This window comes from Clytia hemisphaerica, unplaced genomic scaffold (genome assembly GCF_902728285.1).
Source record: "Clytia hemisphaerica strain Z4C2 unplaced genomic scaffold, Clytia hemisphaerica genome assembly, whole genome shotgun sequence".
NCBI classification, from domain to species: domain Eukaryota; kingdom Metazoa; phylum Cnidaria; class Hydrozoa; order Leptothecata; family Clytiidae; genus Clytia; species Clytia hemisphaerica.
The window spans coordinates 258,508-402,686 of NW_027103657.1; the positions used below are offsets into that span (position 1 = coordinate 258,508).

At 35.3% G+C, this 144,179-nt stretch overlaps 8 protein-coding genes and 2 long non-coding RNA genes across 11 annotated transcripts in view; 5 read left to right on the forward strand and 5 right to left on the reverse strand.

The window, feature by feature from the left end:
- Positions 1 to 4,948: 4,948 nt before the first annotated feature.
- On the forward strand, positions 4,949 to 23,346 carry LOC136803201 (glutamine-dependent NAD(+) synthetase-like). Its single transcript, XM_067059934.1, has 13 exons — positions 4,949 to 5,091; positions 6,250 to 6,539; positions 9,567 to 9,738; positions 10,376 to 10,467; positions 10,900 to 11,103; positions 12,431 to 12,635; positions 14,163 to 14,417; positions 19,336 to 19,567; positions 20,375 to 20,576; positions 21,208 to 21,345; positions 21,587 to 21,684; positions 22,016 to 22,134; positions 22,973 to 23,346. The coding sequence occupies exons 1-13, from the start codon at positions 4,980 to 4,982 to the stop codon at positions 23,146 to 23,148; spliced, it is 2,295 nt and encodes a 764-aa protein (XP_066916035.1). The 5' UTR covers positions 4,949 to 4,979; the 3' UTR covers positions 23,149 to 23,346.
- Positions 23,347 to 25,753: 2,407 nt separating this feature from the next.
- Positions 25,754 to 28,661, forward strand: LOC136803203 (galactosylgalactosylxylosylprotein 3-beta-glucuronosyltransferase 3-like). The gene is made up of 3 exons (XM_067059936.1): positions 25,754 to 26,705; positions 27,243 to 27,536; positions 28,341 to 28,661. The coding sequence occupies exons 1-3, from the start codon at positions 25,815 to 25,817 to the stop codon at positions 28,443 to 28,445; spliced, it is 1,290 nt and encodes a 429-aa protein (XP_066916037.1). The 5' UTR covers positions 25,754 to 25,814; the 3' UTR covers positions 28,446 to 28,661.
- Positions 28,662 to 29,905: 1,244 nt separating this feature from the next.
- LOC136803204 (uncharacterized) lies at positions 29,906 to 77,752 on the reverse strand. 2 transcript variants are annotated; one of them, XM_067059938.1, is made up of 16 exons: positions 77,605 to 77,752; positions 71,932 to 72,058; positions 71,054 to 71,200; positions 70,573 to 70,757; positions 69,824 to 70,027; positions 68,587 to 68,712; positions 67,609 to 67,744; positions 66,332 to 66,405; positions 65,370 to 65,489; positions 64,290 to 64,818; positions 63,828 to 64,032; positions 63,235 to 63,454; positions 62,281 to 62,486; positions 62,006 to 62,085; positions 35,245 to 35,390; positions 29,906 to 30,380 (listed from the first exon to the last, which is right to left on the reverse strand). In XM_067059938.1, exons 1-16 carry the CDS (start codon positions 77,632 to 77,634, stop codon positions 30,150 to 30,152), a joined length of 2,766 nt encoding a protein of 921 aa, XP_066916039.1. In that variant the 5' UTR covers positions 77,635 to 77,752; the 3' UTR covers positions 29,906 to 30,149. The 2 variants fall into 2 exon arrangements, with proteins under 2 accessions (XP_066916039.1, XP_066916038.1); XM_067059937.1 differs by lacking the exon at positions 77,605 to 77,752 and adding an exon at positions 72,844 to 72,923.
- On the forward strand, positions 38,729 to 50,730 carry LOC136803206 (nucleotide-binding oligomerization domain-containing protein 2-like). The gene is made up of 4 exons (XM_067059939.1): positions 38,729 to 39,086; positions 42,010 to 42,675; positions 47,782 to 48,009; positions 48,310 to 50,730. The coding sequence occupies exon 4, from the start codon at positions 48,417 to 48,419 to the stop codon at positions 50,457 to 50,459; it is 2,043 nt and encodes a 680-aa protein (XP_066916040.1). The 5' UTR covers positions 38,729 to 39,086; positions 42,010 to 42,675; positions 47,782 to 48,009; positions 48,310 to 48,416; the 3' UTR covers positions 50,460 to 50,730.
- A 6,655-nt stretch (positions 77,753 to 84,407) lies between the features above and the next one.
- On the forward strand, positions 84,408 to 87,022 carry LOC136803208 (probable G-protein coupled receptor No18). Its single transcript, XM_067059941.1, has one exon. The coding sequence runs from the start codon at positions 84,464 to 84,466 to the stop codon at positions 85,802 to 85,804; it is 1,341 nt and encodes a 446-aa protein (XP_066916042.1). The 5' UTR covers positions 84,408 to 84,463; the 3' UTR covers positions 85,805 to 87,022.
- Positions 87,023 to 89,714: 2,692 nt separating this feature from the next.
- LOC136803262 (uncharacterized) lies at positions 89,715 to 92,280 on the reverse strand. The gene is made up of 3 exons (XM_067059991.1): positions 91,584 to 92,280; positions 91,102 to 91,350; positions 89,715 to 90,889 (listed from the first exon to the last, which is right to left on the reverse strand). Exons 1-3 carry the CDS (start codon positions 92,278 to 92,280, stop codon positions 89,715 to 89,717), a joined length of 2,121 nt encoding a protein of 706 aa, XP_066916092.1.
- Positions 92,281 to 97,740: 5,460 nt separating this feature from the next.
- On the reverse strand, positions 97,741 to 114,119 carry LOC136803209 (uncharacterized). Its single transcript, XM_067059942.1, has 6 exons — positions 113,952 to 114,119; positions 111,718 to 111,816; positions 111,362 to 111,389; positions 104,608 to 104,709; positions 103,877 to 103,931; positions 97,741 to 98,272 (listed from the first exon to the last, which is right to left on the reverse strand). Exons 1-6 carry the CDS (start codon positions 114,057 to 114,059, stop codon positions 97,852 to 97,854), a joined length of 813 nt encoding a protein of 270 aa, XP_066916043.1. The 5' UTR covers positions 114,060 to 114,119; the 3' UTR covers positions 97,741 to 97,851.
- Positions 114,120 to 122,714: 8,595 nt separating this feature from the next.
- On the reverse strand, positions 122,715 to 126,369 carry LOC136803210 (uncharacterized). Its single transcript, XR_010846105.1, has 6 exons — positions 126,271 to 126,369; positions 124,532 to 124,560; positions 124,190 to 124,252; positions 123,868 to 124,050; positions 123,634 to 123,730; positions 122,715 to 122,856 (listed from the first exon to the last, which is right to left on the reverse strand). It is a non-coding gene; the product is annotated as an uncharacterized lncRNA (long non-coding RNA).
- A 3,637-nt stretch (positions 126,370 to 130,006) lies between these two features.
- LOC136803269 (uncharacterized) lies at positions 130,007 to 130,435 on the reverse strand. Its single transcript, XR_010846120.1, has 2 exons — positions 130,231 to 130,435; positions 130,007 to 130,044 (listed from the first exon to the last, which is right to left on the reverse strand). It is a non-coding gene; the product is annotated as an uncharacterized lncRNA (long non-coding RNA).
- An 8,877-nt stretch (positions 130,436 to 139,312) lies between these two features.
- The window catches only part of LOC136803187 (phosphatidate phosphatase LPIN2-like), a 13,490-nt gene continuing 8,623 nt past the window's right edge, over positions 139,313 to 144,179 (forward strand). Inside the window, exons 1-5 of the mRNA XM_067059920.1 lie at positions 139,313 to 139,548; positions 141,141 to 141,347; positions 141,705 to 141,845; positions 142,296 to 142,393; positions 142,948 to 143,089. Coding sequence (XP_066916021.1) covers positions 139,369 to 139,548; positions 141,141 to 141,347; positions 141,705 to 141,845; positions 142,296 to 142,393; positions 142,948 to 143,089 — 768 coding nt within the window. The 5' untranslated portion in view covers positions 139,313 to 139,368. The remainder of the gene's footprint in view (positions 139,549 to 141,140; positions 141,348 to 141,704; positions 141,846 to 142,295; positions 142,394 to 142,947; positions 143,090 to 144,179) is intronic.

Genomic DNA, 144,179 nt, shown 5'->3' on the forward strand with positions numbered 1-144,179 from the left:
TAAACTTTCCTAAGTTTTAGAAAACTACACCCATGACCATGTTTTCTAAAACGATCAGTTTTGACACAGTATGTATATACCACGGTTTGTGTAAACCGCAGGTTACAGGTCACAGGTTACAGGTTACAGGTCACAGGTCAGTGATTACAGGTTGACTCTAATCAATGTCATTGCAGAGGAAAATGTTTGGAAAACACAAAGAATTATCAAAAACATAATTCTCAAGCAATTTCATCCATATAAAACCATTTCAAACATCAAAATTTAACCATGTGCTTTTATCAATCTTTCGCAGTTTGCGCCGTGTATAACGCAGACCAGAAAATATTTGAAACCATATTATACGTATAACAGGTATATTATATGATAGTTATATATAATAAAACACATCGCTACCACACTACCTTCTCAGAGAACTCACGAGCTTCTGATTGGTGTAATTTTATATCCAGTCATATTGTTATCATCACATTCGGTATGCTAAATATTTTTGGTGTTTTTCTCTTGTAAGACATGATATTTGGTGATTCTGTCAATATATTTGTAAGTAAGTGTCACTAGGTTGTTATTCTATTCAATTGTCATTTTATAATATCTAAATAACATGTATTACTTTTTTGTAATTTAAAGCGTTATGTATTGATGTTATGTTATGTATATATGTTATGATCTTATTATCTTTTTTCCGGTCTGCACTTTGTTGACCTGTAACCTGCGACCTGTAACCTGCGGTTTACACAAACCGTATATACTACTTTAGCTCCTAAACAGTTGCGTGGTGACGTGGGGTCAGAAATAACAGCTCAACCTCTAGTCAGTCTAGTGGCAACTCTTTTGTGGTTATAGTCCATCCACTATCCTTCATCCTTATAATGACTTTTTACAAAAAAAGTGCTACCTTCTCTCGAGCACTTACAAATGTCTTTTTTCTTTATTAGACTAGAATTTGATCCAAAGGCAAATGGACAGACTAAACTAATCTGGAGTCCCTTTCCCTAATTTCACATCACAAAACACACTGTTAGCCACAATAGCGGACCTGTAAATTAACTAATTCAATCATTTTCTAGGTATAATTCTTGAAAATAATATGTAGCAATCTTAGATTTCAAATACATTTTCTGCAAATTAACATTTTGATTCTCTTACTTTGTCTTTCGTTCTTTCTAGAGAAACCTAACTGAACTAACTAACCTAACTGAGGTTAATGAAATGTTGTGAGCTTTTTGAGTCTGCCTTGATAACCTGAAGATGATGACTATTTTGTCTATTTTGATATTAACTAACAAATACATAATATGAGGCTAGTGAATATCCCTACTTCAAATACCGGGTGAGCCACAAAAAAGTTTCTCTCTTTAAAAACTAATGTCCTCGAAATCTAAAAATTTTAAAGGAACAATTTCTATTTCATTGGAAAGAAGAAAGATAAACTTAAATTTTGATGGGTCATTTATCAAATTCGGTTCATTAGATCGAAAGTTATGGTCTATTGAATAAAAAAGTTACTTTCTGAAAGTGCTCAAAAACGTATCAATTTACGTATCAAATTAAACAGAAGCATAATACATGATGCATCAGTATTTTCGTTTCAGTCATTGAAAATGATAATTAGCTGTCTAAATGACCTTTTGTCATATAAAAGAAGGTTGAATTTCAATAAAAGCCAAAAAAATCTGGTAAAATTCATAAAAATACATCAAATATTGGTTTCGAGGTACAGCTAGCCTTACATAGACTTCATCCAGTCTAGAACAAAAAATGCAAGGAAAATTTTGGTAACAGTAAATTAAATGATTTTGATGAAGATTTTTAACCCTTTCCACCCATCAGTTTCAAAATTTATGTGTTTAATTTCTTAAAAATGCTCTTGATCATCGTAAAGCCTATTGCAATTGCCAATTTTAAAATAAAAATTTGATAGGTAGATTTTTAATGTTTTCGGGCACTTTCTGAAAGTGACTTTTTTATTCAATCAAGCATAACTTTTGATCTAATGAATCGAATTTAATAAATGACCCATCAAAATTTAATTCAAACTTTCTTCTTTCCTATGGAATAAGAATTGTTTCTTTATAATTCTTAGATTTTGAGAAAATCAGTTTCAAAGAGAGAAACTTTTTTGTGGCGCACCCGGTAGCTAGCAAAAATGTTATACCGGGTGGTCCAAAAAAAGTTTCCATAAATTTCAAATTTTGACGTAGAGCGCTCTAATTATGCTAAAGACTTTAAATTTTGTATGGGTAAACTTTAACTTATTTCAGAAAAAAAAAAAATGAAAATCTCAATGTCAGAAACTAATATTTTGTAAAGTTATGAGGTGTTCTAAAACGGAGGTCAAAATTGACTTGCTCAAAATTGATGTCAGAAGATTCTCAAAGTTATCAACCTATTTAGCTCGCATTCTTTTCCCTTTATCTTCTGAAGACATTACAATTACAATGCAATGTCCTCAAAATAGAAACATAAATTGATTGCACTGTCACAACAAGAAGTAACGAACTTTGCTGTAGCCAGCATATCAAACCGAACAAAAAGAAGAGAGTGAATGCTCACAGATATCATGGTTTTCAGCAGATGACATAGCAATCATCAAATACGATATTGAAAAAAGGGCTGGACAGCCTATAGCATTTATAAGGAGCACCCAACTGAAACATGGGTCCTTAAGTTTGTCCAGAAGCTTGTCTACAAGTTTCAAGAAACTGGTACAATGGACCGAAGCCAATTCGGGAGGACCCATTGCTGTTACAAGAGAAGAAAATGGTGATCTTGTGGAGGTGATGATGTGTCTGCAGAAGCCCCAGCAAACGCATAGAAGCCCCCAAGAAATTGTGTCCTTGATTGGGATAAGTAGAAACTCCATTAAACGTTTGGTAAAATGAAGAGAATACAAAGAGTTCAAACAAATGAAAACGCCTCGTTTGAGTGAAGTCATGTCAGCAAAGAACAGAACGTGCTGGGAGACTTGCAGACCGGTTTGAACCGAATCAACGACTCACTGAAAAGTGTGCTTTTAAAGATGAAAAATATTTTTCGCTAGAGGTCTCTCTCAACCATCAGAATGATTAAGTAAATAATGACGGCTGAATATCAATAGTTTTATCTTAAAAGAGAAATGATTGGAAGAAAGTTGGTTCAAATTAGTTAATCCCAAAGACTCTAAAAGTTTTCCTTCCACGAGTGAAAACTGTCAATGAGCAGAAAGGTGGCTGTATCAAATTGTTTTACTCTTAGGTGCCAAATAAACCCCTCGTTTATTTGGCACCTAAGAGTATATTTAAACATCAGTATTGATTGTGATACCATGGAAAAATCTGTTGTAAAGAAATCGTTTTATAACGTAAAATTTATTGATGTTTTTGAATGATTGTACGAACCCTCAAGTTCACGAACAAGAAAGAATTCTAATTGACGTCAGTTTGAAGTCAATTTTGACCTCTTTTTTAGAAAACCTCATAGCTTTGCAAAAAATTCGTTTCAGACATTGAGATTTCCAGGAGTGCTCTGAATTAAGTCTTAGTTTTCCCATGAATGCCCAACTCCAGATAAGCCACAAATACAGAAAAATGAGGCTCATATTATGAATGCCCTACTCAGGTTGGTAGCCCTGCTTGGTATAGCTTACAAAAACTTAGTATGTGACTGATATATGGTCATTTCGGAGAACTGAATCACCAATCACTCCAGCATAAATTCTGTTAATGATAACGTATAATCGACTTGTCTTTTATTTGAAGTAGAACTTCATAATAGGAACCTGATATTACTTTTTTTTTATTTTCAGGGGAGGTAAGGGGGCACCAAAATGGCAATTTGGAAAATGTGCCCACTGCTAAATTTCCCTAAATTTCTTTTTGCAAGTTACAGCACTACGTGTCACCTTTTCAACTTTTCAACCGATATTGATCCAAATTGATCAACTGTGTAATTTTGCATTAGGCAAAAAAACTTAGACCATTGGTGTAAGCTATCTCCTTCACAGAATTTGAGGATCTTTTATCTTATCTAGGAATAGGTTTTGATTCTAAATGTTATATGAAAATGTTGTGTATGTGACCCATTTATCAACAGCCTTACAAAGTTAGTACTATCAATTTAGTAAAATGATCCTAGTAGTGTTGAAATTCTCAATAGCAAAAAGTTGCATGTTCAAGAATGTTTAGCAGAGGATTGAATCATTATCAATGATATCATCTTATGAAATATAATTTTTAATTCTCAAAATGATCTTGATGGTACTTTAGATAAATAATTCACTTGATGCTTGCTTACATTTCATTAGGAGATTTAGATAGAATATAAAAGTCAATCTAAAAATTATTATAATTTTATCAGAGACTTTCAAGTTAATGAAGAACTAGAAAATTATAAATTCTGCAAATCTGCATTACTTTAAAACATTTTAATAAAGATTTTTTTATGAAAACTTTCAGCTGCTCTCAAAATAGAGTGTAGTGGTTTTTTTTCAGAAAGTTATACATTATTGATCATCTACCTTAATGTTTTTGAGAACTCTTAATTATTCATGTTCTTTTTTAACTCTTCCATGAGTTTGAATAAATTATTCATGAAATTCGAAAAGCAATTTCTTCTTCTAATGTTTTTCACTACTCTAAGAAAGAAAGATATTGTGTGTATGTTTAGGAGGAGAGGTTTTAAGGGTTTTGTATGTCTGTAGTTATAATAAAGGGTTGACACAGTATCTGTTGCAAACTCAGAGTTTTATGGTGCTCAGGCACCAATCTTCAGTGAAATGTTTGTAGTTAAAGTTAAAATGTTTTTTTCGTGTATAATAATTTTGATGGAATAGAAAGGTTAAAGTTCCTTTCTCCATACCCTGAAGTCTACTTTTCTATGAATATACATTCCAAAGTAAGTGGGCTATATTCTGATCTGCTTTTTTCGGATACACTTTACTTTTGAAATAAACTTTCATGCTTTTTATTTTTAGTAAAAATCTTTAGAAACAGGCCAACATGCCACGAAAAACAACAATAGCTTGTTGTTCTTTGTCACAATGGGCATTGGATTTTGAGGGAAATTTACGACGTATTTTAGAAAGCATCAGATTGGCTAAAGAAATAGGTGGTAAGTAGTTTTACTATATTACCTACTTCAATTACTTCCATGAATGAAAATTGTGTCATTTCGATGCGTTTAGAGACATTATAAGTAAGAACGCTCTAGAAAATGGTCCTAAATGATATCATTTGTGTTGCTAGCAATGGCTTCTCGATGATTAATTACGCTCACAGATCATTCCTGGGTGTTCCATTGAACAAAGCGTTCAAACAATTGATTAAAGGCAATACTTTCAAACGTTTTACTGGGTGTGCTAAAGATACCTCATTACACTTATGAAACTACTCAAGTATTTATTTAAAGTACCCACATCCACCCACACACAAAGAGTGCAAGAATCTATTAACGCATATTTTTTTATTCAAATTTAATAAAATTAAGAGATATTTCATATAAAACCTACTGACCAATCTGATCAAGTTTTTAAAACTCAAAAAAAATAAAGACGGGGGTAACTTTCGGTTAGGAATTATTTATATATACGACGCGCATCGCATCCCCGTGCGAAAAACCCCGTGAAAATGACGTATCATACTTTGAGTTTACCTTAAACTAATATATTAATTGAAAGGATAGTTTGAGAGAAATACCACAGCCTATGGTATTTCTCTCAAACTATCCTTTCAATTAATAGATCAGTATAAGATAAACTCAAAGTATGATTGGTCCACTAGATCAAATAGTTATACTTTAATACCTTAGAATCTATAGAATTTGAGAAATTCCACTTTTATTAAAGAGCTTATTTCTGGCACACCCGGTAGGGATGCTCTGGAAACACATACTTTTTATAAGCGTAATGTTTATAAGAATATACTGGCTCAGTTTTTGGTACCTAAAAATGGCTTTATTGTTAAAGAACAATAGAATGCTAAGCATGATGCGAGCCTAATATAGGGGCAGACACTTGCGTATTAAAACAAAAACATTTTAAAACAGCAAGTAACTTTTTACTGCCCAATGATATTCTCCTAATTCATGATATGCGCCCTTGGAAAGTCTTCTGAGAACTTAAAGTTTTCCAGCCTATACGTCACTTAAACAATAACAAAAGTGACGTATTGGGTGGAACAAAAACAGAAAAGTTGCAAAATTTCGTGAAGTCATTGCAGTGGTGCATATCACGAGTTCACATTTTTTCATTATTCATATTTTTCTTTTCAGCTCGATATCGTGTTGGACCTGAACTAGAGATATCTGGATATGGGTGCAATGATCATTTTTTAGAATCAGACACGTTTCTTCATTCATGGGAATCATTGGCATGTATTCTAGAAAATTCTGTTTGTGAAAATATCCTAGTTGACGTAGGAATGCCCGTCTTAAGAAATCAAGTGACGTATAATTGTCGTGTCATCATTTATAATAAAAAGATTTTATTGGTTCGGCCGAAAATGAGGCTAGCAAGAGATGGGAATTATAGAGAACATCGTTGGTTTACTGCTTGGACTAAGGTAAGTCCATGGTTAATACTTCAACCACCAAGCAAACTTCATATTTTTCAATGTCTTCCATTTTCAGACTCGAATGACACAGACAGAAACCGCATTCTACAATCATGGTTTTAATATTTGAGAAATTCCTACGAAATCTTATAACCACAAACGATTTGGAAGCGCTCTAGATTAGGTTGGAAGGGTAGTGTTTTAACACTAGACTTAACATGTGTAAAAGGAATATGATATCTGTAAAAACGATGTCCATTTTTTACATTATAATGTTACCAGTACTGGACCCTCTACACAGCTGACATACAACGTTGTTTCAATGTTTTATCTAATGTTCCAAACATCCATATAACGTTAGATTATGTAAAAATATGTTCAATCGGGCAAGAAACTTAATGATAAAAATTAACAGAAGCATTTTTTATTTTTGTTAAAAATTTATTACAAGACGTTTCGATGCTCTCCGAGCATCATCCTCAGTTAAAATGAAATTCGTTTCAAAAAATTTGATTAAAAGGTTAAAAAATCTGGTCAATTAAAAAGTCATTAAAATAAATACAAAGGTGCCAAATGATCGATAAAATATTAATTGTTTCTATTTAAAAAGTAACAAAGGAACTGATTTCTCTTGAACATTGAGTTTGGGATGTTTTTGTTTAATAAATAATGCCTCGGAGAGTTTTCTTTTAAAATTGTTTTTATAGCCCGAGCCAATAATTTTCATATTTTGCATGCTTATGCGTGAATGACCGGTTTGTTTGGAGTGACGTAACAAATGTGAGTTGCAATCCTTTTCAGCATGCTCGTTTGCTCTAATTAAAAATCTTCTTTCGGTTTCTCCAATGTAATTGGCGTCACAATCGGGACATTGGCCCTCATATACAATGTTATGTTTGTGTTGATTTTGAATTCTATCTTTGATAGAAAAATTAGAACTGAGTCGTGTACCTTTGAAAGTTACGCGAGTTTCTGTGTTAGGTAAACAGTTCTTTAAATAGTTTTTCATTTTCTTGGTAACGAGTTCACCCTTTTCTCCTTGGTAAGGTAAACAAATCTGCAATTTCTTTGTCGAATTTTCGTCAATATCTAAATCCGGCTGTTGGTCGTCATTTACTGTAATGTGTGTTTTCTTTCTTTCTGTTTCTGATAATACCTACAAAAAACTTTACCCTACAGGCTCAAATTTGGGAAAATTTTATGGACTTGCAAAAGTTCATAAATTGAAATCTGGCGAAGGAGTAGATAAACTTCCCATTCGACCAATTGTTTCTAACTTAGGCACCGCTACATACGAAACAGCCAAATACTTGTCAAAGTTATTACTACCACTTACTAAATCTGAGTACACTATCGAAAGCACGAAACATTTTATCGAATTAATAAAGAATGAGAAAGTTCCAAAAGGCTATAAACTTATATCGTTTGACGTTAAAAGCTTATTTACAAATGTACCTCTCGAAACCACCATAAACATCATATTGAATCGTATTTACAACAAAAAAGAGATCAAAACTACCATTCCAAGAAAAGAAATGAAAGAACTGCTGTATTTATGTACCAAATCAGTCCAATTCACCTTTGATAATATGTTCTTCTCACAAACTGACGGAGTTGCCATGGGATCACCACTGGGTCCAGTACTTGCCAACATCTTCATGGTTGAGCTAGAACGTTCGTCTGTACCCAAAATGCGAAAGATAATGAAATTCTGGTACCGCTATGTCGACGATACCGTATGCCTCGTAAAAGAAGGCAAACTTGAGCAAATTTTGAAAAAGCTGAATAAATTCCATAAAAACATTGAATTCACTTATGAAGAGGAAAGAAATTTTATGTTAGCTTTCCTAGATGTCTTAATCATTCGCACTTCAAAAGGATTTGATACGGCCGTTTACAGAAAGGAAACGAACACAGATATCTACCTACATTGGGAATCATTTGCCCCAACTGTCTGGAAGAAAGGCACACTTACGGGACTAGTTAAACGTGCCTTTACAATATCTAGTAAAGACTACCTTTTAGAGATGGAACTTGACCACTTACGTAAAGTTTTCATCGATATTAATGGATATCCAAAATGGTTTGTGTACCAAACAATCGAAACAGAAAGAAAGAAAACACACATTACAGTAAATGACGACCAACAGCCGGATTTAGATATTGACGAAAATTCGACAAAGAAATTGCAGATTTGTTTACCTTACCAAGGAGAAAAGGGTGAACTCGTTACCAAGAAAATGAAAAACTATTTAAAGAACTGTTTACCTAACACAGAAACTCGCGTAACTTTCAAAGGTACACGACTCAGTTCTAATTTTTCTATCAAAGATAGAATTCAAAATCAACACAAACATAACATTGTATATGAGGGCCAATGTTCCCGATTGTGACGCCAATTACATTGGAGAAACCGAAAGAAGATTTTAATTAGAGCAAACGAGCATGCTGAAAAGGATTGCAACTCACATTTGTTACGTCACTCCAAACAAACCGGTCATTCACGCATAAGCATGCAAAATATGAAAATTATTGGCTCGGGCTATAAAAACAATTTTAAAAGAAAACTCTCCGAGGCATTATTTATTAAACAAAAACATCCCAAACTCAATGTTCAAGAGAAATCAGTTCCTTTGTTACTTTTTAAATAGAAACAATTAATATTTTATCGATCATTTGGCACCTTTGTATTTATTTTAATGACTTTTTAATTGACCAGATTTTTTAACCTTTTAATCAAATTTTTTGAAACGAATTTCATTTTAACTGAGGATGATGCTCGGAGAGCATCGAAACGTCTTGTAATAAATTTTTAACAAAAATAAAAAATGCTTCTGTTAATTTTTATCAACGTTAGATTAATGTTGAATCAACGTTGTGTGCCAGCTGGGTAATATTGGTTATCTCTTGTAGTTTATTCTTCCCAAAACACAGATATTAGTATTTCATCTCACTAGATCGGTGTTTTCCTCTCTATCAAGAAAGATCAGTATTTCAACCCTAATCTTATGATACTTTATATTACTTCTATTACAGAAAATGGAACTTGAAGATATTAAACTACCACCTCTGATCAATAAAATCACTGGTCAAAGTAAAGCTCCCTTTGGCGACGCTTTGTTGGTGACTGTAGATTCGGTCATTGGTTACGAGACGTGCCAAGAACTTTTTGAGATACACACATCACACAGTGACCTGGCGCTCAGTGGTGAGTATTGGATTGATAACTTTGAATGAGTCCAGTAAAGTCCAGAGCTTAATTGCGTCATTTGGCTTATAAAAAGCTGGACCCTGGGCTACATTATGATAAGAATTATATAAATAAGTGCAAGGACTACCTTTTTTGAAACCAAGGTTATTAAATCTCTTGAGTCTAACTGTTACTTTTTTATAAATAGATTAGTAAACTTCTAATGAGCTCCCCTGGGAATCAATTACCATAGTAACATTTAGAAAGCGAGATAAGTGTTGTTCGTGACGTAAACTTATGAAAAGGTTGACTCTCCCTAATTCGACCTTCAAGGGACCAAGTAGTCTTTTCGAATTATAGAAAGATTCAGATTACGTAGATTGTTTTAAACGACTTTCAATCTCAGGGGACCTATATCTTAGTTCGAATTACAGAAAGGTTCGAATTTATTATAATAGAAGTTCGAATTACAAAGAATTGACTGTATTGTCACACTTTCGGCAATACGACTTGTCAATATTTTAGACCCGTGTAATTAAATCGAAAACAATTTACAGTTCTCTATTACTTTTCGAAATTTTGTTCTTTCTGATCCAAATTGGAGAAGCCAAAATGGATAGAAATGCAATATTCAACAAAGGCTGTTTTATTTCAGGAGCGGAGATTGTCTTCAACAGCAGTGGTTCACACCACGAGTTGCGAAAATTGAGTCAACGAATTAAACTCATTTCAGATGGCTTAAACAAGGTATACACCCAAACTCGTATCCAGTCCTTTAGCTCACTTTTGGATGATTTTGATAGCGGTCACGGAAGGATTGTACGGTTAACACATTGAGAGTTTATTTTGGTCGGATCTTTTTTCACGGAAATAAATCTCGCAAAATCACGTGCGATCACTGATTCGCGAAAATAAAGGCACGCAAAATTTCCATGATCAGATTTTCAATGTAAATTACAATGTCATTTGCTATTTTTGACGTTGTCATAGTTACTTTTAACAAACTTTGGCGGCTGATTATTCACGAAATTAAGTTCACGCGAAACTTTTCAAAACATTGATTCGCGATAATAAATCCAGAGCATTTTGCGATTTTTTGGCTCGCGAAAGTAAGTTTTATGAAAATTAATCAGATTAAAGTAAGCCGGAATAAGCATTTAACATTTGAAATTATTTTAGACTGGCGGGGTTTATGTGTACTCCAACTTAAAAGGGTGCGACGGAGAGCGAGTGTACTACGATGGAGCTTCCATGATCTTCATAAACAGTGAGCTGGTTGGTCAGAGTAATCAATTCTCACTGGAAGAAGTGGAAATGATTTCGGCTGTCGTAGATTTGGACGATATTTATGCCGCACGGAATGGTGTCTCTTTTGGGAGTGAGGTAATTAGATTACTTTTTCGCGAAATTTAATCGACATGAATTTTGAAAATGGTATATGGCGCTAAAACCGCTCTTAATATGAAGTAATACAGTTTAAGCTCTCTAAATTTGACGTTTTACTATTCGATACACTCCATTATTCGATGATATTAAAAGCCATCGTCAGCAAGAAACTCTTATAAACGACGCTCTACTTTTCCATACTACCGTCATTCTTCTAATTTAATCCTCCGGAAAAAATAATTATTTTGAAGGGGTCGTACTAATAATAAGAGGAAATAAAATACCTTGGAAATTGACGTTGATTGTCGTGCTAATAATTAGAGTAAAAGAGATATCAAATCGTATTAAATTAGGGGTTGAAAAATTAAAAACACACTTTTTGGTACTTTTTATTTATTTTTTCTTTCTTTTTCAAACTCTTATTTTGACCAACTTTTCTCTTTTCTTCAAAAGTTTCCAGTTCCTTGAGAACTTTCTCTCTCATTTGACTGTAAAGTTTTGCATTGACCGTTTTGAAAATGAAATCAGCTGGTATCTCCATACCTCCTTGTCTTTGAAGTGTCTTTGAAACAAAAAAAATTCGTTTATTTTTACTATTCGTACTATAATTAGAGGAAAATTTGACCTTTATCGTACTAAATTAGAGGAAAATCAGAAATTCGTGATCATGGACTCGTACTAATAATTAGAGTTAGATAAATTATTTCATTTTGCCAAAATAATTAATTCGTACTAATTAGAGGACGGATTAAATTAGAAGAATGACGATTGGGCTTCCAACAAATAAAAGGATACGTGTCCAGTTTTAAAACTGACTAGTCCGAACGCCATCTTGTTTTCAATTCTGGTCGTCAACAACGCTATGCGAATGTTTTGAAATTCGAACGTTCGAAAATTCAATAGAAAACAATATAGTGGACTAGTCGACTTCAAAACTGGACAAATTTCCACAAGAAATCTGTGAGTATTTAGCCTACCTACAATCAAAGTCATAATATTTGAGGAAAAAGGGAAACTCCCCAGGAAGTTTTGAAACCACAATCGATTTGTAAGTGCTCTAAAGTAGGTTCGAAGTCTTCAAAGGGTAGAGTTTTAACTAAGTTCAAAAATAGTCCAACAAGGCTCAGAATATAGCCTGGAAGTCTGCCAACCCCTCGGAAATTGAAATATTGGATTACATTAAAGAGAGAAAATCGACTTTCTCGCCGAAACTTTAAATCTTGAAAAACGTTAAAATAACCGGAATTCTCAATATATTTCGACCATGATTGTAGTTTGTTAAAGGAATATGATATCTGTGACTGTTCTCCATTGTTTTGTACAGGTTGAAAGTCAAAAAAAGAGATACCCAAAAGTTGCCACTGATATTGTTTTATGTCATCACGACGGTTTGACCATGCCAACATCACGTGTTATTCCAGCAACAATTCACAGACCAGAAGAAGAGATCGCACTTGGACCAGCATGCTGGCTTTGGGATTACCTCAGAAGGTCTGGATGTAACGGATTCTTTTTACCTTTAAGTGGAGGTAAGTATTTTGTTAACTGGTCGTGCTTTTTATTTACCTGCAGTCACTATTTTGAACTCAAACGGGGAATTTTATTCGTTCGAATTCACGATATGCACCCACTGGAGAGTCTTCCGAGAACTTTTAAAATTTTCCACCCAGTATGTCACTTAAACAATAGAAAAAGTGACACAAAAACAGAAAAGTTGCATAATTTCGTGAAGTCGTCATATCATGAATCAGCGAGAGTTTACTATCTATTTTTACCATTTTGCCACCAAAGTAATCATCCTGTTGAAATACATCTTAAGATTTTGTAGAAAACCATCGACAATAGATCTTTTCGGAGATTTTAATTTTTCTTAGAAAGCGATGCATTGTGGGATTGTTTCGGCAGTATTACAATAGAATTCCCTCGAGGAACTCCTAAGAGATTTCTATTGTAATACTCCCGAAACAATCCCACAATGCATCGCTTTTTTAGAAAAATCAAAAACTCCGATGAGGTCTATTTTCTCTTAAGGAAACCATAGACCAACTACTTGAGTAACCCTTTTAGTTAAATGCTCACAAAGCTTTAGACTTTTCTAAGCAGTTAACATCATTTTTCGACTTTTCCTATTTTTTTCGCGTTGTTTGGTGAAACTAAAACTAATACCAGGCTAACTAAATTATGAGCGACCGTAACAAGTTGAGTATTGAGGAATCAAATTGCAGCTGGGCAATACCAAACCCTAAGAGGCGAATGGAGAGGCCTTCTTCCCGTAGGGGAGTCCAAGAAAACGAGTGGCTCCCTGCCCACATTCAGCTAGGCAGCTTTCTATTAATGGAGCCTTCGGCCTGCTTCGGACTGCTTCGTCTGGCTCTTGACGGTGCTCGGTGTTATTGAACTATTAAATTCCTTTGAAATCGTCATCGGATATTCTCGTAAGAGGCCCATGAAGGAGAGTAGAAGAATCCAAAGCAAAGAAACACCCCTGTCTCACAGCCCCGGTGAAACTTTTTTCCTCAGTGTGGATAAAAATTCCTTTTGAAATCCTAACGGGGATAGGAATTCTATTGTTCAAAGGTTAAAAAATGATGGTTTTAGAGTGCAATTTTTAAACATGGAATTTCGTGTGGGGATAAAATCAAAGTCGATTTCCCAGTGGGGCTGAAATTCAAGGGTATTTTTCCACCGGGGACGAAATTTTTGCTTAATTTCCAGTGGGGCTGGGGTCCCAGCGGGTCTGTGACACAGGGGTGTAAAGGAGGCCCGCCCTTTCTTACCTTCAGCTAGACGGCTATCTAAAGTCATCGATTAGCCCTTGACAAACAGAGGTTGTCATTGAAGAAAAAGAAAGAGTCTCCATAACTCGAATACGCAAGGGGATAACATAAATTTGTTCGAGTTAAGGAAATTTCGAGTTACAAGGTAAAATTTATCAGGCATTGTTAACTGAAGGGACCACATAGCTTGTGTGAGTTAAGGAGACATTCGAGTTATAGAGGTTCAAGTTAAAGCGAATCCACTGTGTTAAATTTTATTGAAATCATTTCCTCTTCTAGGTGTTGACAGTTCAGCTACAGCCTGTATCGTTGCCTCGATGTGTCGTCTCGTTTGCCAATCGGTTAAGCGAGGCAACGCACAAACGTTATCAGATATTCGAAAAATGGTAAATGACCAAACATACATACCAAAAGATGCGAATGAACTTTGTGGCCGTATTTTCGTGACTTGTTACATGGGGACAGAGAATTCGTCTGTGGATACACAAGCACGTGCGAGAAATTTGGCAAGCGATATCGGAAGTTATCATTTAGGTGAGTATGTTCTTTTTAATAAGTACCTAATTTAAACTGTTGTTTAATTGTTTTACTTTTTGGAAACTTCAGCTGAACTTTCGCAGAGGAAAAATTCGCATTATGATTACTTTAATCGGATTTAATTTTGCGAGATTAACTTTCGCAAGGTAAAAACATTGCGAAATTTTCTGAATTTTCTGAAGAGTTTTGAACTTTTCTTCGTTCCCTTAAACTTCCTTTCCTTTAGAGGAGATTCGCATAAAAAATACGCAACTAATCGATCCCTTGAGAGTACTACTTATCGGGATTCAACTGTGCAAATATTTGCGTCTTTCCTTGGACACAGGAGGAGCGCGTGAATAGTGCTTATAAAGAGTTCTTATTTGAAAGATAAATTGCCTTGAGAGAGTGGCGAAATACAACGACGTGGTTTACTTGTCTACTTTGTGAGACACTCCAAAGAAATTTCACAATGTTGTCCTATTTTTGGACCTACCCCGGTGGGCTGTAGGTCCTATAAATTAACCTCTGTTCGTTCGTCCGTTCGTCCGTTCGTCCGTTCGTTACTAGCTTTTCTCGGGATTGGCTCATTAGTTTTTCCTAATTTTTGGCACAAAGATGCAAAATGGTAATGCCCAAAATGTGACGGAGCCCGATTTTCGAAAAAAATTCATTTCCCCGAAAATGCCGGAAATATGCCGGAAAAAAGGTTTTTTGTTTTGGCATTTTTCTCGAGATTTCATCATTAGTTTTTTCTGATTTTTTTGCACAAAGATGCGTATTAGCAATGCCCTAAAACATGGATTAGTCTGATTTTTGAGAAAAATTCTATTCCGGCTGAAAATGCCGGAAATATATCCCCGGAAATCGCCGTTTTTTGCAGATTTTCATTGGAGTTTTTCCTTATATTTCGTGTTTTTTTTCACACAAAAACAGTATTTGTAGCAATGCCCACCATCAAGCATGGTTTAATTGTCAAAAAGTGATTTTTGAAGCCGGAACTTTCCTAAAATCGAACCCTATTTTTCGCCGAAAAAACGGTATTTCTTGAATTTCTCGAGCTGTACTTTATATTTTTTCATGAAATTTTGCACACTGATGCAAATGGCAATACCAAAATATGACAGAGCCTGATTTTCAATTAACGTACTTTTCCGGCCGAAAATGCCGGAAATATGCCGGAAAAACCGGTTTTTTGGCATTTTCTCGAGATTCATCATTAGTTTTTTTCTGATTTTTTTTGCACAAAGATGCGTATTAAACAATGTCTAAAACATGACCTAGTCCGATTTTTGAGAAAAATTCTATTCCGGCTGAAAATGCCGGAAATATCCCGGAAATCGCCGTTTTTGCAGATTTTCATCGGACTTTTTCCTTATATTTCGTTGTTTTTTCACACAAAAACATTATTGATAGCAATGCCCACCATCAAGCATGGTTTAATTGTCAATAAAAGTGATTTTTGAAGCCGGAACTTTCTAAAAATCGCCGGAACATTCTAAAAATCGCCGGAACAGCCTATTTTCGCCGGAAAAACGGTATTTCTTGAATTTCTCGAGCTGTACGAAAAATATTTTTTCCCGGCCGAAAATGCCAGGAATATGCCGGAAAACCGTTTTTTTTTTACATTTTCTCGAATTTTCATCTTTAGCTTTTTCTGATTTTTTGCAGAAAGATGCGTATTTACAATGCTCAAAACATGGCCGAGTTCGATTTTTGAGAAAAAATTTTTTCCGGTTGAAAATGCCGTAAATCGCCGTCTTTGCAGATTTTCATTATATGTTTTCCTTGTATTTCTATGTTCTTCACACAAAAACATTATTGATAACAATGCTCACCATCAAGCATGATTCAATTGTCAATAAACCAGCCGAGGCTGGAAGGTCAGCCAATAGAGCTTAGCTAGATAGCTTTAATAAGTGGGTTAACAGATGTAAGAGATGTACTGAAACAGAGCAGAGTAGACTAAAAATGTTGAATAATGTACAAAATGTGAAACATTTGATAACTTGTGATTTAAAATTATTTAAAACAAGCCTGAGATCTCCTCCAACACCCCCCCCCCCACGAGAAGATCAAAGTACACTTCTCTTTAGCACTGTTTCTATGACATCAAACAATTAAGCTATAGTTCATTACTATAAAATAAAAGAGAAACATAATGTAATTAAACTTTTTGTTGATTTTATTCCAGTCAGTTATGATACATTTTTTCTGTTGGATGTAGACAATATCCATCTGTCCATATCTGACCAAAGTGCTATCTAGAAATAAATAAGAAAATTGCCAAAACGTCAGAACCAAAATAAAGATATCCATCAAATATACTTTTGTTTTACTTGATAAAACTCCAATAACACTTTAAACTAACAAGCTACAAACTTTAAGTCACAAAGCGCAAACTCCAGAAAAATACAATTTGCATCAAAATCTTTGCAAAAGTTCATATTTATAACATTTCAACAGGAACTGTATTTTGGTAGACTTGGTCAAATTACAGAAACCATTTGTCAGTTGTCTGCAAGGCCAATGAGGTACGTAAAAACTGACTGCTAATCAGTCAAAGCCAAAATTTGGCAAGGTCAGAAAAACATAATTTACATCCAGTCTTCGTAAATAAATTTTGTAGTTTAGTACTATCCAAGTTACACAACATGCACACAACCATCTTGAAGACTTCGGCAATGATAATCGAAAGCAAAACTTAAAATTCATAACAATGCAGGGAAGCTCATTTTCCCCCATTTTGCTTTAAACTCCCTTTTGATTGGTCTATGAATTTGGGCGATTGCTTTACTGCTATAAAAACACACGACCATAATAAATAAATTCAACAGGGCAGCGGAGTAGCAAATAATTTCAACTGGGAGTCTTCTCTTCTGTGCCAAGCACTGACAGTGTTTTTTAAACTTTAATAAAACAATGTTAAATGAAGACCAGATGGATCTGTTTGTTATGACTGTGCAAGTTGTGACGAGAGTGTGCATGTTATGTAACTTGACGGTATAATTCATTAAATTCTAGAAACCATTTTTCATAACTTTCTGCAGTCCGCTTTCTGCAAGTCTGATAAGAGATATGTATATAAACTGTTATCACCATTCATTCCATTCCATCATTCAGTCAAAACATGCGCCAAGGTTAGAAAAGGTTAGAAAAACAAAATCTGCGTCCGGAACTGCGCGAAAAATAGTTATGATCAATTTCAACAAGAATTGTATATACCTAATATTAATATAATTGATTCAATTCCAAAGACCATTTGTCATAATTTTGCAAGTCCAATAATAGGAGATGTGATGTCATCATTTGGTTCCCGTCATCTGACCGACCCTGATTTACGGTCAGCAGGTAGAGTTGGAGAGTCGGAAAGCTTTTCCGCTGCTTTGCTGGTTTCCACCAATCTCTGCACGCTCTGTGTTTACAAGTTTTCAAATCAAAGTAGCAAGCCGCATGCTGATGGAGAGTACAAAACCGAAAACCAGTTTATCCACGGTTTCTCAATTTCTTAATTCGGATCAGTCCACACGGATTCCCTTTCAACAAGATGTAGCTGCTTCTTAAAAGAAAAATATTTTCGACGGACCAACCCCCACTTTTTAAAGTTGAAATGACGGGAACCAAACAATTTTTTGCGATTTGCCTTATCAAACACGTCCAAACCAAGTCCAAAAAAGCACGATTGCATAGAGTCTTTATCAAATTTAGACAGTAGCTGTACTTTTGTAAACTTTATCAAATTCCAATAACATTATAACACCATCAATCCCACCTAGAGGCAAACAAGAAAAATATGTTTTTATTGCAAAAACTAATAAAAAGCAGCAATAAAAATAAAAAGTATATATCAGAAAATTCAACATAAACAAAAACTTGAGCAAACAGCTTTAAACCTTCAAAAGATGTAGAAAAAGAATCTCCTTGATGAAAATCATGTGTTTGATTTGCCGAGTTAAAAAAATAAATGACAGAAATTGAAGCTTGCAACAGATTTACACTGGAAATACTTTAGTACAACACTGACTTATCACATCTGACTTATCGCTTTCGAGCCGCCATCTTGAAACACCACATTATGATCTGAGGTAGATGTTATATCGGATGGCCAATCGTCACCTTGTTTTCTTTCCTATCTCTTATCCTATTTTTCTCTTTTCTGACTGTCTGAGTTTCTGAGACTTAGTTTCTCATTTCTGACTGAGTTTTCATACCTGTCAATCATTTGTCCATCAATTTTGACCAATCTAATTTTCGCACCGAGTGGGATTCGAACCACCACCAAGAGACCTCCTTTCGGCCAGTGCTTCCGTGAGCCATCGCCGACAGCAAAATCCAAGCAAATTCATACATATTAGAACTGGCAAAGACGGGGGTAATATCATAATATGGGTAACAGTACCCTTTTTAAACCTGACTGAATTCGACCGTTACTAGCAACCCTGCGGGCCCAAGGCGCCGAGTAGGCACCCGCACAGTGACAAGCCCAGCTAGCACGACCCTACCTAACCCCGGAAAAGTGACTATCAGCGACCGTGGATAAAAAAATAAATAAAAAAATGAAGGTGACTATTGCCATCCGATATACAGCATCCGTAAAAAAACGCACGAAAAGTACCCAAAAGTTAAACCCGATCGAAAAAGTTTAAAAATCAAAGTGAGATCGGGAAATCGGATTTTTTTTTTGCCGTCTTATGGTGGAAGAAGAAGTAGAAGAAAATTTTACCTATTTGAATGCTCAGCTTAGGCTGACCAATAAAACTGATTTTTTGCGACCAGAACTTTCTATTAATTTTTCCCTTTGTTTTCCCCCCAACAAATTGATGAATTTCCCTTCGCAACTCTGACTGATTTTTTTCTCCTCGCATTGCTATCTAACTTTCATCATCAGGTAGGTCCATTCAGCATCTAGCTTGTTTAATATCAATTTTTCTAATAGGAATCTTTATCGACACTGCAATCAAAGCACTTATCGGAATTTTCACCACAGTTACCGGAAAAACTCCGAAATTCCGTTTTTACGGTGGCACAAATACGGAAAACTTAGCATTACAGAACATCCAAGCACGCACACGTATGGTTTTGAGTTATTTGTTCGCCCAGTTAACATTATGGTCGCGCGGTTCGCCTGGTTCGCTTCTTGTGCTTGGATCAGCAAATGTTGATGAAAGGTAATCTTACTTCTTTGTTTTTATTTTTGTTAAGGATATAACACTACAATGATGGGCACAGAAGGGGAATTCCCTAAAAAATTTAAAACCGAAAGTCTTAAATTACTTTAGATTGCCTTAAATTACAGTTAATATGAGACTTAAGACCTTAGAATGTTAGAATTCAATAGTGCAAAATTGTTCCATTAAGGCTGGGAATATAGTGTAGAAGCCACTGAACCCCTCCAAAATTGAAAAATCCAATGAAATAAAATGGAACTAAAACTGCAATTCTCACCCGAACTTTAAATTCTGAAAAACTAGTTTGAGTAAAGTAAACGATTAAAGAAGTTAATTTCATACTCAAAGTTTCATGCCATCCAGGATGGCAATCTTCAGTGAAAAGTTGAGTATAAAGCTCTGGTATCATTAACATTGAGCACTGTGTTAATGGTTTTGGCTTACACAAAGCATAATTCTGAAAAACGTTAAAAAACACAAAATTGTCTCATATTCAATACATTTCGACCGTGATTGTGTTATGTATGTGATTACTGAACGATGTTCAATATCCACGGCTTTAAGGAACCTCGTTCAACCAAGCAAAATACCTTATGGGGGAAAAAAATGTCAGAGTTTTATTTAGTCGGGGATTTGTTTCGTCGGGGGAAAAATTCGTCACCTAGAGGCATTTTCGTCACTTTTCCCCGACCAAAATCTCAAATTCGTCACTTTTCCCCGACAAAAATTTCAAATTTGTCACTTTCACCCGACTAAACTGTCCAAAAGAAATCTATAAATTCATCCTAAAAACTTTATTCTTTTTAGTCTTCTTGGGTACATGACAAAATACGACTGCTCTAGTGCCGACCTCAATCCTATAGGTGGTATTAGTAAAAACGATCTGAAGAAATTCATTTTTTACTGTGTGGAAAAGTATAATTTCACATCCTTGATTGGTATTTTGGGTGCACCACCCACCGCCGAGCTGGAGCCACTCAAAGATGGACAACTACAACAGACAGACGAAGTATGTATTCCTTTCCTTTTTGTAACACCTGAGCCATTTTTTCAAATCAGCTTTTGGAGTGGCTAAAATCATGGGTTATTTCGCGTGGATTTGATTTCGCGAATCAGACAAAAGTTTGTTGAAGTTGGCCCTGTAATCGCCAAATAGTGCATATTTACGTAATTTGCGAAAATGCCAAATTAAATCTCGCGAAAATTTATCCGATTAAGATATTGTATATGGCGTATTTGGTGTTCTGAAATTGTACTTGTGGAGAGTTTCTTAAAAAGTCTAATTTTGCCAATACCACGAAAAATCACACATTGAATTCTGAAATAGAAGAGTTTAAGAGCACGAATCGTTTGTCTTCATACACGCCTTTTTTATAAGAACAATTTTATAAAAACAAGAGGCTGAAAATTCGCCAAATTCTAAGAACAAAATAGGAACAAATCTGAGCCTCGGATTTCAGAAATTACTAACATAGTACTGATTTTGATCCATTTTGAGTTTTTAAGCAAAGAAACTAAGCGTATCAAGAATATCGTAAGAATATTTAAGTCTGAAAATTTCAAAATTTAAGAACAGTCCAGTCTGGGCAAAAATTTACTGGTTCGCGTGTATTTTATTTTTTGAATAATTTCTTTTACAGCAAGATATGGGTTTAACTTACGATGAACTGTCGCTTTTTGGGCGTTTACGGAAAGTGGATCGGTGTGGGCCATATTCAATGTTCACTAAATTGTTGAATCTATGGCATTCGGTATGCCCTAATGATATTGCTGACAAGGTATGAATACAGTCACTGCCAACTATAAGTATACTTAGGTTCCCACCCCAAAAACTTATCAGGACCCCCAGCCGGTTTTTAATTTTAAGAATATTTTCAGCTTTCAAAGAGCAGGTCTTTTATTTTGCTCTAAATAGCCTAATTTTAGCCTATAGTTACCTTATTTTTGGGTTTTCAGAAGTACAATTTTCCATCCCTGGCAATTTTCCAAAATATACAGTTTTACTTGTCTTTTTTCCAGGTGAAAACATTTTTCAAGAAATATGCAATAAATCGTCACAAGATGACCACGGTTACACCTTCTTATCATGCTGAAGCATACTCACCTGATGATAACCGGTAAGTATGTGGGCACACTCACAAACTTTCAAATTCTTATTGCGATTGGTCTTGCACAACAAATGAGTAGTTTCATAAGTTAATGAGGCCGTGTCATTTGAGATGTTTTGAATGTACAAAATCTGGAATTTATGTTGGAAAAAAAGTTCCATTTTATTCACATTTATCACAATTCAAGCGAATACAGTTGTCCAGTAATCTAGAACTTTTAGACAGATTTTTTTCAAAGGGTCCACGACTAAGAACTGAACCGAGACATTGGAAAAAGTGGGGATATTTTCTTCTTTTTTTCTACTTTTTTCGTAAAACTGTATTATCCTCTTTACTACAGCTTTGACTTGCGTCCTTTTCTTTACCGGACGAGTTGGCCATGGCAGTTCCGTAGTATCGACCGGGCAGTGGCGACTGCTAACAAATCCATTATCACTCAATCGGCACGCAAGACTCCAGGTGGGTGAAAATGTCATTCTTTCCTTCACTCTGTAACTAGGGGTTGGTTTCAAGGTTTTCAGGGGCACGGCATTGTTTTTTGTTTATTTTTTCTGGTAATACGGTATTTGAAGGAAAAATTGTGGGTATTTCGATATTTAAAGAACTTTAGTAGTTGCCGGTAACAGCGGTATTTTGAGTTTTTTTCGGTGTTACGGTATTTGAAGGAAGAATTGCCGGTATTTCGGTATTGCAGACCCTTGAAGTAGTTCAGTATTTGATGTTACAGAAACACAGGTTTAATTTGATAAAACACTCACAAGAAAGGCCAAGATCATTTAGCATTTGGAAGTTTGTTTAAGTAATTTTGATGCCTTCTGAATGGTATTTTAGGAGTAATGGGTTTTTAATATAAACATATGTAGTAGAGTAGCCATTCCATACGATTTGATGGAAATATGTTGGATTAACTCATAATCTGAGTAGAATAATTTTAGTGCTCGTCCTTCGGACTCGTGCAAATTACTATTTTTAATCGTTAATTGCACTCCAAACCATACGATTACTAGGAGTAATGTTTTTAATACAAACATATGTAGTAGAGTAGCCATTCCATACGATTTGATGGAAATATGTTGGATTAACTCCTAACTTGAGTAGAATAATTTTAGTGCTGAAAGGAACTTTGAAAACCTTATAATGATCAGTAGCGTAGCCAAGAGGGGCGCAAAATTTGTGTAGGAGATAGATAATTACAGCGTCATAAAAATCTGCTCTCCTACACAAATTTTGTGCTCTTCTTGGCTACGCTACTAAATGATAAATAGTTTGATAAGTCAATTTTTCAATCTTCATTTAGACCTAACGTGTAACGAACGTGACGATGCTAGTTCGGTTGGAAGTGATACAACAAGTGCATCTATGGTCTATAGGCTAAGCTCGTTTTCTTCGTCCTCACTACAAAGAGACCATCCGGATACTGGGTTCGATTCAGACCTCCCAAAAAAGCGGATTAAAGTCGAAGTGGATGAATGAAGTCGGGTACAGGATGACGAGGATTATAGGTGAAGTTACGATCGGAGGCTAATAAGGAAAATGTTGGTACAGGCTAAAGAGGAAGACGGCGACCTCCAAACATCAAACATGGTTGACGGATATTGCAGGAGTTTAAAGATAGTTATCATAAGCTTCTGTTTGGTTCGTAAAGGATAACTTTATGCGTGCAAATGAGTCGTAAACGATATTTAAAAACGTTTTAATTGATAGTATAATTGAAGATTGACATTGCGAATGTCGTTTTTGTAATTTTTTTAAAAATCTGACTGAAGACTGCCTGAAACGGCACGAAACTCCGAGTATCGGAAAATAAACTAGTCTCTATTATTGACTGATATATCGCTCTACCGATGATATAGAGCACTTTCTTGAATCGCAAGTCAGATTTGCAAGTAAAAACGTTTTATTATGATTTTTTGGTGTTTTATCTCAAAATTCATCTCAATTAGACCAAATTTTGAAATCATATAAGGTAAGTTATGCGACCGCAGACTCCTTTTTTGATAGCTATTTATCCGAAGGGAGAAAGCCAGAGAGGCATCAAGTACCATTTTGGCTCTTAGGTTCCAAATAAACGAGGAGGGGGGTTGTAAATTTTTCAAAAATTGTACTTCTTGAAATTGTACTTCTGAAAACCATAAAATAGGGTGAAGGTGTAGACTAAAATCAGGCTACTTAGAGCAAAATAAAGGGTCTTCTCTTCGAAAGCTGAAAACATTCTTAAAAATTGATAAACGGGGGGGGGGGGTTCTAAAATTCTCAAAAAATTAACAAGCATGGGGCCATTTATTTGGAACGTTACATATCGCTTAAGGTGGTCATTCGCCTGCCAGATTCTTTTCAAAGAAGTTTTTTTTTATTTTGTGATCTACCTAGGGATATTTGATTGTTATATTTAATTTTGTATTTTAGTACTTAGTATTTATAATTTTGTCGTAATTTCAAATATGCAATAGGTTTTTAATAAAAAAATATAATGGATGGTAATAGGCTTCAAAAGATTCGATATCCAAACTTTAAAATAAAAGCTATTTTAAATTTTGCCCATACCTTACTAGTCTTGAACTTTCATTAGTCTTACAGTGTGTTTTTTTCCTCGTTGTTTTTTGAAAAGATATACGTTTTTTTTATAAGAACATCCAAAATTTTTGAAGCCTTCGGATGTTCTTAACTTTTTGAGTTTCGAGCCTAAAAATGTTCTTAACATATTCTTATTTTAACCATTTGTGAGTGTTTTTGTTCATTTTCCCAAGAAATCGGTTGTTTTAGAGTCCACAAAGACTAAAAATGTTCTTAACTTGCTCTTAAATTTTTGGCCATCAAAGCCTTATGTTCTTATATAGTTTGTCCTTATAAAAAAGCTCTACATGACACTCTTAGAACCAGTAAATGTTTGATGAAGTTTGATGGCTGTTCTTATTTTTTTAACAATTCTTACCTAATCTTATTCTCTTGGACTCTAAAACACCCGATTTCTTAGGAAAGTTGGCAAAAACACTCACATAATGGTGAAAATAAGAACATGTTAAGAACAATTTTTAGGTTTGAAGCTCAAAAAGTTAAGAATATCCGAAGGCTTTAAAATTTGTGGATGTTCTTATAAAGAAAGGTGTATATTATTTGACAAATTTGGTTCCGGATATTTGCTTAAAATTCAGCCACTGCAGGCCCCTAGTGTTGTGATTTTGTTCTTATTTTTTGAGTTTCATTGTTCTCATAAAATTGTTCTTATTAAAAAAAGAAGCTGTAATTGAAAATTTTATATAAAACAACCCTTTCCTGGGTTAGTAAGAAACTTTTTTAGCTAGAGGATGAGCAGAAGCCTATCTCTGGGTGGGTGGCCGGACGGACGATGCGCAAAAAGTGTATACGTGCCTCTAGAATACAACGAATAAACAAAGTGTTTACTCATTTTCAGCATTTTCGAATATACATATGATCTTTTTCCATTTTCTTCTATCTATGCGTATTGTATTTAATGGTGAAGTTATTGTTAATTTCACTGCGATTTGTTTTTTTTCGATACTGATTGGGAAACTTTCAAGTCCTGATTGGGAAAAGACTGATGTCCTTATGATATCACTTGCCAGGACCAGGGCCAAGGTGTCTCTCTAAGTAGCCTGAAAAGATTTTTTACTTTCATTTTCAATATTGGTCTTTGTAGGATTGCTTTTTTACAAAGTTGTAATTCCTTTTAATTACAATTAGGCAATTGTTTAGTCCTTTTTAGAGTATAATGTAATATATGCATTTAAAGGCTTTGTTTTTACAGAAGTGTTCCCGTCTCATATCAGACACATGTTTCATATCAGGACAGTCAGTGTCTGCCTATTGTTATATTGCATGCTGATATAAGCAAAAAAAATGTTTTTCTTTTCCTCTTTCCGACCAAACTTGCTCCACATTCTTGTCAATTCAATATCAAAAAGCTTGTAAATCAAATTGATGAGTAAGCAAACAATATCACTCTCATTTAAAAACAAAACCCTTTAAGAAATTCATAGAAAATACAATATAAATAACTTTCCATAATTCAAGTCCTAAATTTTTCCCCAAGTTTTTCTCTTTTTTTGCTTTTAGAAAGACTGAGTTTCAATGGATATCGGATTGAAGTAAAAAAGTGTGAACGCTGGTTTATTTGTCTCATGGCTTTACTGCGCAGGCGCGTTTTTGTTGTTCTATTTTGTGTCGGTGTATTTGGTATTCTAGGAATCCACTTGTTACTTTCAAAAGATCATCAGCAACACGGGCACGGTCACACGAGGAAAAAGTTCCCAAGACATCGAACTGTAGATGAAGTAGAAGAACCAACGGAGAAAATAGTTAATATTCGTTTCGAGCGTTTGGCCAAGGATAATCAGCATGAAAACGAGTTTAATAAAAATTCACCACAACTGGATATCGGTGAAGAACATCAAAATGAGGATGAACCGCGGTACATCAATATTACATCTGACGAAATGTTTTTGAACGTTTTAGCGGGAAGTCCTAAAGTGAAAATAAGCCCAACTTTAGAAGAAAACATGAGATTAAAAGAACAAATTGAAAATCTAAAACATGAAATCGAGGTCATGAAAAAGAACAAAAAACAATTACAAGAGTTATCCAAAAGATTAATAGCTCAACAAAAAGGACAACAATATTTCCCTAAACTTGACCCGGCTGTGCCCTGGGTTTTCGCTATAACTCCAACCCACACCAGATACACTCAAAAAGCAGATTTGGTCCGTCTGTCACAAACGTTACAACACGTGACAAACCTTCATTGGATAATTGTAGAAGACTCTAAATCAAGTACTCAAGTCGTACATAATGTTTTATTAGATTCTGGTCTAAGTTTTACACACTTGTATACAAAGACTCCAGTTACTATGCAACGAAAACGTGGAGAAAAGTATAACAAACATCACCGTGGTGTACCCCAACGAAATTTAGGACTAAAATGGATCCGTCGAAATATTAAGCCACAGAAGACACCAGGTGTTGTGTATTTTATGGATGATGATAATACTTATCACAAGAGGATTTTTGATGAGGTATAACCTTTTTATTTCGGACACTATAGAGGGGGTTTATCTAAAGAATCCTATATTTACATCAAAATAGACAAAAAGAAAGACAAATTTCGCCGTCCACAACTCCTGCAAATTCATTACTCTTTTTTATTACGTGAATTAACTACACATTGTGATAAGAACGACAGTTACGCATGCGTGTTACAATGCAGCATTCTTTTGAGTAACAGACTGGTTTTATTGATTCCAGTTTATCGGTGGAGCTGTTTTGAGAAACCGGGTTACTATGAGTGTTGCTCTTGCCGATTGAGGATGTCTGTACTAAGGCAATTTCGTGCCAGAGCAACTTGATTTTATTTACTGGGCGTGGTGTACTAAGGGACTGGGTTCGTGTTTGAGTAGTCAGGCTCAAAAATGGATCTAATGGCGGGTCATTCTTCGCTGGTCTAAATCGCTCGTACAATATATGAGATTTTTTTCACCTATCAACCCTTTTTTTCTCATCATAATAAAGTCTTTATTTATGTGTCCAGTAAAATAACTGTTGTTCAATTTTAGATGCGTTGGACCCAAAAAGTATCAGCATGGCCTGTCGCGCTGACAGGGGCGGCCCGTTTCCAAGGACCAATTGTATCAAAAGGAAAAGTGATTGGTTTCCATTCTAACTGGGCTTTGGATCGTAAATTCCCGTTGGACATGGCAGCCTTTGCTGTTAATCTAAAACTTCTAGTTGAAGATTATCCAGATATTGGATTTGACGAGTCAGCAAAACGAGGTCATTTGGAGCCGACATTTTTATCGACCATAACGACAATGAATGAGCTGGAACCGCTGGCTGATAATTGTACTAAAGTAAGATTGACATTTAAGAAAACAACATCAAATCTCAAAATGTATACGATGCTTTACTTTTTTAATAGTTCTAAGTACCAATTTATGCTTTGAACGAGAATTTTACCTTTAAAATGTCGGGAAAAGTGACGAATTTGAAATTTTGGTCGGGGGAAAGTGACAAAAATACCTCTAGGTGACGAAATTTTCCCCCGACGAAAAAAAAAACCGACTAAATAAGCCTCCGACATTTTTCTCCCCGACAAGGTATATTCCTTTTGTCTATTTTAATTTTCTATTTATCTAAAACCATGAACTCTTACCTTGTTCTCCTCTAGAATATCTTTCTGACACGGTGAATAATTTTTTACTAAAGTAAACATGGGAATTTATCCTAAGTTATAAATGGATGCCGAGAATTTGCTTTACAAGACTCATCCATCAAATAGTACTATTGCTTTTGATTATTTTTAGTGGGGGACAAAAATTGGAGTATAGTTTTCCACTGGGGACGATATTTTTGCCAATATTTCCAGTGGGAAGGGGTTCCCATTCGGTCTGTGAGAGAACGGGGTGTAATAGTACTATCGCTTTTGACTAGCCGGCGCGCTTGCGCTGTACAAAAATACTCTGAAGTAGCCAGTCTAAGAGTCATAAAAATATGGATAAGGTGAGAAAAAAAGAGATCAAACGAGAGGGGAGCTTATCAGCTACCTGACAGTATAAATTTCAACGACGATGAAAGAGAAACATGATGTCTGTACCCTGTAATAAAGACCTTAATAGATTTTTTATATAGTAAGATTATGCTTATTATTGTTTCAGGTTTTGGTTTGGCACACACGAACTGACGTTCCAAAGGAAAGCATCCGTGGAGAAAAAGAACTTATACGTCAGGGAAAACAATCGGACCCTAATATCGAAACTTGAGGGGTGGCTTGTAAGAAAACGAGAAAAAGAAATTTGGATATGGACAAACCACCATCACATTAAGGCCGTCCACTCGAACTGATTTTAATAACAAACCGACTTAGATTCCAAATTTTCGTCCTCGGTTGGAAAGATACCGTACATTTTCAATCCCATTGAGAAATTGACTTTGATTTCATACTCCCATTCGAAATTCAATGCAAAAAATTGCACTCCAAAACCATCTCCGCTGAATTTTCTAAGCTTGGAACAATAGAATTTTTATCCCCATCGGGATTTCGATAGAAATTTTTGTACCCACTGTGGAAAAACTTTCCCACCGGGGCTGTGAGACAGGAGTGTTTGATACTATCCACCATTCACTTTTATTTTTGTGCATCGATACCTTTCAAAAGAGTGGTTCAGATAATCTTTTTGGAAATTTTGGAAAAGTCACCTAATCCTAATCTCGATAAAGAGATAAAAGACACAAAGTTCTCAACGAATAGACCTTTTCATAAATTACGTTACGAACATCACTTACCTCGTTTTGAGATTATTGCCATGGTGATCATGGCACCTAATCCTAATTTCTTGTTGATAGAGAGATAAAAGACACAAAGTTCTCAACGAATAGACCTTTTCATAAATTACGTTACGAACATCACTTACCTCGTTTTGAGATTATTGCCATGGTGATCATGGCACCTAATCCTAATCTCTTGTTGATAGAGAGATAAAAGACACAAAGTTCTCAACGAATAGACCTTTTCATAAATTACGTTACGAACATCACTAACCTCGTTTTGAGATTATTGCCATGGTGATCATGGCACCTAATCCTAATTTCTTGTTGATAGAGAGATAAAAGACACAAAGTTCTCAACGAATAGACCTTTTCATAAATTACGTTACGAACATCACTTACCTCGTTTTGAGATTGTTGCCATGGTGATCAACTCCAAGCGGATTTTGTTAAAACTGTTTTCTATTCATGAAATAATCATGTAATATTTCAAGGGATATAATCACCATGGTAATTGTTTGAATACGAGGCAAGTGATGTTCGTGAGATAATTTATGAAAAGGTCTACAGTGGAATGAACAGCTGTAAAATGACTAAATTGATGTAATGGGATGAGCTTTTCCAGAAAAAAAACCGTATAGAAGGGAGTAAGATATTTAGAAGTGTAGAAAAATCTGAAAGAAAAAAACTTTGAAAACTGCTATGCTTATGGGTGTGTATTTGCAATGCCCAGAGGGTACATTAGAGGCTTATCCAGGGGTTAAACAAGTTCCAGAAGGCGATGAAAAGAAGTATCCAGAGATCATGATTAACAGATTTTATCCTGGAAGAGCGAAATAGAGAAAACATAGTACTTTTTCAAATCAAAAATCAATAAATTTTTTATTCACAAATTTTTACCAGAAAATCAGGCAAGACGCAACGGGTACGGCAGGTACGGCGGATTTAAAAAAAAAACCGAAATTTTCCTCTTCGTCGGTAAAATCGCTATAAAATCGCTTAAATTTCCTCATTCGCCGTACCAGATATAAAAAGCTTCCGTCGTGCCTGAAAATAAAATTAACATTTTATACAACATTATCAATCAAAAAATTAATATTTTGAATAAAAATAAGATAAGAAAATATACAGAATAGAACTTTTCAGTGGACAAATTTAAGGGTGGTTCTTCGCCCTGTCATCCTTTGGCGCCCAAGTGTTTATGGTATGTTGGGATCAAAGCATGCATAATTATTCAAAACATCACAAAATTGTGTGTAATTGAAATCATGTTTTCCACCTATCACAATATCAAATTTTTCATACAACACGTGGAACTCACGTGCGCTAACCAAGCTACCAAGCTCTAATTCGCTTAACACGCGATGAAGTTGTGAACGCGATACTGTTCCGTTATGGACGCGATCGTAATCTTCGAAAAGCGGGAACAACTTAAATAAAAAATAAAAAAAGTTTTGAAAAGTGTTACGTTTGTTTTAACAGTGGCATGTGGCCAAAATCTGGGGAGATACTAGGTTTATGGGGTGATGGGGAAAAGGGGAAAAGGGGAAATCGGCTGCCGTAGAGTTCGGACGTGAAGGTGTGTCAATATGGCGGAATCAAAAAACGAAGAAAGTACTGAAGCTGTGTTTGATTTTATTGATAAGGCTTTTGCAGAAGGTCAAGAAACCAATTTCATCAAGAAGCTGAAGGATTCTATATGTTTTGAATTGGATTCGCGTCTCAGAAAACTTTCAAGAGAAGTTGGTAAATCACCTGATATTTCATTGTATGAAAGACTTGTAAGTAATTTAGAGGGACATATCTTATACTTGGAAGATGAGTTGAGGAAAAAAGACCTTTTAATTGAAAAGTTAATAGACAACAGCTTGGTTTCTGTGAACAACTCTCAGTCAAAAGTACATACAAATGTACTTACAAAAACAACTTCAACAAACACAGACTTTTTATCACATCAATTAAACAATGTTAATGGCAACAAAAGAAAAATTGGTGTCAAAACGAGTGCTTCTACTAATACAAATTATGCTCCCAATACACTTATTGATTTCAAATTCGATGAAAGTATTAACTCTGATGTTGAAACTTTGAGTGAGGAGAATTCTACAAATAATGTTAGCGTGAAAAAAGATCAAAACAAGAAGAGGGAGTCTGTTTATATTTGTGGTGACAGCTTGTTAAATGGAGTCGACGGTGATGGGGTATCGAGCAAAGAGTTTTGTACCGTGGTAAAATCTTTTGGAGGGTCAACCTCTCTTGATATGGTTGACTACATTAAACCTAACGCTCGAAAAAAGCCGGACAAATTGATCATTCACGTGGGGGGGACAAACGACCTTACTAAATCAATCGCTAATTCAACCGAAAATCTCGATCTTCTCTTCAAAACTGTTAAAGAAATAAGTCCTGAAACCCAAATTTATTTTTCTGAGCTGTGTTTGCGAAATGACTTTCAAGGAAGTTTTAGTAAAGTAAAGTTGAAAAATGAAGAGCTGCGGAAGTTTTGTAGTGATAGAAACATTGGATTGGTTGAGCATGGTAATATAGATAACTCATGTTTAGCAAAAAGAAAACTTCACATGAATCCAAAGGGATTGAAAAGATTGGCATTAAATTTTAAATCTTTTCTTGGGAAGATGTGATTGGATAGTACACCAAATGAATTTGTCATTCTCAAAGATACTGAATATTCGCCCATTACAAATCTCCGAAATCAAAAATTGAAATACCCTTTAAATCTCACAATAGGATATATAAATATAAATTCAGTACGCCATAAGTTGAAAGGCCTTGATACTTTTTTGGAAAATAATATAGATGTTTTAGCTATCTCTGAAACTAAGCTTGATGACGCTTTTACAACCAGCCGTCTTATTCTTCCAGGTTACAAAATACCCCTGCGCTTAGACTATTCTGATTCTAGTGGAGGTCTGCTGGTTTATGCAAGATCTGATATTTTGATGCATCAGCTTACATCTTTTGTTTTCCCTAAAGGTATCGAGGTCATTTCTTTTGAAATCAATCTTAGGAAAACTAAGTGGTGCGTTTTTATGATTTATAGAAATCCTACAATTCACAAATCTAAAGAAAAAATCGAAAATTTTCTATCAGTTCTTTCTGCAGGCTTAGATTTTTATAGTAGATCTTATAATAATTTTATGGTGGTAGGTGATTTTAACTTGGAACCTGATAACGAATTACTAAAAAATTTCATGAATGCTAATGATCTCTACAATCTGATCAAACAAAAAACCTGTTTCAAGTCAGATAATGGCACCTGCATTGACTTAATTTTAACAAACAGGAAGCATTCCTTTCAATTTTACAGGTGCCTTAGAAACGGGCTCAAGTGACTATCACCTTCTTATCCATACTATGATGAAATCTACTTATGTAAAATTACCCCCTGTACGAAGGAAGTTTAGGGATTATAAAAATTTCAATTCTGTTATATTTTTAAACGAACTAAATTGTCAACTTAAAGATAGAAATATTGTAGATTATAGCTTATTTGAGAAAATTTTTGTAAATTTATTAAATGAGCATGCACCATCAAAGACAAGGTTAATCCGCGCTAATAATAAGCAGCATGTAACCAAAGAACTCAGGAAAGCCATTATGCTCCGATCAAAACTAAAAAACATAGCAAATAATACCAAAAATCCTGAAGATGTTGCTCGTTATAAGCGTCAGAGAAATTTTGTCGTCAATATGAATAGGATAGCCAAGAAATCTCTCTTCAGTAAAAGTGACCCAAAACAATCTCCTAAAGGCTTCTGGGACACATTCAAGCCTTTCTTTTCAAATAAGGTCAATTTTGTTGATGAGAGAATTCAGCTCATTGAGGATGATAGCATTTTATCTCGAAATATAGATATTGCTGAAACCTTCAATGAGCACTATCACACTGTAACTGAACGCTTAGACGTTCCTCGTTGGAATTCTGTTAGTGGTGAAATCTCGGACAACGTCAATTCAGCCATAGATAAATTCTCTTGTCATCCAAGCATTATAAAAATTCGCGAAAATAGGCAAGATACTGACGCGTTTGAGCTTTCACTAGTAACAAATTCAGAAACACTCAAGGTTATAAATAGCCTGAACGATTCTAAGTCAGTCAGTGGTGATATTCCTACTAAGATCATAAAGTTAGCCAAATTTGTTTGTGCTCCTACACTGACATCGTGTTTCAACCACAGTCTTGAATCACAACATTTTCCTGATAGCTTGAAGCAGGCTGATATTATCCCAGTCCATAAAAAGAAAAGCAAGCACGACAAGGATAACTACAGACCCGTCAGTTTGCTCCCTTCCCCGGCAAAAATCTTTGAAAAACTAATATCGAAACAATTAAACATTTTTCTCGACTCCTTCTTCTCTACTAAACTCTGTGGTTTTCGCAAACAGTATAGCACACAGAGTGCTTTACTTAACATGTTGCGAAAATGGCAGATGTCGCTTTCTAATTCTGAGAAAATTGGAGCAATTCTGATGGATTTGTCTAAAGCCTTTGACTGCTTGCCTCATGATCTTCTAATCGCTAAACTTCATGCGTATGGACTTGGTAATAAAAGCCTCGCTCTTATCCATAGCTATCTTTCAAATAGGAAACACAGGGTCAGAGTGGGTTCATCTTACAGTAGTTGGCTACCTTTGCTATTTGGAGTGCCTCAAGGATCTGTTTTAGGTCCAATCCTTTTCAATGTTTTTATCAATGATTTATTTTATTTTGTAAATGAAGATGACCTCTGTAACTTCGCCGATGATGATACTCTTCATAAATGTGCTTCTTCCTTGCAAGAAGTCATTGAAGCCTTAAAATTAGACTTGCAAGTTATTCTCGCTTGGTTTGAACATAACTCTCTTGTAGCCAATCCGGAGAAGTTCCAGATGTTATTTCCAGGTACTAAAAGTGCAAATATATCTATTGACATAGGAAGTTTTTCACTAATATCTTCTGAGAATGCTCTTCTTCTTGGTGTTACTATCGACAGTGCTTTATCATTTTATACTCATATTCAGGATCTATGTAAGAAAGCCTCTCAAAAAACTAAATCCATCCTGAGAATGAGATCATATTTGAACCAAGATCAGGCAGACTTATTATTTAATAGTTTTATATTATCTACCTTTAAGTATTGCCCTCTCATTTGGATGTTTTGCAGTAAGATGGCACATAATCTTTTGACTGAAGCTCACTACAGAGCTCTTAGAGCTAAAGAAAATCTTCTAAATCTTGATTATGACGAGCTTTTGGTTAAAGCAAATTGTGCGTCTATCCATACTCAAAACCTCCAACTCATGTTAGTGGAAGTTTATAAGAGCGTCAATAATATCGGAAATAAACTAGGCTGGGACCAGTTTGAAATTATCCAGCGTGAAACAGGGAGTGATGATGAGGATAACGATTCCCCACGTCCTCCAAAACTTAGAAGAGGGCGCTCAAATTAAACTTCCACTGCCAAAAAAATGCAGTTTGCTTGAACTCCTTTAACTATCGGGCAGGACAGGCTTGGAATAGATTGCCCAATGAGACCAAAACATCTGAATCATTAGAATGCTTTAAAACAAAAATTTTGAAAGCAAAAATATATTGTTCTTGCAAACTGTGCTCAATCTTTTAATGTTTTTAGAATTTTTATCCTATATTATTTACTATTAAGTAAATATTAGATTGTCATGTTGGTTTGAATTAGTCTTTTGTACTATTTTGTTTTGTACCAACGTTAAATAAAGAATAAATAAATAAAAAAAATAAAAAAAATGGGTATGTCCAAGCGAAAATTCGAAAATGGAGCCTTTGAGGAACTGAGTTTCGACGTTTTTGCAAACCTTTGAGAGACTATTTTCCAACTTTTAGCTCAAAGTTACCAAATACTCCCTTTGAGGGAGTCGATTTTTATATTTCGTAATTTTGGGACCCTTTCAGAAACTCAATTGCTAATTGATCACATACCCGGCACCATTTATGCCCAAGTACCCCCACCCCCCAGTGCCAAAGTCTTTTTAGGGAGGCCAGGAAGATTAAGACGCCGTTTTTAGAGGTTTTTAGTATTAGGCAACCCCTCTCTATGCGTTTTTGGTAAATAACATGGGGACATGGCGCCCGTTATCTATCAATAAGGTCACTTATTAAAAAACCGCATTAAAACTTTGGGAAAGACATTAAAATTAGGAAGATACACGTTGCGTATTTTTGTTTTCATTCAAAGTTAAGGCGATATGAAAATTGATATAGTTTTTTCCTTTGCAAAAATAAATAAAATCCTTCCCTTCCTCTTAATAAATAGATACCTGTATTCTTCGAATGCGAACACGATCAGCAAGGCGATGGAGAACAGCTTCCACCATCTCCTCTCCTTCGGGGAGGTCTTTGATAATGTTTAGATTAGGATCCGGTTTGAATGGCGTTGGAACGAGTGTTGGATTCATCTCAAGACCTATCGATAGGAAAAAAATCCTTTGGTTTGCTTGATTGTAAACCTGAGGGTTATCTTGCAAAATTTTAAGAGCAAGTAAAGAACATTTTTAGGCTTTGTGGACTCTAAAACACCCAATTTCTTAAGAAAATAGACAAAGTTACTCACAAAATGGTAAAAGTAAGAACATGTTAAGAACATTTTCAGGCTTAAAACTCAAAAAGTTAAGAATATCCAAAGGCTTTCGAAGAATCTGGACGTTCTTATAAAAAAATGTTTACTAGAAAAGGAAAAGAATTGGATTAATTTATACGATTACTATGTGGTTAAGTACAGAAACAAGTCTATTTTAGGATACGCGCTTTTTTATATAAGAATACACTTTATAAAAATATCCATGATGAAAATGGCCAAAAAATTAAGAATAATGCTAAGAATATCACAATCATGGAATTTTGCTACTCAATCTAAGAATGCCATTTTTAGGGCATTTTAAATTATAAAAATTGTCAATTACCCCCAAGCAAGGCTCACTCCTTTCACAAAAATGCCATTTTATGCTTGAGACGTATGTACCAAATGTTTAATCTAGTCTGAATTAGGATCCTAACCTAAGAATGCTGTAAGAATATTTTAAGATGATTTTCCCAAAAAAGTTGAGAATATCCATGATGAAATGGATTTACACCATTCTTATAATAGTCTGGTATGTGCAAGCGATAATGGTCCTTTTACATAATCGTTAATAGCGCCATCTAGCTTATCAAAAAACTTTGACTGGACCCAGTAGCGTGGTGGCAAGGGGCGGGCAGTGCCCCCCCCCAGCAGCCGATTTCTTTCGGGCACCGAAATACAAAGGGCTAAAAAAGATGTCTCTTATTACTTATTACCCCTTTGCTTTTTTGCACCTTAGGATTGGCAGTTTTCAACAAAAAAGGGAGAAAATACCCAAAAAATTTTGTGCTCGCTTCGCTTGCCTAATTTTTACAAAGATATTTATTTTTAATAGGGGGCGCCAAAATCACAATCTTCAGAAATTGTCTCCCCAGTTTGCCCGAATTTTTGTCGACCCACGCTACTGACTGGGCCCCGGGCTAGATGAGCTAAATATAGTTAGTTTGGTTGGTATAGAGTTTTTATCCCTAAATAAGATATCATAAATGTAAAGTCTGTTAAAAAAAACATTGCTAGTCCAGACGTTTTCATACATTGCTCTTTGAAGGAGAAAAGATAGATATAATCAAAAGTAATACCTCGTTGAAAAGAGGTATAAGCGAGCATTTTAAGACTGAAAAATCTTTCAAAAATCTCGAAAATAAAGAGGTCGAAAAATTTGAATTTATAATTTTCTGAAACTTTGAGCTTCATCGATTTCAAATAAATTTTCAGATTTTTTGGATCAAAAATTGTAGCCCTCAAAACTGGGTCCATTGTTCCGATTTTTGTCTATTTTAATCCATTTTTAGCAATACACCGTTTAGGAGTGTCGACTGCGCACGCGTCAATCCAATTTTCCATTGTTTTGATTTTAGCGATCATAGAAAATTCACTCTCCTCCGTAAAAAAACGGTAGGTAAACATCTGGTTCTCATAAGGAAACATAGCAGAAAAATGGTAGGTAAAAGAACTTCTTTTCCTCTTGATGAATTTTTGTGAAATTTTCAGGAGAGACTTATAAAATTATCATTGATATCATGTTCAAATATCTAAATCATTCTCTTTAAAGTAGAGAAAAAAATTCACAATGTTTACATTCCTCTAACCTTTCACAGTACTAAAGTGCGCATTTTTACCTACCATTTTTACCGGGCCTCTGCAATGGAGTACCGTGAAATAGCGAGACTCCTAAACGGTGTACACGTTTTTTTTTTTATAAGGAACACGTTTATAAGGAACTCGAGGCTGAAAATGGTTAAAAAAATAAGGAATTGTTAAGGAACTGCTCAGGCTGAGAATAAGTGGATTTGAAAATAATGTACCTTATTGGGACTAATTTGACCAAATTTTGATCTTTCAAGGGGCAAAAAGTTCAAAATTTCCTTTGTAGTAAGGAACTCGATAAGGAACTTTGAGACTTAAATTCTCTGTAAAAATAAGGAACTCCAGGCTCAGAGCAAAGTTAAGGTTCCTTATAAAAAAAAAACGTGTATTTTAACCTTACTTTGAACAGGGCTTTAAATTTAACTTTAATTCTCTCCTTTACATATATATAATAGGTTTTTAATCAGTGGTGGGTCGACAAAAACTCAGGCAAATTGGGGAGGCAATTTCAGAAAATTTTGATTTTAGCACCCCCTATTAAAAGTAAATAACTTTGTAAAAATTAGGCAAGCGAAGCGAGGACGATAATTTTTGAGTATTTTCTCTCTTTTTGGTTGGAAACTGCCAATTCTAAGGTGCAAAAAAGCAAAGGGGCGCCGAAATTAGTAATCAGAGACGTCTTTTTTCGCCCTTTGTATTTAGCGCCCTCCAAAAAAATTGGCTGCTGGAAGAAGGCCCCCTGCCCCCTGCCCCCCTGCCACCACGCTATTCTTTTTAATCCATAACACAATGCATAAAAATTAGGAGCAAAAAAAGTACCGTCGTTTTAGGTAAGATTCCGCTTTTCATACTAGGATTCCACTCTGGCGGAAAGAGACCGGGTAGTTAAAAAATTAGTTTTGGAAAGTTAACCAATTTATTTTCAGTTTATTTTCCGTACCTCTAAAAAAACTCTTTCCTATCCTCAGATATCCTCAGCTATCCCTTGAAAGACAGCGAAAAAAATCCCGGAAAAGTTGGTGGAATCTTAATTCGGGAAGTGGAATATTACCCCGGGGGGGGGGTACTTAGGCAAAATGAGTGCCGGGTGTGTGCGAGCCATAAGGGTACCTTTTCTCATTCCTCAAAAGTCTCTCAAAGGGGTACAAATTCAAAAGGTAGTCTCTGAAAGGGTCCCAAAATCACGAAAATCAAAAATTTCTCTCTCAAAGGGTCACGATTTCCAAAAATTTGGTGAGAATCAAACCAAAATTTGGAAAAAATGGATCAAAATTTAGGAAAAGGTCTCTCAAAGGGTCCCAAAATCACCAAAATTTTGTCTCTCAAAGGGTCGATTTTCGATTTTCAGCTCGGACATACCCGTCACCTCGCAAACCTAGTACTCCCCCTGGGAATATTACCCAAAACAACACAAGTAATTTTTGTTATCTTTCTCTCAAAACACGATAAACATTATAACCTCCACAATGCAAAAAAGGTAATCAAGCACTTTTTTATAAGAAACAAATTGATCTTGTATTCACAGGTTTTTTTGAGATTTAACAACTTGGACAAAATAACTCAATCTGAACAAGTCGTCGAAATTTCATCCTGAAAATGTAAAATATGGGTCGAACTTGACCAGGTAGCAAGGCTTAAAGCGCGCCGTGCGTAAAAAACACTTTAATTTCAGACTGTTCTTGTAGAAAATAATTATGCAATCCAAAAGATAAAGTTGATATTTGTCAATAATCTTGTGGCTTTAATAAAATGTCATGAGAAAGAAACGTGATACTTATGAATTTACGATGTTTCGACTACATGAAAGAAAAACGTCTTATTGATGCATTTTTTGCAAGGAACTTGATTTTGTGAGTATATGAGGGAAAGAAATTTCGTTTTATTATTGATAGAAATTTGTGAATTCAAGAAATATATTTTTACTGGATATCGAATGGTTCATCGTGTCTTGAAAAGGTATTTCGATTTAATGATCCTTTTCCGAGGGGGAGGGGTGGGGTACAAATTTGGTACGAGAAGGTGCTCCCGAAATTTATTTTTGATCTCACTTTTAAAGGAATATATTATAATTATAAATTGCCCATTACCCCCAAGGCTCACTTCCTTTCACAAAAATGCCATTTTATGCTTGAGACGTGTTATACATTTTCTGTTAGGCCAACTATTACTGAATCTGAAAAGGAAAAGAAGATTTTCACGTAGAATAGTATTTGTACCTTTGAGGACCTTTTTTTCGGCTAACTCCAAACAAAAGAAAAGTGTCAATAATGCAATAATTTTTTCCCGCTCAAAAATTTTTTTGAAAAGTGTGGATTTGTGTGTTAAAAGTCCGAAGGGATATACAGGAGACTACTCCTAGATGGGAAATGAAGCAACTTCTTTCCCTTCCTAAACGCGTTACCCGCGTGGTTTTCACACAAACGCTAGATTGGAAGTAAAATATATCACCAGATTTTGAAAAATATGCAGCGTGAAGACAAGGAATGTTCTAGATTTAATCTATCATTCTAAATGCGGCGCAAATCTTAAGGCTTCACTTTTTCTTGCTTGAGAAAGGTTGATGATTCATCTCTAGCCTCTTCGGGGCTTTAAGCTCAATGGATCTTCGGTCCGTTAAGGCCAACATTGATTTCCAAACCCGAAAGGCTAGACTCGAGACTCCAGGATGGGAAATGAAGCCACTTATTTCCCATCCAGAACGCCCGGGCGTGGTTTTTACAAATTGAAAAGAGAAATCTATCGCTAGATTTCAAAAAATGCAGTCCTCAAAAACAAAAGAACCGTTCGATAATCTGTCGTCATGATTCAGCGCATTTTAGACGCGTTCTGGATGGGAAATAAATGTTTGTTTTTTTAATAAGAGTGATAGTGTTTGCTTACTCATCAATTTTGAGTTGAAAGTTTTTTCACATTGAATTGACACGGATGTGGAGCAACATCGGTCAGAAAGAAAGAGGAAAAGAAAAACATTTCTTTGCTTATATCAGCACAATATAAAAATAGGAAGACACTGTCCTGATATGAAATATGTGTCTGATATGAAACAGGAAAACTTATGTAAAAACAAAAACTTCAAGACTATAAAATAACAATAAAGTGGTTATCAGTTTTTGTTTTATTTATGTTCTGAATTGTTCTCGACAATGGGATTGTTACACTTTAAGAAACTAGTTTCACCAAGCAGCCTCAATGTTTCTTAAGAAATCGGCCTTTTGAGCCTTAAGCTTTTAGGCATTCTGAGCCTCATGTTTCTTAAAAGTGCGTTTCTTAAAAAAACAAACGTGTAATCGATTCTCTCCTTCCGTTGTAAACCCGTCCTTTGGGTACCTCTTGAGACAAAGGACTTAGCAAGGAGAAGATCAATTAATATTTACAAAGTGAACATTGCTTAATAGTGCAGAAAAATAGCATATGTATTTTTTCATAAGAATCTAATTTATAAGAACCAAATCAGACAAACTTTCTTTTTCTTCCTACAAACTCCTACAGAGACTGATACGATCAATTTTCAGCCTTCTCAGATGCTAAAATTTGAAATGTTTCTACTTTTACAACCTTTACAGAACTAAAAGTTTCGCAACGTGACCAGTATTCCGAGCCAATTGAAAATGGATACTTCGAGAATGAAAAAACTTGATATTTTTGGATTCTTGGATTCTTCGGACCCTTCGCTTTTCTCCAAATTTTAGTCGAATCTAAGAGGAAGGTTTTAGATTTTCGCGATTTTTGAATCCTTTTAGAGAAAAACTTATGACTATGTTACCCTTTTGAAAGACTTAAGATGCCCTTAAGAACCTTAGTACCCTTATGGTTTGCACATACCCATTACACGTTTTGTTTTAAGTAACCCCCCCCCCCGTGAGATTTTAAGACGAATTTGACAAAGCATAAAAGAAACTAAATAAACGTGTCCAGATTCTAGTACCAAAAAGGGCCCGAATGATGATGTCATCACTTAAATGGACAAAAGCTGATTTAAGTTAATTTAAAGGCATTATTGTCACGGTGTCACATACCAAATTTGAAAGTAAACGGAAAAGCCAATCACGAGATGTAGGTACCTGAAAGAAATCTCGAAATGACGTCATAAACCGTAAAACAATAATGACTGGTGACAAAAGCAGATAATGGAGCATCAGTTTTGCGACTACAGTACTCGTTACTTCCATTTAAGTACTCGTTACTTCCATTTAAGTACTCGTTACTTCCATTTAAGCACTCGTTACTTCCATTTAAGCACTCGTTACTTCCATTTAAGCACTTGTTACTTCCATTTAAGCACTCGTTACTTCCATTTAAGCACTTGTTACTTCGATTTAAGCACTCGTTACTTCCATTTAAGCACTTGTTACTTCCATTTAAGCACTCGTTACTTCTCGTTCCACGTTTTAGTAACAACTTTTTACGCCGGCCCTAATTTAACACCGGCCCTTATTCCGCCACAGCCTAATTTTGGGCTTACGCCAATTAGGGCCGTAAGTAACGCCAAAACCTATAAAATTGCTATTCAGGCCTCAAATCAGTAAGTATTAAGTAAAATTTGCATTAGAATGTCATCTTTCAGTATTAAACTGTTGAAAATTCCATTAAAAATCATTAATTTTTGTGAAGTTTTGGGGAAAATTATGAAAATTATTCATCCTTATTATTTATCATGCCTAAAATCTTTTAAATTGAGAAAAGATCGTCAAAAAGTAACGCCGCTTTTAGGTAAAAACTGCAAAACTTTGGCCCTTATTACGCCACGAGCCCAAAACAACGCCAATAAGGGCCGGCGTAAAAAGGGCCGATAAGGTAATACAATACATTACTCATACATACCTTCCATTTGTGAATTACATTTCCCGGGAATCACATTTAATTTTCGTTTCTTTCCCAGGTGAAGCAAGATGAATCGCTCCATTGAAAAGCTCATCAATGACATTCAATTCTGGTTGAGGCTTGCAACATTTTTACATGAGCCAATAAAGTTGTTCCTCATATGGATCTTACACAACCTTGGTAACGATCCATCGTACAATGGATTGCCACAAAATCCTCAACTACTTTTCCAAGAGCTCTCAACACTTGCCAATCAAAGGAAAATCAAAAAGTTATTGAAAGGTAAAGTTCTACAACAAGACCAACTCGATCATCTACTACCTCCAAACGTAAACGCGACAGATTCAGGTACTTTCGACGTCACTTTATTGTGCGTACTCATACGAAACTTCACGACCATTCCAGCACCTCTGAACGGTTGGAGCGACAAAAACCCTCCGGCTCACGATTTAAGTATCGCAGCGTTCGTTATTCGTGCACGCGAGTGGCGTAACTTCGTCCATCACACGGACCCTGACACTATCACGCAAGCAATGTTCAATCAAAAATGGCTAGAAGGGGAACAAATTATCAACAAATTTGGATATACTTTCCCGACAACACAAACTTAAAACCCAATCTCTTGACCCGAGTCAGGATGCTGTTCTCAAATCGTTGAAACAATACGTAAACGAAATCAAAAAATTGAAAAAGCAAATTAAAACTATTCAACAAAAGCCAGCAGGTATGAAATTATTTACACTTTTTTAATTAAGAACACTATATTAGGGACCGCGAAAGACGGGGGTAAAATGGTTGGAATCGACCAAAATGTTGTTTTTAGGTTTTAGACCACCTATAACCATGGGATAAGTTTTAGAAGCATTCTTATCATTAAATAAATGTCCTGTAAAAGTTTGGTGGCCATAACTTTATTTTTTATGAAAATATGAGCAATTTTGTAAAATTTTGAATGGCAGACGACCTACCAACAGAAAATTGGATTTAGACAGGTGAGCGCGTCCTCAAACCCCCATGATGTTATACATTTTTGGAACTGGAAGAGATCAGCGCTGTTTGTTTTTTTTGTCTCATTGACCCAATCAAATCCTACAAAAAATTATTCAGTTTTTTCTGGGAAAAAGCCACTTTTGAGGGCTTTAGCTGTCCTCCCCGGCATTAAGACAAAGATAATATGAAATTTCAACCTTTTTTACATATTGTTTGTTAATAAAAATAAACATTTTCAACCGCGCTCTGCTGTCTTTTTTGGCTCAAAGTTTATTGGTATTCGAGAAATTCTACAGAATTGTCGAGCGCGTGTTTGTTTACAATTCGAAAGTTCAAAGTCCACGGAGAGTGACAATCTGCCAACTCTCCGGCATACAGGATATTTTCGATTCATTCGTACGGCAAACGAAAAATTTGAAGAAAAAAAATTGATAAAAAATTAAAACTTTGTCTTGAGAACCTTCGTGCCAAGTTTCAATGCTATAGCATTAATAGAAGTAAAGTTATTGCAAAAAATGTATTTTTTGACATAACCCCCGGATTTTCACTTTTAAACCTATTTAACCATGATTTTTACAAAAATCCTCGAAAATCGTTCCAAAAAAAGGGTCATTTTCAGGAGATAGAAAATTTCATATCTCGAGAACGGCTTGGCCGATTTTGATGAATGACCCCTCATTTTTTTTCTTTTTTGATGCTCTTTCCAATGAGCATGGTTTCAATGCGCTAAAAACAATTTGAAAAAATCATTGCGGTCCCTAACTATATAAATAACATAGGGCTTGGAGGACCAAAATATTAAGAACAAGTTATGAGCACATTTTAAAGTTTTGCAGACTCTAAATCAACCAATTTCTTAAGAAAATGAACAAAAAATACCTACAAAATGGTAGATAAGAAAATCTGAAAAAGTAATGAACATCCAAAAACGTGTAGACTTTCAATTTTAAGAATCAGTATAGGTCGTTAAAAGATAAAACGAGCGTCATGGCATCGAATCCTGTTGATACATACAAAGGACTTACAAAAGTGAACAATTATCACTGTTATCTTTCGTATTTGATGGATGCTCCAATTTCAGCCCATATAATGCGCATGCGTAATTTATTGTTCTTTTAAACCGTTAGTGGTTCTTAGCGGCATGGAATTATAATAGACAGTGGATTAACAACTAACTGATTTTTACTTACGGCTTAAGCTAACAGGATTAATATAACTTTTGATAAAACAATGAATAGCCAAAACTATTCATATAATTTTTGGATGAAAAGAGATGGTTACACGTTAATTTTTTCTTTTCAGAAAATTATTGTATTTTCCAAAGCAACACAGGAGAAAAGCCGTCAAACCTTTTGTATTTTGCACGAATTTTCTAACCCACTAGATACATGGTTGAGGGCATGTATGAGAGAACAAAAGAGTGAGGATAAGCGGATCAGGAAATACAAAAGATTTTTCGATTTTCTCCTGTGTTGCTATGGGAAATGAAAGTATTTTTTTCAAAAGAAAGCATAAACGTGTAACCATCTCTTTTCATTCACAAATTTATATGAATAGTTTTGGCCTATTATTGGACGTTTCTTTAAGTGAGCTTGTCAGAACGAAAAATTGAATTTTTTTTTCAATTTCCACTCTAACAAGTTGCAAAATGACTAAAAGTAGACGAAAAACTGATTTTTTTTAAATAACCTTAAAATTGTCCAAATAACCAAAATTGGACCCTGTCAGATACACATCACATCAGATACACATTTTTTCCCGATTTCTCATGTTCTAGCTATGTCCGCAGTAATGATATTATTTTTCACTCTCTTTCCCTCATTAAATGATTTTTCGAAGCATTTTTATTGCATTTCTTATCGAAAATCACTCATCCAATTCCCAAAAGAGAATTAGAACTTTCCTGTGAGACTCCAATTATTCTACTTGATTGTTAATAATAAGTCGTTGTGACGTTTCATGCTGTTAAAGATGCAAAAAACGTGTTGTGTATAAAGAAATTGAATGTTGACACCGGAAATTTTCAAACTTCAACCTCAAAAGACCACCTTGCCACCACGTGCCTTCAAAAGATTTTCATGTCACAGTGGAACCAAGACACTCAAGTCTTATGTATGTTAATTTCAGATCATCTGGGAACAGTTTTGGAAAGATATTTCCAATTGAAAATTTCGTGTCACTATAAGCATTTTGTCTGAATTTCTTGTCTAATGATGATTTTCTCAAACCAGATTTCACAAATGTATCCAGCTTGGTATGCTAGCCTTACTTTCAAACTTTTTTCTGCAAATGTACAAAAAGAAAGAGCTAGAGAACTTTTTTAAAATAAGACTAAAAAACGTTTTTGTAAATCAGACACCTTCGAGCCGCCATGACAGGTGTCCTTTGCGGACACAGCCAGAACATCGATTGTTTTCTGAAACAATGGAAATACAATGGTCGCTCTCCACCGTTTCATAACACGTTTATCCAGTGTATAATAAATCTTCGATACCACAGTAGAGCTATGAGACTCACGTCTAAAATATGTCAATCTCAGCTCGTCTCGGAGAAAAAAAAGATATTCCCAATTCAAAATTTCGTATCATTATAAGCATTTTGTTTGGTTTTACTATCGTCTGATAATTCATTTCTCACATCAGATTTCAGAAATGTATTCGCGCTTGGTATTCTAGCATTTATTTTCAAACTTTTGGCCAGCAAAAGTACGCATAGAAAAAGTTAAAGAACTTTTTAGAAATAAGAGTATTAATCATTTTTTCAAAATCGGAGTCCTTCAGTGTATATAATAAACTCGTGGTTCTTTCTAGCCTGGGAATCCAAGCTCATAATCTTAGAAAAAACAAAAAATACCTCACCTCACAAAGTTCTAAGATTATAGAGCTTGGTGCAGGTAGATTAGTCTGACACAGAATGTTATAAACAGTATAACATTCTGTGTCAGACTAATCTACCTGCACCAAGCTCTATAATCTTAGAACTTTGTGAGGTGAGGTATTTTTCTGTGTGTGAACCCTTGTTGACAGACTTTCTGAACTTTGGAAACCCAGGCAAACACACATAATTAACTTACCATAAAAACTCTTTCACAAGCTCTAAAAGACTTTCAAAACTACTAAAAACTACACCAAAACATCAGCCACATGTATTTAGACTTCCAGCCAACAGCCGTTTTGTTTCGAAATGAATCTATGTTTTCATTTTCATTTGTTTTCCTTTTTTCTGCAGAGTCAGCTTTTTCCATAAATTATGCGCACGCATTGAAAATATCAAAATGCGCGCGAAAGTACATTTTTTTTGTGGCGCACTCGGTATTTTAATTTTAATTTTATCACTGGGCAAGTGGGTGCTAACTTGGAAGTGCAAGAACTTAAGAGCTAATCAAATTAGAAAATTCCCATCGACTGGCTACCGCACTCAAAAATTATAAAGTAGACATAGAGGTAATAAGAAATAGATGGAGAATTAACTCCTTTTGTTTCATTGAAACTAATCATCGGAAGCAAACGGCTCCTTGATTGCAATGGGAAAAAGTGATCAAATAGCTTTGTTGATCAAAATAAGAAAAACCTTGCTTGAAACAAGCACAAAATCCTATATTTCTAAGGGTCCGCTCTCATAAAATCATCGATAAATTTCAAAAAGGATTATATACTATGATTAGGTAACCTTTTAATGGGAACTCATGGGAATATTTAAGTTCACAAAAAACTGAATAAAAAGATGTTGGATTAATAACGACTCTATTGTGAGAAAATTAGTATATGTAATCACATGATAACGAGTGCAATTCGAATATAATTGCACGAGTGATTTTTTTGTTATTAATTTTCCGAGTCCGAAAGGACGAGGAAAATTCGAAACAAAAAAATCACGAGTGCAATTTCGAATTGTACGAGTTATTATGTGATTACGAGCTAATCGCACAATGGCTTTCACTACTTTTTCCCAGTTAGGAAAGTAAATTAAAGAAATTACACTGAAAGTTTTATATTTTTCTCTTCTCTCTGTGCCTTCTTTTATTGTTGTTTATTGATTTTCGTTCTCAAAAAATGAATTTCGAATGCAGTTAAAACGTTCGATGCAAAAGAAATGTAAGAAAAAACATTAAAATCATTTTTGTAAACATTGGCGCAGCATTGAAGAGTGTGATTAACGATTAATTGCTCTCTACAGGATGCAATTAACGATTAATTGCTCTCTTTGAGGGCGTGCCAAATAAGAAAAAATAACCCATCGTGCGATTATGGGAAAAAGTGATCAAATAGCTTTGTTGATCAAAATAAAAAAAAGCTTGCTTGAAACAAGCACAAAATCCTATATTTCTAAGGGTCCCCTCTCATAAAATCATCGATAAATTTCAAAAAGAATTATATATTACGATTAGGTAACTTTTTAATTAATCATCCATCCGAATTTGAAAGCCCTCCCGTTTAGACGTAAAGATTTATAATGAAGAAATTTTCAAGGAAAATGTGCTGAAACTCTCAAAATTAGCACAGTGTTCGCCAAAAAATACATCGATATGAAATCATAGAACTATTGTAACCTTACTTTGAGAAAATTAATTTTGTATCGCGTTTGAACAAGAACTTTTTGCATAATATGTTTATTTCAATCAGGATAACATTCTCACTTCTGTTCTTATAAATTCACATTTCGAATTTTTTTGCTTCCAATGATGGTACATCAAAGAAAGGCCGCTTTGAATAGATTTATAAAAGATTTCGACGACCATTTAGGTCATTACCGAGACGTTCTCCATCTATATCTTTATTACCTTCATGATCTAACTAGTCCTCGACAGGAAATAAAATCTATACAACATTATTTTACACAGGTTCGACTTGTGTTAAAGAAGCCCTTGACCATATCTCCAAAACCATCACAAAAAACGAATCAAGAGAACTTCTAAAGAACCTTGGTATCGATGATGATGGTGATCCATTGAAAGATCTGGTAACGAAATTGGAAGATGAGAAATGGTTAGATATCAAGAGAGAATTGGAAGTGATCGGAAGACGCGATGTGGTCAAACATATCAAGGAAAAAACTCTCATTACCAAAGGTAATTTCAAATGACACAGATATCCTAACATTTAATCAAGTTTACAGTAATTCATCCAGAATCTAGCCTTGATTATAAAGAGTTCAATGGTCTATTTACAAGGCCCACATCAGATTTTATTTATTTACTTTTGAACCAATCACATGCAGTTGCGTCCTACGAAAGGTGTTACAGATCCAAAGGGTTAGCCCCCTATTAAAAATCAATTTTTGGGATAGTTCGTTATCAAGGGTTTGAAGGTTAAGACTTTGAGCTTCATTAGTATATAATGCACCAACACTCCATTCATCTACTTTTCAGCACTTCGCAGCGCATCACAAAAACTTGAGGAGCATTATGAAGACGAGTTGATCGGATGTCTGATCGAAAAGCCGCTTTCTGAAACCGACGGCGAGACCGACTATGTAATGAGAGAAGATGTCTTTATCGATCTTGTGGTGTTACCTTCTACTGTTGTTGATAAAGATTGGTCAAACTCCGACCGTGCTGCTTTGATGGAACAAGAGAATCTTCCAAAAACCACCATCCATAAATCCATAGACCAAGTCCTCTTATCCAATGATGAACTTGTCTTCATCAGGGGTATTGGGGGCATAGGTAAAACCAGTTTATTGGATATGCTCACATTTAAATGGGCCAAAGGCGAGATTCCTGATCTCTCGGCGATCAAATTCCTCTTCAAATTCACATGCCGAGACTTAAATGATACGTCCAGTAAATTTTCTAACCTCCAGGAGCTCTTTAAACTGAAATTTCCCGAGGTATTTGAGTCGATCACTTTCGATGATTTGATGGAGATATCTGATAGAGTGTTGGTGATTGTTGATGGTATCGATGAGCTCAAGGACATTTACGTCCAAAACAAACCTGGAGCTTCCTCGGCAAAAAGTTTGGCACAAATTGTCTTCAATTTACTCGACCCAAAAGGAGATTGGCTCAAAAACCACAAAGTGTTAGCATGCGGCAGACCCAAGGCTATTGAGCATGTCAAAACTAAACTACCGACAAACTCGAAACAAAAAACTATTGAAGTGTGCGGATTTGATGACGAAAACATCGTTAAATACATCGAAAATTTTTTCGGTGAAAATATGGAGAAAGCAACAACTGTCAAAGATTTAATCGGCCAATCATACAATCTACGTCTAATGGCCCGTGTGCCAGTCTTTCTCTTTGTTATTTGCAGTGTTTACAAAGACAGCCTGTTGACAAACTCTATGAACACACAAACAGAACTATACTTCTATTCGTCTTTGATCTTCATCAGGAATCATTTCAAGAGTAAACCGAATCAATACCCAAATCTCATGTCCATCATAGAAGATCGAAAAGTGGTAGAAATGTTGTATTCCATCATGCAGCTATCCGTCACCACATACATGGAAAACAAAGTTGTTTTTAGCGAATCCGATATCCGATCTTTGAAATGCTGTTTCCCGATTGAAGAAACCGGATTCGTTACCAAATACCGTGCCGGGAATCAACAAAACGTGACATACCAGTTCCGGCACTTGGTTCTCCACGAATTCTTTACCGCGTTACACTTATGTGTAACAAAGGATATCGAACCATTCAAATCGAATCGAGAATTATCAAGTTGCAAGCCAACCATGATCGGAGTCCAACGTATGCTCGAAACGAATGACAATGAACTATTTGTCACTTTTTATGACAAATTGGACGAAATATGCAAATCAAGATTACCGCTGCTTACAAAATTATTCCATACCAAAACTAAGATGGAAACAAAGATGTCTTTATTCAAAGAATTCGTCGGAGCCTTTCTCAAACTACCATCAGGTATGATCAAAGATGGCAACGTTCTTCATATTGATATCATGAATGACCATTGTGTAGAATTCTTGAATTTGTTCAAAGAATCACGTGGTGGCAACGTTATATCGCCCGAATTGAAATCAGCGGACATATCACTTTTATTTAGGAGAGCAGATCCACAAACTGTAGTTAACTTAATCAAACAATTGAACATAATAATGATAAAGGAGTTTTATTGTACTGACGAACCACTATTTGATGAAGCAGTACAATACTTGACTTCATTGGCATTGTCCTGCTGTGGAGAGTATAACACAATGTTAAATATAGCCCCGGTAGCTTTACACGATATTTGTGTGGGACAAGGAGAATTCATCTTGAATATCAACCCTTATCATACAAAAAACAAGAAGATTCCAAACGAATGGCTTCAAAAATCAAACACTTTCGATATCAAAATATACAAAATATCCATTGATAAAGAAGATGATGAAAAAGCAGCAATGGATTTCTTGCGTGTGATAACATCTTATCAGAAACCGATAACGTTAGGGTGGTGGCCGAGCTCGTCTGGAATTTATCATGACGAAGAAACAGTTCAAGCAGTATTGGAGAAACATCACATTGATACAACGAATATTCGTATCACAACTACCGATAGAACTACGACATAGGTATACACTATACACAGGGTATACTGTAAATATTTTATCAAACCAATTTATGCCCAAAACCCTCTAAATCACATTTCCAAACCATGGTCAAAATTTTGTATTCATATCTTAAAGATATCTCGAGAAATCGCTAAAATTGCAAACCTCCGTTTTGGGGGCCCTTAGAAAAAAGCTACCTATCTTTAAGCGATTGAAAATACTGTTGAAATTGAAAATTTTGAAAAAGAACTTCCGGGAAATAAAGTAGAGATGTTAAAGTTTTTCATGCAGCAAAAATCTTTTCCTCTAGATTTGAGAGAAGTTTTAAATTTGATCGACGTTTTGGGGGTCACATACTGTAAGAACATTAATATTCGTATCAGAGCGAAAAAATGGTGGTAATTTTCAACGAACTTTCTGTCGTAGAATTCTGTTCCATAAGGCTAAATCATCAATTTAATTTACTTCTTAATTATTTCTTGATTATGTCTTATTTATTTCTTAATAATTTCTTTAATTATTCTTAACCATTTCTTAATTATTCTTATAATTATTTCTTAATTATTTCTTAATTATTATTTTATTTGAATATTAACAAAAATTTATAGTTATTAATTTTGTTAAAACACGTTTTTAATCTTATATATTAAATTTACAATTTTTATAGTTTTCTATTGTATAGGTACAACTTTCAAATGACTAGTCGCAAGCAAATGAAATCAATCCTTGCAAACTGTTTCCACGTGAACCAATACGTGAAGGATAATTTCAGCTGTCAGAGAATTCATAAACTATTTTTTTTTTACGTTTGAAAGCTTACTTTCCATTTATATTCGAATTCTTAAAACAATCGTTATTTTTAAACTGCGCAGTTTTGTAATTGCACCCTTGCGCACTTTTACAATTGCAGATAAAAATTGAACATTTTTTATCCAATATTTTTTTCCGTTTATGAGTTAATCTGAGTTGTTCCGAGTAAAGGATTGCATTTCCAAGATGTTTTCCCCATGTTTTCTAAACACTGGTTTGTTTACTTGGCTTTCTAGCACTTTAAAACTAGCTGAAATGACAATTTTCGATGAGAAATTAAATAATTAAACCTAAAAACGTAATGCCGAGTTGTAACTCTTTTAACTCGGAATTATGAAATGAATTTATCTAAATTCTCACACATCAAGTATAATTCATTTTATAAAAAAAATCGTTGAAGCTTATCAACATTTCAAAACTTAAAACTCGGATTAACTCGATATAACTGCGTTACAATAAATCTTTACGTCAGGGAGCTAATAAACCAGTGCAAGGATTAATTTACAGTATGATATAATTCGCGATCTTGCAAGCTTAAGTCTAGGATTTTATGTAATATTTCTACGATATCTCAAAGAAAAATTGGTCGATTTGTTGTCAAAATTACAAAAGTGTGTAGAAATTACAAAAGTGCGCTTAACAAGGGGTAACGCGGTGGTGGGATTTCTAATGGAAAAAGCCCTGTTGCATCAAACAAGCATGATTGGCTTTACATTGTGCAATCATCAGCGAGCCCCCTTTACAAATGAAGATATTTCAAATTGATGGCTTAGTATGCTAAAAAGTTCGTCTAGCTTTTATCATTTTTTCTATGTCTATTCAGCACCAATTCGGGGCATCATATTATTTTTATTTCTTAAGGTAATGTTAAATTATTTTGTACATTGTAAGAATAACGATTTTGGTGGTTCTAGTTTTTGAGATTTTTCATTTTTCATTTACTATTTCCCTAAATGATTTTGTCAATTTTTCTTGATTTTTATTGATACACAGATGTCTGCTCAGCACCAATTCGGGGCAGCTTCTCAGCAAAGCTATCAGCTGGTTTATAATTTCAAAAATATGAGCATTCCAATCACTTTATACTTTAACTTCTTATTGAATTACTTTTGTAAATAGAAAAATATGATTTTGATCGTTTTAGTTTTTGACATTTTTCATTTATCAAAAAAAATAAACCAGCCGAGGCTGGAAGGTCAGCCAATAGAGCTTAGCTAGATAGCTTTAATAAGTAGGTTAACAGATGTAAGAGATGCACTGAAACAGAGTAGACTAAATATGTTAAATAATGTACAAAATGTGAAACATTTGATAACTTGATTTAAAATTAATATAACAAGCCTGAGAGCTCCTCCAACCCCCCCCCCCCCCGAGAAGCTCAAAGTATACTTCTCTTTAGCATTGTCCATATAGTACGTACGCAAAGATTTTCCAAATATTTGACACCCCCTCCCACCTTGTACGCAGAGAACAATAGAAATGACTTTGTTTAAACAATAGATGTACACTTTGCTGAACCCCCTCTCCCCCCTTCACTGTGTACGTACTAATGGATGGCCCCTCCAGTCTGGGTAAATAAATTTTGTAGTTTAATAACCGTCAAGTTACACAACCATCTTGAAGATTTTGCTGGTCGCAAATGATAATCGAAACGAAAGCACAACTTAAAATTCATAACTATGCGGGGAAGCTCATTTTTCCCCCGTTTTGCTTTAAACTCACTTTTGATTGGTCTATAAATTTGGGCGATTGATTTACCGCTTTGGCGGAATAAACACACAACCATAATAAATAAATTCAACAGGGCAGCGGTGTAGCAATTAATTTCAACTGGGAATCCTCTCTTCTGTGCCAAGCACTGGCAGTGTTTTTTAAACTTTAAAACAATGTTAAATGAAGACCAGATTGATCTGTTTGTTATGGCTGTGCAAGTTGTGACGAGAGTGTGCATGTTGTGTAACTTGACGGCAGCCTGCTTTAGGCAAGTCTGATAAGAGATATCTGTAAACTGTTATCGCCATTCATTCCATTCCATCATTCAGTCAAAATGTGCGCCAAGGTTAGAAAAGGTTAGAAAAACACAATCTGGGTTCGGAACTGCGTGAAAAATAGTTTGATCAATTTCAACAAGAACTGTTTATATTAGTATTAAGAGCAATTGCACCTAAGAAAATCCCTGAATCATCTAAAGTGGGATCATTGATGTCTTGGATTTTTTTCTTTTTTAGATATGTTGTGGGGGTTCATGGGTGGAACAAAATTCCAAAATTTGAGCCTGAGAGCTCAAGCCGTTTCCGAGATATCGCATTTTGAAGTTTCAAAAATTTTGTCTAAAATACAGACCGGTAATTTACAGACCAGAATTCCAAATTGCTATAACTCCTTATTGGTAAGTCCAAATGACATGAAATTTTGCACAGATACACAAGACCATTAACATTTTCTAAAAACAAAAACAAAACAAAAAATTTTATTTCAAAATGGCAGATATTTGAAGCCGAAGTTTTGAACTGCTTGAAAATACCGGTTGGATTTGATTCTCAGTTATTCCTGGCCCGAGATTCCAAATTGAATTTCTTTTTCAGATCCTGAAAGATCAATACTTTAACTACCAAATATCAAAAATCTGTCGCGGAGAATTCATTTTTGGCTCAATAAATCAATTTTAAAGATGACCTATATTTTCCGAAAATTCCCTAGCAACGCCCTAGCAACAAGGCTTTAACAGGCTACTCCATGTACCAGAAGGCTCAAAAATTGGTTTTAATGATTGACAGTCCATTTCTGGACAGTTGTGATCATAGACTGATCAAATCATTAGAGGATATTCCTCTATATGCAAAAGAAATTCATAATTTTCACTGCCTGCGATGATATTAAGAGGCATTTCTTAAGAGTCTTCAGGGTGTGGTACCTCATCCTCTTGGATTTTGATGAAATTTTGACCAAATGATCTATCACACAAGAAAATAAGACCCTGAAAATTTCACCTTGATATCTCACTTAGTTTTGAAGATACAGCGTCTCAAAGATAGGCTACTAAGCGAAAAATTGACCCCTAAATTTCATGAACTCTGGTGGGGAGCAGATTTTGATTTGAAAGCCAATAAATTTTTATTCAAGTACATTAGAAAGCTGATTTATATACAGTGGATTTCAAGAACTTTTTGTAGGGTATCCGAAGAAATCAAATTGAGTTTCCAAAATTTTCCCTGAAAATCTTTAGCACCTCCTGTAGAGGGCTTCAGACTGCGTAATCTGGGTTTGGAAGCACTTTTAGCTGGCAGCTGATAGTCCTTGCGACTTTTTAAAGCAAACTTTTGACCTGGAATGGTTTACTGGTGGGTTTTGGCCACAAAAACAACATTTTCAGGATCTCCCTATTTGCGTAACTGTCAAAAATGGCCGAAAAAATTGCTATTTTGGCAGATCTGGAGTAAAATTCAAGATGACATATCTTTTTGCGACAACAACAAATTTTTTTGAAACTTTCAGCAAGGCTTCCTTAGTAGGTCTAGTTTATAGCCTCAAAAAATCTAAGTGGGTTTTTGAAGTTTCTTAAAGATATGATCGATTGAAAATTTGCTTAACTTCGTTGTTTTTTCCCTCTTAAAATGCTAAATCAGGCCCACTTAAGGGCTCTAAAGGTTAATTTTTGTCAAAATATTGGTTGATCTTCTCTAGCCAACTAATCATTGGCATTAAGGGAACAACTGTAAAGGATTTCAGGTCATTTCCATCAACAGATGACATTTTATGACTGTTTCTTTTTTTTTTTAATACAGAATATGTTAAAAAAAAATGCGAGACTGACATCTGGCCTTTCCTACCATTCCAGGGCCTATATTTTCAGGAAAAGCCTCAATCTCTCACAGTTTGATGAATATTACTCTTAAATATAAGCAGGTTACTTAAACTAAATGGGTTTAACAGTACTTAATTCCTATTCAAAAACTTTTTAGAATTATTCAGAAATCCTACTTTGACAATAATTTGCGCTTTACCGCAAAATTTCTAAGTCCAAGTGTCGTGATTAACTTTTAGACTGTGCAATATCTCTATAGTTGTGTACACTAACAGCCTTACTTGTTGATTCTTAAATAACTAAGCAACATTACTAGGGTGATATTTTATGAGATACTGCAAAGCATGATGTTTAAATCTTCTGGACAAGAAATATTGGACAGTCTAAAGCTAATAACGACACTTGGACTTAGAAATTTTGAGGAGTCACCAGAGTTCATGAAATTTAGGGGTCAATTTTCGCTTAGTAGCCTATCTTTGAGACGCTGTATCTTCAAAACTAAGTGAGATATCAAGGTGAAATTTTCAGGGTCTTATTTTCTTGTGTGATAGATCATTTGGTCAAAATTTCATCAAAATCCAAGAGGATGAGGTATCACACCCTGAAGACTCTTAAAAAAATGGCTCTTAATATCATCGCAGACAGTGAAAATTATGAATAATCTTTTGCATATAGAGGAATATCCTCTAATTATTTGATCAGTCTAGGATCACAAATGTCCTGAAATGGACTGTCAATCATTAAAACCAATTTTTGAGCCTTCTGGTACATGGTGTAGCCTGTTAAAGCCGTGTTGCTAGGGCGTTGCTAGGGAATTTTCGGAAAATATAGGTCATCTTTAAAATTGATTTATTGAGCCAAAAATGAATTCTCCACAACAGATTTTTTATATTTTGTAGTTAAAGGATTGATCTTTCAGGATCTGAAAAAGAAATTCAATTTGGAATCTCGGGCCGGGAATAACTGAGAATCAAATCCAACCGGTATTTTCAAGCAGTTCAAAACTTCGGCTTCAAATATCCGCCATTTTGAAATAAAATTTTTTGTTTTGTTTTTGTTTTTAGAAAATGTTTATGGTCTTGTGTATCTGTGCAAAATTTCATGTCATTTGGACTTACCAATAAGGAGTTATAGCAATTTGGAATTCTGGTCTGTAAATTACCGGTCTGTATTTTAGACAAAATTTTTGAAACTTCAAAATGCGATATCTCGGGAACGGCTTGAGCTCTGAGGCTCAAATTTTGGAATTTTGTTCCACCCATGAACCCCCACAACATATCTAAAAAAGAAAAAAATCCAAGACATCAATGATCCCACTTACAGATTTTCTTAGGTGCAATTGCTCTTAATATAAATGATCAAATTCCAAAGACCATTTGTCATAATTTTAAAAGTCCAATAATAGGAGATGTGATGTCATCATTTGGTTCCCGTCATCTGATTTACGGTCAGCAGGTAGAGCTGGAGAGTCGGAAAGCTTTTCCGCTGCTTTGCTGGATTTCCACTGTCGACCTCTGCACGCTCTGTGTTTAAAAGTTTTCAAATCGAAGTAGAGAGCCGTATGCTAATAGAGAGTAAACCGAAAACATCAGTTTATCCACGATTTCTCAATTTTAAAATTCGGATCAGTCCACACAAATTCCCTTTTAACAAGATGTATAGCTGCTTCTTAACAGAAAAATATTTTCGACTGACCGGCCGAACGAGTCCAAAGTCCAAAAAAGCACGATTGCATCCAGTCTTTATATCAAATTTATACAATAGCTGTACTTTTGTAAACTTTATCAAATCCTAATAACATTATAACACCATCAATTCCCCTAGAGGCAAACAAGAAAAATATGTTTTTATTGCAAAAACTATAAAAGCAGCAATAACAAGCAATATGCTGAATGGACCTACCTGATGATGAAACTTAGATAGCAATAAGGAGAAAAACAATCATTAACCCTTTAAGTGCCGATGTCGTATATATACGACATGGGCTATATAGGAGGGCGAAGCCCTCCTGTAATGCCCAGTTTGAGTTAGAAATCGTTATTTTTGGTCGAACTCGTAGGAATTAGATTGTCCTTTATGGTCAAGCAAAAAAAAATTCAAAAGTGAGTCTTTCCAGCGAAATTTTAAGCAAAAAAGTCAAAAAAATGCAAAAAATTGACAAAAATTCACTTTTTTGAGATTCTGACCGTTTTTTGACTATTTTTGGTCAACGAGTGATCCAAGAACCTCCAAATTTGCCCTGTTTTACTTTATTCTGTCTTCTAGTGAATTGATTTGAAATTTTACCACTGGGCACCTTTTCATCAGTTCAGTCAGGTCCGCGCAGCGGACTGCTTTAATTCCCTAACCTACCCACCCCCCCCCTTGGCCCAAAAGAAAGAAGAGACTCTAAGCTATCCAACGAGCTATATACGAGCTATATACGAGCTTCTAATTCCTTCTAGATCAGGAGATATAAGCCCTTAAAGTTTGAACTAGCGATTTTTTAAAAAAAACTTAGAAAAAAGGACCCTGGCACTCAAAGGGTTAAGAAAATATAGCAGTTAGCGAAAATGCATTAAATTTCATCATTGATATTTGATGGGGGGGAGGGGTTTAGGGAAAAAAGAAATAGAAAGTTCCGGTTGCAAATTTGCAAAAGTTTTGTTGACAATTGAATCATGCTTGATGGTGTCATTGTTATCAATAATTTTTTTAAGTGAAAAAACAAAGCAATATATGGAAAAAGCCCAATTCAAATCTGCGAAAACGGCGATTTCCGGCACACTTCCGGAATTTTCAGCCGGAAAAACATGATTCTCAAAAATCCGAATCGGCCACACTTAGGACACATCTTCATGCAAAAATCGGGAAAAACGATTAATGAAAATCTCGAGAGAAAATGACAACAAACCAGTTTTGACGGCATATTATCGGCATTTTTGGCCGAAATTTTTTTCCTTCAAAAATCAGGCTCCGTCACATTTTAGGTATTGCCGTTTTTCATCAGTCTGCAAAATTTCATGAAAAAATATAAAGTACAGCTCGAGAAATTCAAGAAAAATCGTTTTTCCGGCGATATTCGGCTGTTCCGGCGATTTTTAGAAAGTCCGGCATCAAAAATCAGTTTTATTGACAATTGAACCATGCTTGATGGTTGGCATTGTTATCAATAATAACTTTGCGTGCAAAAACAAAGAAATAATAGGAAAAAGTCCAATGAAAATCTGCAAAAACGGCGATTTCCGGTATATTTCTGGCATTTTCGGCAAGAATAGAATTTTTCTCAAAAATCGAACTCAGCCATGTTTTGGGCATTGCTATTACGCATCTATGTGCAAAAAATCAGAAAAAACTAATGATGAAATCTCGAGAAATTGCCAAAAAAACGGTTTTTCCGGCATATTTCCGGCATATTTCCGGCATTTTCGGCCGGAAAAAATGTTTTTCGAAAATCGGGCTCCGTCACATTTTAGGTATTGTCATTTTGCATCAATGTGCAAAATTTCATAAAAAAATATAAAGTACAGCTCGAGAAATTCAAAAAATACTGTATTTCCGGCGAAAATAGGCTGTTCCGGCGATTTTTAAATAGTTCCGGCTTCAAAAATCAATTTTATTGAAAATTAAAACATGCTTGATGGTGGGCATTGCTATTAATAATGTTTTTGAATGAAAAAACAATCAATTATAAGGAAAAAAGCCAATGAAAATCTGCAAAAACGGCGATTTCCGGCATTTTTCCGGCATTTTAAGCCGGAAAAAAATTTTTCTCAAAAATCGGACTCGGCCATATTTTGGGCATTGTTAATACGCATCTTTGAGCAAAAAATCAGAAAAAACTAATGATAAAATCTTGAGAAAATGCCAAAAAACCAGTTTTTCCGGCATATTTCCGGTATTTTCGGCCGGAGAAAATTTTTTTCCCAAAATCGGGCTCCGTCACATTTTGGGCATTGCCATTTTGCATCATTGTGCCAAAAATCAGAAAAAACTAATGAGCCAATCCTGAGAAAAGCTGGTAACAGACGGACGAACGGACGAACGAACGGACGAAGGAACGGACAGACGGACATCGGTTAATTTATAGGACCTCTACCCCACCGGGGTAGGTCCAAAAAGCAACATAAACAAAAACTTGAGCAAACGGCTTTAAACCTTCAAAGAATGTAGAAAAAGAATCCCCTTGATGAAAATCATGTGTTTGATTTTCCGAGTTAAAAAAATAAATGACAGAAATTGAAGCTTGCAACAGATTTACACTGGAAATACTTTGGTACAACACTGACTTATCACATCTGACTATCGCTTGAGCCGCCATCTTGAAACTACATTACGATCTGTAAAAACAACGCACGCTAAAAGTACCCAAAAAGTTAACCCGATCGGAAGAAAGTTTAGAAATCAAAGTGAGATCGGAAAATCGGATTTTTTTTTTCCGTCTTATGATGATGGAGGAACTGGAAGAAAATTTTACCTATTTGAATGCTCAGCTTAGGCTGACCAAAAAGAAAAAATAATCTAAATCCGAAATATCGTTCAAAGAAAATGTATTCTATGTTTTGACTTTTTTGATCCACACAATCTTGGCTTTTTATGTTTGACTCTTTATTATGCATGTGTATCGAGCCATTGAATTCTATCCCGCTGTAACACCATCCTTAAAACCCCTCTATTTAACAGGCTTGTTTTTCATATTAATTAAGTTTTTCAACTCCAAGTAGCTTTTTTGGTAATTTCATTTTCCGTGTTTTTCTTTCAAATCGGCGACCTCAAAAAGTGCTCCAAGTCTAGTTCACTTAACCTTAGATCAGATTGTGATTGTTTTCTGCCCACCACGCTAAAGATCTAAAGGGATGGGTGAAAACAAAACAATCTGATGAATATGCTATCTCAAAATCGCAAGGACCGCGTTCGTCTAAAAGGACTGGGGATGACAACAAACCTGCGTGATTGTGTTTAAAAATAGGGCGCTGTATCAGTTTTTGACTTTCTGGCGCTCAACAAGATTCTTGTTGTAAAATTTTCCGCGGGAGGACTATTTTCCTCAGATGTATAATTTTCAAGTGCCTTCAGAGGTTTACCGTGTACGTAAGAAAATTATGAGCAGCTGTTATCAGGTTAATTTCACTGGACTCAGCTTCATCAAAATTTATCAAAAAGCAACGTTCAGTCAAAAGTAGATTCAATCTCCTGTGTCATTAACCTAGTGATAAAATGTCGAAAAAAAGTCCAAAAGTATAGAAACTCTCTTTTAGTGAGAGCTACAATGTTCTTCGTGTGCACAGACTTGTTAAAAGCAAACTAACTTTTTTAAATGATCAATTTAGACTGGAGTCGTTTATAATGCGTGTAATACCAATAATAATAATAATACGGGATTTAGTTTGTATAAACGACTGGAAGAATCCGGTGTTCCAGCCTTATAGATACAGGGGCTAGCTACGCAGAAACTTGCGTAGCGAGAAAACAATTTCTCAAGCAACAACAAACTCTCAAAATGAAATCAACTCAAATGAAACTTTCAATCAATACACAAATCCACACATATTTTTTTTCTCAAGAATTATTTTGAGCAGGAAAAAATTATAATTGCAATATTGACACTTTTCTTTTGTTTTGAGTTAGTGCACAAAGGTTTCTAGACGACTAAAATTGTTCCATTCATTACTTTTTGCTTTATTTCTACTTATTTCTACTATTTATGTATAAATTAGTCGTCTAGCTTGCTAGACTATGATCAATTAGGTCCCTAAGATCACAAAAACGAGTGGTGAGAAAAATTTTGACCATTTTGCTGGTCCCCATGTGACGTCATCACTTTTGCTGGGGCTTGAAAATGAAAGTGAAAATTAGAAGCTCATATATGGTTCAAATGAAAGATATTTATCCAAGGATTCCAAAAAATATCACAACATATACCTGAAAATCAATATTTGAGAAGCTATAAAGGAAATTAGTTGTAAAAATGACGTCATCGGTAATAAAAAAATTGTCGAAATTGAAAAAAAAATTTTTCATTTGAAAGAGGACCTGCTTGGGAACATAAAATATTACTACCGAAAACCTTGAATTTCACTTGATAGGAAACTATTCTGTGAAATGCGTTTGACTTGACTCTCAAGCTTTTTAAAGAGTCCTGGGCGTGCCCGAAGCTAACCTTTCGCAGGCAAATTTAATGAATTACAATTTTGCTGACAGGGGCTTATAGGGAGAGATTCAGATTTTTTTGTAGTAATATTTTTTGTTCACTAGATGGTCCTCTTTCAAACGAAACAAGAATTTTTCGATTTTGACGATTTTTCATTGTCGATGACGTCATCGATGACGTCATTTTTCGAGCTATTTTCCGTTATAGTTTCTCAAATATTGATTTTCAGGTATATGTTGTGATATCTTTTGGAATCCTTGGATAAATATCTTTCATTTGAACCATATATGAGCTTCTAATTTTCATTTTCATTTTCAAGCCCCAGCAAAAGTGATGACGTCACATGGGGACCAGCAAAATGGTCAAAAATTTTCTCACCACTCGTTTTTGTGATCTTATGGACCTAATTGATCATTTAAAAAAGTTAGTTTGCTTTTAACAACTCTGTGCACACGAAGGATGCTTTCAGAACATAGTGGCTCTCACTATTTCTTTTCTTATGGGAAATCAGAAATTTATTTCTGTAAAATATGAACAATAGAACTAGAAGTGGCTAAACAATAAATTTCAGAGCGTCAAAAAGATTAAAAATCAAACCGCTAAGTGTAAGGTTACAAGCACGCTTAGTTTTTAATTTCTCGAACTAGTCTCAAAAAATAGCTTCGTGTATTTTACAGATCCGCCATTCATGTAATACACGCATTTTACAGACTGGCCATTCAAGTATTAAAATAACGCTCGTCACTTTTTTATTTGAAGAAAGAAAGTTTCAGAGGTAGTTTACCATTAGACATTCAAATATTGATTGATTTAAATAGATACCTTTTTGAGTGAAGCAGCTTTCAACATCATCACAGAATCGATAATAATCTACATAACCCTCATGATCTGGCGACGAATACCTAAGTGAATGAATGAATGAATGGGTTGTGCGAAATTGTTCCGAAATGAAAAAAGGCACGGTTTTCCAGATATATTGAGCTGGCTATGAGATAATTAAACTTTTTGGCCCAAAATTAGTGTAAAATTCCAGGTGATAATCTTGAATGGGAATTTTACGAGCCTCTTACAGAATTCTAAAACAGTAAAATTTTTACCACTCCATAACTGTTGTGATTTCAGAATAATTCAGACCGAGAGCACACAGATCGAGAGCGCGCGGAAAACTGGTCTTCAACATTCTTCCGGTCCGCAATTTGTCATAATCTTTCATAAATTCATAAACTCGAACAGCCTCTTTGACAACTTTTGTTTTAATTTTTTGCATTACATCAGCAATATTTTTCGGCACTGTCCATTCAGCCTGTTAAAGAGAATATGGAAATCCGGTTGTCTCTCTCTAATTCGATCTTGTAGGGACCAAGAGTTATCTTCGAATTAAAGAAAGATTCGAATTACAAAGAGCATTTTACACTACTTTCTAGCTGAGGGGACTAATGTCAAAATCGAAAAATTTCGAAAGCGAAGAAAATTTTGACAGGAACATAATTTGGTGGATTTGGTCCCTTTTGGGCTAGAAATATCCTCCATCCACCAGATTGAATTCCCGTCAAAGTTTAATTATTCAGGCCATCCACCAAATTAAATTCCCTCTAAAAAACTTTTTTGAACATCCGTCAAATTAGATTCCCGCCAAAATTTCTTCCATTAACTCACCTAATTTTATTCGGATTATTTATCCCGTTTGCAAACGAAGTAAACAATCAAATTTATGCATCTCAAGAAGGGTGTATTTGCAAACAATGAACGGTACACATTCTTCATAAGAACACACGAAAAAAAGTTTTGGAAAGCCTTCGAATGTTCTTAACATTTTGGGTTTCCTTAAAATATTCTAATTTTTTGTGAGTATTTTGATTTCATTTTTTTTTTAAAGTTGCATGCTTTAGAGTCTGAGAATTTTTTCGATTTTTTTTGGCTTCTTATATCTAAAGAAAGTTAGAAAATCTCATTCGGATCAAAACACAAGTAATCTCTGTTCTTCAAAAACTATGTTCTTATATACTTTGTTCTTACTTTGCTCTTAAATATGCAAAAATTGTTTATCGCACCTTTTCCTTATTGGTTAATTTCAATTCTTCAATACGTTTCAAATATTTTTGTTCTTGTACTTCAGACGGTTGTAATTTCTCTAAGAAACGCAGATAATTGAAGCCGGTGTCGTCACTAAATTTACCATACACCAAATCCACTTCAGCGGGAGTTCCATTTAAACTCAAGTACGTCAAACATTGATGAAGTTGTGATCGAGTCACGTACCCTATATTGTGTCTATGTAAAAGAAAAATTGAACTTAAGATTATGATTGCGTTTTTTTATTCTGATAAATTGGCTTAAGGACACGAGAAGTTTTTTTTCGCGTTGGTGCAATGCAACATGCTCCATCCCACCAACAGAAGATAAAAAATGCGTGTCTCATGGTTTCTTTTTTTTTCATGGGACAAAAAGTGAGGGAAATACCAAAAAGACACGCTGATTTTGTCCCAGGGACAAAAGTGAAAGAAACACAAATTTTATTAAAAATGTTGTCGATTTCACTTTTATTGGTAGAAAGAAGAATGGGGTGGAGACACGAGAAAGCGTTTCAGGTTGGTGGGATGGAGCAAGTTGCATTGCAGTTTTTGATTGTAGTTCAAAAACCCACCTGTCAAAATCTTGGAAACAGGGTTTTGCTAAAATTCGCCGTTGGTTGGTTTTTAATCTCATTTTTTGCATGACGTCATCAAGTTCCATTTGCTTGTCTTTGTTCACCGTGGTCCAGTCTGTTGCACCGGGTTTGGGCATGTGGTATGTTTCGGCTGGAGGTAGAACAGCAGTCGGTGTTTTCTCAAGGCCGCGTTGAGTGAAAACTAAAAGTTGAGGGCAGAGCACAGGTACGGTCAAGATTGAAACAGTCAACATTTTGTAAAGTGAAATATTTTTTTGGCCGTAAAAAACGGATTTTTATACTTTGGAAAAATTCCCTTTCGTTATTTTAAGGAAGATGAACATTTCTTGTGATTAGCTTGGCGATTTCCAAAGACATTCACTAAAATTGCCAAAGTATCTGTCCGCGAAAATTTGAACGCTTTATAAGAAGAAGACATTTAGCCAGTACCCCACATACCTTTATCGATATCGGCGAAAAAAGAAATCCACCACACATTTCCTTTCCTGGTGTCATCAGCATATCGATCAATGATTGCCAAGATTTGGGTTTCCGTTAAATGTTGTTGACCCATTGCACTCAATCCCATCCGGAAACGGGAGGTTGGAATCGAGCCGTGACGTAATGGATCAAAATCTTGAAAGAATTCTTCTACGCGGATTCGATTGACCAACACGTGATGACGGATCCGTTTTAGCAGCTCGTCTATATCCACTGAACTGATATCAGGTGATTCATCCGAGCTTTCCCCGTCACCCGTTTTCGAGGATGACCCAGTCCTGGCTCCACCACTCGACGACGGCGCCGCGCGACCACAATACTCGGCGTCAATGGCTTGAACAAAGGCAGGGTAGTTGATATCTCCAGAGGTAGGGTATTCGAATTTCTGACAAAGGATTTCAAGATCACTATGGGGAATATTTAATCCCACCATGTGTAACATACGACTGAATTGTGTTTTGGTGATACCTCGCGTGTTTCCGAACCCCTAGGAACAAAAAGGATTTTTTCTGAATATATAGATAAAAATGATTTTGAGAATGTGGCCAAACACCTCAGGTAAAAACACTTGTTTTTATTAAATGCAAAATACCGGATTATACAAAATTTTGCCCAAAAAATCACTTTCTAGACCATTACAGTCTTTCATCAATATCTATCATTACATACATTGTACTTTTGGAAAGCAGAAAACTTACTCTTTGACCAGCTTTGCTTAAATTGACCAAAACCGCCTTTCTTTGGGCAAGGTGATATTTCAAATTTCAGGTGGAAAAAACACCCGTACACAGAAATTTCCACTAGAAATTTATGTAAGCAAACCCATTCCATTTCCCCTTTCCACGCTATGATTTAATGAAATTTAAAGATCTCTCATGAAACTTACTAATCAAGCTAATCAAGTTTCTAAGACTCAAAAAAAAGACGGGGGTAACTCTCATACGATTATTCTATACACGATACGCACCCCCTTATATCAAAACATAAAAGAGGGGATGCGTGTAGCCTAATTAATGGTCAGAGTAGTCTTTTACTTACACGATCAAAATCTTTGAAATATGGATACAACATGATTCGTTTTTTACGGACAGTTTCACGTAACTCTAGAATGATGCGAGCGACTTCACCTTCTCTCGCTTCACCAAGATTGTTGGGTACCTGTTTAGTAGAAGAGTATTCAGAATTGTTAAAAAAACGCATCCGTTATGGGTATAAAGCTGGGTGTCCACTTGAAAAAATAAGTTCGTCGCGAGGGTTTTTGTCCCAAAAAATAAATCTAAGCACATACATCTGGAATTAAAAATCTAGTTTTATTTGCGATATGGCAAAAAGAAGTAAGGATTAAAAAATGAAAACTTTTCACTCTACATCGCCTTTTTTTTTGTTCTGACGCAAAAAAGAATAGATTTTTGATTTCAAGCAAATGTCTACATAAAATTTTTGTCAACAGGTATTTACGACAAACTTATTTCTTTTCAGCGGACACCCATCTTAAATGTACAAAGTTTTTTATTCCTTGAGGGCGGTAAGTCACATGATGTACTTTTTAACCAATCGCCGTTGTTGCGTAAGGGCTGATAGGTATAATGCGGGCTGTTACAACTCGCTTTGCTCACTCTGTTGTCCTCAAAAGTGTAAATACATAAACTATTGTCTATTGGTTAACGTACAGATACAGAAATTTGACATCATTCGACCCTGATAAAATCAAAACCAATACCACTGTTCGGGTAGCGAGCACCTCACTAAAACCGGGATTTTTTATCTCGTTTCTTAGTGAGTTCCACTTTGACCATTTTTGAAAAATAGAAGCCTTTCAAGTGTTTTGACTGATTTTGCCCAGAAACGAAGGTAATACCTAGTATGAATCGTGATTTTTTAAATAACTTTTTATTTCAAAAAGTGAGGGGCCATGCCTCTTGGTACGGGACCTGCTGTTGTTGCGTAAAGGTTGATAACAGTAAAGCACCAAAAAACTTTAATTTAGAGAATTAGAGTACCTTTGCTAAAGCACCAATCGGAGGGCGAGGTATATCTACTGTTGGGTTCTTTTCAAGGTGAGGAACATTGAATGCTGAAAAGAGAAAACAACGATCATAAATTGTAAGTGTACCCTCCAGCGTTGTTGGCGGCGAATTGATACTATCGAAGCTTCGTCATTCAAAACCGAATTGGAAAGAGTCAGCAAAGGTGTACATATCAAAGTTATGATAAGTTCTATTCACCCACTTAACCTAGATTGAAATCCGGGACTAAGTTGTTCATATATTTATAAGCCCGAAGAGCTATAGATGTCGTGCTTTAAGCCATCGCAGGCAAAAAAAAGTGAATATCGCAAAAAATATTGCTGCTATTGTTTTCGAAAACACGCGAAGCTTCTGATTGGTCAAGCGCTGAAATGCTATTGTAATGTCACGTGACCTAGGTAGGATCGGGCTTTATAAATCTATGACTAAGTTATGTTTTTCTTTAAAGTGGTATCCATTGTATCTGGGTACATTAAATGCATTATATTAAATTAAAAAAAACTACGATTAAAGATTTTAGTTGGTTGGAATACACCTATTATAACCCTTAACTGCGCGGTCGACTTTTTAGGGAACTGGTAATAAATTTACAAGGAAAATTTTTTTTCTCGGCGCACGGCATTTCTAGGCCAAAACTAAATCAAATTTCCGCCAAAATTCCAGAGGCATTTTCCCGTGTCTCTACGGTAGAGTGCGAACTATTTCTAGCATTCGAATAACTTAACTATGTGGACGTTACATTATCGCTTCAATGCAAGGGCATCTTAAATCTTTCTCAATAGTATTCCTACACTTGTGTTTTCGATATCATTGCCGAGAAGAATTTTCCTTGTATTTTCGTTACCAGTCTCCTCAAAAGCGTAAGCTCTAGTTTAGACGGCAGACTTTCTGACCTGCCTATTCTAATTGCTTGAGTAGCCGAAAAGTGGGCACAAGAAAAAGCTGACAGAAAAAGATTGAAAAAGGTCATTACAATGACGTCAAAAGAAGGCAATGCATTGACCTTTAATTCACAGCTAGAATAGGTAGGGTAAAAAGTTGGCCGTCTAAACTAGAGCTTAAGGGTTGATAAGTGTATGGAGAAAATGCCACATATATATAAATCTTAATGGACCCAAATACGAAAGAGATTCAAACTAACACTGGTCTGTACCAGCCTGTGCGCCAAGGCCTGCTTCTTCAGAGTTTGACACAGACTAAACACACGTATCATACTTTCATAATTAGGAAAAAAGTAATTGTCATCTTACCATTTTCCATCAAGTTACAGAATTCTTTGTAGCGGACACGCCCGTCTTCAGTTTGGTAATACCGGACAAGAATGTCGATTTCATCACGTGACAAGTTAGCTTGAGTACCGCAACACAACGATAAGCCGCACACGAACTAAGAAATGAAAAACAAAATGGTAGAATAAAAGTGAGATGACCAGAAAACGAAAAACGCGTGTTCGTAAAGATGTTTTTAAGATGTTCGGTTTCTTTAATCAAAGAAAAGTTCTTTGGTAATTTTTATGACATTCGAGATTCGAGACTCGATAGGGTCATCGAACATGACACATTCGTTTACAAACAAGAAACAAGAAGAGAGATATGACGATGTCGTCACTTCGAGTGAATGGACTATAGATATATAGGAGCTCATAATGTTAGGTTTTAGCCAATTTTCAAGTTTTCCTATACTTTATCGGCCAAAATTTAGTCGGCCTTAATTATTAGTCGGCCCTAATTTTAGTCACCTCGTCAAAATTTAGTCACTAAGGGCCGACTAATAATTAAGACCAACTAAAAATTTGGGCCATTTCTAAACTTGCAAACAGATGGTAAATAAGGAAAGCTTAATTATAAACTTTTAATTTGGCCCAAATTTTTAGTCTGCCTTAATTTTAGTCGGCCCTAATTTTAGTCACCAAGCCAAAATTTAGTCACTTTAGGGCCGACTAAGTTTTGGCCGATAAGGTACTAATGCTTCTCTTCTACCGATCGCCATTTTGTCTATGCGTTTGTGTGATAGGTTTTTAATCCACGTTCGCCTTACCATACCTCTTCTTAACACTGACTATTCAACGGGCATAACTTTATGATGACTTAAAAATGCAGTTCCTTATCAAATGTCTATAACTTGAACGTTTGATTATAATAAAATCATCCCCACGAGTGGTCTTTCTAGTATGTAGTAACAAAGCATGCGATAAAGGGATATCAAAAGTCACATTTTTAGCAATTTACCTGATTTTTCGTCACAATCCCGCTTCTTAGTTTGTCATGATCTTTGAAAAATTCGGTGGTTCGAATCCCGTTCTTGTGCACCGCTTCACGAATTTTGTTAAACACTGACTCGATTTCTGAATCATGCTGAACAAGAAGAACAAAGATAAGTTGTATTGTTTCACGTATTACTTCAAATAAATGCTCTGGGTGTAAGCGGATCTACAGGAGAGCCAAAAACCTGGCAATGTTTTCAAAATTTGATTGATGTTGGATAAAGTCGAAGGTTAATTGGCAGGGGATTATGTAGAGCAAACTTCCACGTATATTTTTTGATTTGATATTGTATCTCGAGAAAACAATATTCTAAATGTATTTGTACTGTACTGTGGCCGGGTAGCTCAGTGGGTAGAACATTCGTCTTACAATCTAAGGGTTGTGGGTTCGATTCCCGGTCACTGCAAACTCAGCGAATGAGTAGCTCAGGTTGAGTAATCTAATCTAAGTTATTGCTAGCTGAGAGTAGGTGTGGCACTCCACCTCAAAATTCGATTTCCAAGGTCTAGCGCAAATAGAGAAGGAATAGACTCCCTCACTTCTGGCTCCGTCGACAGCTATCAGATGAATATACTTACTTACTTACTTACAATTTGTACGGTACCAATTTATAAAAATTCTCCTTAACGCATCAAAAAACAAAAGAATTTGGGTGGCTTTAAAAGGATTGATAACGTTTCTTTAAAAAAAGGTTTGTAATCGAAACGCTTCATAACATAAATTAAATTATTTAAAAAAGACGTATAGGTATGCCCTGGCTGTCCTCGAGCTATCAGACTAAAAGAAAAGTAGGTACAGTTCTTAAATAACTGACAGTACAAAAATACAAATCATGTCCTTTTAAAAAGATGTAGAAATAATGCAACAGTATTCATGATATGCACCACTGCAATGACTTCACGAAATTATGCAAATTTTCAGTGTTTGTTCCACCCAATACGTCACTTGTTCTATTGTTTATGTGACGTATTGGGTGGAAAATTTTAAAAGTTCTCAGAAGACTCTCCAGTGGTGCATATCATGAATTCATGATGTGCACCATTGCGATGTCTTCTGACATTACATCACGGACCCAATAGCTGATTGGTTGTAAGTGACGTAAAATCAGCCAATACGTCACTTTCAACCAATCAGTTGTTGGGTCCGTGGAAGACATTGCAGCGATGCATATCATGAATACTAAAATAAAAAAAATGAAAACCTTATCAGTGTTCAAGTTGGCTTCTTGTTTGCGTGGTTCTTCAGTTAAACATTCTGAATCTTCATCTCGCATGATGTGTTCCATATCTTCATGGAAGTCAAGATAATTACATAATCCTTTTTTGGTCGGATGTAAGTATTTACGTAATAACAACATTTGTTCTTTCTCACTGATGTCTGGTGGGCCAGGGAAACGCCGATAAAACTATACAAGGAATGGTTGATAATTAGTGACTCAGTTCACAGTTTAGACGACTAAATTTAAAAGACATTATAGGGGTATGGTAGTGAGGTAAACTGAAAGACATTATGTTATTATCATCCCGTAACACTTATCGTATTACCATATAACATATATAATATAGTAGTACACGAGTACACGGATTGCTACAAAACGACTCCAGTTTAATCAGAGATCATCTCTGGAATTCTTTTTGGAATTGTTTGCTTCTTTGCATTCCGTACATTCAAGTAGAAAGTGCAAGCCATATCTCCCCCTTACAGATTCGACACATGTCTATATCTACCTACCTCTTCCCATCTTTATAAATTCAAATCGGACTCTAAAAATTATGATTAGGGATTTGGCAAGAAGCAAAAATTTTCAATGACAGATTGAATTTAGTACGTTCCATGTTTACACGTTATATACTTTTCGAGATTTGGCGGTAAAATTTTATTTTCAACCCAACGTTTGTGTGATAACCAGTGATGTGAGAACTAAGGGCACCCGAATGCAAACTTTCATACCTGGCTTTCAGTAATAAGACCAATATTGTGTGAATCGAAATCAGCATAACTGCTTTTGATACTAATTCCGTGATATTTGTAATAAGGCGCCATACGTTCTAATAAGTCTTTACAACGTTGCAATGACGAACTACTCAAGGGACGTGTGACCGCTGACTTGGCTAGATCATTGTCTTCTGTACAATCTGAAATAGATTAACCAATTAAAACATTTACTTCCATCAAGTAATTCCTTTATATTACATTCGATTCAATCTGTGGCAGACCTGACGGGAACTAAATCAATGAGAGTTTATAGACTCCAAAGTTTTAATGCATGTTCACGCTGGCAAACTCGAAGATCATGTTCACAAAATTTAGCAGATATCATTTTCAAATGAGCATCAGTTTTGCACAAAAAAACAACAAATAATTTCTACGCAATTTAACTCCCTACATAATATCATTTCTGAGGAAAATACAACTTTGATTGATAACTCACCAACATCAACGGCTTTGCAGAAGCTCCGATAGTTCATCATCCCTGGGTGCTTTGGATTATCACCAAACTTTTTGACAATGATGAAATCTTCTGCTGGACCCAACACAATACCATAATGCTGATCTAAACAGCGATTGAACTGAGCTTCTATAGAAATAAAGAGAAGAGATATTTAAAGATTTGTATATAGACGAAGAAAGAATTCCAAATAATTAAAAAAATATCATTCCAAATAATGTAACTTTGTTCGCAATACACCTTTTTGACCGTAGTCGCGCGGTCAGGCACGTGCCACTTAATTATTTAATTATCAACTTAACTCAATCCAATCCTTTTTTGACACATTTTTCTATTGTCTATAGGTGCGAAAAAGGGACTGGGACGGTTTTAGTGGGATAAAGCGGACAAAAATTGCCCGCACGGCAATTGGCGGCTACGGTCGAAAAGGTGTATTTGACGACTACCATGTTATTAGTATCAAATTTGTTACCATAACAATACTATAATAACAGACCTCTCAAAACACATTAATTTTTTCTTTCAAGCTTAAAGGGACATAAAAGTAGTAAAATGTAAACATTGTGCGAACCAGGCGCCATTTTAAAAAGAAACAATTAAAATCACGTGTCCAAAATAAACTTGTAAAACAATTGAAACAATCGAAATCAGCCATATTAGTTTTGATTTTTGATTTTGACATGTGACATTTGTTTTGATTTTGTATCCCGCTACATATATACGGTTTGTTTACAAATTTCGTCAGTACTTTTATATGTTCCTTTAACCTTTCATTATAGCTATAACTGGACCCATTAGTGGAACTACCAACTCCGCGACTAGTTTATTAAAAATAGCTAGTCAAGTCAAATTTTGCTTACTTGTTATGAATCCAGTTCTAAGACGATCAAAGTCTTTAAAATATTCATCTGTGCGTGCTTTGCGTGATGATATGGCATTCTTGATCTTGCTCACAACACCATCATACGTAGCATGTTTGGTGTATTCCTAAAAAACATCATCAAAGGAGATAATTTCTCATAAATACGTAGGGCAATCTCATATTGGTGGCTTGATTAAATATTTTTAAATCTTTCAGATAAAAAAGAATAACCCTAGCTCTAAGATAATAAAAAATCTGCCTTGCTAAAAATTAACATGATAGGATGGTGGGATATTGAAATAAACCAAGGTACCCTTGATCTTTATTTTACTTGATTGGTTACCTCCTATGGATAATGAAATTCCTTGTAGATTTGTACTTCCATTAATATCAAAAGATTTTGATTATCTAAATTACAAAATATCTTGCCCAATATGTATACCCAAACAGGGGGGGCACTCATATGGTCCGACCCACGGCATTGTGCCGCCCTTAAGGTTAGGTTTTTCGATACCCTCGAAATGCACTGCAAGAGTCTTCTTTTAGCCGGATGCACTGTAAGGGTGTGTTTGGGGACTGCTGGATTGCAAGTCTTGCCAGTAAAAGTATGATGTATCTTTAAAGTTTTGACTTTCACCCATTTTGATTTGTTTTGCACATTGTGTCGACATCTTAGGCTCATTTTTAGGTGGCTCCAGCAAAATAAGATATGCAATCAAACTACACTGTAAGGGTAATAAATGTTCGGTAAAATGCATTGTAAGGGTACATTTTCACTGCTAAGGGCTGCATTGTTGTAAGGGTTTGCTTTTGAAACCATTTTTATGGCGGCACATGTCGTCGTTTAGAAATCGAGTGCCCCCGAGCATATCTAATAATATTCATTATTCATTATTTATTTCTTACGTACATCATTGTAAATTTTTGAATTGTCTTTGTCAGCAAATGTAACACCCATCTTTAATCTGCTTTATATTATTACATTTCTAAATTGTGATATGGATGGTACAAGATTATTTCAGAGAGTTTGGTTTAAAATATTGTGACATCTTTGAAAAAAAGTCACAGAAGAACTCCAAAACCTTTTTTTTAAACACTATTCCCCGAGCCATGTCCCAACAGTTTTTACAATTTCAGGAAACTTTAAAATGATAAAATGCCAAATAAAATGGCATACCTTACCCTAATCTATTTAACCGAAATCTAAACAAAAAGTTTGAGAAAAAAAATACCAACCATCACATCCAGCACTGCACTTAACACACCCTAACCCTTTCTATGCTTAGTTGAACATCAGTCGTCTAAAGGATGTATTTGCAACAACAAGGATAAGATAAAAATTGAAAGTTTGAAACAAAACAAAATGACCGATTGCTGATGTACCTGGTGCGCCACAAAAAAGTTTCTCTCTTTAAAACTAATTTTCTCGAAATCTGAAAATTTTAAAAGAAACATTCCTATTCCATTGGAAAGAAGAAAGATAAACTTAAATTTTGATGGGTCATTTATTAAATCCGGTTCATTAGATCGAAAGTTATGCTCAATTGAATAAAAAAGTTACTTTTAGAAAGTGCCCGAAAACGGTAAAAATCGACCTATCAAATTAAACAGAAGCATAATTACATGATGCATCAGTATTTTCGTTTCAGTCATTAAAAATGACAATTAGCTGTCTAAATGACCTTCTGTTATATAGAGGAAGGTTGAATTTCAATGAAAGGAAGAACTTCGTTGAAAAAAGCCAAAAAATCTGGTAAAATTCATAAAAACTCTTAAAAATACATCAAATATGGGTTTCGAGGTATATCCAGGCTTACATAGACTTTATCCAGTCTAGAACCAAAAATCTGAGGAAAGTTTTGGTAAAGGTAAATTAAAATGATTTTGATGAAGATTTTAAACCCTTTCGAGCCGTCAGTTTCAAAACTTATTTATGCGTTTAATTACTGAAAAATACCCTTAATCATGCAAAGCCTATTGTGATTTGATTGCCAATTTTGAAAATAAAAATTTGATACTGTAGGTCGATTTTTAACGTTTTCGGGCACTTTCTGAGAGTAACTTTTTTATTCAAAAATTGAGCATAACTTTTGACCTAATGAAACGAATTTAATAAATGACCTAAAAAAGTTTAAGTTTATCTTTCTTCTTTCTAATGGAATAGGGAATGGTTCTTTTAAAATTTTTAGATTTCAAGAAAATCAGTTTCAAAGAGAGAAACTTTTTTATGGCGCACCCGGTACACTATACTATATAGTGTTAGAGGTATTTTCCCAATGAAGATGAGCAGCCATTGACCATTGTAATAATTCTTCTTCGCATAATTTAAAAATAGCACCAATTTTATTGTGATTTCGGACGGGACATTTTTCGGTGACACTTCCAATCACCAATGCACGGGAGTGGGACCTATTAACTTAATGAAAATTAATGTTTTGACATATTTTCAAACACGTATAGAGCACCCTCAAGCTTAAAAAATCTTTAATAAACACTCTTACAGTTGGGGTAATGTGTAATGGATTTAGGACGGGACAAATTCCAGTGACAAAATGGAGGTAAACAGAAAATCACTGCCAGTAGAGCAAGATGGAAAAAAGGTTCCAAAACACTTTTTTTTTGTAGAAAAACACATGAATAAGTTGCCCATATCAAAAAATCACAATTCCAGATCAAATACCTTCCTGGAGAGAAAGTGCTACCATAAACTGAGCCACTTTTTTATTAAAAATTGCCAAAATAAGGAAAAATCAACACAAAATTTATGATTGCAGACAAATGGTAGACAGTTAAAACAATATCAATATGAAAAAAGAAAAAAATTACACTTAAACTTTTAAAATGAGATGTACGCAAAAAATGATTTCGAATGGGATGGTACAGATTTAGCGCAAATCGCCAGGAATTAATCTTTGATAGTGACTAGTATGCATTGACTAACTGACTAATAGTATGCATTGCTAGGCTTAGTGTTGAAGCTTAGCGGCTTAATTTAAGAAACACAGTAAGATTGAAAATTAAACATGGAAATTGATCTACTATCAAGCTAAATTATAGTTGTTTTGGAGAACGCAACGACCTATTGAATAACAAATTACTCCACGTATACAAGCTCCTCAGCAAATAAAAACGTGATAAATTATCTTGTCTCTAGGTAACTGTTGTGAAGTAATTTATTCAATAGGCCGCCACGTTCTCCAAAACAATTATTGTGTGGAATCATTATGTAATGTTTTCAATGCTAATTTTTTCCAGTTTGCAGAGTATGGCAAAGCTGCACTCAAGGAAAAATTTGTAAAGTTCTGCACTGGAAGAGCGCATGTCTGATAAATTTTGGTTCGGACAAGGTGCACCTATACCTCAGAAATTGGCCCAAAAAGGCAAAAAATAGCTAAGATTAATTAGTTGCACTTGAGGAGAAAATAGTGGAACTCTGCACTTGGGGTTAAAAACCGTCTGCACTTGCACCTGAGAACCTCAAATTTTGCACTTGCACTCGACTTTTTCCGAGTTGTGCACTCAAGATCTCAAGCAAACCTGCTACACTCTGCAAACTGGAGTTATTCTAGAGTTCTCTGGAGTTAAAATAGTATCTGACTCGCAAAAGGTCTTTGCTGGAGTTTCCAAGTTTCAATTAATCAACATATTCTGATTAGCATAAGGTCTATCAGTCCAGTTCACTGTGCGATTCTGGCTCCGGGCTTGATTTTTTGTTAAAAAATTACCCCCAAACAAAATAAATTAGTCAAAGTTAAAAAAAATAATGGCAAAACGACTGAGCGTTTGACGTCACTTGCGCAGCAAGTTACACACTCATTATTTTTTAATCTCATCAGGCGATAGGCGGTTAGGCGGCGTTCATTTTATGAGAGAAAGTATGACTGATAAACTTGGTGTCGAGTTATCAAAACAAATTTGTTGTCAAAGAGATTTAACAGTAAGTGAAAATACAGGCCAGATATCAACAGTCCCATGTTTCGATCAATTGTTCCAAGAGCAGTTGACGGTAGGAGAATATGTCTTTCTGTAAGGAATTTTATAACACTTCATGGCAGATTAAAAAGACAATCAGAATATAAAAGCTTCTTTGTCTTTCATTTTTTGGATTCTTGGGAAAGAATGAAATTTATGATTATGAGGATTCCCATTTTCGTAAAATCGTGATGGCTAGGGTAATTCCTTTGTTCTTTTACTATTTTCTTTTGTTCTAAGTGAAGTAAAAAAGCTTCACGAATTGAAGTGTACTTCCACTAACTGCCAGAAAAATTTCATTTGATTTGTTATATATATGGTCTATGTTACCGTGTGAAGTCGGAACTTGCATCAGTGAAACTTGCATAGCCATCAAATGACTGAGCAATCAAAGCAGCAAAATTTCAAAACAAATGAACTACGCAGCTACGACCCTGCCTATGCCCCGGACAGTCCGGGGCAAATGTCTGGGGTCTGAAAAAAATAACTTTTTCCCCGGACCTATGTCCGGGGCTCCAATTTTTGCGCCATAAATTTACCCCGGACGTATATCGCCGAGCACACTTTAAACCCCCGGACTAGGCAAGGTTAATAAATTAATTAAAAATAAAATAACTAACTTTACTTACCTTTCTCTGTCTGATCAGGATCCATTTTTCAGCTTTCGGTTAGATTTTAGAATTTGATTGCTGAACAAACCACGCTTGAGATTTAAGGTTCAAATACAGGCCTCACACACGAAACGCCAAAATTAGGACATTACAAGATCTTTTGGAAGACGGCGTTTGTCCACGGAAGAATATTTCAATGAATTAGAAAAAAGCCCGCGCGGTCAGCGATTCTATAAAAAGCGACCGCGCGGGCTGTCTTGGGCGTCCGGGGTAGTCTCTCAAAAACAAATAATACGGACCCCGGGCACGCATCAAAAAAACCCCGGACTGTCCGGGGCATAGGCAGGGTCGTACGCAGCTCCGCTTGTAGCTTTACTCAACCATTTTTGTTTTGATTTAACTTTGTATTTTAATGACCAGACGGGTCATTCATTTGAGGGCTATGCATGTTTGCCTCCACTGATGCAAATTAGATGCAGATGTGTTAGCTCATTTGTGTTGTTTAATGCTGAGTTTGTAAATCTGCATGTACAGCACAGTGAAAAAGTCCCTTACTGCTCAAAACATTTCTTTAATTTTCAACAACAACGATAGTTAAAAAAAAAAACTACAGTAGAGTCAAGTCACCAGTGCACTAACGGCCCCAACGATCATCTTTCAACTTGAAAAAAAACAGCCAAAAACAACTTCTATAAATATAGAACTTCCTTTTTGTGCAGCAGAATCCTCAAACTATCCCTTACAATCTCTCCAAAAATTAAAATAAACAGAGAACTAGAACAACACCAAACCAATTTTGAACGAGGCCAAGTAAAAAAATCACAAAATTTGGGATTTTTGTAAACATGGCTGCCTGGGCGGGTCCGAATAGCGCTCGCATCGCTTTACTGTAACGACTTATTATTCCACAAAAAGAAGCCTTTGAATAAAGTGAAAAAAAACTGAAAGAAGGACTTCAAGTTTGTTTACGAGATGATCAAAAAGGATTTATGTAAAAACCAAAAGTAAGTTAGAAAAGAGAAAAATAAGTTTGCCGTTCGTGCACTGCACTGGGCACCCCCTCTACTCTAACCACACGTAAAACTAACCTTGTCTTGTGTGTGTGTACCCTTTTTCATGTTAAAACAATGAAAACTAAAATTACCAGGATGACTAGCAAGTAAGAATAAAGAAGCAAAGCATGAAACAAACTTTAGAATCAAAATGAGCAATCTGAAACACACGTTTCGTCGTTTCCCTGGTGGGTCTCTGGTCTCCAAGCAGTTTTGTTTACATCGTGATGATCAATAGCCTAGTAGCCCTTACTTATAGAGCTAACTAAGCGACTGCGCTAAATTTTCTCTTTTTTTTCGCGCGTGCGAATAGTGCATCGGGCGGGATCATTGATTTCAAAGCTCGCAGGGCTAGACCCGAAACTTAACTCCTGGATGAGAAATGAAGCTAAAGTCTGTCCAGATATAATTGGCAGTGGAAACAAGAATGTCTGTAACTTTTGATAGTCAAATATAATTATGGAAATTTTTTTTGCTTGTTTTAGAGAATCAAAAGTGCTATATTTGAATGTATTTTTGGTTGAAAAATTCGTAATTTTTAGCGGTTAAATTTGCGATTGCAAAAATTGAGCTTTTTTTCTACTTAACTTATGCTATAACGTTCATTTTTAACAACAGTGGTAGTTCGACGTACTTCGACCTTAGGTTAAGAAGTTTCTTAAATTTCAAGGCAAACAGAAAAGTCCTTCGGAAGATATGGGACCCGAAATGCCCCCGGGGGGGGGGGTACTAGGTTTGCGAGGTGACGGGTATGTCCGAGCCGAAAATCGAAAATCGACCCTTTGAGAGACAAAATTTTGGTGATTTTGGGACCCTTTGAGAGACTTTTTCCTAAATTTTGGTCCATTTTTTCCAAATTTTGGTTTGATCTTCACCAAATTTTGGTCAAAATTTTTGGAAATCGTGACCCTTTGAGAAAGAAATCTTTGATTTTCGTGATTTTGGGACCCTATCAGAGACTAACTTTTGAATTTGTACCCCTTTGAGCGAGCCTTTGAGAGACTTTTGAGGAATGAGAAAAGGTACCCTTATGGCTCGCACATACCCAGCACCCATTTTGCCTAAGTACCCCCCCCCCCCCCGGGGAAATACCCCTTGGTAGCACTTTTCTGTGAAATATCAAATCTCCAACTTATTACTAAAAACGGGGGTAGTGATATGATTGATAAAACAGTTTTTCGATCATAACACATTTTACGATCTTTTTAATGACCTCATAGCCAAACTGTGTTTAGTGTTTTGGGAATTAGCAAAGTTCTTTAATGACTTAAAAATAACAAAGACAATAATAAGTTCATGCCTATCTTTTCAATAAAAGCAATTATACTGTGATTTCACTTCGTTTCGAAATAATCAATGATACCAATAATACCAATGAACCAACACTTAACATTTTCCAACTTTTAATTGCACTGTTCAAAAAAGATAACATATAACCCCCGTTTTTAGTAATAAGTTGGAGATTTGATATTTCACAGAAAAGTGCTACCAAGGGGTATTTCGGGTCCCATATCTTCCGAAGGACTTTCCTGTTTGCCTTGAAATTTAACAAACTTCTTAACCTAAGGTTGAACTACCACTGGTGTAAAAATGAACGTTATAGCATAAGTAGAAAAAAAGCTCAATTTTTGCAATCGTAAATTTAACCACTAAAAATCGCGAATTTTTCAACCAAAAATACATTCAAATATAGCGCTTTTGATTCTCTAAAACAAGCAAAAAAAATTTCTATAATTATATTTGACTATCAAAAGTTACAGGCATTCTTGTTTCCACTGCCAATTATATCTGGACAGACTTTACTTATTATTTCCTCCATGCGTTATCTGATATTCCGATGGCGGATTGGCGGCCGCCCACGCTAAAGCTCTAAAGGGAGCGGGCCAATTTCCCATCGGAGAGGAATAATGATAGTCGGCCTTTGATGTGCCGCATCCCCAGTCGGGTTCAACAGCCCTTGGCCGTAAACCTAAAAATATTTCGATTGGACCCACCACCAATTCCCGAAAACTGCAAAATCGCTGCAAAATCCTTGACGTGGTCTTGTAAAATTCCGTAGTAATCTAAACCTTCCAGATGTTGAAAATTTTCCCGACCTTCTTCAGAGCTTTAGCGTGTCGGATCAAAGAATTTCTAAGTCTTTGGTCGGATGAAAATTTCACCATCTGGGTGCCAGATAACCCCATGCGTGATTTTGAAAGTAAACCACCTCCTGTGCAAATCTTAAGACTTCACTTTTTCTTGCATGAGTAGAAAGGTTAGATTCATCTCTAGCCGGCCCGTTCGGCCTTATCGCTATCGGCGACTGACAAAAACTTTGGGCCGAATTAAAAGTTTATAATTAAGCTTTCCTTAACCCACTTTTCATATCGGTTTTACTTTAACAAAGAATTTACGAATATATACATAGTTTTTAGTCGGCGGTTTTAATTATTAGTCGGTCCTTAGTGACTAAAGGTGACTAAAATTAGGGCCGACTAATGATTTAGGCCGACTAAAATTAAGGCCGACTAAGCTTTGGCCGATAAGGTATAACGTAGCCCAAACTCAACATAACAGAAGTCCATTCTTCATAATCATACACCACTGTGTAAAATGAATGTGATGATTGATCTGGCTATCCAGCCAAAACATCAAAACTGCGTTGCCTCTTTCGCCGACGAAAGCAAACGCGACTGGGTTCTAAAGTTTACGATTAGGTTATAAGTTTTCGCGTCTTTATTCGGTTCCATTGTTTAGCTTTATCCAATTACCGCGCTCAAAAGCTCATTAAATGTCAAAGATTCATCCAAAAAAAGGTTCATCCAAAATCTGGGTAAAAAAGGTTTCTCACGGAGCTATGGTCTTATAATCAGAATCAGAATCATTACCAGCTCGTGGCTCGCCGTGATACTGCAGAGGTCCTCGTCGCCTCGCAGAGCCAGTGCGATGATGAGTGTGCGTATTGGTATTTCTAGTGAACGTTTTTTATAAGAATATCCAAAATTTTTGAAGCCTTCGTGTGTTCTTAACTTTTTGAGTTTTAAGCCTAAAAATATTCTTAACATGTTCTTATTTTCGCCATTTTGTAAATTAACTTGTTCCTTATATTTTGTCCTTCGAAGCCTCATGTTCTTATACATAGTTAGTTTTTATAAAAAAACGTGTAGCAGAAAATAAAACGGTGGGGCGAAACAGCTACATCGAATGTGAGCTTATAAATAATAGATTCATATCCCCTGGATAGAGGAGAATTATATCTTGCTTAATAAATACATATATAATGAATGAAAGAAAAAACGTATAATTACCCTCATAAACAACACACAAGCGAAAAAAATAAAAACAATTTGAAATGTTTAGAGAGGAGCTGTGAGTAGTACATGGGATAGGGAGAATTGTGAGAATAGTAGAGAGAGAGGGAAGAGATGATAAAAATAGGGAATGAATTATGATGGATTGCTTTCATTTGTTAGTTCACAGAGACGATATGTACTGTATAACGTATAACGGGCAGCAAAGGGAATTGAAAGTTATGGTCGTAAAAAAAAGCTCTGTTTCAGAGAGAGTGAAAGAAAAGTTCGGATTAGATATGTAATATATGTGAAGTCTCAAGTCGTTTCGATAGAACTACGCGCAGAACTACGTCAAATTTTTAAGATTGGTGGCGTTTCGCGGGCGTTTGCTAGAATAGGAGCTGCGTAGGAGAACGAGCAAACGTTGGTGAGAGGCTGCTGATTATAACAGCCCTTGCCGTCGACAAAATTACTTCCTACGCTTATCTAACTCCTACGATTACTTTTCCCACGTGATACCGTTCCAGCCCAGCCATAAGTTGACTTATTTCTAATTCTATCCATCCCACTGCCGGAAAACTTCCACCGGGTGGGTCACTGAAACAAGAGTGTGAAAGTGTGAAAGTAAGGCTGAAGGGCTACGCCGCGGGCTACGCCAGCTGCGAGATCTGCTAGAGATCTGTAAATAAAAGACTTATATTTTTAAGAGGCCCCCCAGCAGTTTACGCGATGACGTGATTGGGACTTTTTTCTTGCGTGATGGCGCGATTAGAGATTTGTTTGGCGTGATGGCGTGATCAAGATTTTGGCGTGATGCGTGATAGGGCAAAAACTTGAGGCGTGATGCGTGATTTGAGCTATTTTTCGCTATTTTTTGCGTGATGACAAATTTCAGCGATTTTCGTGATGCGTGATGGAGAATTTTTTTTTGCGTGATGGCGTGATTAGGGCTGCTGCTGGGGGGGGGGCTCTTTTAAGAAGAAACTATACAAGAACATAAGCCTTCGATCGGCTTTGATGGCCAAAATGTTAAGAACAAGTTAAGAACATTTTAAGGCTTTGTTTTGCAGACTCTAAAACACCCGATTTCTTAGGAAAATAAACAAAAGTATCAACAAAATGGTAAAAATAAGAACATGTTAAGAACATTTTTAGGCTTAAATCTCAAAAAGTTAAGAACATTCAAAGGCTTCAAAGGTTTTGGATGTTCTTATAAAGAACGTGTACATAAAGAAAGACATAAAGAAAAACGGCCATCATATGCAGTTCGCTAGAGATCTACCTATTCGTGACTTGCCTATGTGTTTTTAGCCTAGAGATCCATGCTATGATTTCTTATTCTATATACTGATGGCCAAATATATAGCATGGTATGGGCTGAGAGTTTGAATTTCCTAAATCCTAATAGCGGTTGAAAATTTTGTTATTCTTTTACTGGTCACACTTTCTTAAAGGTCGATGCTTAGAGAAAGCGCAAATTTTGAAATTTTGTTTTTATTTTAGTAAGTGAGGACAGCGCTAAATTTGAATTTCCCACAGGTCCACAAATCTGCCTCACAGGTCATACCCGTCCTGTATACATCAGATTATAAAAATACAGGACGGTTCTCCTGTATAATGTGCTATGTGCTGTCAAATTTTGTTTTGATATGTTGTGTAGCAAGAAGTCCACTCTTCTTTTTTCTCCACTTGTCGACGTAGTAATATACAATGTTTACATATGTAAACACGAACCTTTTGTGACCATAAGAATCTGAAACAACTTGAAATTCAAAGATATTACATATATTGAAAAAAAGTAAAAACATTTTTAATTTTTTGTTCATTCATTTTTTATTGGCTTGTCGGTTAACAATATAATGTACAAGAAAATTTGGATTTTGTGTAGTGAGAGAGATTTTCCTTTTCCAAAGATTTTCATTTTCTTTAGAGAAAAAGGTTTTTCGCGTCAGGTTGCCAGTTATTTTTTTATTACACCCCTATCGCATTTGTCTGTACACAGACCCAGTATCTACGGCTATTTCAAAATTCATTAAACGTGAGATACACTCTAGTACATAGTACTATTGCATAGACCCTGGGAAATTTTTACCCACAGTGGGGTCAAACAAGTATTTTTAGAACGTTTGAACTGTTTAGTTTGCTGTTTGGAAAACTAGTCAAAATCTGGGGATAAAAATTCTATTATTCCCAGCTCAAAGTTTAATTCAGTCAAGCTTGTTTTGGAGTGCAATTGTTTTCATGGATCGAATGACAATGAAGTCAAAGTCAATTTCTAATTTCCACTGAAATGGTAGGGTATTTTTCCCACCCGTGTAAGACAGGCCAAATTTCCGGGTCTGTGACAGATTACCCGGGATGTTTAATTTCCTATCTGAATTTCTGGCCAAAATATTTTATGAATTTTTCTAAATTATATCCAATTCAAGTTTTACCAATATGAGTGGGAAATTATTTGTTTTTTTTGGCATTGATTTTGGTAGGCTGCAAAAAATGGGATTCAATTCAACGTTTTTGAAAGTATTGCAGCCTAGTCTAGCACCTCAACCCCCCCCCGGGAGCACAAACAATTTTTGATGATCCTGTTTCAATAAGGTAACCTAGTGTGTCGGGAATTGAACAAATATAAGAATAAAAGTTTGGTACTGCAGCCCCATATTTAACACCAGTCTTGTGAGTCTTAGCCCTTGTTTGCATTTTTGCCCTGCTTATTCTAATTGTTGATTAAAGTGCAGCATAAAACTATCTGTCTAGTCTAGCATGCTAGACGACTTAACTCAGTAAAAAATAGGAAGTAGAAAACTTGTCAGGGGCATCAATATAGTCGTCTAGAATATTTTGTGCACAACAAACTTTTCATAAAAATTCTCTTTTTTCATGTTTTTGGATAACATTTTCAGGGGGTCTTGTTGGTTTGTTTTGGTTTGTTTTTTTTTCTTTCACTTAGAAATTCTCATTGGCTGAAATTTTTATTTGTTTATGTATTTTGTTGTATATGATTGTTTTCTCACCCCGCAGAAATCTGCGGGCCCTGCTGGAACTCCTGTAAGCTACGGAAACCACCTTAGCCCAGTCGTTTATTTTAACCATATCCCGACATAAAAATTTCCCGCTTTCAACAAAAACGTTATAAACGACTGGATTCCCAGTCTACTATCTGTCTAAAGTCAATGCATTGCGCTCTTTTGATGTCAATACAATGTCTTCTTTCAACCTTTTTCAAGCAAATATTTTAACTGCCAACTTTTTGTCCACTTTTCTGCCTACTTTTACAATTAGAATTGACAGGTCAAAACGTCGGCCGTCTAGACTAAAACTTCGTCTAAACTAGCCGATGCTATCGCCCGTGTAATGTTTTATTATATAACATAGCTGTATATATCATAAAACGCAATATGTCGCGCGGCGGAAAATAGAGTCTGTGTTTACGAGAGATTGAGCCCCTACGACTATTTTTCGCCCACGCGGACAAAATTTCCGCCTGACTGCTAATTTGCGTGTTTGGGGTTATTCTGTATTATTCGAATACGTTCTAGACTATAGCATAGCCTACGTCTAAACTTAATTTCGCATCATTAACATTATAGAAAGCAAGAAAATTAAACAAAAGGTACAGCATTATGGAAACTAATGGCCAGATGGATGAAAACACAATCGGTAATATCGAGATCATCCTCAAATCAATTGTAATTTCCATTTTTATCTTATCCGGTATTATTGGAAACAGTTCCGTTATCCATGCTATACGGACATACCCGAAACTACGGACAGTACCAAATTATTTTGTTTTCAATCTAGCAGTTGCAGATTTATTATTTTCGTTAACTGGAATGGTTATGATTTTAATAACAACGGTTTCTAAAGGATGGGTACTTGGTGTCAAAATGTGTAATTTTGGTGGTTTGCTCAATTCTGTTTTTTGCACAACTTCAATTTGGACCTTAGTGATGATAAGTTTGCATAGATATTTTGCTGTATCGAAACCAATGCTTGTGAAAAGAGTTTATACTAAAAAACGAACTTTATTGATGATTGTTTGTATATGGATCTTTGCATTTTTAATTTCCGTCCCACCTTTATTTGGGTGGAGCCAGTTTGTGGAAGGGACTAATTTTTGCACCGTCGATGGACGTAAAAACATGTCTTATTCCATTTTTCTACTAATGACGGATTACTTTTTCCCGTTTCTATTTTTATCGGGATTATATCTACGAATTTTTTTCGTACTCAAGAAACACGAGAACACTATGAAAAGACATAAATCGGTGAAACCAATACCCGATTTAGCTGAAGTAGAATCCGAAATCATGACGGCTGATGAAGCGCCAAAATCACCAAATTTATTTTCAAGTCCCAGCGAGATACGTGCTGCAGATACTAAAAGGTATTTTGAAGCTTTACAAAACAAAGCACAAACTGACGGGGTTGTAACAAACCTGAATTCACCGGTGCGCGAATCAACTGAAACGTTAGTGATCCGACAAAATGAAGAGAATAACAACAAAATTCAAAGAAACGGGAAACGTCATATCTCATTCTGCGATGACTCTAATCAGAAAATCGGGAAATCGGATTCGACGAAGAATCCAAACGGAATCATAAAAGCAACGTTAAAACGAACCAAAACAGGATCAAAACGGAAAAAGTTTTTCAAAGAAGTCAAAGTGACAAAAATGTTATTAATTGTTGTCTGCGGTTTCTTTCTATGTTGGACACCCTTTTTAGTGGCTGGAGTTTTATATGCTTTCAATGCCGTACCATCAGACTTAAAATTACTCACAATAGGCATATACTTTGCCTGTTTAAACAGTTGTCTAAATCCGTTTATTTATGGAGTAATGAACACTAATTTCCGTTACGCTTTCCAGACGATGGCAAGAAACTTTTTAGCAGCCGTTCGCGCATGCGTGAATAAAGACAAAATTACTATTAGTAAGAAGGATGGCGTATGTAGGATTTAAAAATTTTAGAAATTTTACACCACTGTATCCGATTATCGGGTAAATAGGGTAAATATTACAATTCAGCTAGCACGTAATGTAATGCGGGTGTTTATATCTTGACGTTTGGTTCCAATAGGAATGCTTTTTACCCAGCTGGCACACAACATTGTTTCAACGTTTATCTAACGTTCACAACGTCCATTTAACGTTAGATGAACATTGAAACAACGTTGTGTGCCAGCTGGGTAGGGTCCCGGATACAGTAGATCTTCTTTAAGTCGAACCTCTATAACTCGAATGTCTCCTTAACTTGAACAAGTATTCTTCGTTCCTTTACTTAACAATGCTTTATAAACCAAATTTCCTTAACTCGAACAAATTTTTATTCCCCGTGCGTTTTCGAGTTATGTAAGGAGGACTTACATTTTTCAATGCATCGTACAGAAATATGATCATTTATGCGACTTTTTCATGTCTAAAATATGCCATACTCATGTCATTCAGACCACCCTAAAACAGTTTTTCGTAGAAAGCTCTTCTGTAGGTCAAATCTAATATTTACTTTCTTACAAGTTTCAAATTGCGGTAACATTTGATTGACTTTAACGTATAAATTCCTTGATTTTTTATCATGACAAATTTCAGAACTGAAAAATCTCAGAATTGGCGTTCTGATAATAGAAAAAAGTTAACCCAGGGTTAAGAATTGCGTCCAATATGGAAACTGCTAAAATGATTAATAATTGCAGAGGGCTTTAGATTCTTAATGCAAATTCATAACCTCGATTATTTAAGTTATTAGGATTATCGACTGACTGTAACCATCAAAATATAGTTCACTCTCTAATCAGTAGGTTTTTCAAAAGGAAGACACCAGACCCTTTCTCATTTACCAAACTAGTACCCAGTACCCTTTAGCACTCACGAACTTACCACGTCCATAAGTAAAAATTCCAAGACCGACACAAGTTGTTATGGGTACGAGATATGTGTCACCTACTTGGAGAGTGGACTGTAGAATGGTACTTTAATATTATTTTCTTGGATTTCAAATGTACATATTAATCACCACTAACGAAATTTACACTGTATATAGCTAGTAGGCGTATGACGGAAATAATTATAACCATATTACTTAAAACTTAACATCATGTACTAGGAGGATGTATGTATGACCAAAAGTATTGTAAATAGTGATTAGACAGTTTCAATATTCCACACGCGACCAAAAGCATAGACTATGCTATAGTCTAAGGGCAAATCATTATCTAAGAAATAAGCCCAAAGCCGAAGAAAATTCGCAACGGGTCTTTTGCCGAAAGGAGTTTACAGCCGGTAGAGTTTGCCAGTCGTTTCTTCGAAACTTTCCCGCCAATTTTTTTTCCGTATACTGCCATAACGCCATACCAACATATTTTCCCGCCTTTACTATCACTGTAACGGACGATAACATCGTCTACCAAAAGCATTCCAATATATGATATTCCGATAGCGTATATTGGCGGCCGCCCATATGCCAATATCCTTTCAGGAGAGAAAATGAGTTAATCTTTTGATGTACCAATAATCTGCAATCGGCGTCGAAATATATTGGCACTTTTGCGTATTTTAACTTTTTTTTCAGAAATTAAAGATCGGGCGAGAATTGCAGTTTCAGTACTTCCACTTTGTTTCATTTGATTTTTCGATTGTGAGGGGTTAAGTGGCTTCCAGGCTATATTCTCAGCCTTATTGGAACATTTTTGAGCTTTTAGATCCTGAGATCCTAAGGTCCTAAGACTTAAGTTTCATGTTAAAACTCAGAGTTAAAACTCTACTTTCCAACCGTACTTTAAAGCACTGAATAATCACTTGCAGTTTTCAAATTTGAGGGAATTCCCCTTTTGTGCCAAATATTACGGTGGGGATTGTGACCTAGAAGTTTTTGGGACCCAACTATCCCCAAAAGAGGGCTGAGCACCATATCTCCTGACTACTAAATTCGTAGCGCGTTCAATCGGAATAGCTTTAGTGTATTGAAATAAATCTCTACATCACAGGTGCCAGATAGAAAGGATGAAAGAATTTTGAGCAAAAGTTGTGGAATATTGAAACTAGATATTAACGATAGTCGTACCGAATTTTGAAGTACGCATATTGAATATATTACTTGACATAGTGAGCTGGCCTCAATATTTCTATTTTTATTCAGTATATATAAAAGCTCGAAATATAATAAACTTCAGAGACAAATTTTATTTTGTTTGTGTTTAATGTCATTCATCACCGTCATGCAATTCATCAAACGTTAAAGTCATTTTTTGAAGGACATGACCTAGCCTGCATCTAGAAGGTTTTAATACAAATCGGGGAAAAAATATCCGACAACTTGCCCGATGATGTCCCAGCTGGCACACAACATTGTTTCAACGTTTATTTAACGTTCACAACGTCCATATAACGTTAGATGAACGTTGAAACAACGTTGTGTGCCCGATGATGGGAGAAGAATCTTTCGAAACTTTGTCAAAAGTAAATCTCGTGATGGGCTCGTGATCTTAGCCATGATAAACTTCCAATAAGAACATCACTAGGCTGATAAACACAGACTTATTTAGATTAGCCTGTATCGCTTATATTAAAAAGATAACAAGGAGTAAGGCTTGTTTTAGTAAGGTATTATTCTGTTTAAAGATGACCTGGGAGGGGTTCAAGCCTGAACAGACCCTGTGATGATTTTGCGAAGTGGAGCAAGCTTTAAACGGAAAAAGCCAGCGAAAAAAAAAAATACATAAAAATGCACCTAAACAAATAATAATGTGTAAAATAAACACACTGTCTCTCCTATTTCACATCTCCCTGACAACACCAGGACCGCACTTGACAGACTAGTAAACAAAAAAGTGTAACTTGCTTTAGCATGCCTGCATAACATTTCCTTAATACACTTGAACTCTTTATTTATTCGAAGCGTAGGCTGTTACAATATGGCATTAACAAAATTGTTTGTTCAGATTTACTATGTTTTCTCTCTTCATTTTCAGATAATTATATATTTGCTGACTTTGAGAGTCTTACAATAGTTCAACAAGGCAAAACTATACACTCCCTTCTCACAGACTCACTGGGAATTGACCAGAATTGGCCAGAAATTAGTCCCAAGTGGAAAATTAAACTCTACTTTTTGTCCCCGTTGAAAGTAATCAGATAAGCAAATCCTCACTGCAACATATTGTTTATTTTTTCCATCCCACTGAATTTTCTGGCTAGAAGACAATCAAATTCAGGATGATCTGTTAGAAGGGGGAGGGGGTGCAACTATTGCCGAAAATCATATATATTATTCAAATATGAGGGGCTCAGCTGCTGTAAAGTTAATAATTCCTTTACCCTAATAAATATTCTTAAAAAAACCACCTACAGAACCAATGGGCCCCAAATGGACCTTCATATATTTATTCAGCCCCTTAGATTCTGATAGTACTCGCTACACGTTTTTTCATAAGAACAAACTATATGAGAACATAAGGCTTCTATGACCAAAATGTTAAAGGTTTTGCTCTTAAATAAGATTGATATCGTTTGCTTGTTCATCAATTTTAATTTACAATTTTTTCACATTTGATTGACATGGAGCAAGATTAGTCAGAAAGAGGAAAAGGAAAACACTTTTTGTCTATATCAGCATAATACAACAATAGGGAGACACTGTCCTGATATGAAACATGTGTCTGTATAAAGCCTATAAGAACAAGTTAAGAACATTTTAAGGCTTCTAAAACACCCAATATCTTAAGAAAAATTGACAAAAATACTCAAAAAATTGCAAAAATAATAATAATAAATAAATTGTACCATCCCCTAAGGGGAATTGGCCTAAAAATTGTTAGGAAAAAAAAAAACTAACAAATTTAGGATATTCATTGCGCTGCTAGGTAAAGAAAAAAAATCAAGAAATTATATTGCAAGCATCTCTCCAGTTGTTCCTGTCCATAGCGAGATTATACCAGTTGTCTTTATCAATATTAGCCTTTTTAAGAGCTTTAAACAAAGAGCGACCGTAAGTCATTTCGGGAGAACCCCGCGGTCGTTTTTCACTGACCCACGACGAAATCATTTTCCTTGGTAGACGATTCATATCCATGCGTACAACATGGCCAGCCCATCTTAACTGCCTTTTAACAATATAAGAATCGATACATTTGACATCAAGACGATTAAACAAATTCTCATTCGAAATATGCTTTTCAAAAACATCAATCATATTTACTCCACACATAGCTCTTACACATCTATTGTGAAAGGAGCGCAACCATCGATATAACTCCTCTGTCAGACACCAAGATTCTGATCCATAAAGTAGGATCGACAATATAAGGGATTCATAAACCTTCCCTTTCACTTTCAAATTTAATTTTACATTTCCGAAGATACATTTCTTCAACGAACCAAACATATTTCCCGCTTTTTTAACTCGAAGTAGCACATCTTCTCGATCGGAACAATCGCCAGTGATAACAGATCCAAGATAGGTAAATCTATCTACGACAGGGAAGAATTTTTCATCATTGAGATTTACGTCATCACGGTCACATTCAATCGGTTGTGCATTGCGGCGTGAAACAAATAATACTTCGGTTTTTGAAGCTTTGTCATGAAGGGCACGAATTCCAGCATGTATCTCCATGCCGAATCTGTCGAAATGAGTATTTATAACAGGGGCATCAGTTGTTAAACTTTCTCTTGAATCGAATAGGGCGGCTGTATCATCAGCGTATTCTGAATCTCCTAGTTCGAAGTCATCACCTTTTGTGTATGGTCTCCTGCCAGTTAGTACGAAATCCTTTTTGGTACGAAAGATGCATTGTGGGTGGTTGCGAGTTTGCCTCCATGTAATCATAATAGCAGCAATGTACATCGAAAAGAGTATTGGGCCGAGTACATCACCTTGTTTCACTCCGATTTTACAATCAAGGATGTGTGATATGGAATCGACAGTAAATTTCACTTGAATGGTGTGATGAAGTGCTTTGATAACACTTAGTAATTTTGGCGGTACGCCGAATCGTTCGAGAACTAGCCAGAGAAGATCACGCGGAACACGATCAAAGGCTTTTACTAGGTCTAGAAATAAAACCCACGTTTGCTGGTTGTGTTCGCGTCTCTTTTTCAATGCAAGTTTAACAGTAAAATAGCGTCTGTGCATCCTCTTCCTGGGCGAAATCCGCACTGTGTTTCATGGTCCAGGCTTTCGGATATCGGCGTAAGTCTCTGATGAACAATTTTGGCTACGATTTTATAGGCTATTTCCAGTAACATGATACCACGGTAGTTACCAGGTAAACTCAGATCACCTTTTTTGGGTAAAACTTTTAGTAATCCGACATTCCATTGGTCTGGTGGTTTCTCAGTGTTCCAAAATTCTAATACAACTTGTTTCAGAATAGTAAAGGTCTCTGGGAGTGCAATTAAAGATTTGAACATTAGAGGAGTTAAACCGGATTCTCCTGGGGCGTTATTCTTAAGTGATTGTGTTGCTTTAGTAATCTCATCATCTGTAGGATCATGATCGACACCTTCAAACACTGGTTGTCGTTCGAGCAGTTCAATGACAGTTGTATCGTAGATTGGTTCACGTTCATACATTTTTGAAAGTGGTCTCGAAACACCTCAGCGTTTTCTTCGGCGTTGACACATTTCGATCCATCTGACTTTTTCATCATTTTTTCGGATGAAACTTTTGGTTTATTTAGTCCTTTTCTAAGTAACTTTACTTTATCCCAGTAAACTTTCGACCCTGACTTGTTTATATCTTTACATATGTCAAGTATCCATTTGTTTTTAGATCGAGCAATTTCTCCTTTCAATTGTTTTCTGGCCTTTTTCAAGCGGTCATTAGAATGCCTCGTGGGTTTTCGGATTTTAAGAGATACAGCAGTGTTTCTCTCTTTAATTAACTGATTTAGTCGAGTTTGATTGGAAGCGAACCATCCAGGTTGTGGTCGAATGGTTTTAGGAAGTGTGGTAAGAGCAGCAAGCTCCATAGATCGTTCAAGTTTAGAATAGCTATCGGTATCGTCTGACTCCAGATACAAGTTGTTGACTCGTTCACAGTACATGTTCTTAATTCGAGGTTTAAGCAGAAGTTTTTGATCGAGACGTGCCACTCTTTGGCGTCGAGTGAAACGTTTAGAGAAATTCAAGTGTATACGCAATTTGACAAAAACAGCACGGTGGTCACTATCAATGAGGGGTGTCGTAACTCCAGCATCGGTACATCGGTTGAAAAAACTTTTACTGGTGATGAAGTGATCAATTTGATGTGGCAGTTTGGAACGGGGGTGTGTCCACGTTACGTAATCGTTTTTCTGGAAATACGTCGTGAGAGCCACTAGACTGTTGGTTTCGAGGTAGGTTGAAAATCGAATACCAGCGTTGTTTCTGTGTTTAAGTCCAAATTTTCCGATAGAGTTCAATTCAGACTGATGTATTTCGTTACGTTGGGAGATGCCCATACTTGATAAATTGCAAAAATAAGAAACATGTTATGAACATTTTTAGGCTTAAAACTCAAAAAGTTAAGAACATCCGAAGGCTTAGAAAATTTTAGATGTTCTTATAAAAAAACGTGAAGTCTTTCTTGCAGACATCTATTTAACCACCTGTATCTTCATGCTCCTGAATCAATTTCAACGTCAAACTCATGCTCCTAGGATGCACATCAATGGAGTTAACCAAAGGGTTAAAAAAAATCCTGAAATCATAATTTTAGTTGTTCCTCCAAGTACGAATTTTTTTTTTACAAGCAACCCAAATTTTCGACTCTGAGCCAAAAATGCCTAGCAACTTCGAATTTGCATGGCTTTTCATCTCATTTTATGCCCAAAATACCTCAAATTTGGCATTTAAATACCTTTGATATACATTTTAATGCCAGATAATACCGAAAATGTCTTTAGGTATTTTTGGCTGCTGTCCCTGTTCATGCTCAGTTTCAGGGCTAAGTTGTTAAGGCCGAGTTGCTTAATTTTTTTGCCCATTCTCAGGGCTGGACCCCTAGTAACTGGGTGGCTTATATAAGTGCATAGGAAAATAGCAAATATGCAATCTTTGACCTCTTAAAATTCAATTTGGAGGAATAGTCCATAACAATTGGTCTGATAGAGTATAAAGTCTGTTCCCAGGTGTTGAGTGGATAGGTCATTCTTGCATTAATAGCTCATTCATAGTGCGATGTGAAATTCAGGAGTTTGTTCCCACTTAGTCTGTGCACAGACTCTACGGCTATTTCCAGAATTCATTGCCGCAGAGGGTCTATTGTCATTGTCTTTTCTGATTTGAGATTTTTCAAACCGACCACTGCAATGGAATGCAAGTGAGAGAGAAGGAACAAAGAAAGAAGTTTTGCTATTTATAAATCATACTTCATCGCAGAGGTTTCTGAACAGGGATTTTTTTACCAGACAGAAAATGCGCATAGAGTGTACTATGAAACGATAATTATATCTTATCATAATCATATTTCATGATATTTCCAAATCTGAAATATCATATTTTCAAGATATTTCCAGGATTGGAAATCTCTTATTTCGCCCAGTGCAAATGACCAATTATCAAAGAAAAAAACTCCATCTCATCTGACAGGTTTAATAGTTAAGACCATTGAGTTTAAAGCCCGAAGGGCTAGAGTAGAATCTTTAACCTTTCTCAGGCAAGAAAAAGTGAAGCCTTAAAAAATGCGCCGTATTTTTGACGACAGATTGAATCTAGCAATTCCTTTGTTTAAGATTGATATTTTTTTCGAAATTTAGAGGTAAATTTTAGTTTCAATCTGTCATTTGTGTAAAAATCAGGCGAGGCGCCCAAGGCCGCGCAACTTTAATAGGATTTGTTGGCTTCAAATCCTACCAAAGAGATTGACTTCTAGCCTTCGGCTTCTACTTCATTGGTCAAGATACTCTATTCAAGAAAACAACTATGTAACCAATTAAGCGTTTTTGAGACATGATAAAAGCGTGTGTTCGCACGGCATGCGACTGATAGAGGTTTATGTTCGATCATGAAATACGTCACATCTCATCTGTGCAAAGTTGACCGGTGACGTTTTACCGCACTCACAGGAAGTTCTTATGCGTTTTGTTATTTGTTTTTGTCAACTAAAAAATGACAGATGATTGATGTCACATCAATAAGGTGCTTCAAATTGTTCAAGTGGTTAGAATAATACCCATTACAGTAACTCATAGTCTGTGGAATCGCTGACCCCTATATATATGCTAAGAAATTCTTTACGCTAGAGGATAAGCAGAGGTGATACAATAAAAAACCTAAGGCTAAGGACTGAAAAACTTAAGACAGAAATTTTTAGCCTGCTGAAACTTTTGCAACACTACTGTAGCCTTACTCTGTACCAGAGTGTATCTTACATCTAACGTAGTGTAGTACTACTTGCAATGAATTAGATCTCTGGTCTGTTTACAGACATTAAAGGAAAATCAAACCGAAAAGTCGGAAAAAATTTTTATCGCAAAAAATAAACTTTTTTATTCTTTTTACAGTTAGTTACATTTCTTGATTCCATCTTTTCACCAAGATAGAACGTTCAGCTAAAGCTGAAAAAATGCAAAATTCCGAAAAATACGCTCTTTTACTCACATCATTGAAACTCTACCGAAGAAACCTTTAATGGCAATTAGCGGCTGATGTAAACTGCATATACATTTTTCTGCGTTAGTTGTCCAGTTGTCCCTGATAATATCGTCTAGCCTGTACCAAGCTGGAACACAACGTTGTTTCAACGTTTATCTAACGTTCACAACGTCCATATAACGTTAGATGGATGTTGAAACAACGTTGTGTGCCAGCTGGGTACCGAACTTTTTCTTAGAAAATAAGATAAAGCCGACCTCGAACACGTCAACATTTTCAAAAAGGTAAAACCAGCCCTAGCATGTGGGGTGGAATTTAAGAGTAAGACACTGTTAAACAGTTTTTCTTTGAAATGACAAAAATAAATCATGTGGAGGCAAGTTTTTAAGTTTGTTACATAAGAAAAAGCGGTATCTTTTCTTTATCTTTGTCAAACTTCGCGCGAGGAACTCTAGTGTACATTGCATTCTTGAAAAACTTAACCTTTGGATAAAAAAAACTGAAAAAAGTGGGACGTTTCCATATTTTAGGCGAGACCAATCTGATTAGTTGTTTTACGGACCAACCGACCCTGAAATTCCAAAAATCGAAATAAAATTTTAGGTAGTACATCTTTATTTTCATATGCTTTACTGACTCTTACAGTCTTTCCAAGGTTTTGAGAATTTTATGTTCAATTTTTCATTTTATCCATAAACTCGACCTTTTTGTGTCTTTTTGTTTTCTATTTCGCATTTTATTGTCAAGATGTAGTAATTTTTGTTGCTATTTTAAGAGATTTCATAGGTAAAATTCTACTTTTAATTTTATTTTTTCGCCGACCGACCGATCCTCTTTTTTAGGTAGCTTATCGGCAAAAACTTAGTCGACAAATTTTGGCTTGGTGACTAAAATTAGGGCCGACTAAGTTTTGACCGATAAGGTAGCTTGGCCCGTAAAACAAAAAATTAAATTGGCCTCGTCTTAGAAGTGGAAAAGACCACGTTGAAGGACCTGAGAATATTGTACAGTCTCAAAAAAAGAGAATTTTTTCTGAACATGTCCAAAAATGGGATTTGCTAGGAAAACAAAATATAATTATTGTAGAGAAAATATTTTGTGTTTTGAAAAACACAGAAAAATGTAAAATTTGTGGTAGAGCTAATCCAAAACTATTACTTCCTTCCATTAACCCCTTTCTTTCCTGCATATGAAACATGACAGCTTCTTAAAAGCTTAATTTTGTAAGACGGAAAGAAAAAGCCATACCGGATAAAGAAATAATTTCCCCCAAGCTTTTTTTATAACAACATCCAAAATTTTTGAAGCCTTCGGATGTTTTTAACTTTTTGAGTTTTAAGCCTAAAAATGTTCTGATTTCAGCACTTTAATGAGTATTTTTGTCCATTTTCTTAAGATTTCGGGTGTCCACAAAGTCTTATAATGTTCTTAACTTGTTCTTAATATTTTGGCCATCGAAGCCTTATGTTCTTACATAGTTTGTTCGTATAAAAAACTTGAATAAATATCCCCTTATTTTAAACACCCCCTCAAATAAACGCCTCTTCTATTGGAAACATGTAAATGTAAGGAGGTTTAATCAAAGAAAACTCTAAATATACGACGATTATATTCTATCAGTATTCAAACTCGTAGACATAAATGAACTCAAACGCTGATAATGCAAAATACACGCTTTTTTTTATAAGAATGGTGTTTTTCCATTTCATCATGGATTTTCTTAACTTCTTGGCGAAAACCATCCTGAGATATTCTTACATTCTTAAGGTTAAGATCCTAATTCAAACTAGATTCAAGCATAAAATGGTATTTTTGTGAGCGTAGTGAGCCTTATATGGGGGTAATTGACAATTTATAATTTAAAATGCTCTAGAAATGGTATTCTTCAGTAAACAAGTTCCATGATGCTGATATTCTTAATTTTTTGGCCAATATCATCATGAATATTCTTATAAAGTATATTCTTATAAAAAAGCGAATAAAAGTCCTCCTAAAAAAACTTCCTTTGGTCCGAGGGGATCCTATCTACTGAGGAGGCCCCCTCCCCCAGGTATGTGTGAACTATGAGGGTCCTTTTTTAGACAAATGGGTAGAAAAAAACAATCAGCAATTGAGTCTCTGACAAGGTCCCAAAATTACAAAATAGCAAAATTCAACTCTCTCAAAGGGTCGTCGATTTTCGATATTGGTTGACAATTGGTAAAAATATTCTACCAAAGGGTTGTCGTAAAAACGACGAAAAAAGGAGCAAAATTTTTCACGATTCAATCTATTATAGGTTCGATTTTCAAACTTTGGCTCGGGCATACGCGTCACTTTCCGAACCTAGTATTCCCCGGGTATTAAGGTAATCATAAAACGACTCATTATTTCATAAGAATATCATAAGTATATTTTTCGGATTACAAACTATGAAACATCAAGATATACAGACACTCTTTGTATAAAAATAACTTTACTGGAAAGACTCCCTTTTTTATTCCATCGAGTTTCAAGCCGGAGGATAAAGGCGAATCCTCAATCTTACCTACCCAGCTGGCAAGCAATGTTGTTTCAACGTTCATCTAATGTTATATGGATCTTTTTGAACATACATAAACGTTGAAAGAAAGTTGTGGGCCAGTTGGGTAAGTAAGAAAAAGCGAAGCCCTAAAATTTGCGTCCCAATTCGAATGACGCATCGAGCACTTTTCTTTACGTTTTATAGTTTTTGATAAATTGGCCCGTAAAAGAAAACCGTCCCCCAAACCGGCCTAATGACTCTACATTTTTCGAATCTTCCGGTAAATTTTACATCTATTCCAGCATTTGCATGAAAACCACTCGGGTCGTGCAACTTATGTAGGAAGTAAGTGGCTTTAAATCCTGCATAGGAGACTGGACTCTAGCTTTCGGTTATACCTTATTGGTCGAGCCTATCAGTAAATGGATAAACGATATCATGGATAAAATTCAAATACACCCTGTTTTAATAACCAAATTAATAAGTCTAGTCGCCGGAACTAAATAACACGCTAACTCTCATTTCAAGAACACTAGGCTCTATTCAAGCTGAAGCTGAAGAAAAACCCGAGGCTCAAGTTTCAAACTGAAAGATATAAACGATAAACAATATCATATACCCTAAAGTATACCTATCTATATATACAAAAGATTTTCGTTTTTTTTATGAAAATGCAAAAAGAAAAAAGCGCGTACAAAGTCAGTAAAAAAGTAGCGTCCCGATGAGAACTTTGTCACTTTGAAAGAGATTAGGGAGATTCTTTTGGATGGAGTTTATCAGTCGAGACAACACAGTTCCATGATACGCTCAAGGTCTAAAACCAGTCTTAAAACCAATCCGGAGGTAAAAAGTGAGCGTCTTTGGAGTAATAAATACCGTCAAAATAGCAAACACAACGAAAGCTCAACCTCCACTCAACAAACTTCAAACGCTATCACTTCTTTCCGTTATAATTCTTCACCGCTTCCATTAGAGTTCCTCGTCCAAACGGTTTACGTATAGGTGCTACATTCACCCCGTGTGGGCGATCAGGTTTTAAAACCGATTTATCTCGTCCGACCGTTGTTTTAGTCTTAAATTTTGTTAATAGGGCGCCACGACCCAAAACATTGTTTTGTAATTTTTTGTCTTTGTCTGATGAAGTTTTTTTGAATTCCGCATTATTCCACTTGACCGGGTCAACGTATATCGATGAAGACCGGGTAGCGTAAGAATGAACACTCGAACTGTCTTCCGGAAAGACGGGTGTCCGGTTTTCTATCCTGTCCGGTAGTTGAACTGAAAACCTCTGCGATGCTTCACCACTTTCCGGCATATTGGGTCGACGCAAACAGAATCCACTGTCCTCATAATTCCTATGAAGTCAAAGAGAAAAATGATTTCCTTAAATTATACACGACGGACATCAGACCTCGTTCCCGTGTATTTAATATTTTTTTTTGCAATAAAGCTTTTACATGTTTTGTTAAGTTGCGTAAATTCGGCTAGTATGTAAGTAAACGTTCGAATCTGTAAGGCGATTCCTTACCCAAATCGAACGTTTGCTTCCATGATGGCGGAAATTACGTAATCTAACAAAGTATGAAAAAAATTTATATCAACCTCGATTGTATGTCAAATGTTACTTTCAGAGAAATCTTTTGCCATCGTTGAAAAGTTGTTTACCTCAGCTTTTACTAAACATCTACAATACAATAGACCTTATTTTGATTTTTCTATAACAGTGATGCATTGTGGGATTGTCTCGGGGTATTACAATAGAATTCCCTCGAGGAATTCCTAAGAGATTTCTATTGAATAATAATAATAATATTGAGCAATACCCCCGCAACAATCCCACAATGCATCACTTTTTTAGAAAATCAAAAACTTCGATAAGATCTATTGTCAGTCAGGGATATGTTCAAATTAGCCGATAATCGGTTGTTTAGCCTATTCATCGATTATCGATTATTAGTGAAAAATTCAGAGGTCAAATATGTTCATAATCTTTGAAAAGTTTGTAGGCTATATAACCGATTATCGGGTATTTAACCGATTTCAAACCAAACCAAACATTATGCGGAGATTCTTCATATCCTTTCCTCGGAGTTGAAACAAACAAAACATTTGTTGTAACGACGATTTTCCCTTCAATTGCATTTTCTATTTTCGATATAGGTAGACGATGCTATGGTCCGTTTAGAGGGTCAGTTAACGCGGGAAAGTATATATGTATATACAACATTTGTTGTAACGACGATTTTCCCTACAATTGCATTTTCTATTTTCGATATAAGTAGACGATACTATGGTCCGTTTAGAGGGTCAGTTAACGCCGGAAAGTATATATGAGTCAGGGCGTAAAGGCGGTCTACGGAAAAAATAGTGGCGGTAGAGTTTTGGAACACTGTAAACACCTCCGTCACTGTTTACTCCGCCCCGAACTGAGCACCGTTTATATAGGCTAAACAACCGATGACCAGTTACTTAAGCGACAAGCTCTCTGATAACCGATCCGGCTAAACAACCGAATACCGGCTAATTTGAAATTAACCCTGACTGATTTTATCCAGCATACTTTCTTAATGCATTAGCCCGAATTTGGAATGAAATTTGAACAGCTGCTGATCGAAGGTACAAAATATTTCTTTTTTAAATGTATATATTAAACTTTAAAAAAAGAGAGTCAAAATTCCGAGGTAAAAAAAATTACAAATAAAATCATCATTCTAAAAATTTAAGCTAAAATTCTATATATTTTGTAAAGAAGGTTTTTAAAAAATCAAACAGGTGTTATTAATATAAACGAAAGACGGGCGTTTCCATGTATATAAAATATTACGTCATATTAGATCGACATAATTTTTCAACTACAATTCATGATATTCACGACGTTATGTTTTCTACGGAAAAACCCGGTTTTAACCAGTAGTGGCAACTTTAAACTAGACAAAAGTTGTATAAAATTTGCCACTACTGGCAAAAACCAGGGCCTTTCCGCAGAAAACACTACGTCATGAATATCATGATTAAACAAAAAGTAAACAATCAGTCAGTCTTTATCCCTCCTTATCAAAGCGACGGTTTAGCGTTGAAATAATCAGCGAGTGTGACGTCAGAGATGCCACCATAGAAAGACAGTACATTCACCGAGGTCAGATTCAGCTTCATGAAAGTCCAATGATGCTTAGTGGGCCATTCCTTCATCGCTGGATGTCTTGTGAACATTGCAGCTTTGGCAAAAGCAAGCTCGTTTGCATCGGTAACTGGCACTATGGCGCCGGTCAGCATAATTCGGCCACAAATTGGTTCCATAGGGTCTAGGTTGTGGGCTTCACAATAATCACTTTCAGCTTCACTGACTGTTAAAGATACAGTACTATTAACATCTATGTTTTTCCACGTTGTAGACCATTGGGAAATGTAAAAATACGGAATTCCCGTACTGTGGTCTAACGGGCCGTCAGCGAAACTTTGTAAAGTACCGAACGGTTGTTTGTAAATTTCGGAATAAGCAGAAACCACGCCCCAGTCGGCATTACTGATGATGTAGCGAGCGAATTGTGGTTTTTGGAAAACGCTAGGTCTTCCATGCCAAGTATGTTGCAAAGAGGCGTTTATGAGAATAAACAACAAAATCAACGGCTTTGATATCATGGTTCTTTCAATTATTTCAGATATTATATTAACGTGATTTGAATCTAAAACATGACGATATTTGCACAAATATAATAAACGAGAACTCTCACAAATTAATCTACTGCTTCTGTGCAATCACTGAACTAAGACATATCCGCCATCTTGGATCTGAGTTTTTTTAGAATTCGCAAAGAAGCCATCGCAGTGTTAAAACGGCAAGTGGCGATACATCGTAAATAGTCAAGGAAAAGTAGAATTGTGGTGACAACTTTGGAAAGAACTTTGATCAAAGATTTTGCTTTACAGGGATCAAGAAACTCCTTCAAGGTTTATATAAATATCAGTGGTTACAATAGACACTTTCATAAAATACGTCACGAACAAAGATTACCTCGTTTTCAAAATATTGTTATGCTATGGTTATTGATTCCCGGAGGAGTTCATAAGACTCAAGGGAATTAACCCCCTTGGTAATAATTTCAAAAAAAGACAGCCGTTGCACTCAAAATAATTTATAAAAAGGCCTACACTCAAAATCGCCAAAAAATAAGAACACTTTAAGAACAATGCTGAGCTTCATTTCAAGCAATTTAGCAGTCAAAAGTAAAAAAATTGGTATAACGCCAAAAATACCTTAATTAAACCCCTATAAATAGTGAGGTTAAGTATCGATAGATAAATCACGACGATGGACGAATTTTCTCTAGCCTTCATTCGCGCCACGGCACTTTTCTACAGGCTGATCGGAAAGCAAGCTAGACTTACCCCGCAATGATATCAACTTTGCTTCCAGAACGAATTTCCGCTTGATTTTCCGTTCTAAAAGCAAAGCAGATATAATACACGGGATAAGTCTAGCTTGCTTTCCGATCAGCCTGTAAAAAAGTGCCGTGGCATGAATGAAGGCTAGAGAAAATTCGTCCGTCGTCGTTATTTATCTATCGATACTTAACCTCGCTAATAAGAACAGGATAAGAACAATTTGAGGTTCAAAGTGCCAAAAATATAATAATAGCCGAGCCTCAGAAGAATTTTACAGGTTCTTATAAAAAAAAAAAGTATTTTTTAAAGTGTACTCTTTTACTTAAAGGTTTAAAAATAAATGTAATCATTGTGTATCTCTTAGGCTATATTTTCTCTTCGTTTCCAAACTGCTACAGCCTAAAAACCTGAAGCTGTTTATTCTTAGGTTCCAAATAAACGGGCCCCCGCTTGTCAATTTTTCGAAAATTTTCCAACCCCCCCGCACCTTATTAAGACCCCCCCCCACCGTTTATTAATTTTTAAGAATATTTTCAGCTGTCAAAGAGAAGGCCCCTTATTTTTGCTCTAAATAGCCTGATTTTAGCCTATATTTACTTTATTTTGGGTTTTCAGAAGTACAATTTCCAACCCCCCGGCAATTAGGTCCCTCCCGTTTATTAAAATCTCGAAAATTTTCCACCCCCCTCTTTATTTTCAAAATTGAGTATTGTGATGTCTACGTAATTCTAGGACGTTTCGGCAAAACCCCTTATTACAAGGATATGCTGCCTTACTTATCAACTTTATGAGATAATGAAGGAGCAAACCTTTATACAAAAAATGTCTTCATTAAAAAAAACTATAAAAATAGCCATGCATTTTTCTTCCTTTTCTACATTTTCCTCTCACTTTCCAGACAAAGAACTCCAAACTCTAAGAAACAGTCTACCAATAAAACGAAACCAACTATTGTAAAAAAAAGTTGTCGAAACGAAACTTCCAATTTCAAACATATGATATATTAATAGATGATCATCTCATTTTACCATGGAAACAAAGCTTATGTAATATCAAGTTTCTTAAAATTGTAATGCACCTTTGATGTCGAAAACGTCAAAGCCAACGTCAAATGCCAATCAAAACAAGAGATATAGATAGATATCTTTACATAAAACACTAGATACAGCTTTAACAAAGTGAAGTCAAAATTTTATTAGCGCAAGCCTTGGAATTTTGAAGTCATTTAATTCTTAATTCTTCTTGATGGAATAAAGTTCAAAACAACTTGTACAGACAGTTTTTTGTTAAAAGTGTCAAAGAACCCAAAACAAAAGTTTAATCTTCGAATTTTCCGACTATGGTCAGAGCCCTTAACTTTCCTTTGCGCAGCGAAAGCTCACTTTGACCATATTTATCATTCTTCAGTCCCGTAGCAACCGGAAAAAAAAAATTTTTTTTCATTGCTTTTTTTTTGTTTTGATAAAAATAAACTGTTTCCTTATAGTTTTTTAAAGTGTATTTGTTTCCTTTCTTCTTCTACTCTTAAAACTATTTAAATTGTTTCAATCTGTTGTTGGAAAATAGTTCAAAAATAGGGTCTTTTTACCTAAAAATTCGCCAGCTAACGGGGGCTTCGCCCCCCTGTACCCCCACCGGAGCCAGCCCTGGACCCATTAGGGGGCTAAGCGCCACCAAACTCCCAGCTTAAAAAAAGCCTTACAGCGTTTTAGTTCACCTTCGGCTGTTTTTCCCCCTCAATAATAAATTGCTTCCTACTGGGCTGTATCTTTAGTCATTTAAAAAAAGAAACTGACGCAATCTTTCAATACTAATCAATTTAATTTGATAATCTGATTTTTATGTTTTCGCGCACATTCTAAAAGTAACTTTTTTATTTATTTGAACTTAACTTTCAATCCGTCGAACGCCGAACCGAATTTAAAAGATGATCTCATCAAAATTTAAGTTCATCTTTTTTCTTTCTAATGGGAAGGGGTTGGTTATTTTAAAATATATAGAAATCGAGAAAATCAAGCTCAAATTAATTAAAACAATAAAATAAAATAATAAAATAAAAATTTAATTTGTTTCCATCGATGCGATGGAAAACGATTTCGTGTACTCGTCTGACAATGTCCACATACACATCATGATAATAAATCAAATTATTTTCATATGTAACCTCAAAAATGCTTATTTATGTAATTTCTAGTCGTGATAAAATGCACGTACAAAAAAAATTCCAAATTATCCTCTGTTTTTCAAAATAAGTATTTACAGTTTTCACGTCACTTTTGAACCTTCCCAGGTCTCTCTAAGGGATACGAAATCAACAAAAAATCACACAAGTCTTCTCTAAGCTAAGGTAATTTTTCTTATGCGTGATGGCGTGATTTCAAATTTTTTTGGGCGTGATGACATGTTCAAGATTTTGGCATGACGCAGGATAGGAAAAGTTTTGTGTTGTGTTGATGGGTGATTTTGGCTGAAAATTTAACAAGTTTCGTTATCGTGATGAGAGCTAAAATTTGTCGTGATGGCGTTCGGTTTCGCCATACACTAGCTCGGGGAAGAAATAAAGAAGTAAAATATACCTTCGTGATTGAATCGTATGCTCCTCGAATCTTTGTGTAATACTTTCTTCAATTTCTGAAATTGCAAAAAAAAAGTTGATACTAAAAGGATTCCAGAAAAAGTTTCACGCCCGTGATGATTTTCAACCATGGCGTTCTAAATTCAGAACACCATGTTTTCAACCCATATACTTCAAAGACCCGAAGTGACTGGAACCTCTTAGATGTTGAAAAAAACCATTTAACGCATGTTTTTTAAGAAGAAGATTATTCAAAAAGCCCTTGCACCGCACTAGACAGATAGATAGATTTGAAATTTAATTAGACAACCTAGAAATCTAGGACTTTTAGAAAAGTCTTAAGTGTTTTCATCAGGTCCACGTTCAGTAAGCTCTAGCTTAGACGGCCCGCTCTTTACCCTATTCTAATTGTTGATTAAAGTGAGCATCAAGTGGGCTGTCTAAAGTCAATGCATTGCCCTCTTTCACAATACACGCTTTTTCTTGTAGAAGATTCATGCAAAAAAGTCACGAAATTAAACGTCGAGTAATGCTCTGATTGGCTGGATATTGCACACATAAGCAAATTTTCTTTTCAAAATGTCCAGAGTATGAGGTAACCTTATTTGTATGTTTCAGCCAATGAGAGCTTTCCTCGACGTTTTTTATTTTTTATATCAATCTGCTAATAGGAAATTTGCGAGGCCGTCTAAACTAGAGCTATAGTCCGACTTTCTCATTATAAGATCTTACCATCATCCCAATTTTCATCGGTTTCTGGCACATGATAATTTCCACGTGGGATGTCTGTTTTTCCTTTCAAACGGTAACTTTCCCCCGTCTCCGGACATTGCTCTATGAAAAAATACGAAACATTAGAATAATAATATTGTAATGTCTTCTACGGACCCAACAGCTGATTGGTTGAAAGTGACGTATTGACTGATTTTACGTCACTTACAACCGATCAGCTGTTGGGCCCGTGATGTAATGTCGAAGGCATTACAATGGCGCATATCGTGAATAATACCATTCATAGACAATTGCCTGTGTTTTGTGTAACAGTATTCGACTCTGTTGTGGGTCAGTAAACAATGTAAGCATTATTGCAACAGAGGAAAATTTGAACACAGTCACTCTTTATTTTAAAATGCTATTTGTTTTTGACATAGGTCTTTTTTCACGAAATTCGAATGCCTTCAGTAAAATGTCTTATCATTGAAATATCAAAGATTTTTAAAACTTTGTATAATAACGGCACCATAAAACGATCCTTTTCATTTATCTGAGCTATCAGATATACACCAGTTAGAATTTCAAGCATTTTAGTCACTAGCCGCTTTTTGGCTTTGAGAAATTGAGCTTTGACATTCAGAGTACTGTTTATAAGTAGCCGATACCCGCCGCAGGTACCGAAATCGTTTAGAACCCCACCTGGACCCCTCATTTATCAAATCAAATTTATTCATAATTATAGAGGATTATAATAGACCTTACCGGCGTTTTTGATTTTTCTAAAACAGCGATGCATGTGTGAGATTGTTTCGGGGGTATTACAATAGAATTCCCTCGAGGGATTCCTAAGAGAATTCTATTGTAATATCCCCGAGAGTATCCCACAATGCATCGTTTTTTTAGAAAAATAAAACACTCCGATAAGATCTATTTCACTTTGGTTCACTATTTTGACATCATTTGAAGAAAAAAAAGAAACACACTCTCCGTTTTTAAAAAAATTCAAAATTTAGTATTTTGCCGTAAAAGGGGTTACGCACGGAGAACGAGTCTCGCGTTCGCAAAGCGAAAGGATTCTATAGACGCCTCAAGCCCACACTAGTTATGTAAGAAGAGGTGAAGGCTATCAATCCGCTGCTCAAAAGAATATTGTACTCTTTTTCCGAAAATTCCAAACCCCAAAGAAATTCCGAAAATCCAAAATTCCATAAATCTAAAAATTACAACTTAAAACGGATCAAAACTCAAAATACTGTGAATCTTGTGACGAGGACGTCATTTTGGCCCTGAATGTCGTCACCGAAAGGGTAATAATAAATTTTTAACTTTACTGAAATGAAATCTATTTCTAATTGATGATCCGATAGATTCTATCGATGATTACCAATCCAATGAAGACTCAATAAGTAATAGTTATCGCAGTGATTTGTTGTGTATATATATAAGAATTGCGAAGCGATCCAGGCAAGTCACTCGATTCGCAAGTTGCAAGCAAAATATTTATAGGGTCACACACTAGAAATTGCAAGTTAAAATAGATTCATAATCAATTCGTAAATGTAAACCCCGCGAAATCCCGACAACTGCTCAGGTTCAGGAAGACCGAGCCTCTTTAGAGATACACTCAAACACTTCAGGTGTACAAACTTACGACGTTTACTTCTACGGATTTGAGGAAAATTATATGATTTTTTTCATGAATCGTTGTGAAAAGTTCATTAATCATTTGTCCGCCCTGAGCCTTGAGTATTTTTATTTCTTAGTTTTTGTTTTAGACTCGTTTTACTTCTGGTTTCGAACTCCTTGCGTTCAAAATCGAACTTTCGAATCTTTTTAATTTTAAATTTCGAACGTTCGAATAAAAATAACATTCGAAAACTTTTTTCCTAACATAAACACCCCTGTGTCATAGACCCGCTGGAAAACTTGGCAAAAATTTCGTCTCGGGAGAGAACGTACCTCTCTAGCCTCTTCAAAAGGTCTTCCTTGCAAAAAAGTCCAGAGAATCAAAAAAAGTTAAACAAACTTTAAACATCACTCGGTTTATTGAGACAGGGATGTGAAATACAGAGGGTTTCAAGACTAGAATTTGATAGAAATAAGTTGACTTATGTAGTTTCAAAATTCAATAACCATATTAATTAGGAATATTGTATCATTGCATCGTAAATTCTGAAAAATTTAACAAAGTTCTAAAATTATATCTAAACTATTAGCGCTGTAAAATCCTGAGATAAAAATAAAGAAAAACCAGTAGATAAAAAAAACTGAGATATAGAAAGTATTCTTCAACGATTCTACTAAGTAAAACCTCTAAATTTTACTGGCTGTGATTTTTTTCAAAGTTGGGAAACTCTTATCTTAAGTTTGCTGGAGTCAACACAAGGACTTGGCAGTCTTTTACCCTCTTACTCGAGTTGTTGACAAACAGGAGCAAATTCTTCACATAAAAAGTAAAAAATCTGTGACTTTTTACCAACAATAAAATCCTTTAAAATACAATCACATGTCAATGTTCTATTTCTCTGACCACCAAAGATCCCACGTCATCGAGGGTCGGTCAAGCCAAAATTTCATAAACAACGACAAACAAACATTTCTCCTTCAACTGAATAAGGGGAGGAATAAATTCTTCCAGGTTAGCCATATCCAAAAGCGCAAAATATTTTTGTCGCCATCAATTCAAAACATACAAAAAGTCCAGTGATGCTCACTTCAACATACTACCAAGATTCAATCTAAACCAAAAGGAATGGCTTTCCCACCATATGTATACAGTTCATTTCTTCAGCTTAGATCCTCTTCTTGCAATGAAGCAACAACTCTGTTGAGCCTTGCCTGTCGATGAAAGAATAAAAATTCCATCTTCTTTCTTCTCATTCCGCAAGTTGAGCTGCTTTCTTCGTTTCTTTTCATCAAGCACCATCTCTTTTCAAAACACCAATTTCTCTTTTCAAAACAACAATAAAGGTTTGTTTGTTGTTTTTAGTCAACATTCGAATTTGGAAAAGTTCGAAAGCCCTAAGCTCGAGTCAATGCAATGACTTCTTTAAAAATGAGCGCCATTTGAACGCTTCCAGCCCGCGCTGATTTTCCTATCTCTTCTTTAGATTTCCTAATTTAAACCTTAAGGAGATAAAAACAAGGCTTATCTAGTACCGGTAACCACGTGTATTATCTCCTTAGCTTTTAAGAATTGGTATATCTAAACGCACGAGGCGACACTTTTTATAAAAAAACGAATTTAACCATCCGTAATTCCAGGTCTCTCCGCCGCGATTCTAGGTTTGATCTAAGGAAGGGCGGACGGCTTTCTCAATCATTTCTGCGTTTGAAAGATTGAATATATATAGTAATTTTTCATTTGCGCTCCCCAGCGTAGGTGAGATTTAAAGGTACATATACACGATAGCAAAACTGCTTCGCTCATGTATAGCGTAAACGAGCGGAGTGCGACTCTTTTGGCAAACGCATGCGCGTAAGCAAAATTTACAAAATTTCAATGATATGCGGGCCCTAAAAATGGAAATTCAGTTTTTTTTCACGATTTTTTTCGTCTAGCCGCTATTCCAACATGTTTAGCCTCTGGAATGGTTCAACTTTGAAAATTTCGTGAAAATTAGCGTTTTTAAGAGAAGTCGTTGCAGTGTCAATCTTTCGCAAATTTAAAAACCCTCTTTCCCTTGCAAAAAATTGACGTTTTTTGGCTTTTTGGGACCCTTGGGGCATAAGGTACCTGTTGACCGCAAAAATTTCAAAATTCGCGAATTGACCGTTGACAACATTAGGGGTAAAGGGACCCACTGACGTCACGGGTTTGGGAAAATGCGATATCTCAAGTTTGAAGAAGAGTTGAGAGGTCGTTGACCCCTCATTAGATCGATAACTTTATGGGGAATGAGATGGAAAGGTTTATAAGGCTTGAGTAGGACTTTAAATTTGGCTGAATTTTTAGCCATTTTCAGTTGATGACGTCATCAAAACAAAAAAAATGCAATAACGTGAGATTGGAAAGGAGTTGGGAGGTCGTTGACCCCTCATTCTATCGGGAATTTTATGGTGAATGAGATTGAAGAGTTTATATCGCTTGAGCACGATTTTCAAATTTGGCTGAATCTTTAGCCATTTTCAGTTGATGACGTCATCAAAACAAAAAAATGCGATAATTGGAAAGATTGGAAAGGAGTTTGGAAATGGCTAACCCCTCTTTGGATCGGAAAATTTATCGAGAATGCAATGAGAGAGGGGTGTTATGAGGTCTTAGGACGACTTTAAATAAAAATTGGTTAACATTTGGGTAAGCAGCGTGAGAAAATCAAAACTAAACAGCCGAAAAGAACTGAACTCTCGGAATAAATAATGGGAAAACGTAAAGTAAAAAAAACTAATTTTTGATGAGCTCTTACTCCATTCTTTCCAAAAAGTGAGTGAAATTAAATCTGATGAAATATATAAAAATTATTACAAAACTACTCGACACACACGTGACACGACCCATAGCAAATAAATTCAGCTATCGGCACTTCGTTCGTGAAAACCAAACGGTTTTTTTATCAATGCATGTATAAAAACTTGAAATTCTTTAATACTTGTCAAGAATATTTTCCATAACAAAACGAGGGAATTTCAATGTCTTTGATTAAACCAGGTAACGAGGGGTTTTTGTAAAAAGTCTCTTGTGTCTCTCCCAATCCTCTACAAAACTGTGTCTTTGTTTTTTCAGCATCAATTCTTCAACAATCAACACTTCCTACTTCGAAAATTCGACACGTTTACAGCTTGACGATAGTTGAAAGTTGAGAAGTTCGCCCCAATTAGTTTTTGTTGCAAAAATGTTGTTTCAGCAGACCATTCATTAAACCAGTATGCATTTTCTCATCTATGCATCAAAACAAAAACATCGAAAAGTGTTATCAATCTGATAGAGAAACGCAATAATGAAAAATTTCTTCTCAATCGAAAAAATACAATACACATCTTCTTTTTCTGTGTATACTGTAATGTATAATAATTTCACATCTCTGAAAAAGCTGCTGCATTTATTTTGAAGCTTCTGGATCGACAAAATCTTTCTTTATTTTGATGTGCATAATTTCGGCGGGAACTTCGGTCGAATGTTTTTGTTCGAATTTAAAATTCGAATCTAGCAAGATTTTCGAACAAAAACATCCGAAATTAAAGAGACCCGGAAGTTATTTTTCATTTTTTATAATTTTGGAATTTTTGCTTCCTTTAGCTTTCCGAGTTATTATTGATTTTCTAACTCGGGAAATTGTGCTTCCTTTAACTATCCGAGTTATTTTTATTTTTGAACTCGGGAATTTTGGCTTCCTTTAATTAACTTTCTGTAAATAGATTAAATCTATTAAATTTTACGTTTAATAAAAAGGCTCGCCTCGCTCGTAAAATATTTCTCGTATTGCACTCAAAGTCATGCGATAACTATTACTTATTGAGTCTTCATTGGATTGCTAATCGTCGATAGAATCTATCGGATCATCAATTAGAAATAGATTTCATTTCAGTAAAGTTAAAAATTTATTATTACCCTTTCGGTGACGACATTCAGGGCCAAAATGACGTCCTCGTCACAAGATTCACAGTATTTTGAGTTTTGATCCGTTTTAAGTTGTAATTTTTAGATTTATGGAATTTTGGATTTTCGGAATTTCTTTGGGGTTTTGGAATTTTCGGAAAAAGAGTACAATATTCTTTTGAGCAGCGGATTGATAGCCTTCACCTCTTCTTACATAACTAGTGTGGGCTTGAGGCGTCTATAGAATCCTTTCGCTTTGCGAACGCGAGACTCGTTCTCCGTGCGTAACCCCTTTTACGGCAAAATACTAAATTTTGAATTAAGTTTAAAAACGGAGAGTGTTTTCTTTTTTTTCTTCAAATGATGTCAAAATAGTGAACCAAAGTGAAATAGATCTTATCGGAGTGTTTTATTTTTCTAAAAAAACGATGCATTGTGGGATACTCTCGGGGGTATTACAATAGAATTCTCTTAGGAATCCCTCGAGGGAATTCTATTGTAATACCCCCGAAACAATCTCACAATGCATCGCTGTTTTAGAAAAATCAAAAACGCCGGTAAGGTCTATTATAATCCTCTATAATTATGAATAAATTTGATTTGATAAATGAGGGGTCCAGGTGGGGTTCTAAACGATTTCAGTACCTGCGGCGGGTATCGGCTACTTATAACAGTTACTCTGAATGTCAAAGCTCAATTTCTCAAAGCCAAAAAGCGGCTAGTGACTAAAATGCTTGAAATTCTAACTGGTGTATATCTGATAGCTCAGATAAATGAAAAGGATCGTTTTATGGTGCCGTTATTATACAAAGTTTTAAAAATCTTTGATATTTCAATGATAAGACATTTTACTGAAGGCATTCGAATTTCGTGAAAAAAGACCTATGTCAAAAACAAATAGCATTTTAAAATAAAGAGTGACTGTGTTCAAATTTTCCTCTGTTGCAATAATGCTTACATTGTTTACTGACCCACAACAGAGTCGAATACTGTTACACAAAACACAGGCAATTGTCTATGAATGGTATTATTCACTGGATTCTATCGCCCCCCTCTGATCTTGGGGTATTGAATTTTTCGGTCATCAGGGTGTAGTGTGGTTTCAACGGATAAACTCAATGTATAAAACAATAAATGTGATAGAATGTATTCGACAGTTGACTGAAAAGAATTGCTCACAATAAGTTTACTATGCTCTTGTGAAGTATGGGTTCTTAGGACAAGAAAATCCAATACCTTTCATAATGTCATGCTCAAGAACAACCTGGAAAAAATAGAAAAAATAGGTCTATTCGAATTTCAATAAAGGTATAATATTAAGTAGCAAAAATAATGTGAATGACCAGTAGCAATTGAAATCAGGCTAATTATGACATGTTATTGTAAGTTATTGTTCTGATCTAGCAGGATCTAGTTGAGTACAATTTATTTACAAATTTCAAGCGTAATCCAAATATGTTTTTTATAAACGTGTATTACCCTAAAAAAATTAAAATTAAACTGAACACAAGTGTATGAACGAAAAAACGAACACGAACGAACGAACAAACGACGCGAGTATATGAAATAGAAGGAAATGAAACCTAACTTACCCTGTTCGGACAATGTGCTATATGTGTTTTGAGTTCTGGACGCAAAACAACATGTTTAGCATTGAAAGGGCATGGTACAAAATCTTTATTAGGGTGGTTCTAAAAGAATGCAAAAAATATTTTTAAAAAAAGATATGGGAAATCATTATACAAAGCAAGCAAGTTTTTTACAACAGTTCTGTTGTTTGTTCAAGTTGACGTTCTGTTTCACTAGATCCCAAAAGGAAGAGGAAGACTTCATTTTATCTATATTATAATACGCTTAAATCGGAACTCTCCCATTCTCGCATGAGGCTTTTTCGCTAGCGATTTTTAAATACACGGCAATTTTTTTCGCGCCTTTTTGATTGTATATTCAATTCTATTCGCCAAGTGCACTTCCATTCAAGAGAGCACATTTCTCCTTGATGGAGAAACACAACTGACTGTGCAATAGCACTATCAGCATAATTTATAGTTTTAAAAAAAAAAGTTTATGTCGGTTATGAAATAATTTTGATTCACATGGGAATACGTCGAAGATAAAATTTGAGTTTTCAAAAAGACATCATATTTATGATTACCCTTGAGATTAATAAAGCTCCGATGACATTTCCCTTCTATTTGATACTCTGATAAAAACATTTCAATTTAATGGACTTGACAATATGAGAAAAGTTGATGACTTATTCCCAATTCAATTATGAAATTTTTTAATCAATGTTTGCTATTTTTTGTTCTATTGAGATAGCAAAATGAAAACGCTTTTACTTACGCATTGAGTTTAATTGTTAAATAATTGTTGACTCTGTTAAGAGGTATTGAAAAAAGGCACTCTTTATATTCCACCGTAAAGCACTGTGGTCTTTGGAGTGATCGGTGTTGCCAAGTACCTCTAATACTGAATTTGAATTTCTATTTGTTTTTTATCTTCATCCTTGCGTGAGGAAAATAATAGTCTTTCCTCTCCCAAAAACCCAAAAAAAAGCACTTTTAAAGTATGACCGATTTCTCGCGAGAAATTTTTAACTCAATTTTCACCAATATTTGCATGAGCATTATTTTTAGCGAGTCAAGAACATTATTGTTTGAAGGTTTTCAACAAAAGAAATTATGACAAATTTATACAATTTAATAAGGAGAAGAAAAATCAAAATTCAACTAAAAATACTTTCACCATATTTTTTAATGTGCATTAATTTTAGTGTCCCCTTAAAAATTTTAAACATCAATTTCTACGAAAAAGGCCTAAATTTAAGAACATTTCTTCTCGCAAAATAAGTACATTTGTATACAAATCCCTACAAGTTTCTGAAAAATAGAAAAGCGAGCGAAGCGAGCGTATTAAAAGGAGTAAGAAGTCGTCTCGGACGACGCCGGGACGGCTAGTTTACTATAATTCTTTCTTTTTAAGCACCTCTTTAAGGAATTTCTTAAAGATCTTTGAGAATTTCTATTAAATTCTATTTTGTTTTTTGAGTGACTAAATTCAACAAATCAGACTTTTTTTCATTCACCCAATTTCACCCAAAATTTTCCTACGAGATCATAAACCTTTTGACAAAAACTAATTTTCGTGAAAATGACCATTATTCCACTATTACTAAAACTTAAGGCATGCAAAATCTAATTCACTTGTAAGTACACAATAATGTCCATAATAAACCCTGGACTCAACTGAGCTATAACTGTCATCTTTGATCAGTGATTAGAGTTTTTAAGCAGCACCCACAAAGAAGCCATTGACATTTTCAGTGTTGAGACTTTGCCTAACGTCAAACAAAGCTAAATCACCAGTGTTCAATACATTAGGTCTAGCGCTGTAAATGCATTTACATCTGTAGTACTGTTAGGTTATTTTGGTAAAAAATCAAAAGATCAAAGATTTTAGTTATTTGAGATTGGAAAACTGCTTCCAGGGTTTATTATATCGTTCAGTGGGTACACACCAATGAAGTACAAACCCAAAGGGCTAGAAGCGCATATTTAACCTTTCTCAGGCAAAATAAAGGGAAGCCTTAGAATAAACCGTATTTTTGACAATGGATTGAATTTAGCGGTTTCTTTGTTTTCAAGTCAAGTGGTATTTCTTTGAAATCTAGCAGAAAATTTTACTTTTAATCCGGAATTTGTATAAAATTTAAAAACCACTTTACTTGGGTAAGACTTAGCAGCTTCAAATCCTACCTAGAAGATTCGCTTCTAGCCCTTCGGACTTATACTTCATTGGTAAATACTTTACCATAAATACAAACCTTCCGACATTTGATGATGTGATATTGATATCGTTTGACAGAAATGATGTGCAATGGGTCAAATGGACAAACCAGTGAACCATTCGGGTCCCACGTCTCATCACTCATAGTGTAAATTATTATTCTTTAAGTATGTTTCTACTTTTATATTACATTGAATACCTGGAAAAAAACAAATAAACCATAAAACTCATTTTCAAATGAAAAATAATGAATGTTTGAAATTTGACAAAAAAATCATCTGCAGTTGACATTCTCTTATTTGAATTTTCAAGGGGGATTGGATTTTTGTTGAATGCAGAAAAGTATCGAATAGTATAGAACTTCTTGTTGATGGTGATTTTCAGTATTATCAAAATAATGGAATAACAGGTCAAATATATTGGAACGCCGAATTAGAGAACATCAACTGTAAAAGTCATAAGTACGTTGTTTTTTATCATTTTTGGATATTTATATGTATTTTAGTACCAGAGGTTGAAAATCCTGAATAAGTTGATTATTGTAATGTAAACCACTTATTTCAAAATGTATCCTTTCGGCCAAATTGGGAGAATGATGTTAAATTATGAGACTGATATTCTAATCAAATTTTTGATTATGTGAATCAATAAAAATTTGCAAATATTTATTTTATTATTAATATCAGTTCTAAAAATTCGTTGGGTAGTCATAAAGTTTTTAGTTTTTAATAGCGAGATCCTACCAAATTTCTAAGAAAAAAAATAAACAAAAAAAAAATATAATTACTCTGAAACAATACTAAAAAACATTTGATTTGCAAAAAGTAAAAATAATTATTAAAAGTGTTGTAGATCTAAGACTTGAATTTCCTTGATCTCATTAAATTATCTTAATATGATGGCTTGTTTTTGTTAAATAAAAGTCACTTTAACAAATACTGTACCAAGATCAAATTGGACAGGCTGTAAAAAGAAGTTGACCACGAGGCTGAACTTTAATAATTTTAAAAACATGTTTGTTTGCCATCAGCAGGTGGGTTACCCGGTCAGAAAAAATATTTTATTTTTTGACGATTTATTAAAGTTCTCTTTACATTTGGTTTAATTTTAAAAAGAAAAGGGAAGAGGTAGAGGGGAATTCAGGATTCTTAAGCTTAAGATAGACCAAGAGTTTTTGACTTGAAAAAAAATTCTGCTTTAAAGTGACAATAACAATTTTTGGGTCGGCTGATTTCAAGGTAGGGTCGGTCAGGTGAGGGCAGAACAACATTTCTTTTGCTGAAGCCAAAATAAAGGGAATGAACTAAAAAGAAGCTTTTAACATTTGATTTACCTTACGTAGGCTTTGATTGAGGAAACTAGAAACTAAAAATATGATAATTTTTATAGGACGTTTTGCATAATTTTGTAATAAAAACATTTATATTTTAAAATGTAAATAAATAAAATTTTTCTATCTATTTTATGCACTGGAAGTAAATAATACTTTGATGCATAAAAAAGTGAGGTATATAATGAGTGGAAACAATTTTACAAAAAACTGTGCAAAATTTTACATCTTAAAATCAGACCATACCGGAAGAAAAAGGCATTTATGCTATAGCATTTACTGTTAGTAATTCAAGGCTCGAAATAACGATTTCAAGTGGGTCGGACAAAATGTCCGATCAGGGTTGCTTTAGCTTGAAAATTATGATTTTGGGGTCGGACATGAAGCTATTTGGGTCGGACAATGTCCGATGTCCGACCGTTATTTCGAGCCCTGGTAATTTAAACGAAAAAGCAAATCTACATCATCAATCAACGACCACTTTTTCAAATATTTTTTAGTTTTAAAACAACCTATCAGAGGTTTTCGAAATCACCAAAACTACAATGCTGCGTTCAAAAGGGTAAAAAAACTACAAAAAAGAATGTAGGATGAACAAGGAATCAAAGTGTTATCAAAATAAATCCTTATATTATTTTATTACTTCAGTATTATTGCATTGATGAGTTCCAGCTCGGTATTATATGAATTTGAAAAATAACTTATTCATCAAGTTTTGAACGGAACTTTCAAACGTGATCCAGCACACTTTTAAACTCAGCCATACTAAAATCTTCTACCATGTACCAAAAATAAAACAACAGAACAACCAGCACTAAAATTCAATTGAAAGCTGTAGGGTTTTCTAATCGAGCCAAAATATCTGCATGCATTTGTAAATCTTTTTCAATTTGTGTTGATTCTAGAGTATTCTCTTGATATCCTGGTTTAATTTCACCAATACTTGTCAAAAGTTTCAACGTCTTTGGCGCCATAAAGTTAATATTTGCATTCATTTGAGGTGGAGTCTCATTTGCTTGTTTACAATCAATTTTATTCAAGTCTTCAAAACTATCATCGTTTTTATGATTCCGTGATTTCCTACTTCCTTGCTTTGTTTTTCTGCTACCTTTAGTCCTTTGTTTATGTTTTGGAGTCTTTTTGTCATCACTGTTTTCAGTTGGTGAGCCGCAACATCCATTAAACATACCAACAATTACCAGAGAAGACAAATCAAAATTTAATTATTCAAGGTTGTGCTTGTATAGATGATAGGTTTTAACTGTGTTTGACTTTGCCATCAACTTACATGCTTCATATCATTTATATCAATTCATTATTTTGTTGTATTTTTGTCTAAATTTATAAGTAACATGGAAACATGGAAGTGCATTCCCAGAAATTCCAGTAGGCTAAAAACTTTCATCATATTGGGCAATACCCCTTTTTTTCACTCTCGTCTTTAAAAAGGTTACCCCCTACAAAGAGCTATCTCCAACTGAAATCTCTTATCAGTCAACCTCCACCTTATTCTAGTTAAATTTGAGGAATACAAACACCTACAACCACTAACCCTATTTTTTTGTACTAATGGCTTTATAGTACCTTGTACAATGGATGTGGTCTTATAAATGTCACCCTATACTAACACCATCTGTAGTTGTTTCAATCTGTAATTATAAGGGCTAGACTTTTCTCATACTTAGTTTTCAGACGAAAGCGGTAATTTGATGCCAAAGTTAGATTGTCAAAAAATCTATTCTGATTGGATGCAAGCACATTATAAACCTTTATTTGATTAGATTTTACTTTTCAAACAATAGCAGGGCACAATCAATATCACGGTGATAAAATATTTGCTGCTTCCACCAAGTGGAAGATTCATATAATTTCCAGGGGTAAAACTTAAAGTCTATTTTTTAGATTCTACAGTAATGAAAATCATCTTTTGGTAAGTCTTGAGAGAAAATTGAAATAAAATCTACCCTGAGATCAGGTAGAGATCAGTGGAGGCTAATATGCATAGCTTTCAAATGAAAGACCTAGCTGGTCATTAAAATACAAAGTTAAATCAAAACAAACCTGATTTACAAAATTTTCAGATTATAAAATGTATATCTCCTTATCATAAAAGTGATGCCCTGCATAATAATGTTTAATATCATTATTAAATTTTGAAATTACATACCAAGCAGCCATCGAGAAACATCTGAATCCCCGCCATCTTAAAATTTATGATCTCTTGTTTATTATCAGAATCGGGTGTAGATAAAGCAGCGTGGATAATAAAAAATCATGTGGGATCATAAATTTCAGGATAGAGGGAATTCAGATGTTTCTTGATGGGAGCTCGACATGTAATCTCGAATTAATAATGATATTAAACATAATTATGCATGACATCACTTTTATGATTAGGAGATATTTCCCTCCACTGATGCAAGTTACCCGACTTAATGGTAGCAAAAATAAAGATGGATGACGATGAAACAACAATGGAATATTTACAGCGAGCGATGGGAGAAGGGTTGAATATTTTGGGATCAAGTTTGATTGCCACGGCCGACGTTATTTGAAGGGGGTAGGGTTTCGAAATCAAAACGTCCATTTCACGTTTTCCGTGGCAAATATGAGTTTGGAAGGCTCCCCTTGGCCCTTTTATCAGAAAATTAAAACACGAAAAAGAAAAACATAATAAAAAAAAACAGACAAAAGGTCTCAACCAACCGTGATCTTCTAAGCTACAGTATATTTTTCCCATTGGCTTCTTTGCTAGCCGTAGAAGTAAAGAGAAACGGAAATAGAGGCTCTAAGCTTTCTTTTGATATATATTGTGATGTAATGTTTTGATCATGTGTGAGGCGAAAAAGGAGTTGAGAAAAACACTGAATAAAGATGGCGACCCAGAAATTGGTTTTTCAAATTACTGCTAAAGTCCCTCCGAAATTCTTGCCTCATAACAATGTCCTGATTACAGCTTACATGGATCAAAATGATGGCAGGAACCACATAACAGCCACATGGAATTATTATGATGACATTTAGCATTACTTATGGGCAAAAGAGACCAGATTTGATAGCAATGAGTCTGCCTCAAAAGGCTTACGGTTTTTGGAAACTTTGCAACTGTCGCCGACTATGTCATCTAGTTTCACCGTAGCTGATACCCTTCAAAAGCTTCAGGAGCTAAGAATACTGACTGAAAGTGTTGCTAAGATAGTTGGGGAATACTTTTACACCATTTTTGATGTTGTATATAGTTGCTTCTGGAAACACATTGTGATCAAAATACTTCAAAATTGTATATATTGGATTTTTTAGGCGAAAATGGTGATATTTGGCAAAAGTGACCAATACTTGGGCGGCTGTTGTGACACATATAGATTTTTCTGGATGCTGATTTTTGGTATATTACTTCAAAATGATGTATAGATTGATAAATAGCCAAAGAGAGATTTTTTAATTAACTTCCCCCCACTTTTTTTTGCTCTCTAGAGGTGAAAAATGAAAAAAAAGTGACATTACCGCAAAACGTGAAAAAAACCTTGGTTTCGTGATGCTACTGGATGCTACCATTTTTGTTGGAATATTTTATTTGGATTGGTACTCGGTCTAAAAGTTGTAGAATTTAATTAGCTTTTCAGGGATATATACCTTACTTTTTTCTAAAGATTCCTAGTTCTTGAGTTATTATAAAATAACCGTACATGTCTATTTCTTGAAAAAATGTTTCGCGTTGACAGTGTGAAAATTTAAAAAGTTGCGCGCTGGAAAGGTTAAAAAGAATGTTAAATTTAAGTAATATATCTGCAAAGGTCAAAGGTAGAAAGCCTGTGTACAATGATGTTATCATTGCAACAAACACATCCGGGGGGCACTTGATTTCGAAACAACAGTATATATGTGCCGCGCAAAATTTGCTTTTCAAAATTGTACCCTTACAGTGCAGTTCAATAGGGCTGAAAAGCCACCGTCTACTGCTCTAACTTGGGACTATCTGAAAAAACATGGGACGGCAATTCGGTCACCCTTTTACCGAATCTCCAAAGTCATTTGATTTGAGTTAATGAACGGCGTATCAAATAATACACGATTTCGCTTTCGCACCGAGTAGGCTTTTAAATTGAAATATGAAAAAAATCTGTAGTGGCGGGGAACAAAATTTGAATGTCTGGAACGAAGAAGACCTAAGTATGATTGATAAACTTGGTGGAGTTATCAAAACAAATTTGTTGTCAAAGAGATTTAACAGTAAGTGAAAATACCCAGACGATCTCAATCGAACGGAATCGACGATCTTCGACACGATCGAACCAGTTGAACCAAATCAAACGCAATCGACCGATTGAAATTCGATTGTCGAACGCAATCGAATCTCAATCGAATATTACCGCAATTTTCAGATTCGATTGATATTCGATTGCGTTCGATTGATGTTCGATTGCGTTCGATTGCGTTCGATTGTCGATTCATTGACCCCCGGATTGTTCATCGCATAATTTCTACGGGAAATCGAAAGTAATTTCATTCGGCTTGTGATGTTTGAGAGCTTGGATGTTGGAAAGCTGCAAGAATAAAGCCAGACGATCTCAATCGAACGGAATCGACGATCGAACCAGTCGAACAACAATCGAACCAATCGAATATTACCCAGAATTTTTACGTTCGATTGAGTTTCAATTGCGTTCGACCATAGAATTTCAATCGGTCGCTTGCGTTCGATTTGGTTCGACTGGTTTGATCGTCGATTCCGTTTGATTGAGTGAGAGATCGTCTGGAAATACAGGCCAGATATCAACAGTCCCATGTTTCGACCAATCGTCCCAAGTTAGAGCAGTTGACGGTACCCTTTCACCTTTCAGTGCATTTTCTCTTGATTTACCCAACCCTTATCGTCAACTGCTCTAACTTGGGACGACTGGTCGCAACATGGGACATTTCTCATCAGCTGTAAATCTGCGTGAAAAAAGAAGCTTTTGGGAAATTTTCTGTTTCAAAGAAAAACTGAGAAATTTATTCTTGTCAGACAATAGAAACTTTTTCAAACAAACGAGAAGCGCATGGCACATGACGTAGGCCAGATCATATGAGTGCCCCCCCCCAGAAACATTTGATTCAGAATTCACAGAGTTTCAAAGACAGAACTTCGCCAACAAACAATGATGATTTTGATAATTTCTTCTTGCTTTTAATTTTATCACAGCTAAAAATGAGAGGAATAAAACAGGATTTTTCCAAAAAACAGGGCTTCAACAAACCCTGAATTATTACCTTATACACATGACATGGGTCCATCATCATGGCTTGAAACATTTTCATGGTAATGGTACTCCAAGTTTGACACTGCAACGCCTTTCGATCGAAGCACGGCTGTATTGCTACGGCTTGCTCAGGCAGTTTACATTTAAAAAATAATGGAGATAATTTCTAAACTTTTTTCAGAAAGTTGCCGGGATTAATTATCTCCATAATCAAAATCAACAGAAAAGCAGCATTTCACAAAAAAAAGACCGACCATCGGCGAAATTTAAGGGCCGTGCAGACCGTCTGAACAAAAGGAACTCGAGATGTAAACATCGGGCCGTTTGTTTTGGTTAAAATTTCTGTAAAATAGCGAAGCGAAGGAATATTTAGGTATGTAAAAGGAGGAAAAGAAATATGGAAAGTAACATTTGTCACGGTATAAACGTATTAAAAATCAATATTTCTGGTGAAATTTCTTAGCGTCAAAGACTCTAACCCACCCACCCCTTCGCGTCAATTTGACGTTAGTCGTGGGAAGAATCGATATGTGAGTGACCCCTTAGGAACATTTGGCGAGTTCCTCTACGCGGCCGCAATCAAAAAAATCATAACATCACTCATTAAAAAATGGCGTTCGTGTCTTTTCGCACTTATTTTAGCCTAGGCGATGTAGCAAACATAGTAAGTATAAGCACACTGTGCTTTTAATTGGCTGAGATTTTTTTTTGCGTCGGAAAAACTTTTTCAAACTTTCAGCGATGATTGACCAAACTGTTACAATGAAAATTATCCAGCGCATTTTTTATCTTCTTACCTTCTTCATTTTCAATGAAGCACTCAAGGTTTACTGAAGGTAAGCACATAAGATATTCTTATAATTAATAATATTCATTGAAACACGCTTCGTTGTGCGCTGCGGTGGAGTGCATGACGTAACTCGCGCGGTAATTAACTCGCCTTCTGTTGGAAGATCATATTGGGCGTTTTGGCGTTACCACCCTCAAAGCAGCGGGCGCCTTTGTCTTTCCGCAACTCTTTCCACCATTTTAGATGGCCTTAACAATAGATCCAAAAGGGCGCCATAATCTTGGAAGATAATTTGTTTTGGTCTCCATCTTTGGGAAGTAGCAATGTTTTTAGTTGTTTTCGATGGAAAAAATGGTAAGAAACTTGAGTTACAAGTGTCATTTAGTTTTTGCTGGCTTATAGAATGGCAGGATCCTGGATGGTTTCCCTAACTGAACATGTTGGCCACACAACAAGTTGGCCACACAACCACCTTTGCTACCACTTTTGTTTACATTTTTTTTGCTGATGAAGCATTTTTAAAAGCGCGGGATATTTCCGACCATTAAATTTTCAAATTTTCAGAGTTTTGGATATTTCCAACCATCAAATGATAATTCCGACCATCAAATGATATTTCCGACCATCAAAAGATATTTCCGACCATCAAATGATATTTCCGCCATTACGCTATGATATTTCCGACCATTAAATTTTCAAATTTTCAGAGTTTGGGATATTTCCGACCATCTAAAGATATTTCCGACCATCAAATGATATTTCCGACCATATTGCGCTATGATATTTTCGACCATTAAAGATATTTCCGCCCGTCTACGGAAAAAAAATTTGCCTCGCCGCTCGCTCATGTGTGAAATTTGAGGTAGCTGCTTTATCAATTGATGGCTGGATATTATGCTGACAAAACAAATCTAGCACCATCTGAGCAGCTTTCCTATATTTTCTTTACCACTTTCGATTTCAAAATGAGCCGATTTTATCAGAAGCAGCTAAATGCCGAGAAAACGCAAGTCGTCATTTCCCCGAATTTCCCGATTTCCCGATTAAATCCGAAATCGGGTAGTATATCATTTCGGGATTCACTTTCGTTTTCGGACTTGTTCGCGAGAGTTTGCGTCATCTCAGATCTTAGCTTTTAATCAAGTATAAAGTTAAATCACGAGAAGACGCAAATTACTATTTACATGCTTTTTATTATAAAATAACTATAACGTGGTTAACTTCAACATTGGCTCGACGTATACGTGTGACAGAGAAAATCCTGAATTATACAGAGTGAGGCTAAATTGTTAACTTTGGGTGATAAACCTAGTTTTCGGACACTTAAAAAAAGAAGGGCTCAATGGTAAACCAAGAGATGATTGGAACAATATTCTGAATAAAAAAGTACTAATCTGAACCAGGCAGTTCTTTGAACAAGAGAGAAAACGGAAAAACGAATAAGTTGTAAATAACTGGTTATTCTTTCTTTGTAAACTATCATAAAGAACTATCATTAGTCTATTTGCGAGGTCTTTTTCTGAGACTTGGGCATTTTTCGCAGACCCAATATTCCTCTTCTTGTTGCAGCTTGACGCAATCCCTGTGTAAATAAATCGATTATCAATTTTATCATCATAGCACGAAGATGGGCAAACAGTACAACGACCTCAAATTAGTATAGCGAAACTAAGATTTTAACGAGGAAAGGAATTTTGTGTCAAAATTTGCTAAAGATTCTTAATTTGATTTTGTTTTGTTTTCGGGCTTTTTCAAAGGCAAAATTTGACTTCAAAAACTTAACTTGAGAACAACTGAACCGAAAAGTCTAAAAATTATATACCAACAGTTTTTGGGTTCTTTTTAAGAAACGCACTTCAGTTTTAAGAAACATGAGGCTCAGAATGCCTACTCTTAGGTGCCAAATAAACGGGGGGGTTCGAATAAACGGGGGGGTTGGAAAATTTTTGAAATTTCAATAAACGGGGGGGACCTAATTGCCAGGAGGGTTGGAAATTGTACTTATGAAAACCCAAAAATAAGGTAAATATAGGCTAAAATCAGGCTTTTTGGAGCAAAATAAGGGTGACTTCTTTTAGCCAACTGAAAATATTCTTTAAAATTAATAAACGGGGGGGTCCTAATAAGGTCCGGGGGGGTTGGAAAATTTTCGAAAAATTAACAAGCGGGGGGGACCGTTTATTTGGCACCTAAGAGTAAAAACTAAGAAACATGCTGAGGCTGGTTATGTCAAAAAGTTCAGAAACATGTAAGAAACATTTATGGCTCAAAAGGCCCATTTCTTAAGAAACTTTAAGATTGCTTGGTAAAACTAGTTTCTTAAGAAAAATGTGTACCCAGTATAATGCTTTTAACTTACATATGATACCAGACGTTGCATAAATCACATTCAATCATTCCAATATATTGGCTGGTTTCACATATTGGACAGCTCCATGACTCGGAGAGATCAACAACTGAAAATAGATATGGATAGTTTTAATATTTGAATTTCGGAAAAATTCACCTCATTACTAGTGCTCCCGGGGTTGGAATGCATTTCATGTGTTCAGAGAAAACGAGGTACTCTCATGAATAGAATTATTAATCGTACCTTTCTTCAATACTTTTATCCAAGCATCAGCAGAGAGTAAATCTTTTATCGATTTGATGTCATCTTCACTCAACAGAATAATCTCATTAGGTGGGTGTTGTTCATCAATGAGAATTCGATCGCTACTAACAGGCAAGGTCTTCAAATCGTCTACACCAAAATAACCAAGGACTATCTTTTGAACTAAAACAAAAAAGACAAGAAATAAGAACGATGCTTATTTGATTTTGATGGATGTGCAATGATTTTTAAAACTCAGAATTGACCTTATTAAAAGTAATTGAAATTCTGTCCATACGGGGAATATTGTTCTAATGAATACCTTTGCTTAATTTGGTTGCATTTTTTTTTGTTTTCGAGCTGCCTTCCTTGCGAGATGTGCTAGCTGTAAAGAAAAATGAAATGTGCAATAAAATCGCAGTATAACACTTTACTTACTGGGATTGCAACGTTGTGAACGTTCTAAAAGCGTCGAAACAACGTTGTGTGAATGACATGACTTCTTACACCTACATTGATAAATAGTCAAATTTTTCACGAATGGATTTGCAGCCTACTGTTCTTTTTATCACTTGTCGCGAATAGTTTCACAAAGAGCCCCTTTAATACTCCAAATTACTTATTTTTGGTGTTAAATAATAATAATTTAAGAATATTTACTTACACTGTATCTTTGAAGTGAAATTGTTGAACCTGAAAGTGACATTATTGGGAATTCATTATAGGACTTTTTAAAGTTGTCATATGCAAAGCTGTCATGTTGGATGTATATTGTCTTTCTGTCAAGTGAGCTGTCTCGTTGTATGTAATATATAATGAGAGATGTGAGTTATTGTATTGTATTTGTAAGTTCTTTTTTATCTTTTAGTCAATTGTCCTCCACTCATGTCAATTTGTCGTCAATACTTTGTCAGTAGGTGCTTTTGTGATATTTACACCACATATTTTGTGGTGTATTTTTAAATTAATTTTGAAGTAAATATTACTTGGTGAAAAATAGTTATGGGTTTGATTGAAAGTTTGCCACAGCCAAACTCTCCCTCCGACAGTAAGTGTCTAATGTTAACAACCCTTTTCTTATTTTGACATCCTTCTTTAGAGAGGAATAATAGGAGGGTCGGAATAGCTGATTGAAACTAGCACAAGCAATCAGTTGAGGAGACTATAAATGATTCTAACTTCCCTATTATTTCCAGATACCTATCTATAAAGAAGGATGTTGAAATAAGAAGAGGCATGTCAACATTAACCTTATACAGTCAGTACTCGATACAGTCGATAACTTTTTCCTGATCGATGATCAATTGTGATAATCAAATCAATGTCAATCGATGATGGACTGCTGGATACCCCTTCTGATAATCAATAGATAATTTAATAATCAAGACCATTCATAAATCTTCAGATTGATATGTGATCGATGGACCAACCAACTGACTGACAGACTGACCGTCTGGATATAGGCCATTCCAGATCGATGGATAGATAGATAAATATCTCTCAGGCATTACTGTCTTCTCAATTTGTTGTCAACTTGTCAGCATTGTATTGTTGTAAGGCAGCGGTCACAAATAAGTTGTGTTCTCGTCCTCTTGTCCTCCTCCAGCCTCCGTCCTCAGGGGGTTCTGTCTTAACTGAAATCAATAGTTGTTTTCCAGACCCTATCCCAGACGTCCGCGCTCAATAGGATCAATCATAGGAACGGCTCGATGACGGATCGATATGTGATCGATGGATTACTTAACGATCCGGATAGGAGATCGATGGAAGATTCAGCCATTAAAAAGTCTTGAGTATCGATCCTTCGTTGATCTATTATTGAGCTAGTATTTCAATCGAGTATATCGATTCGTCATCGATCGTTAATCGATTCGTCATTGATCGTTAATCGATTCGTCATCGATTGTTAATCGATTTGTTATCGATCGTAAATCGAGTATGAGTCGATAGGGTCGATAGATCGATAAAAGATCGACGATAGATCGATAAATAATCGATAACTAATCATAAGCTTTAAAAAATCTTGAGTATCGATCCTTTATCGATCCCCTATCCGGATCGTTAAGTAATCCATCGATCCGTTCCGATGATCGATCCTATCGAGCGCGGACGTCTGGCCTGCCTATCCCAAAATTTCACTGTTCAGAGGGGTCTAGCCGCTCCATAATTTCCAGGGGGTTAGTGAAAAAAGATTGTCAATACCCCTGTATAATTTTTTTTGGAATAGCCGAATGATCGATCCTGATCGGTCAAAATAAAAAGAAAGTCAAAAGTCAGTCATCATTGCATTTCTGTGTGTCGTGTTATGTTTCGTGGTATGTTCAGCAGACATAGTCATAGACCTATACAACAAGGAATAAATCTTTGAGAGAATCAGAAACTAAATAAAAAAAATATAATTACCTCCATTGCCTAATAATTAATTTCCATCATTTCTAGTGTCTGTACAGGGTAAGCTTGTAGACAGATGAGTTCCTGCAGGTTCCTGAGAAAAAGTCTGAAGAAATCACAAGTCCGAAAACGAAAGTAAATCCCGAAATGATATACTACCCGATTTCGGATTCAATCGGGAAATCGGGAAATTCGGGGAAATGACGACTTGCGTTTTCTCGGCATTTAGCTGCTTCTATTTTATCTCAGTCAGCCGGTCAGTTGGGCTACGGTTACAGTCAAACCTGACCCACCAGACCACCAGCAACCAAAACGAAAATTCGTTCTCTCAGGTAAAAACTTTAAACTAACTTTTGTACAGTAAAAAGCATCAGTGAGTTTAGTGTGTTAATTTTCACGTTGGTCACCTTTTTGTACAAAAAAAGATACGCCATCAGCCTTGATCGGCACAAACAAAAGTTTTTTTACCTGATTCGATTACATACAAAGCCAGACTTCTTTTTTTGAGTGCTCTTGACAAGACAAGCAATTGTTCTTTGTGTAGTTGAGCTATAAAATTAATTATTTTTGAGTAATTTAGAGCTAATTTCTTTTAGCTTTCCAACCATTATATTATATCAGTCAATACCTTTAGCCAAATTAGGAACATTTTTCTTACTTTTACCAGGATTCCTAATTATGAATCCTATTCCTAATTAGGAAGAAATATTTAAAAGTTTAATATCTCTGAAATGAGCTACCGTCAACTGCTCCCAACTTGGGACGAGTGTGCGCAACATAGGACTTGTTGATATCTGGTCTGCATTTTCACTTACTGTAAAATCGAAAGAGAAATCGTGTTTTTTTTTTAATACGCGGTTCATTAAACTCAAATCAAATGACTTTGGAGGTTTGGCAAAATACGACCCACGGCATGGCCCGAACATGTTCGGGCCTGTTCAGACCATGCTCGGGCCACAAAAAAGTATTATTGAATCGGCCCGAACATTTTGTTCGGACCATGTTCGGGCCAAATAGGAATAGGAATATCATAGGAATAGTAGAATTTAATATTATTTACCTTTCCTGGTTTATCATCATCCATTGTTAAATATTTTCATTAGACAAATTCAAAGTTCCAAATACCAGTTTGATTCACAAAGTTGTGTAACAGTACAAAAAACGATCCAGAAAAATTCTGCTTCGAATAGTAGAAGACCACGAGAAAAGGGAACGGGATAAAGAATAAAAAGAAGACCATATTATGTAAGATTCAAATCATCATTTTTAATAATTTTCCTAACTTAATTGGAAAATAGATATATATGATTAACTTTTATATTTGAACAATATATATTTGAATAAAGATGAAGATTTTTAAATTTGTTTGCTAAAATGAGGAATTTAAAATATAAATATTGGGTCCTGAAATTACACGTGCGATCGTAGCAAGTTTTCAAAAATCTGGCCCGAACATGATCCGAAACTGCGCGGGCCACGCGCGGGCCATTTTTAAAAAGTATTAATCAAGAGGCCCGAACATGTTCGGGCCATGCCGTGGGTCAGGGGCGTATCTAGGATTTTTAGAATACCCTGCAAAAAAGATTCAGCTATATATAGTGATTCAGCTATATATAGTGTCTAAGGAGGGCCCACCACGGGCCAGAAAATTTTTTAATTTCGACCCTCTAGATTGGCTAAAACTACCATGAACCAGAGATAAAGAATTAAAATTCATTTCATTTAAACACAAAATGAAGCTGGTAAAAATAAAATCTGCCTCTGCCTCTGCCTCTAAAATATGGAATAAATGAAGGAAAGAGAAAGGAGGTGTAAAAAGATAATAATAATTATCATGAATTTTTTAAAGAACTTTTTGAACTTTACACAAAAAAGAGAAAAATGATAGCAAAATAATACAATAGCACACAAAAGATTATAAATTATACAAAAGTCTTTATCTGATTGTGATGATAGCAATAACAATAATAATAATATTTACTAAACTGTCTAAAAATTTTTAATATAATTTTGATTCTTATTGTGTCAAATTTATTTATCTTATTGCTGCCAAAAGGTGACTTAAATAATTTCAAGCAGATTAATAATAAAAGCCTTTTGCCATTTCAAATGAAAATTTAGAGAAAAAGAGCAAAACTATTTTATTCAGACTGCTCAAGAAAAGAGTATTTCATTAGAAAATTGATTAATGTGATGCATTAAAGTATCCAAAACTAGAATTTGAACTGAAGCTGAAATCTCTATAGTTAGTTCATCTTGAAATTGTAGTCTAGCCCCATGCTGGTGTCTCGTTTGGAACTGTTTGCCAAATCAAGCAGAGAATCCTGTACCAGGGGTAAAAAGCCCCCAATTCAAATTGAAAACAAACCATATGTCATCAGAAACTCATTTATTCATTATGTACATAATGCAGTATGTTTTATGTTTGGTATCAAAATTCAGTTGTTGTGTTATAAATTTTATACTATATAATATATATACATTATGCATCCAAATTCATTTGCATTGGCAATTACATGTCAAAATCAAATTAAGATGTACTTTCCAGAGATGATATTACATGACAAATATTGATATCCAGTTTACAGGGAAAATTTTGAATCCAAAAACTTCCAAGAAACTAAATGTTAGGTACACATCATCATTGTGATTGAATTATTCCATTCTGTTGTTTCCTTTAAGTTAAATATGGTTTCACTCATCTTATTAGCAGACTTTGTCAGTGTTTACAAAGATTTCGTACCAACCACGTGAAGGTGCAAAATAATCCATTGATCTAGGGGCTACTGGACAGTATGATGGCAACTAACCTGAAAGTATATAATGAAGAGGGAATTAGGATTTTTGCAAGCTACACCTACATATTTAACAAACACAAAACAACAAAATTTAAGTCAAACGACAACTGGACAACCAATGAAATTAATCTTATGTAATAACCGGCTGACTGTGGATAACCGCCAACCGTAATGCTTCATGACTGAGCCAATCTACTAAACTTATTGGATGGTTTTTTTTGGTTCCGAGAATAATACTTACGATTCAGGAAAAGTTCTGCACACGTGCAAGGCATCAAAGTGTATCCATCAAACAATTGTTGCCCACAAGATGGAGAGAAATGGAACTGTACAGGCAATTTCCATTTGGAAGAGAACTAAAACAAAATAGAGAAATCATTTTTAAGATTGTCGTGCAGTTTTTATGACCAGTACTTGACTGGCAGGTGCTGGCCCGCAAACTAAGCATAGTCAAATACAATCTGTTTGTGTACCTCAAAATAGTGTGCGAAAAACCGACACAGATCTTTTTCTCTCCCCAGAAAAAATTTTTAACCGGCCAAAACATATTGAGAACATTAGGGTGTCAAGGTCAGAATCACAAAATTTTCAATGTTATTTTTTTCTCTTATTTCAAAATAAAACCACAATAGTTGGTTGTCCCTTTGCCTCTTAAATTGGCACAAATTCATCTCCTGTCGTCAACCTTTTCTTCAGTTCTTAGCCAGAGTGATTGGCCAAACAAACAGTAAGTACGTACCCCAATTGATCAAATATCTTATAAATATTTCATGATTGGCCACTCACTCACCACACACAACAAGTGGATTTGTTGATTACCAAAAATTATGACAAGTCATAGACCATAGGCAGATAAGTAGAGAAAGAGGGGGAAGGGAAGCAGTTTTTCCTGCACTTATCAGATTATAATTGATAACATGCAGGTGTTGCATGGAGTTCACCACTGAGGATTCTCGTACTGACGTATATTTGTAATCAAGGATTCAAACTAAATAGATACAAAGATCCAAAATTAGTTTATATGAAAAAACAAAAATGAATAAATTCTAAGACTAAGTCTATATCAAACAAAGTCTAGAGTATATGAGACTAGGGTATCATACATACAAGAGAGGATAGATTAAAGTAAACAAGAGGAAATAATATTGAATAGTAAATAATAAATAATGCTTACCAGCTTGCCAGAGTGAAAGAACTGTGAAGGAGAATCCAAAATGTCAAAATGATTTGAAGACTATCATTGATTGACTTATGTTTATTTTATTTGATATTTATGTTGAGAAAATGACTAAGTCTTGAGGTGTTGACTCTCTGAGTGCTACATGTCAACTGAACTCTGAAGAAAGGTGGACAAGCTGCCATATTTATAGAAAATCTAAACCAAGTTGGCCATGAATACTAAAATTATGAAAAATAGCTAGTAAATGTAAGTATGATGAACCAAGTTGGCTATCAAACTAAAATTGATATAAACTAGAAAATACAAAATAAATTATCATAAATTATGCAGAAAACCTGGTTTTCACTGAAAATACTGAAAAATGTACTTAAAAGAAACCAGAATAGACACAAAAACAAATGGAAGAGACTCAAGATAAAATGAGATCAAACTTGAGATATTGGTAAATTTTGCAGTTCAATAAGTTCAATATTGGTCAAATTACAGCAGGCATGAAAAATAATAGAAAAAAATGCCACATACCTTACAGATTTGACTTTCCTTGTTGCAATGGATTTCAGAAGATAACCATAAGAAGAAAAACAAACATTGAGATGACCTTGATGGCAGCCCTCAGATGACGAATTTGGAGAGGATCGAAAATGTGCAGGCTTCAAATTCTTCAGAATTTGCGACAAAATAGATAAAATCAGGACTATCTATTCTGTTTTTTCTTCTCCAAGCATCTAAAGCCATTTGACGAGTCTTGACTTTTAACGTTTTGACACTAACAGCCATCAAATCCCGGGCAAACCCTGCATTTTGACCTCATCCAGGTCTTTCTGCAAAATTTTGCAGGGTGCAGGCCTGCAAAACGCTTTTGTACACAAAATCTAAAATACAGACTCGAATTTACGCTTCCTGTAACGCGACTTGATAAACAGTTTTCTTATATTTATCGCGGACTTTAAGTCAGTAAAATAAATCTAATGACACTAACGAATGATCCGGAAAAACAACTCCGGGTAGGCTAAAAACAAGCTGCGACAAAAAAGACTCCGGAGCATACCCTGCGAGTGCATGTTTTGCATTTCGTGGTGAAATGGTGGTGGAATGGCCGTCCCATGTTGCGTAAGATAGTCCCAAGTTGGAGAAGTTGACGGTACATTCGCAAATTCCAAGTATGACCAATAGATTCGGTATACCAAATATGATAACTGTGCAAACAATTGAAAAATTTCATTCGTGGATGGTGGAATTATTAACGCCCCAAAAAAATAATTCCAAATTAGGAATCAAACGAACTGCCGTTTTTATTATCACAAAGAAAAACAGAAAATCAGTTTCCCGCGTTTTATAAATAAATGTCAATTTTATACCAGGAGAAGTGAAGTTTTTTCTAGGGATTATAGCTCGGTCCCCCGAATTTTTTTTCTCCTAATTAGGAATACTAGTCAAAGTAAGAAAAATATTCCTAATTTGGCTAAAGGTATTGACTGTATATAATATGCATATAATATGCAGGTGTAATATTCTACACTTTTGTCTAAAGATTTGTTCCAACCAAGGCCATTTTAAGAAAAATTAGATCCGCGGGACACAAAAAATTTCACAACTCATCTTTGATTTCAAAGCGATGCGGAGGAAAAAATGTTCAGACAGTGAAACTTTCTATATTTATCAGAAAATACCTGAGAAATCCAATAGTGCTACGCTCTGAAATTAATTCTTTCATTAAAGTTATTATTTTTTGCTTTTTATACTTTGGCAAACATTTTCAGCCTGAAAATGAGGACTAGAATTATAGAGAGTGGTATCACTGAAAAATTTAGCCATATAGCAGCAATCACAAATATCTTCGTTTTGCGTTGATGATTTGGTAAATTTGTCGGACTTTTTCTGTCAATGACGTTTCCTTCGTTCAAAAATTTTACTATTGCCGATATTTTATCATAACACAGGGTTGTTTTGGTTGCTGGCTGGCTGGCAGGCAGTTTCCTTCAAGAATACACTCTAAAAATGGATGATGGAGGTCGGACGAGAAGAAGAAAATCCGAACAATTTTACGACCAACCGGCTGACTCACTTTTTACATCCAACGTGCAAGAGGACGCGAAATGAAGATATTTGTGATTGCCGCCTAATGCCCTCCGGGCGCGCTAAAAAACTTGAAATATTTTTCGATGCTTTCACATATCTTGATAATAAAACTACATTTTAGGTTAAGTCATCTGGCTGGGGTAATTATTAGGCTGACCCTAAAAAATTTTTCGTTTCCGGTCCACTGGGTGACGAAAAAAAAAGTCATGCGGGCGGCCAGGAAAAATGTTTTTTGGTCCTTTTCATGATTTCTAATAAAAAAAATTAGGAAGAAAAAAATCATCTCTCTGGCTGTTAGTGTTGCCCCACATTCTGTCTTTATATTTTTTCTCTCTTTCACTGAAAGAAATGTGTTGCTATTAATTACAAAAAGCTGTATTTGTGTTGTTTTTTTCTAAGAATCAACTATATAACTTTTCATTCTAATAAATTGATTTAATATGCATAACACTATTTATTTGATCTTTAACGTCCAGAAAGCATGCTAAATAAACAAACTTTTTGAAGAGTGTTATATAGGAACAATGTAACAGTTTGAATGAGAAGAAAGTTACATCTGTTATCTATTTGATTCTTTAAAAAAAAATGGGGCTGGGTGACGACGAAAAAAAATTTCACCCGGCCGGTGGACCGGAAACTTTTTTTCTTTTAGGGTTGGCCTTACGGGTCAGTTAAAATAAAGGGGTAAATATGGGACACTCCTAAAAATGGTGTTATTATTATCAATTTGGATTCAGATGGAAAGGAATTTGGAGATTTCTTGGAGAGTTGTTCTAGCTGCTAGAAAATGTCTAGTTAGATTATTCTAGACATATAACTTTTGATGTTTCAACGAAAGTTTCACATGTCAAAATCAGTTTTTGTAGTTTTAGAAGGAACTGTTCAATCTTTAGTTTCAGGAAGAGCTGAAATCACTTTGATTCAGTTTGATTATAATTTTGACTGAATTCTGAGATCAATACTATAGTTTGAGATCATATGTCTCATTAACAAACAAGGCACCTTATATCTAAAAAGTGTGTACCATATTATATAGTCAAATCTTAATCTCGGGGTAATTATGGGACACTAAAGTTTCAGTTTGAAGTGTTTACTTTTTATAAGAAAACAAAAAACTCAATTTTCTAGTCTAGAAGAGCAGAAGAGCATAGGCCTTCCCTTAAGGGAATAGGCCTCCTGAAAAAAATAGTCAGGAGAATATCATATATATAAGAAAATACTAGAAGAAATAAAAGTCTAGCTATAAATTCAAATTATTAATGAAATTTCTCCATTGAAATCTATCAGATGCAAGAACATGCCAACATGACTTATCAACGTTACGTTTTTTGAAAAATTTGAAAAAAGATTGACCAAACGTATAGCGAGGGGCCCCTTTAGGGCGCTTCAAGCGGACCCAGCAAGAAATCATTTTTCTTGGTAAACAAAACCAGGGCATTTGAATTACAGGGCCAGCCCATGCTAATTTGACGTTGACAGAGATAGCTATCAATCAAATTCAAACAAACTTTATTCAAAAGCTCAACATTACTAATTCTCTTTACCCATGTCTGGTATCGATTTACGTGACACATGATTGGAACGCATCGATAATGAACATTTTGTAAACTCGTTAACAAACTCTCAGTTAAACTCCAACATTTGACACCATACAATAGAATAGGAATAACATAGATAGGTAGAGTAAACTTTTCCTTTGACAGCAAAATTGACACTTGAATTTGAGAAAATACATTTCTTAAGAGAACCAAATGCGATGCTTGCTTTCTGGATCCTCATTTGAACGTCACCTTTGTTGGAGCAGTCGTTGTTAATCATACTCCCTAAATAAACAAGCTTATCAACGATAGGAATGTGTAACGCTGACCAATGATGATGTCAGACATGTCAAGGTTATCATATGTTTCCAGATTTTCATATTTACTCGATGGCTTTGGACAGAAAAGAACAACTTTTTTGGAGTCTTCTCGTGGCTCCAATGGACCAGAATGTACTTCCATCCCAAAAGGAGCGAGATGTGATATACTCTCCTCAATGCTGGACTCTGCTTCTTTTCGACTGTTAAATAAGGGAGCAGTGTCATCGGCATACTCAGAGTCCTGGAGTTGTAGATCTTCTCCATCATATGCTCGTAGCTACGACCAGTCATGACAACATTTTCTAGTTTGATGGAATCATAACTACACTCTAAGTCTTTCAAAACCTGTAAAGGTTTGCATCTAAATATACTTCAGTTGGTCTAGATTGCTCTATACAAATATTACTGATTGAAGTGTCTCGTTATTACCACCCCCAAATGGGAAAAAAGCTGGGGACACTGTCACTAATTTTGTTAAGTCTTTTAAATGATAGCACTTGGATTTTGAAGTCATCAAGTGGATGCAAAACCTCAAATATCATGACCTTTTTGAAAGATATCTGGATTTTTGGACCTACCTGGAGGTCCTATAAATTAACCTTTGTTCGTCCGTCCGTCCGTCCGTCCGTCTGTCCGTCCGTCCGTCTGTTACCAGCTTTTCTCGAGATTGGCTCATTAGTTTTTTCTGATTTTTGGCACAAAGATGCAAAATGGCAATGCCCGAAATGTGACGGAGCCCGATTTTCGAAAAAAAAATTTTTCCGGCCGAAAATGCCGGAAATATGCCGGAAAAACCGGTTTTTTGACATTTTCTCGAGATTCCATCATTAGTTTTTTCTGATTTTTTTCTTAAAGATGCGTATTAACAATGCCCAAAACATGACCGGGTCCGATTTTTGAGAAAAAATTTTTTCCAGCCGAAAATGCCGGAAATATGCCGGAAATCACCGTTTTTCTGAATTTTCATTAGACTTTTCCTTATAATTGGTTGTTTTTTCATTCAAAAACATTATTAATAGCAATGCCCACCATCAAGCATGTTTCAATTTTCAATAAAATTGATTTTTGAAGCCGGAACTATTAAAAAATCGCCGGAACAACCTATATTCGCGGGAAAGACAGTATTTCTTGAATTTCTCGAGCTGTACTCTATATTTTTTTATGAAATTTTGCACACTGATGCAAAATGACAATACCTAAAATATGACAGAGCCCGATTTTCGAAAAACATTATTTTCCGGCTGAAAATGCCGGGAATATGCCGGAAAAACCGGTTTTTTGACATTTTCTCGAATTTTCATCCTTAGTTTTTTCTGATTTTTTGCAGAAAGATGCGTATGCACAATACTCAAAACATGACAGAGTTCGATTTTTTGAGAAAATTCTTTTTCCGGCCGAAAATGCCGGAAATCGCCGTTTTTGTTTTCTAGAAACCTTCTTTATTAAGCTGTGCGTTTTTCTGATAGTGTATTGTTTTTATAAAGAAAAGCGTTTAATAACTTTTTTACTTTTTTTTCATAAGTCTTTTTCAATAGTATTGATAATTTCTACCAATAGATATGCTTTCATTTTATATATTTTTGTATTTTGACCAGTTATGTCTTATGTGTTTCATTGTTTCAATGTTCATTGGTTAGTTTTGGTAACCAGGTAGGTCCATAAAAGTATCACTTGTTCAATAAAATTTTATACCTGTCCCATATTTTCCCCGAGGGTGTCCTGTAACTACCCCAAAATGTGGGGTACTTACAGGACACCTTTTAAAGTAAATGTTAGGAGCATCTACTAAACTTCAAGGAAAAGTAATAAATCTTGTGTAAAAAGGTCATACTTTGATAAATGAAATATCAAAAGATAGGATCTCTAGGAGTAATATAATGTAAATCCTCCCAAAATTACCCCAAATGACTTTATAATTCAACCTGTTTTAGTAATTTCAGTGTAATTAAATAAATGTATTTTGGGTAAATAATTGATGTGGATGTGGTAATCTTTAAATACTTTTATGGCCCTGTAAATACACTTGACTGTTGTGCGAGGATATCGTCCTATGGATCCATTTTTTTCTGAATTAGGTTGACAGATTAGCAGGTGGATGGAGGAATGTATTTATATATCTGAAGAAGCTAATTAAATTTGTCAAAATGTGTTTCTAAACTCTTAAATCTTCAAAGGTGAACTTTACCATGACCCCAAAAAACAATTTTGCTATTTTTTAACCTGTTTGCTCTTAAATGCAGTTAAATAAGCCCAAAGTTCAAATTATCCAAAGAGAAGGAAAAGTTTAGGGGAATATTTTGTAATTTGGACTTATCTCTAAGTATTTAAGGGTAGAGGGGTTGATGGCAAAGTTGTTTTGAAAAGTTAGTAAAGTTCATCGTTTAAGATTTTAAGAGTTTAAAAGCACATTATGACAGACTTGATCCTTAAATGGTAGATCAAGAGCAGTGGCGTTGTGGGAAAATTTTTCTGGAGGGGCCAAAGCCAATTTTTTTTTAAATGGCGCCCCCCCCTCCAATTTTCCAAAGTGGTGTCCCCACCCACCATTTTCTAAACTTTTACTAAATTCATTTAGGCATAATGAGGAAAGAAATATTTAGTGGAGAAGAGTAGATTTATCTTTGATGAATGGAAAAGGAAAAAACAGGCCCACCATGGTTGGGGCCGACTAGAAAAAATTTTAAAATCAACTGCCAAAAGATACCCTAAATCACTAAATAAAAATAGACAAATTTGACACTTGCTAGAGTGAAAAGAAACTTAAAGAAACAATGTGTTATGCGAGCGAAGCGAGCGAAAAAATTGATATTTTATGATTTCAATATTGTTGTCAGCATATTGGTCTTGGGGCGCAGTTAGATTTTTATTTAATAATGCTATATTATACACAAAAAAACCTTGTAAATTAGCTAGATTGCAAAGAAGTTACCAATTAACTGTATTGCGAGCGAAGCGAGCGAAAAAAAATGCAAGTATTTTAAAATTATCTCAGCAAAATTGGTCCTGGGCGCAATTTAAGGTGCATAAAGTATGATTTTTAAGATTGGGGCGTTTAAAATAAAATCTCTTTTGGCGCCCCTTGCTCTTCGGCGCCCCTTCAAAAAAGCTCCGCTGGGGGGCCATGGCCCCTAGGCCCCCCCTGCCACAACGCCACTGATCAAGAGGTAAAGATCTTGATGAAAGTTTGTACTATCCCTATGAAACTTTCCAAAAACCAAGATTTCATTGTCTTAGAGGACTCATTTTCTGTTCAATCTTGAGTACCATATTTGATTTTCCTAGAAACCTTCTTCGAATGTGATGAGGTATCATGATTTTCAGGTCAAATTTATTTTCTAACTGCCAATGGGCTTTTTCAGAAAAATTGAATATGGGGGAGTGGAGGATATAACAATTTTCAGTGACAAAGTGACATTTGCCCCCCCCCCCCTGGACAACGTGTTTTAACCCTTTGACAAGCATCAGTTGACCCCCTGGACAACCCAAATTATTCCTGGACAAAGGAAATTTACCCCCCGGATAAGGCAAATTTTGATGGTTTTTTGCTACCCCCCATGTACAGACATTTTCTGGAACAGCTCAATTACTGGCTGCAATAAAATGACCTCAGCTCTAGTCAAAAATTGAAAAAAAGCTTTTTCGACCCAAAAAAGCACTTTTGACAACTTTTTTCACCTAGTTTCATTGTTTTGATATGAAAGATTCATCATAGCCCTTATATTACAACAAATTCAGTGACCTAGACCCCTTTAAAGTTTGCCAATGGGCCAGAATATACCAAATTTTAGTCATTTTTTGAGCAATGTTAAGAAAATTTTTAAATCGAAGATTAAAAATTAATGGTAGGAGGTCACATAGGTTTTTCAAGAGTTAGAGGCCAGAGAATGTTGGGATTTCCAAGAAAATTGGGCTAAAGTTGGTACATTTTTTAGACCTAATTCAGGGATTTTTCCAAGCACCAAGCAATGCCTCCGTTTGTACTTTCAAATTGAGTTTTTAACAAAGGCGTAAGCCGCGATATCAGAGGCTGGGGGCGCCTTGAGCCCCCCCTGTGGGTCCAGGGCTAGCCCTGGTGGGGGGTTCAGAAAGATGAGCATATTTTTGTCTTAACTAGCACTTTACAACGGTTAAAATTGAATGAATTTATAGAATTTATCAATGAACTCAATTTGAATTGAGTTTGAATGCCACCGTCTAACTGGGGCATTTGGGTGCTTGGAAAAAACACACAGCTAATTGGCTTTTTGGGCATGTAGGGGGCAGTTAGGGCCAGAATTATTTATTGCAATCACTTCAAATGGATAGACCAGGGACTGAACTGTCAGAAATTATTATTTTGAGCAGGAACAAACTCCCCTGTGACAGATCAGATGGCTCTAAAATACCCCCTAAAATCAAATTTGTAGTGTTTTTGTGACGTCATAACTCCAGCTACCATTTAAAAATTTTGATTTTTTTCTGAAAATTGTATAGTTTACCAGCCATAGTTTCAGAATCACCAAAAACCAATTCCTCATTTTGATTTGAGAAAGCATGGTTATATATCAAAAAACTTTTTAAACGTGCAATGCCCAAAAATGTCAAAAACTTCAAATTGGCATAAATCAGTCATTATGGATTTTCAGACCAAAATATTTTGGGATTTTACCTAGTTAATTGTAGTTAAAAACATATCCAAAAATGAAATAAATCTAAGTTTCAAACTATTGGAACTGCCCCGCACTTAACTTGTTCTTAATATTTTGGCCATCAAAGCCTTATGTTCTTATTTTTTAAGTCCCGGGAAATAAAATTTTTATGATTTGGTTATTTTGTAAAATTCAGAAAAACCCATAGGAATTCAGATAAAAACATGACTGGTTAATTTTGTAAGGGCTTCAAGATAATCGTATTGGCAGATAGTTTCAAGAAAGTTTCTGTAGAGAAAATAAGTGATGATCACTGTTAATAACTTGTTGATTCTGTAAATAAAAAAGAAACAGTTATAGTTTTTTTCTAACCAAGAATTTGAAGAGGTCCAGCTACACTGATCTTGCCATAATCTCCAGGTCTTTTAGGAAAAAATCTGCATGTCTTGTAATTTGAAAGGTTGGTAGGTCTGCAACGACTGCAACATTTCTGAAATCCTTTTTTAGGAAAAAAACAAAGAAAAATGTAAAAGCATCAGTTGGTAGTAAGAAATCTTCATCACCAATATGTATTATATTGGTAATTTAGTCAAAAGTGTGACTGGGGTCTACAATCAGATCAATTCTGCAACTTTAACAGGAGCTATTGATATAGTTGTTGTTAAACAGGCAGATGGAACATTCATTGGGAGTCCATTCCATGTACGGTTTGGGAAGCTAGGAGTGCTGAGCAGTACTGAGAAAGTGGTAAGTATATAAATGATTTTTCCTTTTTTTTTTGGTCAGCAAAGATATAAATTTTGAGCTTTTTGGACCTACCCCGTTGGGGTAGAGGTCCTATAAATTAACCGATGTCCGTCCGTTCGTTCGTTCGTTCGTCTGTTCGTTCGTTCGTCCGTCTGTTACCAGCTTTTCTCAGGATTGGCTCATTAGTTTTTTTTGATTTTTGGCACAATACAACACAAAAACATTATTAATAGCAATGCCCACCATGAAGCATGGTACAATCGTCAATAGAACTGAGTTTTGAAGCCGGAACTTTCTAAAAATTGCTGGTGCAGCCCATTTTCGCCGGAAAAACGGTATTTCTTGATTTTCTCGAGCTGCACTTTATATTTTTTTATGAAATTTTTCACACTGATGCAAAATGATAATACCTAAAATGTGACGGAGCCCGATTTTGGGAAAAAAAATTTTCCGGCCGAAAATGGCGGAAATATGCCGGAAAAACAGGTTTTTTGGCATTTTCTCGAGATTTTATCATTAGTTTTTTCTGATTTTTTGCTCAAAGATGCGTATTAGCAATGCCAAAAACTTGGCCGAGTCTGATTTTTGAGAAAAAAATTTTTCCGGCCGAAAATGCCGGAAATATGCCGGAAAAACTGTTTTTTTGGCATTTTCTCAAGATTTTATTATTAGTTTTTGCTGATTTTTTGCTCAAAGATGCGTATTAACAATGCCCAAATCATTGCCGAGTCCGATTTTTGAGAAAAAGATTTTTCTGGCCGATAATGCCGGAAATATGCCGGAAATCGCCGTTTTCGCAGATCTGAATTGGGCTTTTTCCATACATTTCTTTGTTTTTTCACTTAAAAAAATTATTGATAACAATGCCACCATCAAGCATAATTTAATTGTCAATAAAACTTTTGCAATTTTGCAACCGGAACTTTCTATTTCTTTTTTCCCTAAACTTCTCCCCCCCCATCAACAATCAATGATGACATTTAATGCATTTTCGCTAAGCGCTATATTTTCTTAATGATTGTTTTTCTCCTTATTGCTATCTAAGTTTCATCATCAGGTAGGTCCATTCAGCATGTTGCTTGTTTTTAATGGAATTTCAACATTAGTAAACGTAGTCTATAAGAGGGATGTAGAATACTTATATATATTAAAAATCTGTATGGCTTCGCTGTCAACTTCTGTAATATCAATCTGTCATGAAATATCGTATAATATCTGTATCAGGCCTGGCCGTGTATGGCGTGCTATTGTACTCGCACACTCTGGCATACACCTAAAATGGTTTGGGAGTGCTATCAATCCTAAAATATACAAGAATGTACAAAATCCCTTTTGCAAGGGCTAATAGCACGCCATAATCTATGACATTTTTTATGGTGTGCTATTTTGCCATGCGCAAGGTATTGTTCATGGCCAGGCCTGCTGTATCATCAATTCTACACTGTTAATATTGGGCTTCTCAAGAAAAAATTTGAATATGGGGGGTGGAGGATACAACGATTTTCAGTGACTTTTGGCCCCCCGGACAAAGTGACTTTTGGCCCCCCAGACAATATATCCTTAAAAAATCCTATTGTTTTATAAAATGTCAGGTTGAAATTTCAATAAATGATGAGGAAGTTGACATTCAAATGAAACTAGGTCAAGCTGGTGAAGCCTTCTTTGTTGAAAAGATCGCTTCATCTCCTGATGGTGATATTGTCCCTTATAATTTGGCAACTTCTCCAATTCCATCATCAACTTTTTTGACTGATGAACAATTCAATTTTAAAAAAGTACAAAGACGAGACGACATGATGGTTAGTAAATGGTTTAATATTATTAAATTGAAATATTTATTTTCTGTAGTATTTATGATAGAAAAAGCTGTTAACTGATTGAAATTGTTATTATCATTGATAACTTTTTATGCTGCATGAGGAACTTCAAGAGTGAAGTTCTTTTGAGTTAAAAACAAATTACCAAGAGACAGAAGCTATATTTATATGCTGACATACTTTGAAATCATTTTCATAGCTTCTATATCCATTTAAATTATTTTCAGTACAAATCTTGTTTTTGAACGAAAAACAATTAACACTTGAATTCATACTATCAGTATCATCCAGTTTAATACTCTTTTAGTTTTTAAGTCAGTTTTCTTTTTCTTTTTCTAGGAAACAGAGACAAACTTTCCTGAAAATCCTGTAATTCTACCAGAAATTGTTGAGCACAAAGCAAAGACCAAAGATGACAATACATCTCTATCAAGGACATTTTCTGAACCGATATCTATCAAAAAAGCTCAGAATTCTATAGTATGGTTTTACATTATCTCAAATAATATGCAGGATAGAACTTTCATATAAAGGTTTTGTTTTTAAATAAGAGTGATATCTTTTGCTTACTCATCAATTTTAATTCACAAGCTTTTTCACATTGAGTTGACACGAATGTGGAGCAAGATTGGTCAGAAAGAAGAAAAGAAAAACATTTTTTGCTTATAAGTATAATATAACAACAGATAGACACTGTCCTGATATGATATGAAATATGTGTCTGATATGAAACAAGAATACTTATGTAAAAATAAAACCTTTAAACTACACAGTGCTTGTACGTAATAGTATTTTATTTTGCACTGAAATCTTCATGAAATTGCATATAAAACTACCACCATTGTAAGAAGTAATAAGCATTTTCATCAACACAATAAATTTGTTATGACGTAATCTCTAGTTATTGATTTTTATTTTTTACATTTCAAGCATCTTTCACCAAAACAGAATCGACATGCTATTCAAAGGATTAGCGAGATGCAGTCTGAGTACCCTCTTTCTGATATGGACAGCCCTTTATCTGGAAGGTAAGGTATTTACTGCTATTTTGAAGATCTACATCAAGGACATCCTTATAACCTTTGAATCTTGTCCGTCTGTTTGCTTTTCAAGATACGAAGCCCACCTTCAATGGTTCTACAGGGTTGTGCAGAGTATTTGTTTTATATACTGGATAAGATTGAGGCTGTTTACGAGTGTGTAGAAAGTGTTATTGGTAGTACTTTTAGTTCCAGAATTAGTTTCAGAATTATCAAACTGTTCTTTTATTAGATTGTATTTTACAGAACCTCACTTTTGCAGATAATACCATTATTAGATTATTTTACATTGATAATGACTTCGTGTCTTTGTACTGTAAAACAATCACACTGGTATTTGAACTAAGCTACCAACCGTGTACAAACGCTTATTTGATACAATTCAGCAATTCTTACATCTTTTAGAATATTTTGCAAATAAGGCATTTCAAGTTTCCGTTTTTATGATAATTTTATCATAATAATTTTTGAAATTTTTAATTTTGTTTGATGGATTGAAAGATAACTTTTATTGATAATTTTATCATATCACGTTCACTTAGCCCACCTGACGATGACAGCACACGTCGAATTTATAGTGACACAGAAGTCGAAGGGCATCTCACGTTAGCTAAGAACACTTCATTGCCTGAAGATAAAAGACAGGATCCTGACATGACTTGGGAATGGGGGATGTTGCCGGAGGTATCTATCCACATACTTTATTTTTCTTGGTCATATGAAACTTATTTTACGGTAACCGCCACAGATGCTGGCCAGAAATAAATTAAATAATCCTGGCGGCAGGGGGGGGGGCAAGCAGTTAGTACAGAACACTATGTGAACTAACTGATTTTTGGAAAAATCTGTACCCCACCAACACCCCCTGTCACTTAGTACACCGTGTACTAAACTGTTTTTGACCTTGCTTTATATATATACCACCCCCAAAAATAAGGATACGTCTCTCTACGGTGCATTCCAGGTGAATTTCACACTTCAGAGAGGTTTTATGAGGAGTGTTTTTACCTGTTTTTACCACTAACTACTTTCAAACAAATGAAAATATAACAAATAATGGAGGTCAATGATGAGAGTGAGTACGAATTTACAAGGACTAGCTGGGACTAGGAAATTTTAGAGTATCTTTTTTATCCTTTTTCATGGTTCCGACTGGGGTTCTAGCCCCCCCCCCGCCAAATTTAGGTCCCCCCTGAAAGCAAAGTCCCCCCCCCAGCTTGATAAAAGTCTTTAAATAATCTAATTTTTCCCGATTATGGATCGGATGATCGGATTACCAAAACAAAACCAAAAACGTTCAAAAGTTCGAAATTTTCAAATTTGAATGTTCTTTTTGACCTTTGTTAACTGAATTCGAATGTTTTATTTTGAATTATTTCTAAGAGTTCTAAGAGTTCCTGGAAGTGTGATGTCATGTGTCAAGCTGTTAAAAGGTATTCCTGACTGTCCTAGAAAGAAGATCCATAAAAAAGATAGAATCATAAACCTGTCGTAAACTGATAACAGTAAAAATCTGAGAAAAACTAGTTTAAAATTCTCAGTTTTGAAAACAGTTACTACACCTTTTTACTTCCAAAATTCTGTATACACCACCCACCCCTTTTGGCAGTTAGTACAAAGGTGTACTAACTGTATTTGCAAATTTGAAAATATACACCACCCCTTTTGGCAGTTAGTACACAGATGTACTTACTGCATTTCGCAAATTTGAAAAATGGACCCACCACGGTACTAAGTGTCATGGGTGTCGTGTACTAACTGCTTGCTGGCGGGA

Coding starts and splice junctions, on each gene's coding strand:
- LOC136803262 (XM_067059991.1), bottom strand. CDS start 92,280: ATGGGCATCTCCCAACGTAACGAAATACATCAGTCTGAATTGAACTCT. Junction 91,351..91,583: donor CAAATGGATACTTGACATAT/GTAAAGATATAA, acceptor AACGACAACCAG/TGTTTGAAGGTGTCGATCAT. Junction 90,890..91,101: donor AGGTGATCTGAGTTTACCTG/GTAACTACCGTG, acceptor TTTTATTTCTAG/ACCTAGTAAAAGCCTTTGAT.
- LOC136803201 (XM_067059934.1), top strand. CDS start 4,980: ATGCCACGAAAAACAACAATAGCTTGTTGTTCTTTGTCACAATGGGCA. Junction 5,092..6,249: donor ATTGGCTAAAGAAATAGGTG/GTAAGTAGTTTT, acceptor TTTTCTTTTCAG/CTCGATATCGTGTTGGACCT. Junction 9,739..10,375: donor CAGTGACCTGGCGCTCAGTG/GTGAGTATTGGA, acceptor GTTTTATTTCAG/GAGCGGAGATTGTCTTCAAC.
- LOC136803208 (XM_067059941.1), top strand. CDS start 84,464: ATGGAAACTAATGGCCAGATGGATGAAAACACAATCGGTAATATCGAG.
- LOC136803206 (XM_067059939.1), top strand. CDS start 48,417: ATGAGAGAAGATGTCTTTATCGATCTTGTGGTGTTACCTTCTACTGTT.
- LOC136803203 (XM_067059936.1), top strand. CDS start 25,815: ATGGCTTTACTGCGCAGGCGCGTTTTTGTTGTTCTATTTTGTGTCGGT. Junction 26,706..27,242: donor ACAAGAGGATTTTTGATGAG/GTATAACCTTTT, acceptor GTTCAATTTTAG/ATGCGTTGGACCCAAAAAGT. Junction 27,537..28,340: donor TGGCTGATAATTGTACTAAA/GTAAGATTGACA, acceptor TTATTGTTTCAG/GTTTTGGTTTGGCACACACG.
- LOC136803209 (XM_067059942.1), bottom strand. CDS start 114,059: ATGAGTGATGAGACGTGGGACCCGAATGGTTCACTGGTTTGTCCATTT. Junction 111,817..113,951: donor ACATCATCAAATGTCGGAAG/GTTTGTATTTAT, acceptor GCATTCTTTTAG/AACCACCCTAATAAAGATTT. Junction 104,710..111,361: donor TGAGCATGACATTATGAAAG/GTATTGGATTTT, acceptor ATTTTTTCATAG/AGCAATGTCCGGAGACGGGG.
- LOC136803204 (XM_067059937.1), bottom strand. CDS start 72,891: ATGGGTGTTACATTTGCTGACAAAGACAATTCAAAAATTTACAATGAT. Junction 68,713..69,823: donor CCAACTTGAACACTGATAAG/GTTTTCATTTTT, acceptor CTTCTTGTTCAG/CATGATTCAGAAATCGAGTC. Junction 30,381..35,244: donor TTCGCATTCGAAGAATACAG/GTATCTATTTAT, acceptor TTTTTATTTAAG/TTGTTCCCGCTTTTCGAAGA.